Raw genomic sequence first — 144,179 nt, forward strand, 5'->3', positions numbered from 1 at the left:
AAATTCCAGGAAAAATATTGAAGAAGGTATCAGAAGATAGAAAGATCACCAATGCTCAGCCAGTCTACCAAAAGCAATCTATAAATTCAGTGCAATCCCCATCAAAATTCCCATACAATGATTCACAGATCTTCAGAGAACAATTTCCACTTAGTTATGGAAAGACAAATAGCCCAGACTATGACAAACTCTCCTGAATAATAAAAGAACTGCTGAAGCAGTCACCTTCAGCAAAATGTACTTTACCCTGAATTACATTATTAACTACAGCAGAGTATTATCATAAAAGCAGACGCATTTATCAGTTAGATTACACTTAATACCTGCACATAAATACGTGCATATATCAATTCCTTATCTTTTGATGAAGAAGATAACAATTCACACCTAGTGAGTGGACATCACCACGTGCTTGTCAGACTAGATATCTCCTTGTAGAAGAGTAAATGTAGATCCATAGTTATAACCCTACAGGAAACTCAAGTCCAAGTGGATTATAGACCTCAACATAATACCAGATACAGTGAGCGTGATATAAAGTGGGGAAAAGATGTTGTTGAAAACTGCCCCCCTCCTAGCATAACTGTAGTCACTTGTACCATTCCTGCCAGCTTTTTCATATTGTTTCTGTAACATTCCTGTCAGGAATATTTCTCTTGACCTGTTAGCCCAAGTTCCATATGGTAGCTTTTGTTTCATCTTCTATATTTTACTGTTTTTTAATGTTACCTCTTAGAAGCCTAGAAAGAGAGAGAAATGGTGTGGACCCTGTTGGAAGAGGAGGGAAAAAGAAGTGGAAAGAGTAGAGGGAGGGAAATTTCTTTTCGGAGTATATTGTATAAGAAGAGAAGCTATGGTTAATTAAAGGGAAAAAAGACTACTTTAAATGCAATTTTCCAATTAGAATATCTGCAGCTCTGGCCTCTGCATCACCGGAGCTTGTCTCCTAGGGTCTGGTGAGGTTCTATGTCACTGATGCTGCTGTTCTGGGTATCCATCCCATGGTTGCTGCTATCTCCAAATACTGGGGTTTTCTGCTGCAACTGGCCCACACTTTCACCAATAGCATCACCTGGACTAATTTCAGGGACTCCACCTCTGCTACAGAGTGCCAAGGCTCAGCTGCTCTTTATGCTCCTGTCAGATCTTCAAAACCAGCACCACCTGGGGGACTCTTGTAAAGTTGCTATTTTCACTGAACAATTCTCTTAACTCCCTGCCCACTTCAAGTTTGCCTCCAAGTTCCTTTAAACATTTATACCAACAGTTCCTCCCTTAGTTTTTTTAAAGATTGCTTAAACAGTCCCTTCTCCAAGTTTCACAATGCCATACTCTAAAGTATAACAACTGATCTAGCCTACTGTCATTCTCAGCTTCACTTCCCCTGGTCAAACTGTGTGCTAACAAATTCTTCTGCAAAACTGCCTTCTCTTCTCATGCTGCCAGCACCTCCCTTTTTCTTTACCTTTCCAATTCCTCTGCTGGCATTTATTTAATTATGTATTCATGTGTTTATGTATTAATTAATGACTCAATTAATTTTAGTAGCTATTTTCTTCCATTACATTTCAAATGCTATCCCGAAAGTCACCTATACCCTCCCCTTGCCCTGCTCTGCAACCCACCAACTCCTGCTTCCTGGCCCTGGCATTACCCTGTACTGGGGCATATGGTCTTCGCAATATCAAGAGCCTCTCTTCCCAATGATGGCATACTAGACCATCCTCTGCTACATACGCAACTAGAGACACTGGTCGGGGGCCTCCATAAGATACAACTATAAGGCATTTCCTCAATTAGTGATCAAAGGGGAAAGGCCCCATGTGAGTGGGACCATCTCTGGGCTGCTAGTCTTGGTTCTTGAGCAAGCCAGAGGAAGCAAGCCAGTAAAGAACATCCCTCCATGGCCTCTGCATCAGCTCCTGCTTCCTGCCCTGTTTGAGTTCCAGGCCTGACTTCCTTTGGTGATAAACAGCAGTATGGAAGTGTAAGCCGAATAAACCCTGTCCTACCCAACTAGTTTCTTGGTCATGATGTCTGTGACAGAATAGAAACCCTGATGAAGACAAGGTCCAAGGAGCTCTGAGAGTACTAATTAGTTCATATTGTTGTTTCTTCTATGGGGACTCAGTCCCCTTCAGCTCCTTGGGTATTTCTTTGGCTCCTTAATTGGGGAACTTGTGCTCAGTCCAGTGGATAACTGTGAGCATCCACTTCTGTATTTGCCTGGCACGGGCACAGCCTCACTGGAAACAGCTATATAGGCTCCTGTCAGCAGGCTCTTGGTGGCATCTGCCTAGTGTCTGGGTTTGGTAGTGGTTTATGGCGTGTATCCCCCAGTAGGGCAGTCTCTGGATGGTCATTCCTTCAAGATCTGCTCTGAACTTTGTCACTGTGAATCAATCCATGGGTATTTTGTTTAAAATTATAAGAAGGAGCTAAGTATCCACACTTTGGTCTTCCTTCTTCTTGAGTTTCATATGTTTTGCAAGTTGTATCTTGGGTATTCTCAATTCCTGGGCTAGTATCCCCTTATCAATGAGTGTATAACATATGTGTTCTTTTGTGATTGCATTGTCTCACTCAGGATGATATCCTCCAGATCCATCCATTTGCCTAAGAAATTCTTCAATTCATGGTCTTTAGTATCTGAGTAGTACTCCATTCTGTAAATGTACCACATTTTCTGTATACATTCCCCTGTTGAGGGGCATCTGGGTTCTTTCCAGCTTCTGGCTATTATAAATAAGGCTGCTATGAACATAGTGGAGCATGTGTCCTTCTTACTGGTTGGAACATCCTCTGGATATATGCCCAGGAGAGGTATTGCAGGAACCTCCAGTAGTACTATGTCCAATTTTCTGAGGAACTGCCAGACTGATTTCCAGAGTGTTTGAACAAGCATGCAATCCCACCAACAAGGGAGGAGTGTTCCTCTTTCCCCACATCCTTGCCAGCATCTGCTGTCCCCTGAATTTTTTATCTTAGCCATATATGCAGAGAAAGCATTTGACAAAATCCAACACCCATTCAGGATAAAAGTCTTGGAAAGATCAGGAATTCAAGGCCAATATCTAAACATGATAAAAAGCAATCTACAGCAAACCAGTAGCCAACATCAAAGTAAATGGTGAGAAGCTGGAAGCAATCACACTAAAATCAGGGACTAGACAAGGCTGCCCACTTTCTCCCTACCTATTCAACACTGTACTTGAAGTCCTAGCCAGAGCAATTCAACAACAAAAGGATATCAAGGGGATAAAAATTGGAAAGGAAGAAGTCAAAATATCACTTTTTTCCAGATGATATGATAGTATATGTAAGTGACCCTAAAAATTCCACCAGAGAACTCCTAAACTTGATAAACAGCTTCAGTGAAGTAGCTGGATATAAAATTAACTCAAACAAGTCAATGGCCTTTCTATACACAAAGGATAAACAGGGTGAGAAAGAAATTAGGGAAAAAACACCCTTCTCAATAGTCACAAATAATATAAAATACCTTGGCCTGACTCTAACTAAGGAAGTGAAAGATCTGTATGATAAGAACATCAAGTCTCTGAAGAAAGAAATTAAAGAAGATCTCGGAAGATGGAAAGAACTCCCATGCTCATGGATTGGCAGGATCAATATAGTAAAAATGGCTATCTTGCCAAAAGCAATCTAAGGACTCAATGCAATCCCCATCAAAATTCCAACTCAATTCTTCAATGAATTAGAAAGGGCAATCTGCAAATTCATCTGGAATAACAAAAAAACCTAGGATAGCAACAATTCTGCTCAAGGATTAAAAAAACCTCCCCTGTGGATTCACCATGGTGACCTAAAGTTGTACTACAGAGCAATTGTGATTAAAATTGCATGGTGCTGGTATAGTGACAGACAAGTAGGCCAATGGAATAGGATTGAAGACCCAGAAATGAAACCACACACCTATGGTCACTTGATCTTTGACAAGGGAGCAAAAAACATCCAGTGGGGGGCTGGGGGGACACAGCATTTTCAACAATGGTGCTGGCACAACTTGTGGTTATCATGTAGAAGAATGTGAATTGATCCATTCCTATCTCCTTGTACTAAAGTCAAATCTAAGTGGATTAAGGAACTCCACATAAAACCCGACATACTGAAACATATGGAGGAGAAAGTAGGGAAAAGCCTCAAAGATATGGGTACAGGGGGAAAAAAATCCTGAATAGATCAGCAATGGCTTGTGCTGTTGAGATCGAGAATCGACAAATGAGAACTCATAAAATTGCAAAGCTCCTGCAAGGCAAAAGACACAGTCAATAAGACAAAAAAGGCCACCAGCAGATTGGGAAAGGATCTTTACCTATCCTAAATCAGAGAGGAAACTGATATCCAATATATATAAAGAAATCAAGAAGGTGGACTACAGAAAATCAAATAACCCCATTAAAAATGGGGCTCAGAGCTAAACAAAGAATTCTCACCTGAAGAATACCCAATGGCTGAGAAGCTCCTGAAAAAATGTTCAACATCCTTAATCATCAGGAAATCCAAATCAAAAGAACCCTGAGATTCCACCTCACACCAGTCAGAATGGCTAAGAGCATGCTCTTGAAGTATGATGGGTATACATGTGAATAAGAGCGTGGGGAGGAGAAAGATTATGATTACATAAATATTCATCTCTCTAGATGCATATTTATAATTTTGAGGTTGTTTTATTCTGTGTAGCTCTATTTGTCCTGTAAAGTGTTATGTAGAGAAAGGCGGTTTAGAAGTCACACAGATGACCTGCCGCTGACTCCTGAGTACTTTGAATTAAGGTATACTGCCAGCAAGGCTGATGCAATGTATTGTAGGAAGTTTTTCCCTAAATAGCCAGGAATTTGTTTTTTTGGGAGAACTAGACACCTTATAGACTGTGAAGACAACTTCCTGCAGTGACAGACCCTGACTTACAAATAAACAAAACAAACAAATATGTAATTCAATGAAAAAGACAAGGACTCTCTAGGGTGGGGCCAAAATCCCAGTGGCACTGAAGGGAGTGTTTATCTACTGAGTTTGAAGGTCCACAGAGTGGGAGGAGCCAAAGAGTGGGTGGAGCTTTGAGGTTCCTGCCCAGACAAGGTATATAAGGCTGTTCCCTGAGGAAGTGTTCAAACAGAAGGAAATCTGAACAAGATAAAGAGAACTAGTGTTTGTCAGGTGAGTGTTTGTCCTGAATATATTTTTTATACATTGGCTATGCTGAGGGTGGCTAATCTCATGGAGGAGAGAGGGATCTAGCAGATGAAGAGCTTTTTGTGATCATTCTGCAGCTGGTGTACATGTTTGGATATTGGCGTCCAACACATCCCCAGAGTTGAGTGGGCAGTGTGGAGAAAAGGCAGGAGCAGTGCAGATGTTTCCACATAGATGTTAACACTGGAAAACATAAGCATGCAGGGCTCATAGATGACAGAACAAGACGGCTGGTAAGACCCCATGTTGCTGGCCCAGCTACTGTGCTTTTGTGTACCAGCCAAGAAGAGACCTGAGCTATTTGATGTTCAGTAAGTCTAGAACAGCCTGGACTAGTAGAGACACTCTGACTCAAAAGAAAACAAAACAAGTAGATTTATACCCATAAGAGTAGGGCTCTAAGCAGTTACTCTGAAACCAGCGTGGCACCAAATGTGAATGCAGATAATGGATTTGAAAGTTCGTAGGGTGCAAAGATTCCAAAGAGTGAGTTTGGAGAGATATGTAAGTGAAGGTCCTCTGAATAGAAGTCAAATAGCGGATTGGACAAGATACAGCAGCCCACTGGATACCTGTTGAGGTAGTGGGAATCATGATGTGTTTCAGGTTGTTGTGTGAAGGGGATATCATGGAGGGTAATACTTGGAGAAAGTGGAACATGAACTTGGATCACACTGTTTGGCTTGTATGGTTGCTTGATAGGCAGAAAATATGTAAATGAGGAGCTGAGTATCAGTCAGGTGCAGGGATTCAAGCAGTCTGTGAATGAGCTTAAGGAGGCTCCTAGATTCTCTGTTCTGAATTCTAGGCACTGGTCTGAGGGCTGTGTTGTATAGAAAGCCTGAGTCATTAGATGGAGAGGCTTGACAAGAGGAGATTTAAACTGTGGGGTTTCTCTGATTTATTTCCCTTTAAATGGGCATACAGGAGTAGGATGAACACACAATAAGACCTCCAGTGGACTTGGGACGAAAGTGAGCTCTGGGGTGGCCAAAATAGACCATGGTGGTGGTATATTGACTGGAAAGTGTGACAACTTGTCAGCTTTATGACTAAACAGGTCCTCATTCAACAAGAAGAGGTAACCATATTGGGTTCGTGGAGCACACATTTTACCCCTGTTCTCCAGACCCATTGGCAGAGGGACTCTGTAATATTGAGGGCTGGCTTATTATTATAGTGGGATCCAGAAAGTGAGGGACATGTAGAATTGCCAGTCTCAATTTTGAAAAAGAAAAAAGGAAAAAAATGGAGAGAGAGAGAGAGAGAAAAAGAGAGAGAGAGAGAGAGAGAGAGAGAGAGAGAGAGAGAGAGAGAGAGAGAGAGAGAAAAGTAAGGAATTGAAAAGAAAGGAAAGGAAAGGGAAGGGAAGGAAAAGAAAAGGAAAGGAAAGGAAAGGAGAGGAGAGGAAAGGAAAGAAAATAAAGAGAAGAAAAGAAAAGAGAGGGTAATTACAAGGTGAAAACAGGGGACAGGATTGAGCAGGTCCCCTTGGGCTCTAGCATGAGAAGAGAAGTTTTTTGAGGTGATCCCAGAAGATTGTAGAACAAATTTCTTCTGGATGAAACCAAAGAGGGCAGGACTCCCCAAAGAATGAGTCCAATATGGTGTTACATGCCTTTATTCGAAGCACTGGACAGGTTGGTCACAGACAGGTGTATCTCTGAGAGCTCAATTTCATCCTTGTCTTCAAATCGAGTTGTAGGACAGCCAAAGTCAGACAGACAAAACTTGTCCCAAAAGAGGTGTCTTCCACCTGTCCAAGTTTCCATAAGTTATATCTGCCAACTGAGCCTGGCCACAGGGTGGGAATATCTGCTGGATGTGAGGGGATGAAAGAGGAACCTAGGTGGATGTACTGGGTGGAGAATCAATTAAGACCAAGTCCATGGAGTAGAGTTTCAGTACTAGGGTAGGTCTAGGTTAGGTGTAAGAGCCCTATGATATACTGGGTAATTAGATCATCAAAGCTCTTGTGTAGGAGATAGGGGTGGGGTGGGATCACATGGATGCTGCCTGTTCCATGGCCCTGACTCCCTGTTGGGAGAGAGATAGAACACCAGTGGAAATGAAGAGGGTATGTTAGCTTTAAACCCAAGGGGATGACAGCCAATTGCCCTCTTTTGTGGTCTGATATTAACACAGGACCTAATTGCATGTCTATTGCAATACTGAGAATGCTGATTTTGGGAATCAGAGGCAGTTGGCCAGGAAGACTGAGGCCACCTGAGGAATCCTGATAACTGCTATCTAAGAGTCCAAAGCAAATGCTGTGTAGGCATGATGTATAAATGGGTGCTCTCTGGAGCTCTTTTGATGTGTTTCCTATTTCCAGGTTCTCCAGTGCAGGAACATTCTCCAATCAGTTCAGAACACATAGATGTCCAAAGATTCCTCCTTGCATCCTAAATTCCAAATGGCTTCAAATATACCCAGAGAAACCAGTTTCCTAGTGCCTAAAGAGCCTACAAGGTACTTACCTTTTCAAATGTGTCAGAGTCCTCTAGTGACCCCAACACGTCCACTGCAATCAAGTCATTCAGTCCATGAAAGGGACCTACATCAGAAAGACTCCCAAGAACCATCCAGAAACTCAGGTATGTGAATGCAAACAAGTGTTGTCATGGGCCCAGGTTTACCAACTCTGAGAAGACTCTCAGGGCAGCCAAGTCATCAGATACTTTCAAGAACCTCAGTGAGTTCTGGTTTCCCTGTTCCCATAGGTTCTATGCCACTGTCAGATAAATATTATAACAAACAATCTGGCCCTGTGGCTCCAAGAAAGTGTCGAAAGGAACGCACCGTGTACTCCAAAGAACAAAAGTGTCTGCTGCAAGAACATTTTCACCAGTGCCAGAACCCAGACCTGGAACAACGGAAGGCACTGGCATTACTGATTGGTGTGACAGAATACAAGATCCAGGTATGCCTCTCTCTTTTCCCTCTGTTCAACACCAAAAGGGTCTCTTCCTCAATCAATTACCTGAACTCTGTGCTTCTTAAGTGCTAAGGGCACCTTGGAGTTTTGTGAATGGTGGTTATTCAGCCCTCTAGGGGTACAGCTCTTCCCTGTAAATCCCATTCTGATTCAACCTGGTACCATTTTGAGTCAAGATTATTTTCCTGCAGGGTCTTAGAGACCCATACACCACGGCTTCTACTAAGACACAGGACACACTACCTGAATCTTCCCCAGATTTTGGTGCCAAGTCATATACATCCTACCTTACTGCGATCTCTTTGGGATTTAGAGCCTCAGACTTCTCTGTTTCTGCCTCATGCAGTTTCTATGGCTATAAAAACACCTCCCATCTAAAGGCTTCAACCTGTGGTCCCGTTACGGGTATTCCTCTAATGTCTCCTTTGTTTTCCAGACCTGGTTCAAGAACAGACGAGCTAAAGAATGTCGGAAGAGTTCACAACTCCCTCGGAGAATTGGAAGTGGACCTCACTATAGGCCTACTTCCAGCTATGGCGGTGAAGTTCCTGATTTCGCTGCCAGTCCAGATTCTGTGTGCCAGAGACATGTGAATGTCAGCTATCCTCCTGAGTTTAGACCATCAAGGAACTCCCCTCACCAGGAATTCAACTCTCCCCTCATTGATCAACCCTTGGAAGACATGTGTTTCAGCAAGAGCCACATTATCTCGGAGCATCCAAGGCAGAAGTGTAGAGAACTTTCCAGGGAACCGGGGCACCTATCTAGTGATAGGTCTGGCTGTTCCAACGTTCTTTCCTCACCTTCTCCAGCAGCCGGTGCTGAATCTTCGTGTGACATACCCTCGGGATTAAGCCTTTCTCCTCAACTCGGACCTCCAAGTATGACCCAAAACTCAGAATCCACCTTCTCCATGTGCCAGACACCATCAGTTTTGAGCCCTCTTCCTGAACTCAGCCCCTTGAGTAATTCCCTAGACCAGATGGCCATCTTTTCCAAAATTGATCAGGTCTGTGAAATCTATCAAAAGAATACAAGGTCTAAGAAGCAAAGGAAGGAGACAGAGAAGAACACGGTGCAAAATTTGATGCATGGCCAGGATTCCTGTGAAATAACTGAAAGCCCTAAAGGCACTGTCTCTCTGCCAAGCTCTGCCTATCAGGATACCTTGGCTGAGAGACAGTCTGTGTTCAGTTCTCCTCCATGCAGCCCATCAAGTACATCTCCAGACTCAGAATCCATATTTTCTGCATGGGAGGAAATATGTCATGTCAGCTTTCCTCCTCCTTTCAGCCCAAGTATGTTCTCAGACCCGGAGTCAACCTTGTCCATTATTCAGATTAATGAGAATTTATTAAGTGATGCCATGATGTCTCTATAGGCTGAGTGAAACCCAGCAACAGGGGAGAGTACGGTCTGTCAATCATCAGTCTGTGCACTATCTGCGCAACCTGCTGCAGATCAAGATCCAGCAATAGCCCAAACTCCTCATTCCAGCACAGCTTTGACATCTGGGAATCCAAGGGAGACCCATTGCTCAATACATACTCATAGGTGTTTAAGACCAGACTGCTATACAAGACCAGCTCTTCCCTGTACTTCTCAGTGACTTGGATTCTGTCCCAGACCACGTGTCACTGTCTGACTTCCCTGAGCACTTCTGACTTGTGGATGCCATCTAAGAACTGTTGATCCAGAAGTTTGGGGCACTCCTCTCTCCATCTACCAAAGTGAAAGCTTTAAACTTGGAGACTGATTGTCTGAACACATGAGGTAGAAAGCTTTCAAGGAAGACTTTGTGAAAATGTCTCAATTAAACTAGTGTTATTTATTTTCAGTATATCACAAAGGTACAGCTATTCATTGAACATAGCAATTAAATGGATTCTCTCCTATTTTTATATTGGTTAGCACTTGATTACACACAGATCCCTGTCCTGCTATGTCTACCCACCTTTGTGCCCTCCCCTTCCCCAAAGCGTGAAAAAATAAAAAATTATAAAACTGACATAGTTCTGTCATCTGTATTCTCACTAGAGTATGGGGACATAATCTTCATGGACTTTCCAATAACAGAATATACACCTTCTCCTTCTACCTCTTCCATTAGTCACCCATTGTGGAAAGGTACATTTCTGTATCCCAACCCACTTAAGTGTTCTCTTCAGTGCCTCTATTACTAGTATGCTACTTTCTTGGGAGGCTGGGTAAGTTGGCATATGAATAGCTGTTATGGCAGAAGCCTCCCATATCCCTTCCTCTTGACTGTGAATCTTCATCCATCAATATCAAAGCAATAGTATCTTTCTTGCTCTTTACATCAGGGAAAGCACGGATTATGGGTTGTCACAGTGTTTCATGCCATCTTCTTGCTTCTCCTGAGTGTTGAAATTCGAGGTGAGTTAATACACCTGTCTTCAGGAAGATGTGGGGGTCGGGGAGGACAGATGCATAGTACCTGAGCACAGGTAATCAACCACATGGAAGAAGGTAAGGTAATACAATTGAGTCGTCTAAGTTATGATCTAGTCAAAGAGGAGCTAAAATGTATAGGCATGGTATTTTTTTAATATTTATTTTATGTACATGAGTACACTATAGCTGTCTTCAGACACACCAGCAGAGAACCTTACGTCCCTTCACAGATGGTTTGAGCCACCATGTGTTTGCTGGGAATTGATTCAGGACCTCTGGAAGAACAGTCAGTGCTCTTAAACATAGAGCCATTTTCCAGGCCTAGGCATGTTATTTTAAAATATTTTTTTAATCTGAGACTTATTTCTGGGAGGAAGAGTCTGGGAGGAAGAACCAGGCATAACATTTACAGAATTCCACTAAAATCGGGAACAAGTCAAGGCTGCCACTCTCTCCATATCTGTTCAATGCATTACTTGAAGTTCTTAGCTTAAGCAAGAAGACACTTGTAGGAGGTAAAGGAAATACATATGGGGAAGGAGTACTTCAAAGTACCTTTATTTAAATGATATGACAATGTTCTGAAGTGACTTGAGAAATTGCACTAGTGAATGTCTATGATTGAGAAACACTTTCAGCAGAGTACCTGTAGTGTTAAATTAACCAGAAAAATCAGTACCCCTCTCTATACAAACAACAATTTGACTAAGAAAAAAATTAGGCACAAACACTTTAACATTGCCCCAAGTAATGTGAAATATCTTGAGGCAATTCTAACCAAGCAAGTAAAAATATTCTATGATAAAAATTCCAGGAAAAATATTGAAGAAGGTATCAGAAGATAGAAAGATCACCAATGCTCAGCCAGTCTACCAAAAGCAATCTATAAATTCAGTGCAATCCCCATCAAAATTCCCATACAATGATTCACAGATCTTCAGAGAACAATTTCCACTTAGTTATGGAAAGACAAATAGCCCAGACTATGAAAAACTCTCCTGAATAATAAAAGAACTGCTGAAGCAGTCACCTTCAGCAAAATGTACTACACCCTGAATTACATTATTAACAACAGCAGAGTATTATCATAAAAGCAGACGCATTTATCAGTTAGATTAAACTTAATACCTGCACATAAATACGTGCATATATCAATTCCTTATCTTTTGATGAAGAAGATAACAATTCACACCTAGTGAGTGGACATCACCACGTGCTTGTCAGACTAGATATCTCCTTGTAGAAGAGTAAATGTAGATCCATAGTTATAACCCTACAGGAAACTCAAGTCCAAGTGGATTATAGACCTCAACATAATACCAGATACAGTGAGCGTGATATAAAGTGGGGAAAAGATGTTGTTGAAAACTGCCCCCCTCCTAGCATAACTGTAGTCACTTTGTACCATTCCTGCCAGCTTTTTCATATTGTTTCTGTAACATTCCTGTCAGGAATATTTCTCTTGACCTGTTAGGCCCAAGTTCCATATGGTAGCTTTTGTTTCATCTTCTATATTTTACTGTTTTTTTAATGTTACCTCTTAGAAGCCTAGAAAGAGAGAGAAATGGTGTGGACCCTGTTGGAAGAGGAGGGAAAAAGAAGTGGAAAGAGTAGAGGGAGGGAATTTCTTTTCGGAGTATATTGTATGAAAAGAGAAGCTATGGTTAATTAAAGGGAAAAAAGACTACTTTAAATGCAATTTTCCAATTAGAATGTCTGCAGCTCTGGCCTCTGCATCACCGGAGCTTGTCTCCTAGGGTCTGGTGAGGTTCTATCTCACTGATGCTGCTGTTCTGGGTAACCATCCCATGGTTGCTGCTATCTCCAAAATGCTGGGGTTTTCTGCTGCAACTGGCCCACACTTTCACCAATAGCATCACCTGGACTAATTTCAGGGACTCCACCTCTGCTACAGAGTGCCAAGGCTCAGCTGCTCTTTATGCTCCTGTCAGATCTTCAAAACCAGCACCACCTGGGGGACTCTTGTAAAGTTGCTATTTTCACTGAACAATTCTCTTAACTCCCTGCCCACTCCAAGTTTGCCTCCAAGTTCTTTTAAACATTTATACCAACATTTCCTCCCTTAGTTTTTTTAAAGATTGCTTAAACAGTCCCTTCTCCAAGTTTCACAATGCCATACTCTAAAGTATAACAACTGATCTAGCCTACTGTCATTCTCAGCTTCACTTCCCCTGGTCAAACTGTGTGCTAACAATTTCTTCTGCAAAACTGCCTTCTCTTCTCATGCTGCCAGCACCTCCCTTTTTCTTTACCTTTCCAATTCCTCTGCTGGCATTTATTTAATTATGTATTCATGTGTTTATGTATTAATTAATGACTCAATTAATTTTAGTAGCTATTTTCTTCTGTTACATTTCAAATGCTATCCCGAAAGTCACCTATACCCACCCCTTGCCCTGCTCTGCAACCCACGAACTCCTGCTTCCTGGCCCTGGCATTACCCTGTACTGGGGCATATGGTCTTCCCAATATCAAGAGCCTCTCTTCCCAATGATGGCATACTAGACCATCCTCTGCTACATACGCAACTAGAGACACTGGTCGGGTGCCTCCATAAGATACAACTATAAGGCATTTCCTCAATTAGTGATCAAAGGGGAAAGGCCCCATGTGACTGGGACCATCTCTGGGCTGCTAGTCTTGGTTCTTGATCAAGCCAGAGGAAGCAAGCCAGTAAAGAACATCCCTCCATGGCCTCTGCATCAGCTCCTGCTTCCTGCCCTGTTTGAGTTCCAGGCCTGAATTCCTTTGGTGATAAACAGCAGTATGGAAGTGTAAGCCGAATAAACCCTGTCCTACCCAACTAGTTTCTTGGTCATGATGTCTGTGACAGAATAGACACCAATGATGAAGACAAGGTCCAAGGAGCTCTGAGAGTACTAATTAGTTCATATTGTCGTTTCTTCTATGGGGACTCAGTCCCCTTCAGCTCCTTGGGTATTTCTTTGGCTCCTTAATTGGGGAACTTGTGCTCAGTCCAGTGGATAACTGTGAGCATCCACTTCTGTATTTGCCTGGCACTGGCACAGCCTCACTGGAAACAGCTATATAGGCTCCTGTCAGCAGGCTCTTGGTGGCATCTGCCTAGTGTCTGGGTTTGGTAGTGGTTTATGGCGTGTATCCCCCAGTAGGGCAGTCTCTGGATGGTCATTCCTTCAAGATCTGCTCTGAACTTTGTCACTGTGAATCAATCCATGGGTATTTTGTTTAAAATTATAAGAAGGAGCTAAGTATCCACACTTTGGTCTTCCTTCTTCTTGAGTTTCATATGTTTTGCAAGTTGTATCTTGGGTATTCTCAATTCCTGGGCTAGTATCCCCTTATCAATGAGTGTATACCATATGTGTTCTTTTGTGATTGCATTGTCTCACTCAGGATGATATCCTCCAGATCCATCCATTTGCCTAAGAAATTCTTCAATTCATGGTCTTTAGTATCTCAGTAGTACTCCATTCTGTAAATGTACCACATTTTCTGTATACATTCCCCTGTTGAGGGGCATCTGGGTTCTTTCCAGCTTCTGGCTATTATAAATAAGGCTGCTATGAACATAGTGGAGTATGTGTCCTTCTTACTGGTTGGAACATCCTCTGGATATATGCCCAGGAGAGGTATTGCCGGATCCTCCAGTAGTACTATCTCCAATTTTCTGAGGAACTGCCAGATTGATATCCAGAGTGTTTGAACAAGCATGCAATCCCACCAACAAGGGAGGAGTGTTCCTCTTTCCCCACATCCTTGCCAGCATCTGCTGTCCCCTGAATTTTTTATCTTAGCCATATATGCAGAGAAAGCATTTGACAAAATCCAACACCCATTCAGGATAAAAGTCTTGGAAAGATCAGGAATTCAAGGCCAATATCTAAACATGATAAAAAGCAATCTACAGCAAACCAGTAGCCAACATCAAAGTAAATGGTGAGAAGCTGGAAGCAATCACACTAAAATCAGGGACTAGACAAGGCTGCCCACTTTCTCCCTACCTATTCAACACTGTACTTGAAGTCCTAGCCAGAGCAATTCAACAACAAAAGGATATCAAGGGGATACAAATTGGAAAGGAAGAAGTCAAAATATCACTTTTTTCCAGATGATATGATAGTATATGTAAGTGACCCTAAAAATTCCACCAGAGAACTCCTAAACTTGATAAACAGCTTCAGTGATGTAGCTGGATATAAAATTAACTCAAACAAGTCAATGGCCTTTCTCTACACAAAGGATAAACAGGCTGAGAAAGAAATTAGGGAAAAACACCCTTCTCAATAGTCACAAATAATATAAAATACCTTGGCCTGACTCTAACTAAGGAAGTGAAAGATCTGTATGATAAGAACATCAAGTCTCTGAAGAAAGAAATTAAAGAAGATATCGGAAGATGGAAAGAACTCCCATGCTCATGGATTGGCAAGATCAATATAGTAAAAATGGCTATCTTGCCAAAAGCAATCTAAGGACTCAATGCAATCCCCATCAAAATTCCAACTCAATTCTTCAATGAATTAGAAAGGGCAATCTGCAAATTCGTCTGGAATAACAAAAAACCTAGAATAGCAAAAATTCGGCTCAAGGATTAAAAAAACCTCCCCTGTGGATTCACCATGGTGACCTAAAGTTGTACTACAGAGCAGTTGTGATTAAAATTGCATGGTGCTGGTATAGTGACAGACAAGTAGGCCAATGGAATAGGATTGAAGACCCAGAAATGAAACCACACACCTATGGTCACTTGATCTTTGACAAGGGAGCAAAAAACATCCAGTGGAAAAAGGACAGCATTTTCAACAAATGGTGCTGGCACAACTTGCGGTTATCATGTAGAAGAATGTGAATTGATCCATTCCTATCTCCTTGTACTAAAGTCAAATCTAAGTGGATTAAGGAACTCCACATAAAACCCGACATACTGAAACATATGGAGGAGAAAGTAGGGAAAAGCCTCAAAGATATGGGTACAGGGGGAAAAAAATCCTGAATAGATCAGCAATGGCTTGTGCTGTTGAGATCGAGAATCGACAAATGAGAACTCATAAAATTGCAAAGCTCCTGCAAGACAAAAGACACAGTCAATAAGACAAAAAAGGCCACCAGCAGATTGGGAAAGGATCTTTACCTATCCTAAATCAGAGAGGAAACTGATATCCAATATATATAAAGAAATCAAGAAGGTGGACTACAGAAAATCAAATAACCCCATTAAAAATGGGGCTCAGAGCTAAACAAAGAATTCTCACCTGAAGAATACCCAATGGCTGAGAAGCTCCTGAAAAAATGTTCAACATCCTTAATCATCAGGAAATGCAAATCAAAAGAACCCTGAGATTCCACCTCACACCAGTCAGAATGGCTAAGAGCATGCTCTTGAAGTATGATGGGTATACATGTGAATAAGAGCATGGGGAGGAGAAAGATTATGATTACATAAATATTCATCTCTCTAGATGCATATTTATAATTTTGAGGTTGTTTTATTCTGTGTAGCTCTATTTGTCCTGTAAAGTGTTATGTAGCGAAAGGCAGTTTAGAAGTCACACAGATGACCTGCCGCTGACTCCTGAGTACTTTGAATTAAGGTATACTGCCAGCAAGGCTGATGCAATGTATTGTAGGAAGTTTTTCCCTAAATAGCCAGGAATTTGTTTTTTTGGGAGAACTAGACACCTTATAGACTGTGAAGACAACTTCCTGCAGTGACAGACCCTGACTTACAAATAAACAAAACAAACAAATATGTAATTCAATGAAAAAGACAAGGACTCTCTAGGGTGGGGCCAAAATCCCAGTGGCACTGAAGGGAGTGTTTATCTACTGAATTTGAAGGTCCACAGAGTGGGAGGAGCCAAAGAGTGGGTGGAGCTTTGAGGTTCCTGCCCAGACAAGGTATATAAGGCTGTTCCCTGAGGAAGTGTTCAAACAGAAGGAAATCTGAACAAGATAAAGAGAACTAGTGTTTGTCAGGTGAGTGTTTGTCCTGAATATATTTTTTATACATTGGCTATGCTGAGGGTGGCTAATCTCATGGAGGAGAGAGGGATCTAGCAGATGAAGAGCTTTTTGTGATCATTCTGCAGCTGGTGTACATGTTTGGATATTGGCGTCCAACACATCCCCAGAGTTGAGTGGGCAGTGTGGAGAAAAGGCAGGAGCAGTGCAGATGTTTCCACATAGATGTTAACACTGGAAAACATAAGCATGCAGGGCTCATAGATGACAGAACAAGACGGCTGGTAAGACCCCATGTTGCTGGCCCAGCTACTGTGCTTTTGTGTACCAGCCAAGAAGAGACCTGAGCTATTTGATGATCAATCAGTAAGTCTAGAACAGCCTGGACTAGTAGAGACACTCTGACTCAAAAGAAAACAAAACAAGTAGATTTATACCCATAAGAGTAGGGCTCTAAGCAGTTACTCTGAAACCAGCATGGCACCAAATGTGAATGCAGATAATGGATTTGAAAGTTCGTAGGGTGCAAAGATTCCAAAGAGTGAGTTTGGAGAGATATGTAAGTGCAGGTCCTCTGAATAGAAGTCAAATAGCGGATTGGACAAGATACAGCAGCTCACTGGATACCTGTTGAGGTAGTGGGCATCATGATGTGTTTCAGGTTGTTGTGTGAAGGGGATATCATGGAGGGTAATACTTGGAGAAAGTGGAACATGAACTTGGATCACACTGTTTGACTTGTATGGTTGCTTGATAGGCAGAAAATATGTAAATGAGGAGCTGAGTATCAGTCAGGTGCAGGGATTCAAGCAGTCTGTGAATGAGCTTAAGGAGGCTCCTAGATTCTCTGTTCTGAATTCTAGGCACTGGTCTGAGGGCTGTGTTGTATAGAAAGCCTGAGTCATTAGATGGAGAGGCTTGACAAGAGGAGATTTAAACTGTGGGGTTTCTCTGATTTATTTACCTTTAAATGGGCATGCAGGAGTAGGATGAACACACAATAAGACCTCCAGTGGACTTGGGACGAAAGTGAGCTCTGGGGTGGCCAAAATAGACCATGGTGGTGGTATATTGACTGGAAAGTGTGACAACATGTCAGCTTTATGACTAAACAGGTCCTCATTCAACAAGAAGAGGTAACCATATTGGGTTTGTGGAGCACACATTTTACCCCCGTTCTCCAGACCCATTGGCAGAGGGACTCTGTAATATTGAGGGCTGGCTTATTATTATAGTGGGATCCAGAAAGTGAGGGACATGTAGAATTGCCAGTCTCAATTTTAAAAAAAGAAAAAAGGAAAAAAATGGAGAGAGAGAGAGAGAAAAAGAGAGAGAGAGAGAGAGAGAGAGAGAGAGAGAGAGAGAGAGAGAGAGAGAGAGAGAAAAGAAAGGAATTGAAAAGAAAGGAAAGGGAAGGGAAGGGAAGGAAAAGAAAAGGAAAGGAAAGGAGAGGAGAGGAAAGAGGAAAGAAAATAAAGAGAAGAAAAGAAAAGAGAGGGTAATTACAAGGTGAAAACAGGGGACAGGATTGAGCAGGTCCCCTTGGGCTCTAGCATGAGAAGAGATGTTTTTTGAGGTGATCCCAGAAGATTGTAGAACAAATTTCTTCTTGATGAAACCAAAGAGGGCAGGACTCCCCAAAGAATGAGTCCAATATGGTGTTACATGCCTTTATTCGAAGCACTGGACAGGTTGGTCACAGACAGGTGTATCTCTGAGAGCTCAATTTCATCCTTGTCTTCAAATCGAGTTGTAGGACAGCCAAAGTCAGACAGACAAAACTTGTCCCAAAAGAGGTGTCTTCCACCTGTCCAAGTTTCCATAAGTTATATCTGCCAACTGAGCCTGGCCACAGGGTGGGAATATCTGCTGGATGTGAGGGGATGAAAGAGGAACCTATGTGGATGTACTGGGTGGAGATTCAATTAAGACCAAGTCCATGGAGTAGAGTTTCAGTACTAGGGTAGGTCTAGGTTAGGTGTAAGAGCCCTATGATATACTGGGTAATTAGATCATCAAAGCTCTTGTGTAGGAGATAGGGGTGGGGTGGGATCACATGGATGCTGCCTGTTCCATGGCCCTGACTCCTTGTTGGGAGAGAGATAGAACACCAGTGGAAATGAAGAGGATATGTTAGCTTTAAACCCAAGGGGATGACAGCCAATTGCCCTCTTTTGTGGTCTGATATTAACACAGGAGCTAATTGCATGTCTATTGCAATACTGAGAATGCTGATTTTGGGAATCAGAGGCAGTTGGTCAGGAAGACTGAGGCCACCTGAGGAATCCTGATTCCTGCTATCTAAGAGTCCAAAGCAAATGCTGTGTAGGCATGATGTATAAATGGGTGCTCTCTGGAGCTCTTTTGATGTGTTTCCTATTTCCAGGTTCTCCAGTGCAGGAACATTCTCCAATCAGTTCAGAACACATAGATGTCCAAAGATTCCTCCTTGCATCCTAAATTCCAAATGGCTTCAAATATACCCAGAGAAACCAGTTTCCTAGTGCCTAAAGAGCCTACAAGGTACTTACCTTTTCAAATGTGTCAGAGTCCTCTAGTGACCCCAACACGTCCACTGCAATCAAGTCATTCAGTCCATGAAAGGGACCTACATCAGAAAGACTCCCAAGAACCATCCAGAAACTCAGGTATGCGAATGCAAACAAGTGTTGTCATGGGCCCAGGTTTACCAACTCTGAGAAGACTCTCAGGGCAGCCAAGTCATCAGATACTTTCAAGACCCTCAGTGAGTTCTGGTTTCCCTGTTCCCATAGGTTCTATGCCACTGTCAGATAAATATTATAACAAACAATCTGGCCCTGTGGCTCCAAGAAAGTGTCGAAAGGAACGCACCGTGTACTCCAAAGAACAAAAGTGTCTGCTGCAAGAACATTTTCACCAGTGCCAGAACCCAGACCTGGAACAACGGAAGGCACTGGCATTACTGATTGGTGTGACAGAATACAAGATCCAGGTATGCCTCTCTCTTTTCCCTCTGTTCAACACCAAAAGGGTCTCTTCCTCAATCAATTACCTGAACTCTGTGCTTCTTAAGTGCTAAGGGCACCTTGGAGTTTTGTGAATGGTGGTTATTCAGCCCTCTAGGGGTACAGCTCTTCCCTGTACATCCCATTCTGATTCAACCTGGTACCATTTTGGGTCAAGATTATTTTCCTGCAGGGTCTTAGAGACCCATACACCACGGCTTCTACTAAGACACAGGACACACTACCTGAATCTTCCCCAGATTTTGGTGCCAAGTCATATACATCCTACCTTACTGCGATCTCTTTGGGATTTAGAGCCTCAGACTTCTCTGTTTCTGCCTCATGCAGTTTCTATGACTATAAAAACACCTCCCATCTAAAGGCTTCAACCTGTGGTCCCGTTACGGGTATTCCTCTGATGTCTCCTTTGTTTTCCAGACCTGGTTCAAGAACAGACGAGCTAAAGAATGTCGGAAGAGTTCACAACTCCCTCGGAGAATTGGAAGTGGACCTCACTATAGGCCTACTTCCAGCAGTGGCGGTGAAGTTCCTGATTTCGCTGCCAGTCCAGATTCTGTGTGCCAGAGATATGTGAATGTCAGCTATCCTCCAGAGTTTAGACCATCAAGGAACTCCCCTCACCAGGAATTCAACTCTCCCCTCATTGATCAACCCTTGGAAGACATGTGTTTCAGCAAGAGCCACATTATCTCGGAGCATCCAAGGCAGAAGTGTAGAGAACTTTCCAGGGAACCGGGGCACCTATCTAGTGATAGGTCTGGCTGTTCCAACGTTCTTTCCTCACCTTCTCCAGCAGCCGGTGCTGAATCTTCGTGTGACATACCCTCGGGATTAAGCCTTTCTCCTCAACTCGGACCTCCAAGTATGACCCAAAACTCAGAATCCACCTTCTCCATGTGCCAGACACCATCAGTTTTGAGCCCTCTTCCTGAACTCAGCCCCTTGAGTAATTCCCTAGACCAGATGGCCATCTTTTCCAAAATTGATCAGGTCTGTGAAATCTATCAAAAGAATACAAGGTCTAAGAAGCAAAGGAAGGAGACAGAGAAGAACACGGTGCAAAATTTGATGCATGGCCAGGATTCCTGTGAAATAACTGAAAGCCCTAAAGGCACTGTCTCTCTGCCAAGCTCTGCCTATCAGGATACCTTGGCTGAGAGACAGTCTGTGTTCAGTTCTCCTCCATGCAGCCCATCAAGTACATCTCCAGACTCAGAATCCATATTTTCTGCATGGGAGGAAATATGTCATGTCAGCTTTCCTCCTCCTTTCAGCCCAAGTATGTTCTCAGACCCGGAGTCAACCTTGTCCATTATTCAGATTAATGAGAATTTATTAAGTGATGCCATGATGTCTCTATAGGCTGAGTGAAACCCAGCAACAGGGGAGAGTACGGTCTGTCAATCATCAGTCTGTGCACTATCTGCACAACCTGCTGCAGATCAAGATCCAGCAATAGCCCAAACTCCACATTCCAGCACAGCTTTGACATCTGGGAATCCAAGGGAGACCCATTGCTCAATACACACTCATAGGTGTTTAAGACCAGACTGCTATACAAGACCAGCTCTTCCCTGTACATCTCAGTGACTTGGATTCTGTCCCAGACCAAGTGTCACTGTCTGACTTCCCTGAGCACTTCTGACTTGTGGATGCCATCTAAGAACTGTTGATCCAGAAGTTTGGGGCACTCCTCTCTCCATCTACCAAAGTGAAAGCTTTAAACTTGGAGACTGATTGTCTGAACACATGAGGTAGAAAGCTTTCAAGGAAGACTTTGTGAAAATGTCTCAATTAAACTAGTGTTATTTATTTTCAATGTATCACAAAGGTACAGCTATTCATTGAACATAGCAATTAAATGGATTCTCTCCTATTTTTATATTGGTTAGCACTTGATTACACACAGATCCCTGTCCTGCTATGTCTACCCACCTTTGTGCCCTCCCCTTCCCCAAAGCGTGAAAAAATAAAAAATTATAAAACTGACATAGTTCTGTCATCTGTATTCTCACTAGAGTATGGGGACATAATCTTCATGGACTTTCCAATAACAGAATATACACCTTCTCCTTCTACCTCTTCCATTAGTCACCCATTGTGGAAAGGTACATTTCTGTATCCCAACCCACTTAAGTGTTCTCTTCAGTGCCTCTATTACTAGTATGCTACTTTCTTGGGAGGCTGGGTAAGTTGGCATATGAATAGCTGTTATGGCAGAAGCCTCCCATATCCCTTCCTCTTGACTGTGAATCTTCATCCATCAATATCAAAGCAATAGTATCTTTCTTGCTCTTCACATCAGGGAAAGCAGGGATTATGGGTTGTCACAGTGTTTCATGCCATCTTCTTGCTTCTCCTGAGTGTTGAAATTCGAGGTGAGTTAATACACCTTTCTTCAGGAAGATGTGGGGGTCGGGGAGGACAGATGCATAGTACCTGAGCACAGGTAATCAACCACATGGAAGAAGGGAAGGTAATACAATTGAGTCGTCTAAGTTATGATCTAGTCAAAGAGGAGCTAAAATGTATAGGCATGGTATTTTTTTAATATTTATTTTATGTACATGAGTACACTATAGCTGTCTTCAGACACACCAGCAGAGAACCTTACGTCCCTTCACAGATGGTTTGAGCCACCATGTGTTTGCTGGGAATTGATTCAGGACCTCTGGAAGAACAGTCAGTGCTCTTAAACATAGAGCCATTTTCCAGGCCTAGGCATGGTATTTTAAAATATTTTTTTAATCTGAGACTTATTTCTGGGAGGAAGAGTCTGGGAGGAAGAACCAGGCATAACATTTACAGAATTCCATTAAAATCGGGAACAAGTCAAGGCTGCCACTCTCTCCATATCTGTTCAATGCATTACTTGAAGTTCTTAGCTTAAGCAAGAAGACACTTGTAGGAGGTAAAGGAAATACATATGGGGAAGGAGTACTTCAAAGTACCTTTATTTAAATGATATGACAATGTTCTGAAGTGACTTGAGAAATTGCACTAGTGAATGTCTATGATTGAGAAACACTTTCAGCAGAGTACCTGTAGTGTTAAATTAACCAGAAAAATCAGTACCCCTCTCTATACAAACAACAATTTGACTAAGAAAAAAATTAGGCACAAACACTTTAACATTGCCCCAAGTAATGTGAAATATCTTGAGGCAATTCTAACCAAGCAAGTAAAAATATTCTATGATAAAAATTCCAGGAAAAATATTGAAGAAGGTATCAGAAGATAGAAAGATCACCAATGCTCAGCCAGTCTACCAAAAGCAATCTATAAATTCAGTGCAATCCCCATCAAAATTCCCATACAATGATTCACAGATCTTCAGAGAACAATTTCCACTTAGTTATGGAAAGACAAATAGCCCAGACTATGAAAAACTCTCCTGAATAATAAAAGAACTGCTGAAGCAGTCACCTTCAGCAAAATGTACTACACCCTGAATTACATTATTAACAACAGCAGAGTATTATCATAAAAGCAGACGCATTTATCAGTTAGATTAAACTTAATACCTGCACATAAATACGTGCATATATCAATTCCTTATCTTTTGATGAAGAAGATAACAATTCACACCTAGTGAGTGGACATCACCACGTGCTTGTCAGACTAGATATCTCCTTGTAGAAGAGTAAATGTAGATCCATAGTTATAACCCTACAGGAAACTCAAGTCCAAGTGGATTATAGACCTCAACATAATACCAGATACAGTGAGCGTGATATAAAGTGGGGAAAAGATGTTGTTGAAAACTGCCCCCCTCCTAGCATAACTGTAGTCACTTTGTACCATTCCTGCCAGCTTTTTCATATTGTTTCTGTAACATTCCTGTCAGGAATATTTCTCTTGACCTGTTAGGCCCAAGTTCCATATGGTAGCTTTTGTTTCATCTTCTATATTTTACTGTTTTTTAATGTTACCTCTTAGAAGCCTAGAAAGAGAGAGAAATGGTGTGGACCCTGTTGGAAGAGGAGGGAAAAAGAAGTGGAAAGAGTAGAGGGAGGGAAATTTCTTTTCGGAGTATATTGTATGAAAAGAGAAGCTATGGTTAATTAAAGGGAAAAAAGACTACTTTAAATGCAATTTTCCAATTAGAATGTCTGCAGCTCTGGCCTCTGCATCACCGGAGCTTGTCTCCTAGGGTCTGGTGAGGTTCTATCTCACTGATGCTGCTGTTCTGGGTAACCATCCCATGGTTGCTGCTATCTCCAAAATGCTGTGGTTTTCTGCTGCAACTGGCCCACACTTTCACCAATAGCATCACCTGGACTAATTTCAGGGACTCCACCTCTGCTACAGAGTGCCAAGGCTCAGCTGCTCTTTATGCTCCTGTCAGATCTTCAAAACCAGCACCACCTGGGGGACTCTTGTAAAGTTGCTATTTTCACTGAACAATTCTCTTAACTCCCTGCCCACTCCAAGTTTGCCTCCAAGTTCTTTTAAACATTTATACCAACATTTCCTCCCTTAGTTTTTTTAAAGATTGCTTAAACAGTCCCTTCTCCAAGTTTCACAATGCCATACTCTAAAGTATAACAACTGATCTAGCCTACTGTCATTCTCAGCTTCACTTCCCCTGGTCAAACTGTGTGCTAACAATTTCTTCTGCAAAACTGCCTTCTCTTCTCATGCTGCCAGCACCTCCCTTTTTCTTTACCTTTCCAATTCCTCTGCTGGCATTTATTTAATTATGTATTCATGTGTTTATGTATTAATTAATGACTCAATTAATTTTAGTAGCTATTTTCTTCCGTTACATTTCAAATGCTATCCCGAAAGTCACCTATACCCTCCCCTTGCCCTGCTCTGCAACCCACCAACTCCTGCTTCCTGGCCCTGGCATTACCCTGTACTGGGGCATATGGTCTTCGCAATATCAAGAGCCTCTCTTCCCAATGATGGCATACTAGACCATCCTCTGCTACATACGCAACTAGAGACACTGGTCGGGGGCCTCCATAAGATACAACTATAAGGCATTTCCTCAATTAGTGATCAAAGGGGAAAGGCCCCATGTGAGTGGGACCATCTCTGGGCTGCTAGTCTTGGTTCTTGAGCAAGCCAGAGGAAGCAAGCCAGTAAAGAACATCCCTCCATGGCCTCTGCATCAGCTCCTGCTTCCTGCCCTGTTTGAGTTCCAGGCCTGACTTCCTTTGGTGATAAACAGCAGTATGGAAGTGTAAGCCGAATAAACCCTGTCCTACCCAACTAGTTTCTTGGTCATGATGTCTGTGACAGAATAGAAACCCTGATGAAGACAAGGTCCAAGGAGCTCTGAGAGTACTAATTAGTTCATATTGTTGTTTCTTCTATGGGGACTCAGTCCCCTTCAGCTCCTTGGGTATTTCTTTGGCTCCTTAATTGGGGAACTTGTGCTCAGTCCAGTGGATAACTGTGAGCATCCACTTCTGTATTTGCCAGGCACTGGCACAGCCTCACTGGAAACAGCTATATAGGCTCCTGTCAGCAGGTTCTTGGTGGCATCTGCCTAGTGTCTGGGTTTGGTAGTGGTTTATGGCGTGTATCCCCCAGTAGGGCAGTCTCTGGATGGTCATTCCTTCAAGATCTGCTCTGAACTTTGTCACTGTGAATCAATCCATGGGTATTTTGTTTAAAATTATAAGAAGGAGCTAAGTATCCACACTTTGGTCTTCCTTCTTCTTGAGTTTCATATGTTTTGCAAGTTGTATCGTGGGTATTCTCAATTCCTGGGCTAGTATCCCCTTATCAATGAGTGTATACCATATGTGTTCTTTTGTGATTGCATTGTCTCACTCAGGATGATATCCTCCAGATCCATCCATTTGCCTAAGAATTTCTTCAATTCATGGTCTTTAGTATCTGAGTAGTACTCCATTCTGTAAATGTACCACATTTTCTGTATACATTCCCCTGTTGAGGGACATCTGGGTTCTTTCCAGCTTCTGGCTATTAAAAATAAGGCTGCTATGAACATAGTGGAGCATGTGTGTTTCTTACTGGCTGGAACATCTTCTGGATATATGCCCAGGAGAGGTATTGCAGGATCCTCCAGTAGTACTGTGTCCAATTTTCTGAGGAACCGCCAGACTGATTTCTAGAGTGTTTGTACAAGCATATAAGCCCACCAACAATGGAGGAGAGTTCCTCTTTCTCCACATCCTCCCCAGCATCTGCTGTCCCCTGAATTTTTTATCTTAGCCATAAATGCAGAGAAAGCATTTGAAAAATCCAACACCCATTCAGGATAAAAGTCTTGGAAAGATCAGGAATTCAAGGCCAATAACTAAACAAAATAAAAAGCAACCTACAGCAAACCAGTAGGCAACATCAAAGTAAATGGTGAGAAGCTGGAAGCAATCCCACTAATATCAGGGACTAGAAAAGGCTGCCCACTTTCTCCCTACCTATTCAACACTGTACTTGAAGTCCTAGCCAGAGCAATTAGACACCAAAAGGATATCAAGGGGATACAAATTGGAAAGGAAGAAGTCAAAATATCACTTTTTCCAGATGATATGATAGTATATGTAAGTGACCCTAAAAATTCCACCAGAGAACTCCTAAACTTGATAAACAGCTTCAGTGAAGTAGCTGGATATAAAATTAACTCAAACAAGTCAATGGCCTTTCTCTACACAAAGAATAAACAGGCTGAGAAAGAAATTAGGGAAACAACACCCTTCTCAATAATCACAAATAATATAAAATACCTTGGCCTGACTCTAACTAAGGAAGTGAAAGATCTGTATGATAAGAACATCAAGTCTCTGCAGAAAGAAATTAAAGAAGATCCCAGAAGGTGGAAAGAACTCCCATGCTCATGGATTGGCAGGATCAATAGAGTAAAAAATGGCTATCTTGCCAAAAGCAATCTAAGGACTCAATGCAATCCCCATCAAAATTCCAACTCAATTCTTCAACGAATTAGAAAGGGCAATCTGCAAATTCGTCTGGAATAACAAAAAACCTAGGATAGCAACAATTCTGCTCAAGGATTAAAAAAAACCTCCCCTGTGGATTCACCATGGTGACCTAAAGTTGTACTACAGAGCAATTGTGATAAAAACTGCATGGTACTGGTATAGGGACAGACAAGTAGACCAATGGAATAGAACTGAAGACCCAGAAATAAAACCACACACCTATGGTCACTTGATCTTTGACAAGGGAGCAAAGAACATCCAGTGGAAAAAAAGACAGCATTTTCAACAAATGGTGCTGGCACAAATGGCTGTTATCATGTAGAAGAATGCGAATTGATCCATTCCTATCTCCTTGTACTAAGGTCAAATTTAAGTGGATTAAGGAACTCCACATAAAACCAGACATACTGATACATATGGAGGAGAAAGTAGGGAAAAGCCTCGAAGATATGGGTACAGTGGGCAAAAATCCTGAATAGATCAGCAATGGCTTGTGCTGTTAAGATCGAGAATCGACAAATGAGACCTCATAAAATTGCAAAGCTTCTGCCAGGCAAAAGACAAAGTCAATAAGACAAAAAAGACCACCAACATATTGGGAAAGGATCTTTACCTATCCTAAATCAGAGAGGGGACTGATATCCAATATATATAAAGAAATCAAGAAGGTGGACTACAGAAAATCAAATAAACCCGTTTAAAAATGGGGCTCAGAGCTAAACGAAGAATTCTCACCTGAAAATACCCAATGGCTGAGAAGCTCCTGAAAAAATGTTCAACATACTTAATCATCAGGAAACGCAAATCAAAACAACCCTGAGATTCCATCTCACACCAGTCAGAATGGCTAAGAGCATGCTCTTGAAGTATGATGGGTATACATGTGAATAAGAGCGTGGGGAGGAGAAAGATTATGATTACATAAATATTTATCTCTCTAGATGCATATTTGTAATTTTGAGGTTGTTTTATCCTGTGTAGCTCTATTTGTCCTGTAAAGTGTTATGTAGAGAAAGGATGTTTAGAAGTCACAGATATGACCTGCCTCTGACTCCTGAGTACTTTGAATTAAGGTATACTGCCAGCAAGGCTGATGCAATGTATTGTAGGAAGTTTTCCCCTAAATAGCCAGGAATTTGTTTTCTTGGGAGAACTAGACACCTTATAGACTGTGAAGACAACTTCCTTCAGTGACAGACCCTGACTTACAAATAAACAAAACAAAAAAAAAATGTAATTCAATCAAAAAGACAAGGAATCTCTAGGGTGGGGCCAAAATCCCAGTGGCACTGAAGGGTGTGTTTATCTACTGAATTTGAAGGTCCACAGAGTGGGAGGAGCCAAAGAGTGGGTGGAGCTTTGAGGTTCCTGCCCAGACAAGGTATATAAGGCTGTTCCCTGAGGAAGTGTTCAAACAGAAGGAAATCTGAACAAGATAAAGAGAACTAGTGTTTGTCAGGTGAGTGTTTGTCCTGAATATATTTTTTATACATTGGCTATGTTGAGGGTGGCTAATCTCATGGAGGAGAGAGGGAGCTAGCAGATGAAGAGCTTTTTGTGATCATTCTGCAGCTGGTGTACATGTTTGGATGTTGAGGTCCAACACATCCCCAGAGTTGAGTGGGCAATGTGGAGAAAAGGCAGGAGCAGTGCAGTTGTTTCCACATAGATGTTAACACTGGAAAACATAAGCATGCAGGGTTCATAGATGACAGAATAAGAAGGCTGGTAAGACCCCATGTTGCTGGCCAGGCTACTGTGCTTTTGTGTACCAGCCAAGAAGAGACCTGAGCCCTTTGATGTTCAGTAAGTCTAGAACAGCCTGGACTAGTAGAGACACTCTGACTCAAAAGACAAAAAAACAAGTAGAATTATACCCATAAGAGTTGGGCTCTAAACAGTTACTCTGAAACCAGTGTGGCACCAAATGTGAATGCAGATAATGGATTTGAAAGTTCGTAGGGTGCAAAGATTCCAAAGAGTGAGTTTGGAGAGATATGTAAGTGCAGGTCCTCTGAATAGAAGTAAATAGCGGATTGGCCAAGATACAGCAGCCCACTGGATAGCTGTTGAGGTAGTGGGCATCATGATGTGTTTCAGGTTGTTGTGTGAAGGGGATATCACGGAGGGTAATACTGGGAGAAAGTGGAACAGGAACTTGGATCACATTGTTTGGCTTGTATGGTTGCTTGATAGGCAGAAAATATGTAAATGAGGAGCTGAGTATCAGTCAGGTGCAGGGATTCAAGCAGTCTGTGAATGAGCTTAAGGAGGCTCCTAGATTCTCTGTTCTGAATTCTAGGCACTGGTCTGAGGGCTGTGTTGTATAGAAAGCCTGAGTCATTAGATGGAGAGGCTTGACAAGAGGAGATTTAAACTGTGGGGTTTCTCTGATTTATTTCCCTTTAAATGGGCATGCAGGAGTAGGATGAACACACAATAAGATCTCCAGTGGACTTGGGACGAAAGTGAGCTCTGGGGGGGGGGCCAAAATAGACCATGGTGGTGGTATATTGACTGGAAAGTGTGACAACTTGTCAGCTTTATGACTAAACAGGTCCTCATTCAACAAGAAGAGGTAACTATATTGGGTTTGTGGAGCACACATTTTACCCCCGTTCTCCAGACCCATTGGCAGTGGGACTCTGTAATATTGAGGGCTGGCTTATTATTATAGTGGGATCCAGAAAGTGAGGGACATGTAGAATTGCCAGTCTCAATTTTGAAAAAGAAAAAAGGAAAAAAGGGAGAGAGAGAGAGAGAGAGAGAGAGAGAGAGAGAGAGAGAGAGAAAGGAATTGAAAAGAAAGGAAAGGAAAGGAAAGGGAAGGAAAAGAAAAGGAAAGGAAAGGAGAGGAGAGGAGAGGAAAGGAAAGAAAATAAAAAGAAGAAAAGAAAAGAGAGGGTAATTACAAGGTGAAAACAGGGGACAGGAATGAGCAGGTCCCCTTGGGCTCTAGCATGAGAAGAGATGTTTTTTGAGGTGATCCCAGAAGATTGTAGAACAAATTTCTTCTGGATGAAACCAAAGAGGGCAGGACTCCCCAAAGAATGAGTCCAATATGGTGTTACATGCCTTTATTCGAAGCACTGGACAGGTTGGTCACAGACAGGTGTATCTCTGAGAGCTCAATTTCATCCTTGTCTTCAAATCGAGTTGTAGGACAGCCAAAGTCAGACAGACAAAATTGTCCCAAAAGAGGTGTCTTCCACCTGTCCAAGTTTCCATAAGTTATATCTGCCAACTGAGCCTGGCCACAGGGTGGGAATATCTGCTGGATGTGAGGGGATGAAAGAGGAACCTATGTGGATGTACTGGGTGGAGATTCAATTAAGACCAAGTCCATGGAGTAGAGTTTCAGTACTAGGGTAGGTCTAGGTTAGGTGTAAGAGCCCTATGATATACTGGGTAATTAGATCATCAAAGCTCTTGTGTAGGAGATAGGGGTGGGGTGGGATCACATGGATGCTGCCTGTTCCATGGCCCTGACTCCTTGTTGGGAGAGAGATAGAACACCAGTGGAAATGAAGAGGATATGTTAGCTTTAAACCCAAGGGGATGACAGCCAATTGCCCTCTTTTGTGGTCTGATATTAACACAGGAGCTAATTGCATGTCTATTGCAATACTGAGAATGCTGATTTTGGGAATCAGAGGCAGTTGGTCAGGAAGACTGAGGCCACCTGAGGAATCCTGATTCCTGCTATCTAAGAGTCCAAAGCAAATGCTGTGTAGGCATGATGTATAAATGGGTGCTCTCTGGAGCTCTTTTGATGTGTTTCCTATTTCCAGGTTCTCCAGTGCAGGAACATTCTCCAATCAGTTCAGAACACATAGATGTCCAAAGATTCCTCCTTGCATCCTAAATTCCAAATGGCTTCAAATATACCCAGAGAAACCAGTTTCCTAGTGCCTAAAGAGCCTACAAGGTACTTACCTTTTCAAATGTGTCAGAGTCCTCTAGTGACCCCAACACGTGCACTGCAATCAAGTCATTCAGTCCAAGAAAGGGACCTACATCAGAAAGACTCCCAAGAACCATCCAGAAACTCAGGTATGCGAATGCAAACAAGTGTTGTCATGGGCCCAGGTTTACCAACTCTGAGAAGACTCTCAGGGCAGCCAAGTCATCAGATACTTTCAAGAACCTCAGTGAGTTCTGGTTTCCCTGTTCCCATAGGTTCTATGCCACTGTCAGATAAATATTATAACAAACAATCTGGCCCTGTGGCTCCAAGAAAGTGTCGAAAGGAACGCACCGTGTACTCCAAAGAACAAAAGTGTCTGCTGCAAGAACATTTTCACCAGTGCCAGAACCCAGACCTGGAACAACGGAAGGCACTGGCATTACTGATTGGTGTGACAGAATACAAGATCCAGGTATGCCTCTCTCTTTTCCCTCTGTTCAACACCAAAAGGGTCTCTTCCTCAATCAATTACCTGAACTCTGTGCTTCTTAAGTGCTAAGGGCACCTTGGAGTTTTGTGAATGGTGGTTATTCAGCCCTCTAGGGGTACAGCTCTTCCCTGTACATCCCATTCTGATTCAACCTGGTACCATTTTGGGTCAAGATTATTTTCCTGCAGGGTCTTAGAGACCCATACACCACGGCTTCTACTAAGACACAGGACACACTACCTGAATCTTCCCCAGATTTTGGTGCCAAGTCATATACATCCTACCTTACTGCGATCTCTTTGGGATTTAGAGCCTCAGACTTCTCTGTTTCTGCCTCATGCAGTTTCTATGGCTATAAAAACACCTCCCATCTAAAGGCTTCAACCTGTGGTCCCGTTACGGGTATTCCTCTGATGTCTCCTTTGTTTTCCAGACCTGGTTCAAGAACAGACGAGCTAAAGAATGTCGGAAGAGTTCACAACTCCCTCGGAGAATTGGAAGTGGACCTCACTATAGGCCTACTTCCAGCAGTGGCGGTGAAGTTCCTGATTTCGCTGCCAGTCCAGATTCTGTGTGCCAGAGACATGTGAATGTCAGCTATCCTCCTGAGTTTAGACCATCAAGGAACTCCCCTCACCAGGAATTCAACTCTTCCCTCATTGATCAACCCTTGGAAGACATGTGTTTCAGCAAGAGCCACATTATCTCGGAGCATCCAAGGCAGAAGTGTAGAGAACTTTCCAGGGAACCGGGGCACCTATCTAGTGATAGGTCTGGCTGTTCCAACGTTCTTTCCTCACCTTCTCCAGCAGCCGGTGCTGAATCTTCGTGTGACATACCCTCGGGATTAAGCCTTTCTCCTCAACTCGGACCTCCAAGTATGACCCAAAACTCAGAATCCACCTTCTCCATGTGCCAGACACCATCAGTTTTGAGCCCTCTTCCTGAACTCAGCCCCTTGAGTAATTCCCTAGACCAGATGGCCATCTTTTCCAAAATTGATCAGGTCTGTGAAATCTATCAAAAGAATACAAGGTCTAAGAAGCAAAGGAAGGAGACAGAGAAGAACACGGTGCAAAATTTGATGCATGGCCAGGATTCCTGTGAAATAACTGAAAGCCCTAAAGGCACTGTCTCTCTGCCAAGCTCTGCCTATCAGGATACCTTGGCTGAGAGACAGTCTGTGTTCAGTTCTCCTCCATGCAGCCCATCAAGTACATCTCCAAACTCAGAATCCATATTTTCTGCATGGGAGGAAATATGTCATGTCAGCTTTCCTCCTCCTTTCAGCCCAAGTATGTTCTCAGACCCGGAGTCAACCTTGTCCATTATTCAGATTAATGAGAATTTATTAAGTGATACCATGATGTCTCTATAGGCTGAGTGAAACCCAGCAACAGGGGAGAGTACGGTCTGTCAATCATCAGTCTGTGCACTATCTGCACAACCTGCTGCAGATCAAGATCCAGCAATAGCCCAAACTCCACATTCCAGCACAGCTTTGACATCTGGGAATCCAAGGGAGACCCATTGCTCAATACACACTCATAGGTGTTTAAGACCAGACTGCTATACAAGACCAGCTCTTCCCTGTACATCTCAGTGACTTGGATTCTGTCCCAGACCAAGTGTCACTGTCTGACTTCCCTGAGCACTTCTGACTTGTGGATGCCATCTAAGAACTGTTGATCCAGAAGTTTGGGGCACTCCTCTCTCCATCTACCAAAGTGAAAGCTTTAAACTTGGAGACTGATTGTCTGAACACATGAGGTAGAAAGCTTTCAAGGAAGACTTTGTGAAAATGTCTCAATTAAACTAGTGTTATTTATTTTCAATGTGTCACAAAGGTACAGCTATTCATTGAACATAGCAATTAAATGGATTCTCTCCTATTTTTATATTGGTTAGCACTTGATTACACACAGATCCCTGTCCTGCTATGTCTACCCACCTTTGTGCCCTCCCCTTCCCCAAAGCGTGAAAAAATAAAAAATTATAAAACTGACATAGTTCTGTCATCTGTATTCTCACTAGAGTATGGGGACATAATCTTCATGGACTTTCCAATAACAGAATATACACCTTCTCCTTCTACCTCTTCCATTAGTCACCCATTGTGGAAAGGTACATTTCTGTATCCCAACCCACTTAAGTGTTCTCTTCAGTGCCTCTATTACTAGTATGCTACTTTCTTGGGAGGCTGGGTAAGTTGGCATATGAATAGCTGTTATGGCAGAAGCCTCCCATATCCCTTCCTCTTGACTGTGAATCTTCATCCATCAATATCAAAGCAATAGTATCTTTCTTGCTCTTCACATCAGGGAAAGCAGGGATTATGGGTTGTCACAGTGTTTCATGCCATCTTCTTGCTTCTCCTGAGTGTTGAAATTCGAGGTGAGTTAATACACCTTTCTTCAGGAAGATGTGGGGGTCGGGGAGGACAGATGCATAGTACCTGAGCACAGGTAATCAACCACATGGAAGAAGGGAAGGTAATACAATTGAGTCGTCTAAGTTATGATCTAGTCAAAGAGGAGCTAAAATGTATAGGCATGGTATTTTTTAATATTTATTTTATGTACATGAGTACACTATAGCTGTCTTCAGACACACCAGCAGAGAACCTTACGTCCCTTCACAGATGGTTTGAGCCACCATGTGTTTGCTGGGAATTGATTCAGGACCTCTGGAAGAACAGTCAGTGCTCTTAAACATAGAGCCATTTTCCAGGCCTAGGCATGGTATTTTAAAATATTTTTTTAATCTGAGACTTATTTCTGGGAGGAAGAGTCTGGGAGGAAGAACCAGGCATAACATTTACAGAATTCCACTAAAATCGGGAACAAGTCAAGGCTGCCACTCTCTCCATATCTGTTCAATGCATTACTTGAAGTTCTTAGCTTAAGCAAGAAGACATTTGTAGGAGGTAAAGGAAATACATATGGGGAAGGAGTACTTCAAAGTACCTTTATTTAAATGATATGACAATGTTCTGAAGTGACTTGAGAAATTGCACTAGTGAATGTCTATGATTGAGAAACACTTTCAGCAGAGTACCTGTAGTGTTAAATTAACCAGAAAAATCAGTACCCCTCTCTATACAAACAACAATTTGACTAAGAAAAAAATTAGGCACAAACACTTTAACATTGCCCCAAGTAATGTGAAATATCTTGAGGCAATTCTAACCAAGCAAGTAAAAATATTCTATGATAAAAATTCCAGGAAAAATATTGAAGAAGGTATCAGAAGATAGAAAGATCACCAATGCTCAGCCAGTCTACCAAAAGCAATCTATAAATTCAGTGCAATCCCCATCAAAATTCCCATACAATGATTCACAGATCTTCAGAGAACAATTTCCACTTAGTTATGGAAAGACAAATAGCCCAGACTATGAAAAACTCTCCTGAATAATAAAAGAACTGCTGAAGCAGTCACCTTCAGCAAAATGTACTACACCCTGAATTACATTATTAACAACAGCAGAGTATTATCATAAAAGCAGACGCATTTATCAGTTAGATTAAACTTAATACCTGCACATAAATACGTGCATATATCAATTCCTTATCTTTTGATGAAGAAGATAACAATTCACACCTAGTGAGTGGACATCACCACGTGCTTGTCAGACTAGATATCTCCTTGTAGAAGAGTAAATGTAGATCCATAGTTATAACCCTACAGGAAACTCAAGTCCAAGTGGATTATAGACCTCAACATAATACCAGATACAGTGAGCGTGATATAAAGTGGGGAAAAGATGTTGTTGAAAACTGCCCCCCTCCTAGCATAACTGTAGTCACTTTGTACCATTCCTGCCAGCTTTTTCATATTGTTTCTGTAACATTCCTGTCAGGAATATTTCTCTTGACCTGTTAGGCCCAAGTTCCATATGGTAGCTTTTGTTTCATCTTCTATATTTTACTGTTTTTTTAATGTTACCTCTTAGAAGCCTAGAAAGAGAGAGAAATGGTGTGGACCCTGTTGGAAGAGGAGGGAAAAAGAAGTGGAAAGAGTAGAGGGAGGGAAATTTCTTTTCAGAGTATATTGTATGAAAAGAGAAGCTATGGTTAATTAAAGGGAAAAAAGACTACTTTAAATGCAATTTTCCAATTAGAATGTCTGCAGCTCTGGCCTCTGCATCACCGGAGCTTGTCTCCTAGGGTCTGGTGAGGTTCTATCTCACTGATGCTGCTGTTCTGGGTAACCATCCCATGGTTGCTGCTATCTCCAAAATGCTGTGGTTTTCTGCTGCAACTGGCCCACACTTTCACCAATAGCATCACCTGGACTAATTTCAGGGACTCCACCTCTGCTACAGAGTGCCAAGGCTCAGCTGCTCTTTATGCTCCTGTCAGATCTTCAAAACCAGCACCACCTGGGGGACTCTTGTAAAGTTGCTATTTTCACTGAACAATTCTCTTAACTCCCTGCCCACTCCAAGTTTGCCTCCAAGTTCTTTTAAACATTTATACCAACATTTCCTCCCTTAGTTTTTTTAAAGATTGCTTAAACAGTCCCTTCTCCAAGTTTCACAATGCCATACTCTAAAGTATAACAACTGATCTAGCCTACTGTCATTCTCAGCTTCACTTCCCCTGGTCAAACTGTGTGCTAACAATTTCTTCTGCAAAACTGCCTTCTCTTCTCATGCTGCCTGCACCTCCCTTTTTCTTTACCTTTCCAATTCCTCTGCTGGCATTTATTTAATTATGTATTCATGTGTTTATGTATTAATTAATGACTCAATTAATTTTAGTAGCTATTTTCTTCCGTTACATTTCAAATGCTATCCCGAAAGTCACCTATACCCTCCCCTTGCCCTGCTCTGCAACCCACCAACTCCTGCTTCCTGGCCCTGGCATTACCCTGTACTGGGGCATATGGTCTTCGCAATATCAAGAGCCTGGGACTTCCTTTGGTGATAAACAGCAGTATGGAAGTGTAAGCCGAATAAACCCTGTCCTACCCAACTAGTTTCTTGGTCATGATGTCTGTGACAGAATAGAAACCCTGATGAAGACAAGGTCCAAGGAGCTCTGAGAGTACTAATTAGTTCATATTGTTGTTTCTTCTATGGGGACTCAGTCCCCTTCAGCTCCTTGGGTATTTCTTTGGCTCCTTAATTGGGGAACTTGTGCTCAGTCCAGTGGATAACTGTGAGCATCCACTTCTGTATTTGCCAGGCACTGGCACAGCCTCACTGGAAACAGCTATATAGGCTCCTGTCAGCAGGTTCTTGGTGGCATCTGCCTAGTGTCTGGGTTTAGTAGTGGTTTATGGCGTGTATCCCCCAGTAGGGCAGTCTCTGGATGGTCATTCCTTCAAGATCTGCTCTGAACTTTGTCACTGTGAATCAATCCATGGGTATTTTGTTTAAAATTATAAGAAGGAGCTAAGTATCCACACTTTGGTCTTCCTTCTTCTTGAGTTTCATATGTTTTGCAAGTTGTATCGTGGGTATTCTCAATTCCTGGGCTAGTATCCCCTTATCAATGAGTGTATACCATATGTGTTCTTTTGTGATTGCATTGTCTCACTCAGGATGATATCCTCCAGATCCATCCATTTGCCTAAGAATTTCTTCAATTCATGGTCTTTAGTATCTGAGTAGTACTCCATTCTGTAAATGTACCACATTTTCTGTATACATTCCCCTGTTGAGGGACATCTGGGTTCTTTCCAGCTTCTGGCTATTAAAAATAAGGCTGCTATGAACATAGTGGAGCATGTGTGTTTCTTACTGGCTGGAACATCTTCTGGATATATGCCCAGGAGAGGTATTGCAGGATCCTCCAGTAGTACTGTGTCCAATTTTCTGAGGAACCGCCAGACTGATTTCTAGAGTGTTTGTACAAGCATGTAAGCCCACCAACAATGGAGGAGAGTTCCTCTTTCTCCACATCCTCCCCAGCATCTGCTGTCCCCTGAATTTTTTATCTTAGCCATAAATGCAGAGAAAGCATTTGAAAAATCCAACACCCATTCAGGATAAAAGTCTTGGAAAGATCAGGAATTCAAGGCCAATAACTAAACAAAATAAAAAGCAACCTACAGCAAACCAGTAGGCAACATCAAAGTAAATGGTGAGAAGCTGGAAGCAATCCCACTAATATCAGGGACTAGAAAAGGCTGCCCACTTTCTCCCTACCTATTCAACACTGTACTTGAAGTCCTAGCCAGAGCAATTAGACACCAAAAGGATATCAAGGGGATACAAATTGGAAAGGAAGAAGTCAAAATATCACTTTTTCCAGATGATATGATAGTATATGTAAGTGACCCTAAAAATTCCACCAGAGAACTCCTAAACTTGATAAACAGCTTCAGTGAAGTAGCTGGATATAAAATTAACTCAAACAAGTCAATGGCCTTTCTCTACACAAAGAATAAACAGGCTGAGAAAGAAATTAGGGAAACAACACCCTTCTCAATAATCACAAATAATATAAAATACCTTGGCCTGACTCTAACTAAGGAAGTGAAAGATCTGTATGATAAGAACATCAAGTCTCTGAAGAAAGAAATTAAAGAAGATCCCAGAAGATGGAAAGAACTCCCATGCTCATGGATTGGCAGGATCAATAGAGTAAAAAATGGCTATCTTGCCAAAAGCAATCTAAGGACTCAATGCAATCCCCATCAAAATTCCAACTCAATTCTTCAACGAATTAGAAAGGGCAATCTGCAAATTCGTCTGGAATAACAAAAAACCTAGGATAGCAACAATTCTGCTCAAGGATTAAAAAAAAACCTCCCCTGTGGATTCACCATGGTGACCTAAAGTTGTACTACAGAGCAATTGTGATAAAAACTGCATGGTACTGGTATAGGGACAGACAAGTAGACCAATGGAATAGAACTGAAGACCCAGAAATAAAACCACACACCTATGGTCACTTGATCTTTGACAAGGGAGCAAAGAACATCCAGTGGAAAAAAGACAGCATTTTCAACAAATGGTGCTGGCACAAATGGCTGTTATCATGTAGAAGAATGCGAATTGATCCATTCCTATCTCCTTGTACTAAGGTCAAATTTAAGTGGATTAAGGAACTCCACATAAAACCAGACATACTGATACATATGGAGGAGAAAGTAGGGAAAAGCCTCGAAGATATGGGTACAGTGGGCAAAAATCCTGAATAGATCAGCAATGGCTTGTGCTGTTAAGATCGAGAATCGACAAATGAGACCTCATAAAATTGCAAAGCTTCTGCCAGGCAAAAGACAAAGTCAATAAGACAAAAAAGACCACCAACATATTGGGAAAGGATCTTTACCTATCCTAAATCAGAGAGGGGACTGATATCCAATATATATAAAGAAATCAAGAAGGTGGACTACAGAAAATCAAATAAACCCGTTTAAAAATGGGGCTCAGAGCTAAACGAAGAATTCTCACCTGAAAATACCCAATGGCTGAGAAGCTCCTGAAAAAATGTTCAACATACTTAATCATCAGGAAACGCAAATCAAAACAACCCTGAGATTCCATCTCACACCAGTCAGAATGGCTAAGAGCATGCTCTTGAAGTATGATGGGTATACATGTGAATAAGAGCGTGGGGAGGAGAAAGATTATGATTACATAAATATTTATCTCTCTAGATGCATATTTGTAATTTTGAGGTTGTTTTATCCTGTGTAGCTCTATTTGTCCTGTAAAGTGTTATGTAGAGAAAGGATGTTTAGAAGTCACAGATATGACCTGCCTCTGACTCCTGAGTACTTTGAATTAAGGTATACTGCCAGCAAGGCTGATGCAATGTATTGTAGGAAGTTTTCCCCTAAATAGCCAGGAATTTGTTTTCTTGGGAGAACTAGACACCTTATAGACTGTGAAGACAACTTCCTTCAGTGACAGACCCTGACTTACAAATAAACAAAACAAAAAAAAATGTAATTCAATCAAAAAGACAAGGAATCTCTAGGGTGGGGCCAAAATCCCAGTGGCACTGAAGGGTGTGTTTATCTACTGAATTTGAAGGTCCACAGAGTGGGAGGAGCCAAAGAGTGGGTGGAGCTTTGAGGTTCCTGCCCAGACAAGGTATATAAGGCTGTTCCCTGAGGAAGTGTTCAAACAGAAGGAAATCTGAACAAGATAAAGAGAACTAGTGTTTGTCAGGTGAGTGTTTGTCCTGAATATATTTTTTATACATTGGCTATGTTGAGGGTGGCTAATCTCATGGAGGAGAGAGGGAGCTAGCAGATGAAGAGCTTTTTGTGATCATTCTGCAGCTGGTGTACATGTTTGGATGTTGAGGTCCAACACATCCCCAGAGTTGAGTGGGCAATGTGGAGAAAAGGCAGGAGCAGTGCAGTTGTTTCCACATAGATGTTAACACTGGAAAACATAAGCATGCAGGGTTCATAGATGACAGAATAAGAAGGCTGGTAAGACCCCATGTTGCTGGCCAGGCTACTGTGCTTTTGTGTACCAGCCAAGAAGAGACCTGAGCCCTTTGATGTTCAGTAAGTCTAGAACAGCCTGGACTAGTAGAGACACTCTGACTCAAAAGACAAAAAAACAAGTAGAATTATACCCATAAGAGTTGGGCTCTAAACAGTTACTCTGAAACCAGTGTGGCACCAAATGTGAATGCAGATAATGGATTTGAAAGTTCGTAGGGTGCAAAGATTCCAAAGAGTGAGTTTGGAGAGATATGTAAGTGCAGGTCCTCTGAATAGAAGTCAAATAGCGGATTGGCCAAGATACAGCAGCCCACTGGATAGCTGTTGAGGTAGTGGGCATCATGATGTGTTTCAGGTTGTTGTGTGAAGGGGATATCACGGAGGGTAATACTGGGAGAAAGTGGAACAGGAACTTGGATCACATTGTTTGGCTTGTATGGTTGCTTGATAGGCAGAAAATATGTAAATGAGGAGCTGAGTATCAGTCAGGTGCAGGGATTCAAGCAGTCTGTGAATGAGCTTAAGGAGGCTCCTAGATTCTCTGTTCTGAATTCTAGGCACTGGTCTGAGGGCTGTGTTGTATAGAAAGCCTGAGTCATTAGATGGAGAGGCTTGACAAGAGGAGATTTAAACTGTGGGGTTTCTCTGATTTATTTCCCTTTAAATGGGCATGCAGTAGTAGGATGAACACACAATAAGATCTCCAGTGGACTTGGGACGAAAGTGAGCTCTGGGGGGGGGGCCAAAATAGACCATGGTGGTGGTATATTGACTGGAAAGTGTGACAACTTGTCAGCTTTATGACTAAACAGGTCCTCATTCAACAAGAAGAGGTAACCATATTGGGTTTGTGGAGCACACATTTTACCCCCGTTCTCCAGACCCATTGGCAGTGGGACTCTGTAATATTGAGGGCTGGCTTATTATTATAGTGGGATCCAGAAAGTGAGGGACATGTAGAATTGCCAGTCTCAATTTTGAAAAAGAAAAAAGGAAAAAAGGGAGAGAGAGAGAGAGAGAGAGAGAGAGAGAGAGAGAGAGAGAGAGAGAGAGAAAGGAATTGAAAAGAAAGGAAAGGAAAGGAAAGGGAAGGAAAAGAAAAGGAAAGGAAAGGAGAGGAGAGGAGAGGAAAGGAAAGAAAATAAAAAGAAGAAAAGAAAAGAGAGGGTAATTACAAGGTGAAAACAGGGGACAGGAATGAGCAGGTCCCCTTGGGCTCTAGCATGAGAAGAGATGTTTTTTGAGGTGATCCCAGAAGATTGTAGAACAAATTTCTTCTGGATGAAACCAAAGAGGGCAGGACTCCCCAAAGAATGAGTCCAATATGGTGTTACATGCCTTTATTCGAAGCACTGGACAGGTTGGTCACAGACAGGTGTATCTCTGAGAGCTCAATTTCATCCTTGTCTTCAAATCGAGTTGTAGGACAGCCAAAGTCAGACAGACAAAATTGTCCCAAAAGAGGTGTCTTCCACCTGTCCAAGTTTCCATAAGTTATATCTGCCAACTGAGCCTGGCCACAGGGTGGGAATATCTGCTGGATGTGAGGGGATGAAAGAGGAACCTATGTGGATGTACTGGGTGGAGATTCAATTAAGACCAAGTCCATGGAGTAGAGTTTCAGTACTAGGGTAGGTCTAGGTTAGGTGTAAGAGCCCTATGATATACTGGGTAATTAGATCATCAAAGCTCTTGTGTAGGAGATAGGGGTGGGGTGGGATCACATGGATGCTGCCTGTTCCATGGCCCTGACTCCTTGTTGGGAGAGAGATAGAACACCAGTGGAAATGAAGAGGATATGTTAGCTTTAAACCCAAGGGGATGACAGCCAATTGCCCTCTTTTGTGGTCTGATATTAACACAGGAGCTAATTGCATGTCTATTGCAATACTGAGAATGCTGATTTTGGGAATCAGAGGCAGTTGGTCAGGAAGACTGAGGCCACCTGAGGAATCCTGATTCCTGCTATCTAAGAGTCCAAAGCAAATGCTGTGTAGGCATGATGTATAAATGGGTGCTCTCTGGAGCTCTTTTGATGTGTTTCCTATTTCCAGGTTCTCCAGTGCAGGAACATTCTCCAATCAGTTCAGAACACATAGATGTCCAAAGATTCCTCCTTGCATCCTAAATTCCAAATGGCTTCAAATATACCCAGAGAAACCAGTTTCCTAGTGCCTAAAGAGCCTACAAGGTACTTACCTTTTCAAATGTGTCAGAGAACTCTCGTGACCCCAACACGTGCACTGCAATCAAGTCATTCAGTCCAAGAAAGGGACCTACATCAGAAAGACTCCCAAGAACCATCCAGAAACTCAGGTATGCGAATGCAAACAAGTGTTGTCATGGGCCCAGGTTTACCAACTCTGAGAAGACTCTCAGGGCAGCCAAGTCATCAGACACTTTCAAGAACCTCAGTGAGTTCTGGTTTCCCTGTTCCCATAGGTTCTATGCCACTGTCAGATAAATATTATAACAAACAATCTGGCCCTGTGGCTCCAAGAAAGTGTCGAAAGGAACGCACCGTGTACTCCAAAGAACAAAAGTGTCTGCTGCAAGAACATTTTCACCAGTGCCAGAACCCAGACCTGGAACAACGGAAGGCACTGGCATTACTGATTGGTGTGACAGAATACAAGATCCAGGTATGCCTCTCTCTTTTCCCTCTGTTCAACACCAAAAGGGTCTCTTCCTCAATCAATTACCTGAACTCTGTGCTTCTTAAGTGCTAAGGGCACCTTGGAGTTTTGTGAATGGTGGTTATTCAGCCCTCTAGGGGTACAGCTCTTCCCTGTACATCCCATTCTGATTCAACCTGGTACCATTTTGGGTCAAGATTATTTTCCTGCAGGGTCTTAGAGACCCATACACCACGGCTTCTACTAAGACACAGGACACACTACCTGAATCTTCCCCAGATTTTGGTGCCAAGTCATATACATCCTACCTTACTGCGATCTCTTTGGGATTTAGAGCCTCAGACTTCTCTGTTTCTGCCTCATGCAGTTTCTATGGCTATAAAAACACCTCCCATCTAAAGGCTTCAACCTGTGGTCCCGTTACGGGTATTCCTCTGATGTCTCCTTTGTTTTCCAGACCTGGTTCAAGAACAGACGAGCTAAAGAATGTCGGAAGAGTTCACAACTCCCTCGGAGAATTGGAAGTGGACCTCACTATAGGCCTACTTCCAGCAGTGGCGGTGAAGTTCCTGATTTCGCTGCCAGTCCAGATTCTGTGTGCCAGAGACATGTGAATGTCAGCTATCCTCCTGAGTTTAGACCATCAAGGAACTCCCCTCACCAGGAATTCAACTCTTCCCTCATTGATCAACCCTTGGAAGACATGTGTTTCAGCAAGAGCCACATTATCTCGGAGCATCCAAGGCAGAAGTGTAGAGAACTTTCCAGGGAACCGGGGCACCTATCTAGTGATAGGTCTGGCTGTTCCAACGTTCTTTCCTCACCTTCTCCAGCAGCCGGTGCTGAATCTTCGTGTGACATACCCTCGGGATTAAGCCTTTCTCCTCAACTCGGACCTCCAAGTATGACCCAAAACTCAGAATCCACCTTCTCCATGTGCCAGACACCATCAGTTTTGAGCCCTCTTCCTGAACTCAGCCCCTTGAGTAATTCCCTAGACCAGATGGCCATCTTTTCCAAAATTGATCAGGTCTGTGAAATCTATCAAAAGAATACAAGGTCTAAGAAGCAAAGGAAGGAGACAGAGAAGAACACGGTGCAAAATTTGATGCATGGCCAGGATTCCTGTGAAATAACTGAAAGCCCTAAAGGCACTGTCTCTCTGCCAAGCTCTGCCTATCAGGATACCTTGGCTGAGAGACAGTCTGTGTTCAGTTCTCCTCCATGCAGCCCATCAAGTACATCTCCAAACTCAGAATCCATATTTTCTGCATGGGAGGAAATATGTCATGTCAGCTTTCCTCCTCCTTTCAGCCCAAGTATGTTCTCAGACCCGGAGTCAACCTTGTCCATTATTCAGATTAATGAGAATTTATTAAGTGATGCCATGATGTCTCTATAGGCTGAGTGAAACCCAGCAACAGGGGAGAGTACGGTCTGTCAATCATCAGTCTGTGCACTATCTGCACAACCTGCTGCAGATCAAGATCCAGCAATAGCCCAAACTCCACATTCCAGCACAGCTTTGACATCTGGGAATCCAAGGGAGACCCATTGCTCAATACACACTCATAGGTGTTTAAGACCAGACTGCTATACAAGACCAGCTCTTCCCTGTACATCTCAGTGACTTGGATTCTGTCCCAGACCAAGTGTCACTGTCTGACTTCCCTGAGCACTTCTGACTTGTGGATGCCATCTAAGAACTGTTGATCCAGAAGTTTGGGGCACTCCTCTCTCCATCTACCAAAGTGAAAGCTTTAAACTTGGAGACTGATTGTCTGAACACATGAGGTAGAAAGCTTTCAAGGAAGACTTTGTGAAAATGTCTCAATTAAACTAGTGTTATTTATTTTCAATGTATCACAAAGGTACAGCTATTCATTGAACATAGCAATTAAATGGATTCTCTCCTATTTTTATATTGGTTAGCACTTGATTACACACAGATCCCTGTCCTGCTATGTCTACCCACCTTTGTGCCCTCCCCTTCCCCAAAGCGTGAAAAAATAAAAAATTATAAAACTGACATAGTTCTGTCATCTGTATTCTCACTAGAGTATGGGGACATAATCTTCATGGACTTTCCAATAACAGAATATACACCTTCTCCTTCTACCTCTTCCATTAGTCACCCATTGTGGAAAGGTACATTTCTGTATCCCAACCCACTTAAGTGTTCTCTTCAGTGCCTCTATTACTAGTATGCTACTTTCTTGGGAGGCTGGGTAAGTTGGCATATGAATAGCTGTTATGGCAGAAGCCTCCCATATCCCTTCCTCTTGACTGTGAATCTTCATCCATCAATATCAAAGCAATAGTATCTTTCTTGCTCTTCACATCAGGGAAAGCAGGGATTATGGGTTGTCACAGTGTTTCATGCCATCTTCTTGCTTCTCCTGAGTGTTGAAATTCGAGGTGAGTTAATACACCTTTCTTCAGGAAGATGTGGGGGTCGGGGAGGACAGATGCATAGTACCTGAGCACAGGTAATCAACCACATGGAAGAAGGGAAGGTAATACAATTGAGTCGTCTAAGTTATGATCTAGTCAAAGAGGAGCTAAAATGTATAGGCATGGTATTTTTTTAATATTTATTTTATGTACATGAGTACACTATAGCTGTCTTCAGACACACCAGCAGAGAACCTTACGTCCCTTCACAGATGGTTTGAGCCACCATGTGTTTGCTGGGAATTGATTCAGGACCTCTGGAAGAACAGTCAGTGCTCTTAAACATAGAGCCATTTTCCAGGCCTAGGCATGGTATTTTAAAATATTTTTTTAATCTGAGACTTATTTCTGGGAGGAAGAGTCTGGGAGGAAGAACCAGGCATAACATTTACAGAATTCCATTAAAATCGGGAACAAGTCAAGGCTGCCACTCTCTCCATATCTGTTCAATGCATTACTTGAAGTTCTTAGCTTAAGCAAGAAGACACTTGTAGGAGGTAAAGGAAATACATATGGGGAAGGAGTACTTCAAAGTACCTTTATTTAAATGATATGACAATGTTCTGAAGTGACTTGAGAAATTGCACTAGTGAATGTCTATGATTGAGAAACACTTTCAGCAGAGTACCTGTAGTGTTAAATTAACCAGAAAAATCAGTACCCCTCTCTATACAAACAACAATTTGACTAAGAAAAAAATTAGGCACAAACACTTTAACATTGCCCCAAGTAATGTGAAATATCTTGAGGCAATTCTAACCAAGCAAGTAAAAATATTCTATGATAAAAATTCCAGGAAAAATATTGAAGAAGGTATCAGAAGATAGAAAGATCACCAATGCTCAGCCAGTCTACCAAAAGCAATCTATAAATTCAGTGCAATCCCCATCAAAATTCCCATACAATGATTCACAGATCTTCAGAGAACAATTTCCACTTAGTTATGGAAAGACAAATAGCCCAGACTATGAAAAACTCTCCTGAATAATAAAAGAACTGCTGAAGCAGTCACCTTCAGCAAAATGTACTACACCCTGAATTACATTATTAACAACAGCAGAGTATTATCATAAAAGCAGACGCATTTATCAGTTAGATTAAACTTAATACCTGCACATAAATACGTGCATATATCAATTCCTTATCTTTTGATGAAGAAGATAACAATTCACACCTAGTGAGTGGACATCACCACGTGCTTGTCAGACTAGATATCTCCTTGTAGAAGAGTAAATGTAGATCCATAGTTATAACCCTACAGGAAACTCAAGTCCAAGTGGATTATAGACCTCAACATAATACCAGATACAGTGAGCGTGATATAAAGTGGGGAAAAGATGTTGTTGAAAACTGCCCCCCTCCTAGCATAACTGTAGTCACTTTGTACCATTCCTGCCAGCTTTTTCATATTGTTTCTGTAACATTCCTGTCAGGAATATTTCTCTTGACCTGTTAGGCCCAAGTTCCATATGGTAGCTTTTGTTTCATCTTCTATATTTTACTGTTTTTTAATGTTACCTCTTAGAAGCCTAGAAAGAGAGAGAAATGGTGTGGACCCTGTTGGAAGAGGAGGGAAAAAGAAGTGGAAAGAGTAGAGGGAGGGAAATTTCTTTTCGGAGTATATTGTATGAAAAGAGAAGCTATGGTTAATTAAAGGGAAAAAAGACTACTTTAAATGCAATTTTCCAATTAGAATGTCTGCAGCTCTGGCCTCTGCATCACCGGAGCTTGTCTCCTAGGGTCTGGTGAGGTTCTATCTCACTGATGCTGCTGTTCTGGGTAACCATCCCATGGTTGCTGCTATCTCCAAAATGCTGTGGTTTTCTGCTGCAACTGGCCCACACTTTCACCAATAGCATCACCTGGACTAATTTCAGGGACTCCACCTCTGCTACAGAGTGCCAAGGCTCAGCTGCTCTTTATGCTCCTGTCAGATCTTCAAAACCAGCACCACCTGGGGGACTCTTGTAAAGTTGCTATTTTCACTGAACAATTCTCTTAACTCCCTGCCCACTCCAAGTTTGCCTCCAAGTTCTTTTAAACATTTATACCAACATTTCCTCCCTTAGTTTTTTTAAAGATTGCTTAAACAGTCCCTTCTCCAAGTTTCACAATGCCATACTCTAAAGTATAACAACTGATCTAGCCTACTGTCATTCTCAGCTTCACTTCCCCTGGTCAAACTGTGTGCTAACAATTTCTTCTGCAAAACTGCCTTCTCTTCTCATGCTGCCAGCACCTCCCTTTTTCTTTACCTTTCCAATTCCTCTGCTGGCATTTATTTAATTATGTATTCATGTGTTTATGTATTAATTAATGACTCAATTAATTTTAGTAGCTATTTTCTTCCGTTACATTTCAAATGCTATCCCGAAAGTCACCTATACCCTCCCCTTGCCCTGCTCTGCAACCCACCAACTCCTGCTTCCTGGCCCTGGCATTACCCTGTACTGGGGCATATGGTCTTCGCAATATCAAGAGCCTCTCTTCCCAATGATGGCATACTAGACCATCCTCTGCTACATACGCAACTAGAGACACTGGTCGGGGGCCTCCATAAGATACAACTATAAGGCATTTCCTCAATTAGTGATCAAAGGGGAAAGGCCCCATGTGAGTGGGACCATCTCTGGGCTGCTAGTCTTGGTTCTTGAGCAAGCCAGAGGAAGCAAGCCAGTAAAGAACATCCCTCCATGGCCTCTGCATCAGCTCCTGCTTCCTGCCCTGTTTGAGTTCCAGGCCTGACTTCCTTTGGTGATAAACAGCAGTATGGAAGTGTAAGCCGAATAAACCCTGTCCTACCCAACTAGTTTCTTGGTCATGATGTCTGTGACAGAATAGAAACCCTGATGAAGACAAGGTCCAAGGAGCTCTGAGAGTACTAATTAGTTCATATTGTTGTTTCTTCTATGGGGACTCAGTCCCCTTCAGCTCCTTGGGTATTTCTTTGGCTCCTTAATTGGGGAACTTGTGCTCAGTCCAGTGGATAACTGTGAGCATCCACTTCTGTATTTGCCAGGCACTGGCACAGCCTCACTGGAAACAGCTATATAGGCTCCTGTCAGCAGGTTCTTGGTGGCATCTGCCTAGTGTCTGGGTTTGGTAGTGGTTTATGGCGTGTATCCCCCAGTAGGGCAGTCTCTGGATGGTCATTCCTTCAAGATCTGCTCTGAACTTTGTCACTGTGAATCAATCCATGGGTATTTTGTTTAAAATTATAAGAAGGAGCTAAGTATCCACACTTTGGTCTTCCTTCTTCTTGAGTTTCATATGTTTTGCAAGTTGTATCGTGGGTATTCTCAATTCCTGGGCTAGTATCCCCTTATCAATGAGTGTATACCATATGTGTTCTTTTGTGATTGCATTGTCTCACTCAGGATGATATCCTCCAGATCCATCCATTTGCCTAAGAATTTCTTCAATTCATGGTCTTTAGTATCTGAGTAGTACTCCATTCTGTAAATGTACCACATTTTCTGTATACATTCCCCTGTTGAGGGACATCTGGGTTCTTTCCAGCTTCTGGCTATTAAAAATAAGGCTGCTATGAACATAGTGGAGCATGTGTGTTTCTTACTGGCTGGAACATCTTCTGGATATATGCCCAGGAGAGGTATTGCAGGATCCTCCAGTAGTACTGTGTCCAATTTTCTGAGGAACCGCCAGACTGATTTCTAGAGTGTTTGTACAAGCATGTAAGCCCACCAACAATGGAGGAGAGTTCCTCTTTCTCCACATCCTCCCCAGCATCTGCTGTCCCCTGAATTTTTTATCTTAGCCATAAATGCAGAGAAAGCATTTGAAAAATCCAACACCCATTCAGGATAAAAGTCTTGGAAAGATCAGGAATTCAAGGCCAATAACTAAACAAAATAAAAAGCAACCTACAGCAAACCAGTAGGCAACATCAAAGTAAATGGTGAGAAGCTGGAAGCAATCCCACTAATATCAGGGACTAGAAAAGGCTGCCCACTTTCTCCCTACCTATTCAACACTGTACTTGAAGTCCTAGCCAGAGCAATTAGACACCAAAAGGATATCAAGGGGATACAAATTGGAAAGGAAGAAGTCAAAATATCACTTTTTCCAGATGATATGATAGTATATGTAAGTGACCCTAAAAATTCCACCAGAGAACTCCTAAACTTGATAAACAGCTTCAGTGAAGTAGCTGGATATAAAATTAACTCAAACAAGTCAATGGCCTTTCTCTACACAAAGAATAAACAGGCTGAGAAAGAAATTAGGGAAACAACACCCTTCTCAATAATCACAAATAATATAAAATACCTTGGCCTGACTCTAACTAAGGAAGTGAAAGATCTGTATGATAAGAACATCAAGTCTCTGAAGAAAGAAATTAAAGAAGATCCCAGAAGATGGAAAGAACTCCCATGCTCATGGATTGGCAGGATCAATAGAGTAAAAAATGGCTATCTTGCCAAAAGCAATCTAAGGACTCAATGCAATCCCCATCAAAATTCCAACTCAATTCTTCAACGAATTAGAAAGGGCAATCTGCAAATTCGTCTGGAATAACAAAAAACCTAGGATAGCAACAATTCTGCTCAAGGATTAAAAAAACCTCCCCTGTGGATTCACCATGGTGACCTAAAGTTGTACTACAGAGCAATTGTGATAAAAACTGCATGGTACTGGTATAGGGACAGACAAGTAGACCAATGGAATAGAACTGAAGACCCAGAAATAAAACCACACACCTATGGTCACTTGATCTTTGACAAGGGAGCAAAGAACATCCAGTGGAAAAAAGACAGCATTTTCAACAAATGGTGCTGGCACAAATGGCTGTTATCATGTAGAAGAATGCGAATTGATCCATTCCTATCTCCTTGTACTAAGGTCAAATTTAAGTGGATTAAGGAACTCCACATAAAACCAGACATACTGATACATATGGAGGAGAAAGTAGGGAAAAGCCTCGAAGATATGGGTACAGTGGGCAAAAATCCTGAATAGATCAGCAATGGCTTGTGCTGTTAAGATCGAGAATCGACAAATGAGACCTCATAAAATTGCAAAGCTTCTGCCAGGCAAAAGACAAAGTCAATAAGACAAAAAAGACCACCAACATATTGGGAAAGGATCTTTACCTATCCTAAATCAGAGAGGGGACTGATATCCAATATATATAAAGAAATCAAGAAGGTGGACTACAGAAAATCAAATAAACCCGTTTAAAAATGGGGCTCAGAGCTAAACGAAGAATTCTCACCTGAAAATACCCAATGGCTGAGAAGCTCCTGAAAAAATGTTCAACATACTTAATCATCAGGAAACGCAAATCAAAACAACCCTGAGATTCCATCTCACACCAGTCAGAATGGCTAAGAGCATGCTCTTGAAGTATGATGGGTATACATGTGAATAAGAGCTTGGGGAGGAGAAAGATTATGATTACATAAATATTTATCTCTCTAGATGCATATTTGTAATTTTGAGGTTGTTTTATTCTGTGTAGCTCTATTTGTCCTGTAAAGTGTTATGTAGAGAAAGGATGTTTAGAAGTCACAGATATGACCTGCCTCTGACTCCTGAGTACTTTGAATTAAGGTATACTGCCAGCAAGGCTGATGCAATGTATTGTAGGAAGTTTTCCCCTAAATAGCCAGGAATTTGTTTTCTTGGGAGAACTAGACACCTTATAGACTGTGAAGACAACTTCCTTCAGTGACAGACCCTGACTTACAAATAAACAAAACAAAAAAAAATGTAATTCAATCAAAAAGACAAGGAATCTCTAGGGTGGGGCCAAAATCCCAGTGGCACTGAAGGGTGTGTTTATCTACTGAATTTGAAGGTCCACAGAGTGGGAGGAGCCAAAGAGTGGGTGGAGCTTTGAGGTTCCTGCCCAGACAAGGTATATAAGGCTGTTCCCTGAGGAAGTGTTCAAACAGAAGGAAATCTGAACAAGATAAAGAGAACTAGTGTTTGTCAGGTGAGTGTTTGTCCTGAATATATTTTTTATACATTGGCTATGTTGAGGGTGGCTAATCTCATGGAGGAGAGAGGGAGCTAGCAGATGAAGAGCTTTTTGTGATCATTCTGCAGCTGGTGTACATGTTTGGATGTTGAGGTCCAACACATCCCCAGAGTTGAGTGGGCAATGTGGAGAAAAGGCAGGAGCAGTGCAGTTGTTTCCACATAGATGTTAACACTGGAAAACATAAGCATGCAGGGTTCATAGATGACAGAATAAGAAGGCTGGTAAGACCCCATGTTGCTGGCCCAGCTACTGTGCTTTTGTGTACCAGCCAAGAAGAGACCTGAGCCCTTTGATGTTCAGTAAGTCTAGAACAGCCTGGACTAGTAGAGACACTCTGACTCAAAAGACAAAAAAACAAGTAGAATTATACCCATAAGAGTTGGGCTCTAAACAGTTACTCTGAAACCAGTGTGGCACCAAATGTGAATGCGGACAATGGATTTGAAAGTTCGTAGGGTGCAAAGATTCCAAAGAGTGAGTTTGGAGAGATATGTAAGTGCAGGTCCTCTGAATAGAAGTCAAATAGCGGATTGGCCAAGATACAGCAGCCCACTGGATAGCTGTTGAGGTAGTGGGCATCATGATGTGTTTCAGGTTGTTGTGTGAAGGGGATATCATGGAGGGTAATACTGGGAGAAAGTGGAACAGGAACTTGGATCACATTGTTTGGCTTGTATGGTTGCTTGATAGGCAGAAAATATGTAAATGAGGAGCTGAGTATCAGTCAGGTGCAGGGATTCAAGCAGTCTGTGAATGAGCTTAAGGAGGCTCCTAGATTCTCTGTTCTGAATTCTAGGCACTGGTCTGAGGGCTGTGTTGTATAGAAAGCCTGAGTCATTAGATGGAGAGGCTTGACAAGAGGAGATTTAAACTGTGGGGTTTCTCTGATTTATTTCCCTTTAAATGGGCATGCAGGAGTAGGATGAACACACAATAAGATCTCCAGTGGACTTGGGACGAAAGTGAGCTCTGGTGGGGGGGGGGGGGGGGAAATAGACCATGGTGGTGGTATATTGACTGGAAAGTGTGACAACTTGTCAGCTTTATGACTAAACAGGTCCTCATTCAACAAGAAGAGGTAACCATATTGGGTTTGTGGAGCACACATTTTACCCCCGTTCTCCAGACCCATTGGCAGTGGGACTCTGTAATATTGAGGGCTGGCTTATTATTATAGTGGGATCCAGAAAGTGAGGGACATGTAGAATTGCCAGTCTCAATTTTGAAAAAGAAAAAAGGAAAAAAAGGGAGAGAGAGAGAGAGAGAGAGAGAGAGAGAGAGAGAGAGAGAGAGAAGAAAGAAATTGAAAAGAAAGCAAAGGAAAGGGAAGGGAAGGGAAGGAAAAGAAAAGGAAAGGAAAGGAGAGGAGAGGAAAGGAAAGAAAATAAAAAGAAGATAAGAAAAGAGAGGGTAATTACAAGGTGAAAACAGGGGACAGGAATGAGCAGGTCCCCTTGGGCTCTAGCATGAGAAGAGATGTTTTTTGAGGTGATCCCAGAAGATTGTAGAACAAATTTCTTCTGGATGAAACCAAAGAGGGCAGGACTCCCCAAAGAATGAGTCCAATATGGTGTTACATGCCTTTATTCGAAGCACTGGACAGGTTGGTCACAGACAGGTGTATCTCTGAGAGCTCAATTTCATCCTTGTCTTCAAATCGAGTTGTAGGACAGCCAAAGTCAGACAGACAAAACTTGTCCCAAAAGAGGTGTCTTCCACCTGTCCAAGTTTCCATAAGTTATATCTGCCAACTGAGCCTGGCCACAGGGTGGGAATATCTGCTGGATGTGAGGGGATGAAAGAGGAACCTATGTGGATGTACTGGGTGGAGATTCAATTAAGACCAAGTCCATGGAGTAGAGTTTCAGTACTAGGGTAGGTCTAGGTTAGGTGTAAGAGCCCTATGATATACTGGGTAATTAGATCATCAAAGCTCTTGTGTAGGAGATAGGGGTGGGGTGGGATCACATGGATGCTGCCTGTTCCATGGCCCTGACTCCTTGTTGGGAGAGAGATAGAACACCAGTGGAAATGAAGAGGATATGTTAGCTTTAAACCCAAGGGGATGACAGCCAATTGCCCTCTTTTGTGGTCTGATATTAACACAGGAGCTAATTGCATGTCTATTGCAATACTGAGAATGCTGATTTTGGGAATCAGAGGCAGTTGGTCAGGAAGACTGAGGCCACCTGAGGAATCCTGATTCCTGCTATCTAAGAGTCCAAAGCAAATGCTGTGTAGGCATGATGTATAAATGGGTGCTCTCTGGAGCTCTTTTGATGTGTTTCCTATTTCCAGGTTCTCCAGTGCAGGAACATTCTCCAATCAGTTCAGAACACATAGATGTCCAAAGATTCCTCCTTGCATCCTAAATTCCAAATGGCTTCAAATATACCCAGAGAAACCAGTTTCCTAGTGCCTAAAGAGCCTACAAGGTACTTACCTTTTCAAATGTGTCAGAGTCCTCTAGTGACCCCAACACGTGCACTGCAATCAAGTCATTCAGTCCATGAAAGGGACCTACATCAGAAAGACTCCCAAGAACCATCCAGAAACTCAGGTATGCGAATGCAAACAAGTGTTGTCATGGGCCCAGGTTTACCAACTCTGAGAAGACTCTCAGGGCAGCCAAGTCATCAGATACTTTCAAGAACCTCAGTGAGTTCTGGTTTCCCTGTTCCCATAGGTTCTATGCCACTGTCAGATAAATATTATAACAAACAATCTGGCCCTGTGGCTCCAAGAAAGTGTCGAAAGGAACGCACCGTGTACTCCAAAGAACAAAAGTGTCTGCTGCAAGAACATTTTCACCAGTGGCAGAACCCAGACCTGGAACAACGGAAGGCACTGGCATTACTGATTGGTGTGACAGAATACAAGATCCAGGTATGCCTCTCTCTTTTCCCTCTGTTCAACACCAAAAGGGTCTCTTCCTCAATCAATTACCTGAACTCTGTGCTTCTTAAGTGCTAAGGGCACCTTGGAGTTTTGTGAATGGTGGTTATTCAGCCCTCTAGGGGTACAGCTCTTCCCTGTACATCCCATTCTGATTCAACCTGGTACCATTTTGGGTCAAGATTATTTTCCTGCAGGGTCTTAGAGACCCATACACCATGGCTTCTACTAAGACACAGGACACACTACCTGAATCTTCCCCAGATTTTGGTGCCAAGTCATATACATCCTACCTTACTGTGATCTCTTTGGGATTTAGAGCCTCAGACTTCTCTGTTTCTGCCTCATGCAGTTTCTATGGCTATAAAAACACCTCCCATCTAAAGGCTTCAACCTGTGGTCCCGTTACGGGTATTCCTCTGATGTCTCCTTTGTTTTCCAGACCTGGTTCAAGAACAGACGAGCTAAAGAATGTCGGAAGAGTTCACAACTCCCTCGGAGAATTGGAAGTGGACCTCACTATAGGCCTACTTCCAGCAGTGGCGGTGAAGTTCCTGATTTCGCTGCCAGTCCAGATTCTGTGTGCCAGAGACATGTGAATGTCAGCTATCCTCCTGAGTTTAGACCATCAAGGAACTCCCCTCACCAGGAATTCAACTCTTCCCTCATTGATCAACCCTTGGAAGACATGTGTTTCAGCAAGAACCACATTATCTCGGAGCATCCAAGGCAGAAGTGTAGAGAACTTTCCAGGGAACCGGGGCACCTATCTAGTGATAGGTCTGGCTGTTCCAACGTTCTTTCCTCACCTTCTCCAGCAGCCGGTGCTGAATCTTCGTGTGACATACCCTCGGGATTAAGCCTTTCTCCTCAACTCGGACCTCCAAGTATGACCCAAAACTCAGAATCCACCTTCTCCATGTGCCAGACACCATCAGTTTTGAGCCCTCTTCCTGAACTCAGCCCCTTGAGTAATTCCCTAGACCAGATGGCCATCTTTTCCAAAATTGATCAGGTCTGTGAAATCTATCAAAAGAATACAAGGTCTAAGAAGCAAAGGAAGGAGACAGAGAAGAACACGGTGCAAAATTTGATGCATGGCCAGGATTCCCGTGAAATAACTGAAAGCCCTAAAGGCACTGTCTCTCTGCCAAGCTCTGCCTATCAGGATACCTTGGCTGAGAGACAGTCTGTGTTCAGTTCTCCTCCATGCAGCCCATCAAGTACATCTCCAGACTCAGAATCCATATTTTCTGCATGGGAGGAAATATGTCATGTCAGCTTTCCTCCTCCTTTCAGCCCAAGTATGTTCTCAGACCCGGAGTCAACCTTGTCCATTATTCAGATTAATGAGAATTTATTAAGTGATGCCATGATGTCTCTATAGGCTGAGTGAAACCCAGCAACAGGGGAGAGTACGGTCTGTCAATCATCAGTCTGTGCACTATCTGCACAACCTGCTGCAGATCAAGATCCAGCAATAGTCCAAACTCCACATTCCAGCACAGCTTTGACATCTGGGAATCCAAGGGAGACCCATTGCTCAATACACACTCATAGGTGTTTAAGACCAGACTGCTATACAAGACCAGCTCTTCCCTGTACATCTCAGTGACTTGGATTCTGTCCCAGACCAAGTGTCACTGTCTGACTTCCCTGAGCACTTCTGACTTGTGGATGCCATCTAAGAACTGTTGATCCGGATGTTTGGGGCACTCCTCTCTCCATCTACCAAAGTGAAAGCTTTAAACTTGGAGACTGATTGTCTGAACACATGAGGTAGAAAGCTTTCAAGGAAGACTTTGTGAAAATGTCTCAATTAAACTAGTGTTATTTATTTTCAATGTACCACAAAGGTACAGCTATTCATTGAACATAGCAATTAAATGGATTCTCTCCTATTTTTATATTGGTTAGCACTTGATTACACACAGATCCCTGTCCTGCTATGTCTACCCACCTTTGTGCCCTCCCCTTCCCCAAAGCGTGAAAAAATAAAAAATTATAAAACTGACATAGTTCTGTCATCTGTATTCTCACTAGAGTATGGGGACATAATCTTCATGGACTTTCCAATAACAGAATATACACCTTCTCCTTCTACCTCTTCCATTAGTCACCCATTGTGGAAAGGTACATTTCTGTATCCCAACCCACTTAAGTGTTCTCTTCAGTGCCTCTATTACTAGTATGCTACTTTCTTGGGAGGCTGGGTAAGTTGGCATATGAATAGCTGTTATGGCAGAAGCCTCCCATATCCCTTCCTCTTGACTGTGAATCTTCATCCATCAATATCAAAGCAATAGTATCTTTCTTGCTCTTCACATCAGGGAAAGCAGGGATTATGGGTCGTCACAGTGTTTCATGCCATCTTCTTGCTTCTCCTGAGTGTTGAAATTCCAGGTGAGTTAATACACCTGTCTTTAGGAAGATGTGGGGGTCGGGGAGGACAGATGCATAGTACCTGAGCACAGGTAATCAACCACATGGAAGAAGGGAAGGTAATACAATTGAGTCGTCTAAGTTATGATCTAGTCAAAGAGGAGCTAAAATGTATAGGCATGGTATTTTTTTAATATTTATTTTATGTACATGAGTACACTATAGCTGTCTTCAGACACACCAGCAGAGAACCTTACGTCCCTTCACAGATGGTTTGAGCCACCATGTGTTTGCTGGGAATTGATTCAGGACCTCTGGAAGAACAGTCAGTGCTCTTAAACATAGAGCCATTTTCCAGGCCTAGGCATGGTATTTTAAAATATTTTTTTAATCTGAGACTTATTTCTGGGAGGAAGAGTCTGGGAGGAAGAACCAGGCATAACATTTACAGAATTCCACTAAAATCGGGAACAAGTCAAGGCTGCCACTCTCTCCATATCTGTTCAATGCATTACTTGAAGTTCTTAGCTTAAGCAAGAAGACACTTGTAGGAGGTAAAGGAAATACATATGGGGAAGGAGTACTTCAAAGTACCTTTATTTAAATGATATGACAATGTTCTGAAGTGACTTGAGAAATTGCACTAGTGAATGTCTATGATTGAGAAACACTTTCAGCAGAGTACCTGTAGTGTTAAATTAACCAGAAAAATCAGTACCCCTCTCTATACAAACAACAATTTGACTAAGAAAAAAATTAGGCACAAACACTTTAACATTGCCCCAAGTAATGTGAAATATCTTGAGGCAATTCTAACCAAGCAAGTAAAAATATTCTATGATAAAAATTCCAGGAAAAATATTGAAGAAGGTATCAGAAGATAGAAAGATCACCAATGCTCAGCCAGTCTACCAAAAGCAATCTATAAATTCAGTGCAATCCCCATCAAAATTCCCATACAATGATTCACAGATCTTCAGAGAACAATTTCCACTTAGTTATGGAAAGACAAATAGCCCAGACTATGACAAACTCTCCTGAATAATAAAAGAACTGCTGAAGCAGTCACCTTCAGCAAAATGTACTACACCCTGAATTACATTATTAACAACAGCAGAGTATTATCATAAAAGCAGACGCATTTATCAGTTAGATTAAACTTAATACCTGCACATAAATACGTGCATATATCAATTCCTTATCTTTTGATGAAGAAGATAACAATTCACACCTAGTGAGTGGACATCACCACGTGCTTGTCAGACTAGATATCTCCTTGTAGAAGAGTAAATGTAGATCCATAGTTATAACCCTACAGGAAACTCAAGTCCAAGTGGATTATAGACCTCAACATAATACCAGATACAGTGAGCGTGATATAAAGTGGGGAAAAGATGTTGTTGAAAACTGCCCCCCTCCTAGCATAACTGTAGTCACTTTGTACCATTCCTGCCAGCTTTTTCATATTGTTTCTGTAACATTCCTGTCAGGAATATTTCTCTTGACCTGTTAGGCCCAAGTTCCATATGGTAGCTTTTGTTTCATCTTCTATATTTTACTGTTTTTTAATGTTACCTCTTAGAAGCCTAGAAAGAGAGAGAAATGGTGTGGACCCTGTTGGAAGAGGAGGGAAAAAGAAGTGGAAAGAGTAGAGGGAGGGAAATTTCTTTTCGGAGTATATTGTATGAAAAGAGAAGCTATGGTTAATTAAAGGGAAAAAAAGACTACTTTAAATGCAATTTTCCAATTAGAATGTCTGCAGCTCTGGCCTCTGCATCACCGGAGCTTGTCTCCTAGGGTCTGGTGAGGTTCTATCTCACTGATGCTGCTGTTCTGGGTAACCATCCCATGGTTGCTGCTATCTCCAAAATGCTGTGGTTTTCTGCTGCAACTGGCCCACACTTTCACCAATAGCATCACCTGGACTAATTTCAGGGACTCCACCTCTGCTACAGAGTGCCAAGGCTCAGCTGCTCTTTATGCTCCTGTCAGATCTTCAAAACCAGCACCACCTGGGGGACTCTTGTAAAGTTGCTATTTTCACTGAACAATTCTCTTAACTCCCTGCCCACTCCAAGTTTGCCTCCAAGTTCTTTTAAACATTTATACCAACATTTCCTCCCTTAGTTTTTTTAAAGATTGCTTAAACAGTCCCTTCTCCAAGTTTCACAATGCCATACTCTAAAGTATAACAACTGATCTAGCCTACTGTCATTCTCAGCTTCACTTCCCCTGGTCAAACTGTGTGCTAACAATTTCTTCTGCAAAACTGCCTTCTCTTCTCATGCTGCCAGCACCTCCCTTTTTCTTTACCTTTCCAATTCCTCTGCTGGCATTTATTTAATTATGTATTCATGTGTTTATGTATTAATTAATGACTCAATTAATTTTAGTAGCTATTTTCTTCCGTTACATTTCAAATGCTATCCCGAAAGTCACCTATACCCTCCCCTTGCCCTGCTCTGCAACCCACCAACTCCTGCTTCCTGGCCCTGGCATTACCCTGTACTGGGGCATATGGTCTTCGCAATATCAAGAGCCTCTATTCCCAATGATGGCATACTAGACCATCCTCTGCTACATACGCAACTAGAGACACTGGTCGGGGGCCTCCATAAGATACAACTATAAGGCATTTCCTCAATTAGTGATCAAAGGGGAAAGGCCCCATGTGAGTGGGACCATCTCTGGGCTGCTAGTCTTGGTTCTTGAGCAAGCCAGAGGAAGCAAGCCAGTAAAGAACATCCCTCCATGGCCTCTGCATCAGCTCCTGCTTCCTGCCCTGTTTGAGTTCCAGGCCTGACTTCCTTTGGTGATAAACAGCAGTATGGAAGTGTAAGCCGAATAAACCCTGTCCTACCCAACTAGTTTCTTGGTCATGATGTCTGTGACAGAATAGAAACCCTGATGAAGACAAGGTCCAAGGAGCTCTGAGAGTACTAATTAGTTCATATTGTTGTTTCTTCTATGGGGACTCAGTCCCCTTCAGCTCCTTGGGTATTTCTTTGGCTCCTTAATTGGGGAACTTGTGCTCAGTCCAGTGGATAACTGTGAGCATCCACTTCTGTATTTGCCAGGCACTGGCACAGCCTCACTGGAAACAGCTATATAGGCTCCTGTCAGCAGGTTCTTGGTGGCATCTGCCTAGTGTCTGGGTTTGGTAGTGGTTTATGGCGTGTATCCCCCAGTAGGGCAGTCTCTGGATGGTCATTCCTTCAAGATCTGCTCTGAACTTTGTCACTGTGAATCAATCCATGGGTATTTTGTTTAAAATTATAAGAAGGAGCTAAGTATCCACACTTTGGTCTTCCTTCTTCTTGAGTTTCATATGTTTTGCAAGTTGTATCGTGGGTATTCTCAATTCCTGGGCTAGTATCCCCTTATCAATGAGTGTATACCATATGTGTTCTTTTGTGATTGCATTGTCTCACTCAGGATGATATCCTCCAGATCCATCCATTTGCCTAAGAATTTCTTCAATTCATGGTCTTTAGTATCTGAGTAGTACTCCATTCTGTAAATGTACCACATTTTCTGTATACATTCCCCTGTTGAGGGACATCTGGGTTCTTTCCAGCTTCTGGCTATTAAAAATAAGGCTGCTATGAACATAGTGGAGCATGTGTGTTTCTTACTGGCTGGAACATCTTCTGGATATATGCCCAGGAGAGGTATTGCAGGATCCTCCAGTAGTACTGTGTCCAATTTTCTGAGGAACCGCCAGACTGATTTCTAGAGTGTTTGTACAAGCATGTAAGCCCACCAACAATGGAGGAGAGTTCCTCTTTCTCCACATCCTCCCCAGCATCTGCTGTCCCCTGAATTTTTTATCTTAGCCATAAATGCAGAGAAAGCATTTGAAAAATCCAACACCCATTCAGGATAAAAGTCTTGGAAAGATCAGGAATTCAAGGCCAATAACTAAACAAAATAAAAAGCAACCTACAGCAAACCAGTAGGCAACATCAAAGTAAATGGTGAGAAGCTGGAAGCAATCCCACTAATATCAGGGACTAGAAAAGGCTGCCCACTTTCTCCCTACCTATTCAACACTGTACTTGAAGTCCTAGCCAGAGCAATTAGACACCAAAAGGATATCAAGGGGATACAAATTGGAAAGGAAGAAGTCAAAATATCACTTTTTCCAGATGATATGATAGTATATGTAAGTGACCCTAAAAATTCCACCAGAGAACTCCTAAACTTGATAAACAGCTTCAGTGAAGTAGCTGGATATAAAATTAACTCAAACAAGTCAATGGCCTTTCTCTACACAAAGAATAAACAGGCTGAGAAAGAAATTAGGGAAACAACACCCTTCTCAATAATCACAAATAATATAAAATACCTTGGCCTGACTCTAACTAAGGAAGTGAAAGATCTGTATGATAAGAACATCAAGTCTCTGAAGAAAGAAATTAAAGAAGATCCCAGAAGATGGAAAGAACTCCCATGCTCATGGATTGGCAGGATCAATAGAGTAAAAAATGGCTATCTTGCCAAAAGCAATCTAAGGACTCAATGCAATCCCCATCAAAATTCCAACTCAATTCTTCAACGAATTAGAAAGGGCAATCTGCAAATTCGTCTGGAATAACAAAAAACCTAGGATAGCAACAATTCTGCTCAAGGATTAAAAAAACCTCCCCTGTGGATTCACCATGGTGACCTAAAGTTGTACTACAGAGCAATTGTGATAAAAACTGCATGGTACTGGTATAGGGACAGACAAGTAGACCAATGGAATAGAACTGAAGACCCAGAAATAAAACCACACACCTATGGTCACTTGATCTTTGACAAGGGAGCAAAGAACATCCAGTGGAAAAAAGACAGCATTTTCAACAAATGGTGCTGGCACAAATGGCTGTTATCATGTAGAAGAATGCGAATTGATCCATTCCTATCTCCTTGTACTAAGGTCAAATTTAAGTGGATTAAGGAACTCCACATAAAACCAGACATACTGATACATATGGAGGAGAAAGTAGGGAAAAGCCTCGAAGATATGGGTACAGTGGGCAAAAATCCTGAATAGATCAGCAATGGCTTGTGCTGTTAAGATCGAGAATCGACAAATGAGACCTCATAAAATTGCAAAGCTTCTGCCAGGCAAAAGACAAAGTCAATAAGACAAAAAAGACCACCAACATATTGGGAAAGGATCTTTACCTATCCTAAATCAGAGAGGGGACTGATATCCAATATATATAAAGAAATCAAGAAGGTGGACTACAGAAAATCAAATAAACCTGTTTAAAAATGGGGCTCAGAGCTAAACGAAGAATTCTCACCTGAAAATACCCAATGGCTGAGAAGCTCCTGAAAAAATGTTCAACATACTTAATCATCAGGAAACGCAAATCAAAACAACCCTGAGATTCCATCTCACACCAGTCAGAATGGCTAAGAGCATGCTCTTGAAGTATGATGGGTATACATGTGAATAAGAGCGTGGGGAGGAGAAAGATTATGATTACATAAATATTTATCTCTCTAGATGCATATTTGTAATTTTGAGGTTGTTTTATTCTGTGTAGCTCTATTTGTCCTGTAAAGTGTTATTTAGAGAAAGGATGTTTAGAAGTCACAGATATGACCTGCCTCTGACTCCTGAGTACTTTGAATTAAGGTATACTGCCAGCAAGGCTGATGCAATGTATTGTAGGAAGTTTTCCCCTAAATAGCCAGGAATTTGTTTTCTTGGGAGAACTAGACACCTTATAGACTGTGAAGACAACTTCCTTCAGTGACAGACCCTGACTTACAAATAAACAAAACAAAAAAAAATGTAATTCAATCAAAAAGACAAGGAATCTCTAGGGTGGGGCCAAAATCCCAGTGGCACTGAAGGGTGTGTTTATCTACTGAATTTGAAGGTCCACAGAGTGGGAGGAGCCAAAGAGTGGGTGGAGCTTTGAGGTTCCTGCCCAGACAAGGTATATAAGGCTGTTCCCTGAGGAAGTGTTCAAACAGAAGGAAATCTGAACAAGATAAAGAGAACTAGTGTTTGTCAGGTGAGTGTTTGTCCTGAATATATTTTTTATACATTGGCTATGTTGAGGGTGGCTAATCTCATGGAGGAGAGAGGGAGCTAGCAGATGAAGAGCTTTTTGTGATCATTCTGCAGCTGGTGTACATGTTTGGATGTTGAGGTCCAACACATCCCCAGAGTTGAGTGGGCAATGTGGAGAAAAGGCAGGAGCAGTGCAGTTGTTTCCACATAGATGTTAACACTGGAAAACATAAGCATGCAGGGTTCATAGATGACAGAATAAGAAGGCTGGTAAGACCCCATGTTGCTGGCCAGGCTACTGTGCTTTTGTGTACCAGCCAAGAAGAGACCTGAGCCCTTTGATGTTCAGTAAGTCTAGAACAGCCTGGACTAGTAGAGACACTCTGACTCAAAAGACAAAAATCAAGTAGAATTATACCCATAAGAGTTGGGCTCTAAACAGTTACTCTGAAACCAGTGTGGCACCAAATGTGAATGCGGACAATGGATTTGAAAGTTCGTAGGGTGCAAAGATTCCAAAGAGTGAGTTTGGAGAGATATGTAAGTGCAGGTCCTCTGAATAGAAGTCAAATAGCGGATTGGCCAAGATACAGCAGCCCACTGGATAGCTGTTGAGGTAGTGGGCATCATGATGTGTTTCAGGTTGTTGTGTGAAGGGGATATCACGGAGGGTAATACTGGGAGAAAGTGGAACAGGAACTTGGATCACATTGTTTGGCTTGTATGGTTGCTTGATAGGCAGAAAATATGTAAATGAGGAGCTGAGTATCAGTCAGGTGCAGGGATTCAAGCAGTCTGTGAATGAGCTTAAGGAGGCTCCTAGATTCTCTGTTCTGAATTCTAGGCACTGGTCTGAGGGCTGTGTTGTATAGAAAGCCTGAGTCATTAGATGGAGAGGCTTGACAAGAGGAGATTTAAACTGTGGGGTTTCTCTGATTTATTTCCCTTTAAATGGGCATGCAGGAGTAGGATGAACGCACAATAAGATCTCCAGTGGACTTGGGACGAAAGTGAGCTCTGGGGGGGGGGGGGCCAAAATAGACCATGGTGGTGGTATATTGACTGGAAAGTGTGACAACTTGTCAGCTTTATGACTAAACAGGTCCTCATTCAACAAGAAGAGGTAACCATATTGGGTTTGTGGAGCACACATTTTACCCCCGTTCTCCAGACCCATTGGCAGTGGGACTCTGTAATATTGAGGGCTGGCTTATTATTATAGTGGGATCCAGAAAGTGAGGGACATGTAGAATTGCCAGTCTCAATTTTGAAAAAGAAAAAAGGAAAAAAGGGAGAGAGAGAGAGAGAGAGAGAGAGAGAGAGAGGAATTGAAAAGAAAGGAAAGGAAAGGGAAGGGAAGGAAAAGAAAAGGAAAGGAAAGGAGAGGAGAGGAAAGGAAAGAAAATAAAGAGAAGAAAAGAAAAGAGAGGGTAATTACAAGGTGAAAACAGGGGACAGGAATGAGCAGGTCCCCTTGGGCTCTAGCATGAGGAGAGATGTTTTTTGAGGTGATCCCAGAAGATTGTAGAACAAATTTCTTCTGGATGAAACCAAAGAGGGCAGGACTCCCCAAAGAATGAGTCCAATATGGTGTTACATGCCTTTATTCGAAGCACTGGACAGGTTGGTCACAGACAGGTGTATCTCTGAGAGCTCAATTTCATCCTTGTCTTCAAATCGAGTTGTAGGACAGCCAAAGTCAGACAGACAAAACTTGTCCCAAAAGAGGTGTCTTCCACCTGTCCAAGTTTCCATAAGTTATATCTGCCAACTGGGCCTGGCCACAGGGTGGGAATATCTGCTGGATGTGAGGGGATGAAAGAGGAACCTATGTGGATGTACTGGGTGGAGATTCAATTAAGACCAAGTCCATGGAGTAGAGTTTCAGTACTAGGGTAGGTCTAGGTTAGGTGTAAGAGCCCTATGATATACTGGGTAATTAGATCATCACAGCTCTTGTGTAGGAGATAGGGGTGGGGTGGGATCACATGGATGCTGCCTGTTCCATGGCCCTGACTCCTTTTTGGGAGAGAGATAGATCACCAGTGGAAATGAAGAGGATATGTTAGCTTTAAACCCAAGGGGATGACAGCCAATTGCCCTCTTTTGTGGTCTGATATTAACACAGGAGCTAATTGCATGTCTATTGCAATACTGAGAATGCTGATTTTGGGAATCAGAGGCAGTTGGTCAGGAAGACTGAGGCCACCTGAGGAATCCTGATTCCTGCTATCTAAGAGTCCAAAGCAAATGCTGTGTAGGCATGATGTATAAATGGGTGCTCTCTGGAGCTCTTTTGATGTGTTTCCTATTTCCAGGTTCTCCAGTGCAGGAACATTCTCCAATCAGTTCAGAACACATAGATGTCCAAAGATTCCTCCTTGCATCCTAAATTCCAAATGGCTTCAAATATACCCAGAGAAACCAGTTTCCTAGTGCCTAAAGAGCCTACAAGGTACTTACCTTTTCAAATGTGTCAGAGTCCTCTAGTGACCCCAACACGTGCACTGCAATCAAGTCATTCAGTCCATGAAAGGGACCTACATCAGAAAGACTCCCAAGAACCATCCAGAAACTCAGGTATGCGAATGCAAACAAGTGTTGTCATGGGCCCAGGTTTACCAACTCTGAGAAGACTCTCAGGGCAGCCAAGTCATCAGATACTTTCAAGAACCTCAGTGAGTTCTGGTTTCCCTGTTCCCATAGGTTCTATGCCACTGTCAGATAAATATTATAACAAACAATCTGGCCCTGTGGCTCCAAGAAAGTGTCGAAAGGAACGCACCGTGTACTCCAAAGAACAAAAGTGTCTGCTGCAAGAACATTTTCACCAGTGCCAGAACCCAGACCTGGAACAACGGAAGGCACTGGCATTACTGATTGGTGTGACAGAATACAAGATCCAGGTATGCCTCTCTCTTTTCCCTCTGTTCAACACCAAAAGGGTCTCTTCCTCAATCAATTACCTGAACTCTGTGCTTCTTAAGTGCTAAGGGCACCTTGGAGTTTTGTGAATGGTGGTTATTCAGCCCTCTAGGGGTACAGCTCTTCCCTGTACATCCCATTCTGATTCAACCTGGTACCATTTTGGGTCAAGATTATTTTCCTGCAGGGTCTTAGAGACCCATACACCATGGCTTCTACTAAGACACAGGACACACTACCTGAATCTTCCCCAGATTTTGGTGCCAAGTCATATACATCCTACCTTACTGCGATCTCTTTGGGATTTAGAGCCTCAGACTTCTCTGTTTCTGCCTCATGCAGTTTCTATGGCTATAAAAACACCTCCCATCTAAAGGCTTCAACCTGTGGTCCCGTTACGGGTATTCCTCTGATGTCTCCTTTGTTTTCCAGACCTGGTTCAAGAACAGACGAGCTAAAGAATGTCGGAAGAGTTCACAACTCCCTCGGAGAATTGGAAGTGGACCTCACTATAGGCCTACTTCCAGCAGTGGCGGTGAAGTTCCTGATTTCGCTGCCAGTCCAGATTCTGTGTGCCAGAGACATGTGAATGTCAGCTATCCTCCTGAGTTTAGACCATCAAGGAACTCCCCTCACCAGGAATTCAACTCTTCCCTCATTGATCAACCCTTGGAAGACATGTGTTTCAGCAAGAGCCACATTATCTCGGAGCATCCAAGGCAGAAGTGTAGAGAACTTTCCAGGGAACCGGGGCACCTATCTAGTGATAGGTCTGGCTGTTCCAACGTTCTTTCCTCACCTTCTCCAGCAGCCGGTGCTGAATCTTCGTGTGACATACCCTCGGGATTAAGCCTTTCTCCTCAACTCGGACCTCCAAGTATGACCCAAAACTCAGAATCCACCTTCTCCATGTGCCAGACACCATCAGTTTTGAGCCCTCTTCCTGAACTCAGCCCCTTGAGTAATTCCCTAGACCAGATGGCCATCTTTTCCAAAATTGATCAGGTCTGTGAAATCTATCAAAAGAATACAAGGTCTAAGAAGCAAAGGAAGGAGACAGAGAAGAACACGGTGCAAAATTTGATGCATGGCCAGGATTCCTGTGAAATAACTGAAAGCCCTAAAGGCACTGTCTCTCTGCCAAGCTCTGCCTATCAGGATACCTTGGCTGACAGACAGTCTGTGTTCAGTTCTCCTCCATGCAGCCCATCAAGTACATCTCCAGACTCAGAATCCATATTTTCTGCATGGGAGGAAATATGTCAGCTTTCCTCCTCCTTTCAGCCCAAGTATGTTCTCAGACCCGGAGTCAACCTTGTCCATTATTCAGATTAATGAGAATTTATTAAGTGATGCCATGATGTCTCTATAGGCTGAGTGAAACCCAGCAACAGGGGAGAGTACGGTCTGTCAATCATCAGTCTGTGCACTATCTGCACAACCTGCTGCAGATCAAGATCCAGCAATAGCCCAAACTCCACATTCCAGCACAGCTTTGACATCTGGGAATCCAAGGGAGACCCATTGCTCAATACACACTCATAGGTGTTTAAGACCAGACTGCTATACAAGACCAGCTCTTCCCTGTACATCTCAGTGACTTGGATTCTGTCCCAGACCAAGTGTCACTGTCTGACTTCCCTGAGCACTTCTGACTTGTGGATGCCATCTAAGAACTGTTGATCCAGAAGTTTGGGGCACTCCTCTCTCCATCTACCAAAGTGAAAGCTTTAAACTTGGAGACTGATTGTCTGAACACATGAGGTAGAAAGCTTTCAAGGAAGACTTTGTGAAAATGTCTCAATTAAACTAGTGTTATTTATTTTCAATGTATCACAAAGGTACAGCTATTCATTGAACATAGCAATTAAATGGATTCTCTCCTATTTTTATATTGGTTAGCACTTGATTACACACAGATCCCTGTCCTGCTATGTCTACCCACCTTTGTGCCCTCCCCTTCCCCAAAGCGTGAAAAAATAAAAAATTATAAAACTGACATAGTTCTGTCATCTGTATTCTCACTAGAGTATGGGGACATAATCTTCATGGACTTTCCAATAACAGAATATACACCTTCTCCTTCTACCTCTTCCATTAGTCACCCATTGTGGAAAGGTACATTTCTGTATCCCAACCCACTTAAGTGTTCTCTTCAGTGCCTCTATTACTAGTATGCTACTTTCTTGGGAGGCTGGGTAAGTTGGCATATGAATAGCTGTTATGGCAGAAGCCTCCCATATCCCTTCCTCTTGACTGTGAATCTTCATCCATCAATATCAAAGCAATAGTATCTTTCTTGCTCTTCACATCAGGGAAAGCAGGGATTATGGGTTGTCACAGTGTTTCATGCCATCTTCTTGCTTCTCCTGAGTGTTGAAATTCCAGGTGAGTTAATACACCTTTCTTCAGGAAGATGTGGGGGTCGGGGAGGACAGATGCATAGTACCTGAGCACAGGTAATCAACCACATGGAAGAAGGGAAGGTAATACAATTGAGTCGTCTAAGTTATGATCTAGTCAAAGTAGCTAAAATGTATAGGCATGGTATTTTTTAATATTTATTTTATGTACATGAGTACACTATAGCTGTCTTCAGACACACCAGCAGAGAACCTTACGTCCCTTCACAGATGGTTTGAGCCACCATGTGTTTGCTGGGAATTGATTCAGGACCTCTGGAAGAACAGTCAGTGCTCTTAAACATAGAGCCATTTTCCAGGCCTAGGCATGGTATTTTAAAATATTTTTTTAATCTGAGACTTATTTCTGGGAGGAAGAGTCTGGGAGGAAGAACCAGGCATAACATTTACAGAATTCCATTAAAATCGGGAACAAGTCAAGGCTGCCACTCTCTCCATATCTGTTCAATGCATTACTTGAAGTTCTTAGCTTAAGCAAGAAGACACTTGTAGGAGGTAAAGGAAATACATATGGGGAAGGAGTACTTCAAAGTACCTTTATTTAAATGATATGACAATGTTCTGAAGTGACTTGAGAAATTGCACTAGTGAATGTCTATGATTGAGAAACACTTTCAGCAGAGTACCTGTAGTGTTAAATTAACCAGAAAAATCAGTACCCCTCTCTATACAAACAACAATTTGACTAAGAAAAAAATTAGGCACAAACACTTTAACATTGCCCCAAGTAATGTGAAATATCTTGAGGCAATTCTAACCAAGCAAGTAAAAATATTCTATGATAAAAATTCCAGGAAAAATATTGAAGAAGGTATCAGAAGATAGAAAGATCACCAATGCTCAGCCAGTCTACCAAAAGCAATCTATAAATTCAGTGCAATCCCCATCAAAATTCCCATACAATGATTCACAGATCTTCAGAGAACAATTTCCACTTAGTTATGGAAAGACAAATAGCCCAGACTATGAAAAACTCTCCTGAATAATAAAAGAACTGCTGAAGCAGTCACCTTCAGCAAAATGTACTACACCCTGAATTACATTATTAACAACAGCAGAGTATTATCATAAAAGCAGACGCATTTATCAGTTAGATTAAACTTAATACCTGCACATAAATACGTGCATATATCAATTCCTTATCTTTTGATGAAGAAGATAACAATTCACACCTAGTGAGTGGACATCACCACGTGCTTGTCAGACTAGATATCTCCTTGTAGAAGAGTAAATGTAGATCCATAGTTATAACCCTACAGGAAACTCAAGTCCAAGTGGATTATAGACCTCAACATAATACCAGATACAGTGAGCGTGATATAAAGTGGGGAAAAGATGTTGTTGAAAACTGCCCCCCTCCTAGCATAACTGTAGTCACTTTGTACCATTCCTGCCAGCTTTTTCATATTGTTTCTGTAACATTCCTGTCAGGAATATTTCTCTTGACCTGTTAGGCCCAAGTTCCATATGGTAGCTTTTGTTTCATCTTCTATATTTTACTGTTTTTTTAATGTTACCTCTTAGAAGCCTAGAAAGAGAGAGAAATGGTGTGGACCCTGTTGGAAGAGGAGGGAAAAAGAAGTGGAAAGAGTAGAGGGAGGGAATTTCTTTTCGGAGTATATTGTATGAAAAGAGAAGCTATGGTTAATTAAAGGGAAAAAAGACTACTTTAAATGCAATTTTCCAATTAGAATGTCTGCAGCTCTGGCCTCTGCATCACCGGAGCTTGTCTCCTAGGGTCTGGTGAGGTTCTATCTCACTGATGCTGCTGTTCTGGGTAACCATCCCATGGTTGCTGCTATCTCCAAAATGCTGTGGTTTTCTGCTGCAACTGGCCCACACTTTCACCAATAGCATCACCTGGACTAATTTCAGGGACTCCACCTCTGCTACAGAGTGCCAAGGCTCAGCTGCTCTTTATGCTCCTGTCAGATCTTCAAAACCAGCACCACCTGGGGGACTCTTGTAAAGTTGCTATTTTCACTGAACAATTCTCTTAACTCCCTGCCCACTCCAAGTTTGCCTCCAAGTTCTTTTAAACATTTATACCAACATTTCCTCCCTTAGTTTTTTTAAAGATTGCTTAAACAGTCCCTTCTCCAAGTTTCACAATGCCATACTCTAAAGTATAACAACTGATCTAGCCTACTGTCATTCTCAGCTTCACTTCCCCTGGTCAAACTGTGTGCTAACAATTTCTTCTGCAAAACTGCCTTCTCTTCTCATGCTGCCAGCACCTCCCTTTTTCTTTACCTTTCCAATTCCTCTGCTGGCATTTATTTAATTATGTATTCATGTGTTTATGTATTAATTAATGACTCAATTAATTTTAGTAGCTATTTTCTTCCGTTACATTTCAAATGCTATCCCGAAAGTCACCTATACCCTCCCCTTGCCCTGCTCTGCAACCCACCAACTCCTGCTTCCTGGCCCTGGCATTACCCTGTACTGGGGCATATGGTCTTCGCAATATCAAGAGCCTCTCTTCCCAATGATGGCATACTAGACCATCCTCTGCTACATACGCAACTAGAGACACTGGTCGGGGGCCTCCATAAGATACAACTATAAGGCATTTCCTCAATTAGTGATCAAAGGGGAAAGGCCCCATGTGAGTGGGACCATCTCTGGGCTGCTAGTCTTGGTTCTTGAGCAAGCCAGAGGAAGCAAGCCAGTAAAGAACATCCCTCCATGGCCTCTGCATCAGCTCCTGCTTCCTGCCCTGTTTGAGTTCCAGGCCTGACTTCCTTTGGTGATAAACAGCAGTATGGAAGTGTAAGCCGAATAAACCCTGTCCTACCCAACTAGTTTCTTGGTCATGATGTCTGTGACAGAATAGAAACCCTGATGAAGACAAGGTCCAAGGAGCTCTGAGAGTACTAATTAGTTCATATTGTTGTTTCTTCTATGGGGACTCAGTCCCCTTCAGCTCCTTGGGTATTTCTTTGGCTCCTTAATTGGGGAACTTGTGCTCAGTCCAGTGGATAACTGTGAGCATCCACTTCTGTATTTGCCAGGCACTGGCACAGCCTCACTGGAAACAGCTATATAGGCTCCTGTCAGCAGGTTCTTGGTGGCATCTGCCTAGTGTCTGGGTTTGGTAGTGGTTTATGGCGTGTATCCCCCAGTAGGGCAGTCTCTGGATGGTCATTCCTTCAAGATCTGCTCTGAACTTTGTCACTGTGAATCAATCCATGGGTATTTTGTTTAAAATTATAAGAAGGAGCTAAGTATCCACACTTTGGTCTTCCTTCTTCTTGAGTTTCATATGTTTTGCAAGTTGTATCGTGGGTATTCTCAATTCCTGGGCTAGTATCCCCTTATCAATGAGTGTATACCATATGTGTTCTTTTGTGATTGCATTGTCTCACTCAGGATGATATCCTCCAGATCCATCCATTTGCCTAAGAATTTCTTCAATTCATGGTCTTTAGTATCTGAGTAGTACTCCATTCTGTAAATGTACCACATTTTCTGTATACATTCCCCTGTTGAGGGACATCTGGGTTCTTTCCAGCTTCTGGCTATTAAAAATAAGGCTGCTATGAACATAGTGGAGCATGTGTGTTTCTTACTGGCTGGAACATCTTCTGGATATATGCCCAGGAGAGGTATTGCAGGATCCTCCAGTAGTACTGTGTCCAATTTTCTGAGGAACCGCCAGACTGATTTCTAGAGTGTTTGTACAAGCATGTAAGCCCACCAACAATGGAGGAGAGTTCCTCTTTCTCCACATCCTCCCCAGCATCTGCTGTCCCCTGAATTTTTTATCTTAGCCATAAATGCAGAGAAAGCATTTGAAAAATCCAACACCCATTCAGGATAAAAGTCTTGGAAAGATCAGGAATTCAAGGCCAATAACTAAACAAAATAAAAAGCAACCTACAGCAAACCAGTAGGCAACATCAAAGTAAATGGTGAGAAGCTGGAAGCAATCCCACTAATATCAGGGACTAGAAAAGGCTGCCCACTTTCTCCCTACCTATTCAACACTGTACTTGAAGTCCTAGCCAGAGCAATTAGACACCAAAAGGATATCAAGGGGATACAAATTGGAAAGGAAGAAGTCAAAATATCACTTTTTCCAGATGATATGATAGTATATGTAAGTGACCCTAAAAATTCCACCAGAGAACTCCTAAACTTGATAAACAGCTTCAGTGAAGTAGCTGGATATAAAATTAACTCAAACAAGTCAATGGCCTTTCTCTACACAAAGAATAAACAGGCTGAGAAAGAAATTAGGGAAACAACACCCTTCTCAATAATCACAAATAATATAAAATACCTTGGCCTGACTCTAACTAAGGAAGTGAAAGATCTGTATGATAAGAACATCAAGTCTCTGAAGAAAGAAATTAAAGAAGATCCCAGAAGATGGAAAGAACTCCCATGCTCATGGATTGGCAGGATCAATAGAGTAAAAAATGGCTATCTTGCCAAAAGCAATCTAAGGACTCAATGCAATCCCCATCAAAATTCCAACTCAATTCTTCAACGAATTAGAAAGGGCAATCTGCAAATTCGTCTGGAATAACAAAAAACCTAGGATAGCAACAATTCTGCTCAAGGATTAAAAAAACCTCCCCTGTGGATTCACCATGGTGACCTAAAGTTGTACTACAGAGCAATTGTGATAAAAACTGCATGGTACTGGTATAGGGACAGACAAGTAGACCAATGGAATAGAACTGAAGACCCAGAAATAAAACCACACACCTATGGTCACTTGATCTTTGACAAGGGAGCAAAGAACATCCAGTGGAAAAAAGACAGCATTTTCAACAAATGGTGCTGGCACAAATGGCTGTTATCATGTAGAAGAATGCGAATTGATCCATTCCTATCTCCTTGTACTAAGGTCAAATTTAAGTGGATTAAGGAACTCCACATAAAACCAGACATACTGATACATATGGAGGAGAAAGTAGGGAAAAGCCTCGAAGATATGGGTACAGTGGGCAAAAATCCTGAATAGATCAGCAATGGCTTGTGCTGTTAAGATCGAGAATCGACAAATGAGACCTCATAAAATTGCAAAGCTTCTGCCAGGCAAAAGACAAAGTCAATAAGACAAAAAAGACCACCAACATATTGGGAAAGGATCTTTACCTATCCTAAATCAGAGAGGGGACTGATATCCAATATATATAAAGAAATCAAGAAGGTGGACTACAGAAAATCAAATAAACCCGTTTAAAAATGGGGCTCAGAGCTAAACGAAGAATTCTCACCTGAAAATACCCAATGGCTGAGAAGCTCCTGAAAAAATGTTCAACATACTTAATCATCAGGAAACGCAAATCAAAACAACCCTGAGATTCCATCTCACACCAGTCAGAATGGCTAAGAGCATGCTCTTGAAGTATGATGGGTATACATGTGAATAAGAGCGTGGGGAGGAGAAAGATTATGATTACATAAATATTTATCTCTCTAGATGCATATTTGTAATTTTGAGGTTGTTTTATTCTGTGTAGCTCTATTTGTCCTGTAAAGTGTTATTTAGAGAAAGGATGTTTAGAAGTCACAGATATGACCTGCCTCTGACTCCTGAGTACTTTGAATTAAGGTATACTGCCAGCAAGGCTGATGCAATGTATTGTAGGAAGTTTTCCCCTAAATAGCCAGGAATTTGTTTTCTTGGGAGAACTAGACACCTTATAGACTGTGAAGACAACTTCCTTCAGTGACAGACCCTGACTTACAAATAAACAAAACAAAAAAAAATGTAATTCAATCAAAAAGACAAGGAATCTCTAGGGTGGGGCCAAAATCCCAGTGGCACTGAAGGGTGTGTTTATCTACTGAATTTGAAGGTCCACAGAGTGGGAGGAGCCAAAGAGTGGGTGGAGCTTTGAGGTTCCTGCCCAGACAAGGTATATAAGGCTGTTCCCTGAGGAAGTGTTCAAACAGAAGGAAATCTGAACAAGATAAAGAGAACTAGTGTTTGTCAGGTGAGTGTTTGTCCTGAATATATTTTTTATACATTGGCTATGTTGAGGGTGGCTAATCTCATGGAGGAGAGAGGGAGCTAGCAGATGAAGAGCTTTTTGTGATCATTCTGCAGCTGGTGTACATGTTTGGATGTTGAGGTCCAACACATCCCCAGAGTTGAGTGGGCAATGTGGAGAAAAGGCAGGAGCAGTGCAGTTGTTTCCACATAGATGTTAACACTGGAAAACATAAGCATGCAGGGTTCATAGATGACAGAATAAGAAGGCTGGTAAGACCCCATGTTGCTGGCCAGGCTACTGTGCTTTTGTGTACCAGCCAAGAAGAGACCTGAGCCCTTTGATGTTCAGTAAGTCTAGAACAGCCTGGACTAGTAGAGACACTCTGACTCAAAAGACAAAAATCAAGTAGAATTATACCCATAAGAGTTGGGCTCTAAACAGTTACTCTGAAACCAGTGTGGCACCAAATGTGAATGCGGACAATGGATTTGAAAGTTCGTAGGGTGCAAAGATTCCAAAGAGTGAGTTTAGAGAGATATGTAAGTGCAGGTCCTCTGAATAGAAGTCAAATAGCGGATTGGCCAAGATACAGCAGCCCACTGGATAGCTGTTGAGGTAGTGGGCATCATGATGTGTTTCAGGTTGTTGTGTGAAGGGGATATCACGGAGGGTAATACTGGGAGAAAGTGGAACAGGAACTTGGATCACATTGTTTGGCTTGTATGGTTGCTTGATAGGCAGAAAATATGTAAATGAGGAGCTGAGTATCAGTCAGGTGCAGGGATTCAAGCAGTCTGTGAATGAGCTTAAGGAGGCTCCTAGATTCTCTGTTCTGAATTCTAGGCACTGGTCTGAGGGCTGTGTTGTATAGAAAGCCTGAGTCATTAGATGGAGAGGCTTGACAAGAGGAGATTTAAACTGTGGGGTTTCTCTGATTTATTTACCTTTAAATGGGCATGCAGGAGTAGGATGAACACACAATAAGATCTCCAGTGGACTTGGGACGAAAGTGAGCTCTGGGGGGGGGGGGGGCAAAATAGACCATGGTGGTGGCATATTGACTGGAAAGTGTGACAACTTGTCAGCTTTATGACTAAACAGGTCCTCATTCAACAAGAAGAGGTAACCATATTGGGTTTGTGGAGCACACATTTTACCCCCGTTCTCCAGACCCATTGGCAGTGGGACTCTGTAATATTGAGGGCTGGCTTATTATTATAGTGGGATCCAGAAAGTGAGGGACATGTAGAATTGCCAGTCTCAATTTTGAAAAAGAAAAAAGGAAAAAAGGGAGAGAGAGAGAGAGAGAGAGAGAGAGAGAGAGAGAGAGAGAGAGAGAGAGAGAAGAAAGGAATTGAAAAGAAAGGAAAGGAAAGGGAAGGGAAGGAAAAGAAAAGGAAAGGAAAGGAGAGGAGAGGAAAGGAAAGAAAATAAAGAGAAGAAAAGAAAAGAGAGGGTAATTACAAGGTGAAAACAGGGGACAGGAATGAGCAGGTCCCCTTGGGCTCTAGCATGAGAAGAGATGTTTTTTGAGGTGATCCCAGAAGATTGTAGAACAAATTTCTTCTGGATGAAACCAAAGAGGGCAGGACTCCCCAAAGAATGAGTCCAATATGGTGTTACATGCCTTTATTCGAAGCACTGGACAGGTTGGTCACAGACAGGTGTATCTCTGAGAGCTCAATTTCATCCTTGTCTTCAAATCGAGTTGTAGGACAGCCAAAGTCAGACAGACAAAACTTGTCCCAAAAGAGGTGTCTTCCACCTGTCCAAGTTTCCATAAGTTATATCTGCCAACTGAGCCTGGCCACAGGGTGGGAATATCTGCTGGATGTGAGGGGATGAAAGAGGAACCTATGTGGATGTACTGGGTGGAGATTCAATTAAGACCAAGTCCATGGAGTAGAGTTTCAGTACTAGGGTAGGTCTAGGTTAGGTGTAAGAGCCCTATGATATACTGAGTAATTAGATCATCAAAGCTCTTGTGTAGGAGATAGGGGTGGGGTGGGATCACATGGATGCTGCCTGTTCCATGGCCCTGACTCCTTGTTGGGAGAGAGATAGAACACCAGTGGAAATGAAGAGGATATGTTAGCTTTAAACCCAAGGGGATGACAGCCAATTGCCCTCTTTTGTGGTCTGATATTAACACAGGAGCTAATTGCATGTCTATTGCAATACTGAGAATGCTGATTTTGGGAATCAGAGGCAGTTGGTCAGGAAGACTGAGGCCACCTGAGGAATCCTGATTCCTGCTATCTAAGAGTCCAAAGCAAATGCTGTGTAGCCATGATGTATAAATGGGTGCTCTCTGGAGCTCTTTTGATGTGTTTCCTATTTCCAGGTTCTCCAGTGCAGGAACATTCTCCAATCAGTTCAGAACACATAGATGTCCAAAGATTCCTCCTTGCATCCTAAATTCCAAATGGCTTCAAATATACCCAGAGAAACCAGTTTCCTAGTGCCTAAAGAGCCTACAAGGTACTTACCTTTTCAAATGTGTCAGAGTCCTCTAGTGACCCCAACACGTCCACTGCAATCAAGTCATTCAGTCCATGAAAGGGACCTACATCAGAAAGACTCCCAAGAACCATCCAGAAACTCAGGTATGCGAATGCAAACAAGTGTTGTCATGGGCCCAGGTTTACCAACTCTGAGAAGACTCTCAGGGCAGCCAAGTCATCAGATACTTTCAAGAACCTCAGTGAGTTCTGGTTTCCCTGTTCCCATAGGTTCTATGCCACTGTCAGATAAATATTATAACAAACAATCTGGCCCTGTGGCTCCAAGAAAGTGTCGAAAGGAACGCACCGTGTACTCCAAAGAACAAAAGTGTCTGCTGCAAGAACATTTTCACCAGTGCCAGAACCCAGACCTGGAACAACGGAAGGCACTGGCATTACTGATTGGTGTGACAGAATACAAGATCCAGGTATGCCTCTCTCTTTTCCCTCTGTTCAACACCAAAAGGGTCTCTTCCTCAATCAATTACCTGAACTCTGTGCTTCTTAAGTGCTAAGGGCACCTTGGAGTTTTGTGAATGGTGGTTATTCAGCCCTCTAGGGGTACAGCTCTTCCCTGTACATCCCATTCTGATTCAACCTGGTACCATTTTGGGTCAAGATTATTTTCCTGCAGGGTCTTAGAGACCCATACACCACGGCTTCTACTAAGACACAGGACACACTACCTGAATCTTCCCCAGATTTTGGTGCCAAGTCATATACATCCTACCTTACTGCGATCTCTTTGGGATTTAGAGCCTCAGACTTCTCTGTTTCTGCCTCATGCAGTTTCTATGGCTATAAAAACACCTCCCATCTAAAGGCTTCAACCTGTGGTCCCGTTACGGGTATTCCTCTGATGTCTCCTTTGTTTTCCAGACCTGGTTCAAGAACAGACGAGCTAAAGAATGTCGGAAGAGTTCACAACTCCCTCGGAGAATTGGAAGTGGACCTCACTATAGGCCTACTTCCAGCAGTGGCGGTGAAGTTCCTGATTTCGCTGCCAGTCCAGATTCTGTGTGCCAGAGACATGTGAATGTCAGCTATCCTCCTGAGTTTAGACCATCAAGGAACTCCCCTCACCAGGAATTCAACTCTTCCCTCATTGATCAACCCTTGGAAGACATGTGTTTCAGCAAGAGCCACATTATCTCGGAGCATCCAAGGCAGAAGTGTAGAGAACTTTCCAGGGAACCGGGGCACCTATCTAGTGATAGGTCTGGCTGTTCCAACGTTCTTTCCTCACCTTCTCCAGCAGCCGGTGCTGAATCTTCGTGTGACATACCCTCGGGATTAAGCCTTTCTCCTCAACTCGGACCTCCAAGTATGACCCAAAACTCAGAATCCACCTTCTCCATGTGCCAGACACCATCAGTTTTGAGCCCTCTTCCTGAACTCAGCCCCTTGAGTAATTCCCTAGACCAGATGGCCATCTTTTCCAAAATTGATCAGGTCTGTGAAATCTATCAAAAGAATACAAGGTCTAAGAAGCAAAGGAAGGAGACAGAGAAGAACACGGTGCAAAATTTGATGCATGGCCAGGATTCCTGTGAAATAACTGAAAGCCCTAAAGGCACTGTCTCTCTGCCAAGCTCTGCCTATCAGGATACCTTGGCTGAGAGACAGTCTGAGTTCAGTTCTCCTCCATGCAGCCCATCAAGTACATCTCCAGACTCAGAATCCATATTTTCTGCATGGGAGGAAATATGTCATGTCAGCTTTCCTCCTCCTTTCAGCCCAAGTATGTTCTCAGACCCGGAGTCAACCTTGTCCATTATTCAGATTAATGAGAATTTATTAAGTGATGCCATGATGTCTCTATAGGCTGAGTGAAACCCAGCAACAGGGGAGAGTACGGTCTGTCAATCATCAGTCTGTGCACTATCTGCACAACCTGCTGCAGATCAAGATCCAGCAATAGCCCAAACTCCACATTCCAGCACAGCTTTGACATCTGGGAATCCAAGGGAGACCCATTGCTCAATACACACTCATAGGTGTTTAAGACCAGACTGCTATACAAGACCAGCTCTTCCCTGTACATCTCAGTGACTTGGATTCTGTCCCAGACCAAGTGTCACTGTCTGACTTCCCTGAGCACTTCTGACTTGTGGATGCCATCTAAGAACTGTTGATCCAGAAGTTTGGGGCACTCCTCTCTCCATCTACCAAAGTGAAAGCTTTAAACTTGGAGACTGATTGTCTGAACACATGAGGTAGAAAGCTTTCAAGGAAGACTTTGTGAAAATGTCTCAATTAAACTAGTGTTATTTATTTTCAATGTGTCACAAAGGTACAGCTATTCATTGAACATAGCAATTAAATGGATTCTCTCCTATTTTTATATTGGTTAGCACTTGATTACACACAGATCCCTGTCCTGCTATGTCTACCCACCTTTGTGCCCTCCCCTTCCCCAAAGCGTGAAAAAATAAAAAATTATAAAACTGACATAGTTCTGTCATCTGTATTCTCACTAGAGTATGGGGACATAATCTTCATGGACTTTCCAATAACAGAATATACACCTTCTCCTTCTACCTCTTCCATTAGTCACCCATTGTGGAAAGGTACATTTCTGTATCCCAACCCACTTAAGTGTTCTCTTCAGTGCCTCTATTACTAGTATGCTACTTTCTTGGGAGGCTGGGTAAGTTGGCATATGAATAGCTGTTATGGCAGAAGCCTCCCATATCCCTTCCTCTTGACTGTGAATCTTCATCCATCAATATCAAAGCAATAGTATCTTTCTTGCTCTTCACATCAGGGAAAGCAGGGATTATGGGTCGTCACAGTGTTTCATGCCATCTTCTTGCTTCTCCTGAGTGTTGAAATTCCAGGTGAGTTAATACACCTGTCTTCAGGAAGATGTGGGGGTCGGGGAGGACAGATGCATAGTACCTGAGCACAGGTAATCAACCACATGGAAGAAGGGAAGGTAATACAATTGAGTCGTCTAAGTTATGATCTAGTCAAAGAGGAGCTAAAATGTATAGGCATGGTATTTTTTTAATATTTATTTTATGTACATGAGTACACTATAGCTGTCTTCAGACACACCAGCAGAGAACCTTACGTCCCTTCACAGATGGTTTGAGCCACCATGTGTTTGCTGGGAATTGATTCAGGACCTCTGGAAGAACAGTCAGTGCTCTTAAACATAGAGCCATTTTCCAGGCCTAGGCATGGTATTTTAAAATATTTTTTTAATCTGAGACTTATTTCTGGGAGGAAGAGTCTGGGAGGAAGAACCAGGCATAACATTTACAGAATTCCACTAAAATCGGGAACAAGTCAAGGCTGCCACTCTCTCCATATCTGTTCAATGCATTACTTGAAGTTCTTAGCTTAAGCAAGAAGACACTTGTAGGAGGTAAAGGAAATACATATGGGGAAGGAGTACTTCAAAGTACCTTTATTTAAATGATATGACAATGTTCTGAAGTGACTTGAGAAATTGCACTAGTGAATGTCTATGATTGAGAAACACTTTCAGCAGAGTACCTGTAGTGTTAAATTAACCAGAAAAATCAGTACCCCTCTCTATACAAACAACAATTTGACTAAGAAAAAAATTAGGCACAAACACTTTAACATTGCCCCAAGTAATGTGAAATATCTTGAGGCAATTCTAACCAAGCAAGTAAAAATATTCTATGATAAAAATTCCAGGAAAAATATTGAAGAAGGTATCAGAAGATAGAAAGATCACCAATGCTCAGCCAGTCTACCAAAAGCAATCTATAAATTCAGTGCAATCCCCATCAAAATTCCCATACAATGATTCACAGATCTTCAGAGAACAATTTCCACTTAGTTATGGAAAGACAAATAGCCCAGACTATGAAAAACTCTCCTGAATAATAAAAGAACTGCTGAAGCAGTCACCTTCAGCAAAATGTACTACACCCTGAATTACTTTATTAACAACAGCAGAGTATTATCATAAAAGCAGACGCATTTATCAGTTAGATTAAACTTAATACCTGCACATAAATACGTGCATATATCAATTCCTTATCTTTTGATGAAGAAGATAACAATTCACACCTAGTGAGTGGACATCACCACGTGCTTGTCAGACTAGATATCTCCTTGTAGAAGAGTAAATGTAGATCCATAGTTATAACCCTACAGGAAACTCAAGTCCAAGTGGATTATAGACCTCAACATAATACCAGATACAGTGAGCGTGATATAAAGTGGGGAAAAGATGTTGTTGAAAACTGCCCCCCTCCTAGCATAACTGTAGTCACTTTGTACCATTCCTGCCAGCTTTTTCATATTGTTTCTGTAACATTCCTGTCAGGAATATTTCTCTTGACCTGTTAGGCCCAAGTTCCATATGGTAGCTTTTGTTTCATCTTCTATATTTTACTGTTTTTTAATGTTACCTCTTAGAAGCCTAGAAAGAGAGAGAAATGGTGTGGACCCTGTTGGAAGAGGAGGGAAAAAGAAGTGGAAAGAGTAGAGGGAGGGAAATTTCTTTTCGGAGTATATTGTATGAAAAGAGAAGCTATGGTTAATTAAAGGGAAAAAAAGACTACTTTAAATGCAATTTTCCAATTAGAATGTCTGCAGCTCTGGCCTCTGCATCACCGGAGCTTGTCTCCTAGGGTCTGGTAAGGTTCTATCTCACTGATGCTGCTGTTCTGTGTAACCATCCCATGGTTGCTGCTATCTCCAAAATGCTGGGGTTTTCTGCTGCAACTGGCCCACACTTTCACCAATAGCATCACCTGGACTAATTTCAGGGACTCCACCTCTGCTACAGAGTGCCAAGGCTCAGCTGCTCTTTATGCTCCTGTCAGATCTTCAAAACCAGCACCACCTGGGGGACTCTTGTAAAGTTGCTATTTTCACTGAACAATTCTCTTAGCTCCCTGCCCACTCCAAGTTTGCCTCCAAGTTCTTTTAAACATTTATACCAACATTTCCTCCCTTAGTTTTTTTAAAGATTGCTTAAACAGTCCCTTCTCCAAGTTTCACAATGCCATACTCTAAAGTATAACAACTGATCTAGCCTACTGTCATTCTCAGCTTCACTTCCCCTGGTCAAACTGTGTGCTAACAATTTCTTCTGCAAAACTGCCTTCTCTTCTCATGCTGCCAGCACCTCCCTTTTTCTTTACCTTTCCAATTCCTCTGCTGGCATTTATTTAATTATGTATTCATGTGTTTATGTATTAATTAATGACTCAATTAATTTTAGTAGCTATTTTCTTCCGTTACATTTCAAATGCTATCCCGAAAGTCACCTATACCCTCCCCTTGCCCTGCTCTGCAACCCACCAACTCCTGCTTCCTGGCCCTGGCATTACCCTGTACTGGGGCATATGGTCTTCGCAATATCAAGAGCCTCTATTCCCAATGATGGCATACTAGACCATCCTCTGCTACATACGCAACTAGAGACACTGGTCGGGGGCCTCCATAAGATACAACTATAAGGCATTTCCTCAATTAGTGATCAAAGGGGAAAGGCCCCATGTGAGTGGGACCATCTCTGGGCTGCTAGTCTTGGTTCTTGAGCAAGCCAGAGGAAGCAAGCCAGTAAAGAACATCCCTCCATGGCCTCTGCATCAGCTCCTGCTTCCTGCCCTGTTTGAGTTCCAGGCCTGACTTCCTTTGGTGATAAACAGCAGTATGGAAGTGTAAGCCGAATAAACCCTGTCCTACCCAACTAGTTTCTTGGTCATGATGTCTGTGACAGAATAGAAACCCTGATGAAGACAAGGTCCAAGGAGCTCTGAGAGTACTAATTAGTTCATATTGTTGTTTCTTCTATGGGGACTCAGTCCCCTTCAGCTCCTTGGGTATTTCTTTGGCTCCTTAATTGGGGAACTTGTGCTCAGTCCAGTGGATAACTGTGAGCATCCACTTCTGTATTTGCCAGGCACTGGCACAGCCTCACTGGAAACAGCTATATAGGCTCCTGTCAGCAGGTTCTTGGTGGCATCTGCCTAGTGTCTGGGTTTGGTAGTGGTTTATGGCGTGTATCCCCCAGTAGGGCAGTCTCTGGATGGTCATTCCTTCAAGATCTGCTCTGAACTTTGTCACTGTGAATCAATCCATGGGTATTTTGTTTAAAATTATAAGAAGGAGCTAAGTATCCACACTTTGGTCTTCCTTCTTCTTGAGTTTCATATGTTTTGCAAGTTGTATCGTGGGTATTCTCAATTCCTGGGCTAGTATCCCCTTATCAATGAGTGTATACCATATGTGTTCTTTTGTGATTGCATTGTCTCACTCAGGATGATATCCTCCAGATCCATCCATTTGCCTAAGAATTTCTTCAATTCATGGTCTTTAGTATCTGAGTAGTACTCCATTCTGTAAATGTACCACATTTTCTGTATACATTCCCCTGTTGAGGGACATCTGGGTTCTTTCCAGCTTCTGGCTATTAAAAATAAGGCTGCTATGAACATAGTGGAGCATGTGTGTTTCTTACTGGCTGGAACATCTTCTGGATATATGCCCAGGAGAGGTATTGCAGGATCCTCCAGTAGTACTGTGTCCAATTTTCTGAGGAACCGCCAGACTGATTTCTAGAGTGTTTGTACAAGCATGTAAGCCCACCAACAATGGAGGAGAGTTCCTCTTTCTCCACATCCTCCCCAGCATCTGCTGTCCCCTGAATTTTTTATCTTAGCCATAAATGCAGAGAAAGCATTTGAAAAATCCAACACCCATTCAGGATAAAAGTCTTGGAAAGATCAGGAATTCAAGGCCAATAACTAAACAAAATAAAAAGCAACCTACAGCAAACCAGTAGGCAACATCAAAGTAAATGGTGAGAAGCTGGAAGCAATCCCACTAATATCAGGGACTAGAAAAGGCTGCCCACTTTCTCCCTACCTATTCAACACTGTACTTGAAGTCCTAGCCAGAGCAATTAGACACCAAAAGGATATCAAGGGGATACAAATTGGAAAGGAAGAAGTCAAAATATCACTTTTTCCAGATGATATGATAGTATATGTAAGTGACCCTAAAAATTCCACCAGAGAACTCCTAAACTTGATAAACAGCTTCAGTGAAGTAGCTGGATATAAAATTAACTCAAACAAGTCAATGGCCTTTCTCTACACAAAGAATAAACAGGCTGAGAAAGAAATTAGGGAAACAACACCCTTCTCAATAATCACAAATAATATAAAATACCTTGGCCTGACTCTAACTAAGGAAGTGAAAGATCTGTATGATAAGAACATCAAGTCTCTGAAGAAAGAAATTAAAGAAGATCCCAGAAGATGGAAAGAACTCCCATGCTCATGGATTGGCAGGATCAATAGAGTAAAAAATGGCTATCTTGCCAAAAGCAATCTAAGGACTCAATGCAATCCCCATCAAAATTCCAACTCAATTCTTCAACGAATTAGAAAGGGCAATCTGCAAATTCGTCTGGAATAACAAAAAACCTAGGATAGCAACAATTCTGCTCAAGGATTAAAAAAACCTCCCCTGTGGATTCACCATGGTGACCTAAAGTTGTACTACAGAGCAATTGTGATAAAAACTGCATGGTACTGGTATAGGGACAGACAAGTAGACCAATGGAATAGAACTGAAGACCCAGAAATAAAACCACACACCTATGGTCACTTGATCTTTGACAAGGGAGCAAAGAACATCCAGTGGAAAAAAGACAGCATTTTCAACAAATGGTGCTGGCACAAATGGCTGTTATCATGTAGAAGAATGCGAATTGATCCATTCCTATCTCCTTGTACTAAGGTCAAATTTAAGTGGATTAAGGAACTCCACATAAAACCAGACATACTGATACATATGGAGGAGAAAGTAGGGAAAAGCCTCGAAGATATGGGTACAGTGGGCAAAAATCCTGAATAGATCAGCAATGGCTTGTGCTGTTAAGATCGAGAATCGACAAATGAGACCTCATAAAATTGCAAAGCTTCTGCCAGGCAAAAGACAAAGTCAATAAGACAAAAAAGACCACCAACATATTGGGAAAGGATCTTTACCTATCCTAAATCAGAGAGGGGACTGATATCCAATATATATAAAGAAATCAAGAAGGTGGACTACAGAAAATCAAATAAACCCGTTTAAAAATGGGGCTCAGAGCTAAACGAAGAATTCTCACCTGAAAATACCCAATGGCTGAGAAGCTCCTGAAAAAATGTTCAACATACTTAATCATCAGGAAACGCAAATCAAAACAACCCTGAGATTCCATCTCACACCAGTCAGAATGGCTAAGAGCATGCTCTTGAAGTATGATGGGTATACATGTGAATAAGAGCGTGGGGAGGAGAAAGATTATGATTACATAAATATTTATCTCTCTAGATGCATATTTGTAATTTTGAGGTTGTTTTATTCTGTGTAGCTCTATTTGTCCTGTAAAGTGTTATGTAGAGAAAGGATGTTTAGAAGTCACAGATATGACCTGCCTCTGACTCCTGAGTACTTTGAATTAAGGTATACTGCCAGCAAGGCTGATGCAATGTATTGTAGGAAGTTTTCCCCTAAATAGCCAGGAATTTGTTTTCTTGGGAGAACTAGACACCTTATAGACTGTGAAGACAACTTCCTTCAGTGACAGACCCTGACTTACAAATAAACAAAACAAAAAAAAAATGTAATTCAATCAAAAAGACAAGGAATCTCTAGGGTGGGGCCAAAATCCCAGTGGCACTGAAGGGTGTGTTTATCTACTGAATTTGAAGGTCCACAGAGTGGGAGGAGCCAAAGAGTGGGTGGAGCTTTGAGGTTCCTGCCCAGACAAGGTATATAAGGCTGTTCCCTGAGGAAGTGTTCAAACAGAAGGAAATCTGAACAAGATAAAGAGAACTAGTGTTTGTCAGGTGAGTGTTTGTCCTGAATATATTTTTTATACATTGGCTATGTTGAGGGTGGCTAATCTCATGGAGGAGAGAGGGAGCTAGCAGATGAAGAGCTTTTTGTGATCATTCTGCAGCTGGTGTACATGTTTGGATGTTGAGGTCCAACACATCCCCAGAGTTGAGTGGGCAATGTGGAGAAAAGGCAGGAGCAGTGCAGTTGTTTCCACATAGATGTTAACACTGGAAAACATAAGCATGCAGGGTTCATAGATGACAGAATAAGAAGGCTGGTAAGACCCCATGTTGCTGGCCAGGCTACTGTGCTTTTGTGTACCAGCCAAGAAGAGACCTGAGCCCTTTGATGTTCAGTAAGTCTAGAACAGCCTGGACTAGTAGAGACACTCTGACTCAAAAGACAAAAATCAAGTAGAATTATACCCATAAGAGTTGGGCTCTAAACAGTTACTCTGAAACCAGTGTGGCACCAAATGTGAATGCGGACAATGGATTTGAAAGTTCGTAGGGTGCAAAGATTCCAAAGAGTGAGTTTGGAGAGATATGTAAGTGCAGGTCCTCTGAATAGAAGTCAAATAGCGGATTGGCCAAGATACAGCAGCCCACTGGATAGCTGTTGAGGTAGTGGGCATCATGATGTGTTTCAGGTTGTTGTGTGAAGGGGATATCACGGAGGGTAATACTGGGAGAAAGTGGAACAGGAACTTGGATCACATTGTTTGGCTTGTATGGTTGCTTGATAGGCAGAAAATATGTAAATGAGGAGCTGAGTATCAGTCAGGTGCAGGGATTCAAGCAGTCTGTGAATGAGCTTAAGGAGGCTCCTAGATTCTCTGTTCTGAATTCTAGGCACTGGTCTGAGGGCTGTGTTGTATAGAAAGCCTGAGTCATTAGATGGAGAGGCTTGACAAGAGGAGATTTAAACTGTGGGGTTTCTCTGATTTATTTACCTTTAAATGGGCATGCAGGAGTAGGATGAACACACAATAAGATCTCCAGTGGACTTGGGACGAAAGTGAGCTCTGGGGGGGGGGGGGCAAAATAGACCATGGTGGTGGCATATTGACTGGAAAGTGTGACAACTTGTCAGCTTTATGACTAAACAGGTCCTCATTCAACAAGAAGAGGTAACCATATTGGGTTTGTGGAGCACACATTTTACCCCCGTTCTCCAGACCCATTGGCAGTGGGACTCTGTAATATTGAGGGCTGGCTTATTATTATAGTGGGATCCAGAAAGTGAGGGACATGTAGAATTGCCAGTCTCAATTTTGAAAAAGAAAAAAGGAAAAAAGGGAGAGAGAGAGAGAGAGAGAGAGAGAGAGAGAGAGAGAGAGAGAAGAAAGGAATTGAAAAGAAAGGAAAGGAAAGGGAAGGGAAGGAAAAGAAAAGGAAAGGAAAGGAGAGGAGAGGAAAGGAAAGAAAATAAAGAGAAGAAAAGAAAAGAGAGGGTAATTACAAGGTGAAAACAGGGGACAGGAATGAGCAGGTCCCCTTGGGCTCTAGCATGAGAAGAGATGTTTTTTGAGGTGATCCCAGAAGATTGTAGAACAAATTTCTTCTGGATGAAACCAAAGAGGGCAGGACTCCCCAAAGAATGAGTCCAATATGGTGTTACATGCCTTTATTCGAAGCACTGGACAGGTTGGTCACAGACAGGTGTATCTCTGAGAGCTCAATTTCATCCTTGTCTTCAAATCGAGTTGTAGGACAGCCAAAGTCAGACAGACAAAACTTGTCCCAAAAGAGGTGTCTTCCACCTGTCCAAGTTTCCATAAGTTATATCTGCCAACTGAGCCTGGCCACAGGGTGGGAATATCTGCTGGATGTGAGGGGATGAAAGAGGAACCTATGTGGATGTACTGGGTGGAGATTCAATTAAGACCAAGTCCATGGAGTAGAGTTTCAGTACTAGGGTAGGTCTAGGTTAGGTGTAAGAGCCCTATGATATACTGGGTAATTAGATCATCAAAGCTCTTGTGTAGGAGATAGGGGTGGGGTGGGATCACATGGATGCTGCCTGTTCCATGGCCCTGACTCCTTGTTGGGAGAGAGATAGAACACCAGTGGAAATGAAGAGGATATGTTAGCTTTAAACCCAAGGGGATGACAGCCAATTGCCCTCTTTTGTGGTCTGATATTAACACAGGAGCTAATTGCATGTCTATTGCAATACTGAGAATGCTGATTTTGGGAATCAGAGGCAGTTGGTCAGGAAGACTGAGGCCACCTGAGGAATCCTGATTCCTGCTATCTAAGAGTCCAAAGCAAATGCTGTGTAGGCATGATGTATAAATGGGTGCTCTCTGGAGCTCTTTTGATGTGTTTCCTATTTCCAGGTTCTCCAGTGCAGGAACATTCTCCAATCAGTTCAGAACACATAGATGTCCAAAGATTCCTCCTTGCATCCTAAATTCCAAATGGCTTCAAATATACCCAGAGAAACCAGTTTCCTAGTGCCTAAAGAGCCTACAAGGTACTTACCTTTTCAAATGTGTCAGAGTCCTCTAGTGACCCCAACACGTCCACTGCAATCAAGTCATTCAGTCCATGAAAGGGACCTACATCAGAAAGACTCCCAAGAACCATCCAGAAACTCAGGTATGCGAATGCAAACAAGTGTTGTCATGGGCCCAGGTTTACCAACTCTGAGAAGACTCTCAGGGCAGCCAAGTCATCAGATACTTTCAAGAACCTCAGTGAGTTCTGGTTTCCCTGTTCCCATAGGTTCTATGCCACTGTCAGATAAATATTATAACAAACAATCTGGCCCTGTGGCTCCAAGAAAGTGTCGAAAGGAACGCACCGTGTACTCCAAAGAACAAAAGTGTCTGCTGCAAGAACATTTTCACCAGTGCCAGAACCCAGACCTGGAACAACGGAAGGCACTGGCATTACTGATTGGTGTGACAGAATACAAGATCCAGGTATGCCTCTCTCTTTTCCCTCTGTTCAACACCAAAAGGGTCTCTTCCTCAATCAATTACCTGAACTCTGTGCTTCTTAAGTGCTAAGGGCACCTTGGAGTTTTGTGAATGGTGGTTATTCAGCCCTCTAGGGGTACAGCTCTTCCCTGTACATCCCATTCTGATTCAACCTGGTACCATTTTGGGTCAAGATTATTTTCCTGCAGGGTCTTAGAGACCCATACACCACGGCTTCTACTAAGACACAGGACACACTACCTGAATCTTCCCCAGATTTTGGTGCCAAGTCATATACATCCTACCTTACTGCGATCTCTTTGGGATTTAGAGCCTCAGACTTCTCTGTTTCTGCCTCATGCAGTTTCTATGGCTATAAAAACACCTCCCATCTAAAGGCTTCAACCTGTGGTCCCGTTACGGGTATTCCTCTGATGTCTCCTTTGTTTTCCAGACCTGGTTCAAGAACAGACGAGCTAAAGAATGTCGGAAGAGTTCACAACTCCCTCGGAGAATTGGAAGTGGACCTCACTATAGGCCTACTTCCAGCAGTGGCGGTGAAGTTCCTGATTTCGCTGCCAGTCCAGATTCTGTGTGCCAGAGACATGTGAATGTCAGCTATCCTCCTGAGTTTAGACCATCAAGGAACTCCCCTCACCAGGAATTCAACTCTTCCCTCATTGATCAACCCTTGGAAGACATGTGTTTCAGCAAGAGCCACATTATCTCGGAGCATCCAAGGCAGAAGTGTAGAGAACTTTCCAGGGAACCGGGGCACCTATCTAGTGATAGGTCTGGCTGTTCCAACGTTCTTTCCTCACCTTCTCCAGCAGCCGGTGCTGAATCTTCGTGTGACATACCCTCGGGATTAAGCCTTTCTCCTCAACTCGGACCTCCAAGTATGACCCAAAACTCAGAATCCACCTTCTCCATGTGCCAGACACCATCAGTTTTGAGCCCTCTTCCTGAACTCAGCCCCTTGAGTAATTCCCTAGACCAGATGGCCATCTTTTCCAAAATTGATCAGGTCTGTGAAATCTATCAAAAGAATACAAGGTCTAAGAAGCAAAGGAAGGAGACAGAGAAGAACACGGTGCAAAATTTGATGCATGGCCAGGATTCCTGTGAAATAACTGAAAGCCCTAAAGGCACTGTCTCTCTGCCAAGCTCTGCCTATCAGGATACCTTGGCTGAGAGACAGTCTGTGTTCAGTTCTCCTCCATGCAGCCCATCAAGTACATCTCCAGACTCAGAATCCATATTTTCTGCACGGGAGGAAATATGTCATGTCAGCTTTCCTCCTCCTTTCAGCCCAAGTATGTTCTCAGACCCGGAGTCAACCTTGTCCATTATTCAGATTAATGAGAATTTATTAAGTGATGCCATGATGTCTCTATAGGCTGAGTGAAACCCAGCAACAGGGGAGAGTACGGTCTGTCAATCATCAGTCTGTGCACTATCTGCACAACCTGCTGCAGATCAAGATCCAGCAATAGCCCAAACTCCACATTCCAGCACAGCTTTGACATCTGGGAATCCAAGGGAGACCCATTGCTCAATACACACTCATAGGTGTTTAAGACCAGACTGCTATACAAGACCAGCTCTTCCCTGTACATCTCAGTGACTTGGATTCTGTCCCAGACCAAGTGTCACTGTCTGACTTCCCTGAGCACTTCTGACTTGTGGATGCCATCTAAGAACTGTTGATCCGGAAGTTTGGGGCACTCCTCTCTCCATCTACCAAAGTGAAAGCTTTAAACTTGGAGACTGATTGTCTGAACACATGAGGTAGAAAGCTTTCAAGGAAGACTTTGTGAAAATGTCTCAATTAAACTAGTGTTATTTATTTTCAATGTACCACAAAGGTACAGCTATTCATTGAACATAGCAATTAAATGGATTCTCTCCTATTTTTATATTGGTTAGCACTTGATTACACACAGATCCCTGTCCTGCTATGTCTACCCACCTTTGTGCCCTCCCCTTCCCCAAAGCGTGAAAAAATAAAAAATTATAAAACTGACATAGTTCTGTCATCTGTATTCTCACTAGAGTATGGGGACATAATCTTCATGGACTTTCCAATAACAGAATATACACCTTCTCCTTCTACCTCTTCCATTAGTCACCCATTGTGGAAAGGTACATTTCTGTATCCCAACCCACTTAAGTGTTCTCTTCAGTGCCTCTATTACTAGTATGCTACTTTCTTGGGAGGCTGGGTAAGTTGGCATATGAATAGCTGTTATGGCAGAAGCCTCCCATATCCCTTCCTCTTGACTGTGAATCTTCATCCATCAATATCAAAGCAATAGTATCTTTCTTGCTCTTCACATCAGGGAAAGCAGGGATTATGGGTCGGCACAGTGTTTCATGCCATCTTCTTGCTTCTCCTGAGTGTTGAAATTCCAGGTGAGTTAATACACCTGTCTTCAGGAAGATGTGGGGGTCGGGGAGGACAGATGCATAGTACCTGAGCACAGGTAATCAACCACATGGAAGAAGGGAAGGTAATACAATTGAGTCGTCTAAGTTATGATCTAGTCAAAGAGGAGCTAAAATGTATAGGCATGGTATTTTTTTAATATTTATTTTATGTACATGAGTACACTATAGCTGTCTTCAGACACACCAGCAGAGAACCTTACGTCCCTTCACAGATGGTTTGAGCCACCATGTGTTTGCTGGGAATTGATTCAGGACCTCTGGAAGAACAGTCAGTGCTCTTAAACATAGAGCCATTTTCCAGGCCTAGGCATGGTATTTTAAAATATTTTTTTAATCTGAGACTTATTTCTGGGAGGAAGAGTCTGGGAGGAAGAACCAGGCATAACATTTACAGAATTCCACTAAAATCGGGAACAAGTCAAGGCTGCCACTCTCTCCATATCTGTTCAATGCATTACTTGAAGTTCTTAGCTTAAGCAAGAAGACACTTGTAGGAGGTAAAGGAAATACATATGGGGAAGGAGTACTTCAAAGTACCTTTATTTAAATGATATGACAATGTTCTGAAGTGACTTGAGAAATTGCACTAGTGAATGTCTATGATTGAGAAACACTTTCAGCAGAGTACCTGTAGTGTTAAATTAACCAGAAAAATCAGTACCCCTCTCTATACAAACAACAATTTGACTAAGAAAAAAATTAGGCACAAACACTTTAACATTGCCCCAAGTAATGTGAAATATCTTGAGGCAATTCTAACCAAGCAAGTAAAAATATTCTATGATAAAAATTCCAGGAAAAATATTGAAGAAGGTATCAGAAGATAGAAAGATCACCAATGCTCAGCCAGTCTACCAAAAGCAATCTATAAATTCAGTGCAATCCCCATCAAAATTCCCATACAATGATTCACAGATCTTCAGAGAACAATTTCCACTTAGTTATGGAAAGACAAATAGCCCAGACTATGAAAAACTCTCCTGAATAATAAAAGAACTGCTGAAGCAGTCACCTTCAGCAAAATGTACTACACCCTGAATTACATTATTAACAACAGCAGAGTATTATCATAAAAGCAGACGCATTTATCAGTTAGATTAAACTTAATACCTGCACATAAATACGTGCATATATCAATTCCTTATCTTTTGATGAAGAAGATAACAATTCACACCTAGTGAGTGGACATCACCACGTGCTTGTCAGACTAGATATCTCCTTGTAGAAGAGTAAATGTAGATCCATAGTTATAACCCTACAGGAAACTCAAGTCCAAGTGGATTATAGACCTCAACATAATACCAGATACAGTGAGCGTGATATAAAGTGGGGAAAAGATGTTGTTGAAAACTGCCCCCCTCCTAGCATAACTGTAGTCACTTTGTACCATTCCTGCCAGCTTTTTCATATTGTTTCTGTAACATTCCTGTCAGGAATATTTCTCTTGACCTGTTAGGCCCAAGTTCCATATGGTAGCTTTTGTTTCATCTTCTATATTTTACTGTTTTTTAATGTTACCTCTTAGAAGCCTAGAAAGAGAGAGAAATGGTGTGGACCCTGTTGGAAGAGGAGGGAAAAAGAAGTGGAAAGAGTAGAGGGAGGGAAATTTCTTTTCGGAGTATATTGTATGAAAAGAGAAGCTATGGTTAATTAAAGGGAAAAAAAGACTACTTTAAATGCAATTTTCCAATTAGAATGTCTGCAGCTCTGGCCTCTGCATCACCGGAGCTTGTCTCCTAGGGTCTGGTGAGGTTCTATCTCACTGATGCTGCTGTTCTGGGTAACCATCCCATGGTTGCTGCTATCTCCAAAATGCTGTGGTTTTCTGCTGCAACTGGCCCACACTTTCACCAATAGCATCACCTGGACTAATTTCAGGGACTCCACCTCTGCTACAGAGTGCCAAGGCTCAGCTGCTCTTTATGCTCCTGTCAGATCTTCAAAACCAGCACCACCTGGGGGACTCTTGTAAAGTTGCTATTTTCACTGAACAATTCTCTTAACTCCCTGCCCACTCCAAGTTTGCCTCCAAGTTCTTTTAAACATTTATACCAACATTTCCTCCCTTAGTTTTTTTAAAGATTGCTTAAACAGTCCCTTCTCCAAGTTTCACAATGCCATACTCTAAAGTATAACAACTGATCTAGCCTACTGTCATTCTCAGCTTCACTTCCCCTGGTCAAACTGTGTGCTAACAATTTCTTCTGCAAAACTGCCTTCTCTTCTCATGCTGCCAGCACCTCCCTTTTTCTTTACCTTTCCAATTCCTCTGCTGGCATTTATTTAATTATGTATTCATGTGTTTATGTATTAATTAATGACTCAATTAATTTTAGTAGCTATTTTCTTCCGTTACATTTCAAATGCTATCCCGAAAGTCACCTATACCCTCCCCTTGCCCTGCTCTGCAACCCACCAACTCCTGCTTCCTGGCCCTGGCATTACCCTGTACTGGGGCATATGGTCTTCGCAATATCAAGAGCCTCTATTCCCAATGATGGCATACTAGACCATCCTCTGCTACATACGCAACTAGAGACACTGGTCGGGGGCCTCCATAAGATACAACTATAAGGCATTTCCTCAATTAGTGATCAAAGGGGAAAGGCCCCATGTGAGTGGGACCATCTCTGGGCTGCTAGTCTTGGTTCTTGAGCAAGCCAGAGGAAGCAAGCCAGTAAAGAACATCCCTCCATGGCCTCTGCATCAGCTCCTGCTTCCTGCCCTGTTTGAGTTCCAGGCCTGACTTCCTTTGGTGATAAACAGCAGTATGGAAGTGTAAGCCGAATAAACCCTGTCCTACCCAACTAGTTTCTTGGTCATGATGTCTGTGACAGAATAGAAACCCTGATGAAGACAAGGTCCAAGGAGCTCTGAGAGTACTAATTAGTTCATATTGTTGTTTCTTCTATGGGGACTCAGTCCCCTTCAGCTCCTTGGGTATTTCTTTGGCTCCTTAATTGGGGAACTTGTGCTCAGTCCAGTGGATAACTGTGAGCATCCACTTCTGTATTTGCCAGGCACTGGCACAGCCTCACTGGAAACAGCTATATAGGCTCCTGTCAGCAGGTTCTTGGTGGCATCTGCCTAGTGTCTGGGTTTGGTAGTGGTTTATGGCGTGTATCCCCCAGTAGGGCAGTCTCTGGATGGTCATTCCTTCAAGATCTGCTCTGAACTTTGTCACTGTGAATCAATCCATGGGTATTTTGTTTAAAATTATAAGAAGGAGCTAAGTATCCACACTTTGGTCTTCCTTCTTCTTGAGTTTCATATGTTTTGCAAGTTGTATCGTGGGTATTCTCAATTCCTGGGCTAGTATCCCCTTATCAATGAGTGTATACCATATGTGTTCTTTTGTGATTGCATTGTCTCACTCAGGATGATATCCTCCAGATCCATCCATTTGCCTAAGAATTTCTTCAATTCATGGTCTTTAGTATCTGAGTAGTTCTCCATTCTGTAAATGTACCACATTTTCTGTATACATTCCCCTGTTGAGGGACATCTGGGTTCTTTCCAGCTTCTGGCTATTAAAAATAAGGCTGCTATGAACATAGTGGAGCATGTGTGTTTCTTACTGGCTGGAACATCTTCTGGATATATGCCCAGGAGAGGTATTGCAGGATCCTCCAGTAGTACTGTGTCCAATTTTCTGAGGAACCGCCAGACTGATTTCTAGAGTGTTTGTACAAGCATGTAAGCCCACCAACAATGGAGGAGAGTTCCTCTTTCTCCACATCCTCCCCAGCATCTGCTGTCCCCTGAATTTTTTATCTTAGCCATAAATGCAGAGAAAGCATTTGAAAAATCCAACACCCATTCAGGATAAAAGTCTTGGAAAGATCAGGAATTCAAGGCCAATAACTAAACAAAATAAAAAGCAACCTACAGCAAACCAGTAGGCAACATCAAAGTAAATGGTGAGAAGCTGGAAGCAATCCCACTAATATCAGGGACTAGAAAAGGCTGCCCACTTTCTCCCTACCTATTCAACACTGTACTTGAAGTCCTAGCCAGAGCAATTAGACACCAAAAGGATATCAAGGGGATACAAATTGGAAAGGAAGAAGTCAAAATATCACTTTTTCCAGATGATATGATAGTATATGTAAGTGACCCTAAAAATTCCACCAGAGAACTCCTAAACTTGATAAACAGCTTCAGTGAAGTAGCTGGATATAAAATTAACTCAAACAAGTCAATGGCCTTTCTCTACACAAAGAATAAACAGGCTGAGAAAGAAATTAGGGAAACAACACCCTTCTCAATAATCACAAATAATATAAAATACCTTGGCCTGACTCTAACTAAGGAAGTGAAAGATCTGTATGATAAGAACATCAAGTCTCTGAAGAAAGAAATTAAAGAAGATCCCAGAAGATGGAAAGAACTCCCATGCTCATGGATTGGCAGGATCAATAGAGTAAAAAATGGCTATCTTGCCAAAAGCAATCTAAGGACTCAATGCAATCCCCATCAAAATTCCAACTCAATTCTTCAACGAATTAGAAAGGGCAATCTGCAAATTCGTCTGGAATAACAAAAAACCTAGGATAGCAACAATTCTGCTCAAGGATTAAAAAAACCTCCCCTGTGGATTCACCATGGTGACCTAAAGTTGTACTACAGAGCAATTGTGATAAAAACTGCATGGTACTGGTATAGGGACAGACAAGTAGACCAATGGAATAGAACTGAAGACCCAGAAATAAAACCACACACCTATGGTCACTTGATCTTTGACAAGGGAGCAAAGAACATCCAGTGGAAAAAAGACAGCATTTTCAACAAATGGTGCTGGCACAAATGGCTGTTATCATGTAGAAGAATGCGAATTGATCCATTCCTATCTCCTTGTACTAAGGTCAAATTTAAGTGGATTAAGGAACTCCACATAAAACCAGACATACTGATACATATGGAGGAGAAAGTAGGGAAAAGCCTCGAAGATATGGGTACAGTGGGCAAAAATCCTGAATAGATCAGCAATGGCTTGTGCTGTTAAGATCGAGAATCGACAAATGAGACCTCATAAAATTGCAAAGCTTCTGCCAGGCAAAAGACAAAGTCAATAAGACAAAAAAGACCACCAACATATTGGGAAAGGATCTTTACCTATCCTAAATCAGAGAGGGGACTGATATCCAATATATATAAAGAAATCAAGAAGGTGGACTACAGAAAATCAAATAAACCCGTTTAAAAATGGGGCTCAGAGCTAAACGAAGAATTCTCACCTGAAAATACCCAATGGCTGAGAAGCTCCTGAAAAAATGTTCAACATACTTAATCATCAGGAAACGCAAATCAAAACAACCCTGAGATTCCATCTCACACCAGTCAGAATGGCTAAGAGCATGCTCTTGAAGTATGATGGGTATACATGTGAATAAGAGCGTGGGGAGGAGAAAGATTATGATTACATAAATATTTATCTCTCTAGATGCATATTTGTAATTTTGAGGTTGTTTTATTCTGTGTAGCTCTATTTGTCCTGTAAAGTGTTATTTAGAGAAAGGATGTTTAGAAGTCACAGATATGACCTGCCTCTGACTCCTGAGTACTTTGAATTAAGGTATACTGCCAGCAAGGCTGATGCAATGTATTGTAGGAAGTTTTCCCCTAAATAGCCAGGAATTTGTTTTCTTGGGAGAACTAGACACCTTATAGACTGTGAAGACAACTTCCTTCAGTGACAGACCCTGACTTACAAATAAACAAAACAAAAAAAAATGTAATTCAATCAAAAAGACAAGGAATCTCTAGGGTGGGGCCAAAATCCCAGTGGCACTGAAGGGTGTGTTTATCTACTGAATTTGAAGGTCCACAGAGTGGGAGGAGCCAAAGAGTGGGTGGAGCTTTGAGGTTCCTGCCCAGACAAGGTATATAAGGCTGTTCCCTGAGGAAGTGTTCAAACAGAAGGAAATCTGAACAAGATAAAGAGAACTAGTGTTTGTCAGGTGAGTGTTTGTCCTGAATATATTTTTTATACATTGGCTATGTTGAGGGTGGCTAATCTCATGGAGGAGAGAGGGAGCTAGCAGATGAAGAGCTTTTTGTGATCATTCTGCAGCTGGTGTACATGTTTGGATGTTGAGGTCCAACACATCCCCAGAGTTGAGTGGGCAATGTGGAGAAAAGGCAGGAGCAGTGCAGTTGTTTCCACATAGATGTTAACACTGGAAAACATAAGCATGCAGGGTTCATAGATGACAGAATAAGAAGGCTGGTAAGACCCCATGTTGCTGGCCAGGCTACTGTGCTTTTGTGTACCAGCCAAGAAGAGACCTGAGCCCTTTGATGTTCAGTAAGTCTAGAACAGCCTGGACTAGTAGAGACACTCTGACTCAAAAGACAAAAATCAAGTAGAATTATACCCATAAGAGTTGGGCTCTAAACAGTTACTCTGAAACCAGTGTGGCACCAAATGTGAATGCGGACAATGGATTTGAAAGTTCGTAGGGTGCAAAGATTCCAAAGAGTGAGTTTGGAGAGATATGTAAGTGCAGGTCCTCTGAATAGAAGTCAAATAGCGGATTGGCCAAGATACAGCAGCCCACTGGATAGCTGTTGAGGTAGTGGGCATCATGATGTGTTTCAGGTTGTTGTGTGAAGGGGATATCACGGAGGGTAATACTGGGAGAAAGTGGAACAGGAACTTGGATCACATTGTTTGGCTTGTATGGTTGCTTGATAGGCAGAAAATATGTAAATGAGGAGCTGAGTATCAGTCAGGTGCAGGGATTCAAGCAGTCTGTGAATGAGCTTAAGGAGGCTCCTATATTCTCTGTTCTGAATTCTAGGCACTGGTCTGAGGGCTGTGTTGTATAGAAAGCCTGAGTCATTAGATGGAGAGGCTTGACAAGAGGAGATTTAAACTGTGGGGTTTCTCTGATTTATTTCCCTTTAAATGGGCATGCAGGAGTAGGATGAACGCACAATAAGATCTCCAGTGGACTTGGGACGAAAGTGAGCTCTGGGGGGGGGGGGCCAAAATAGACCATGGTGGTGGTATATTGACTGGAAAGTGTGACAACTTGTCAGCTTTATGACTAAACAGGTCCTCATTCAACAAGAAGAGGTAACCATATTGGGTTTGTGGAGCACACATTTTACCCCCGTTCTCCAGACCCATTGGCAGTGGGACTCTGTAATATTGAGGGCTGGCTTATTATTATAGTGGGATCCAGAAAGTGAGGGACATGTAGAATTGCCAGTCTCAATTTTGAAAAAGAAAAAAGGAAAAAAGGGAGAGAGAGAGAGAGAGAGAGAAAGGAATTGAAAAGAAAGGAAAGGAAAGGGAAGGGAAGGAAAAGAAAAGGAAAGGAAAGGAGAGGAGAGGAAAGGAAAGAAAATAAAGAGAAGAAAAGAAAAGAGAGGGTAATTACAAGGTGAAAACAGGGGACAGGAATGAGCAGGTCCCCTTGGGCTCTAGCATGAGAAGAGATGTTTTTTGAGGTGATCCCAGAAGATTGTAGAACAAATTTCTTCTGGATGAAACCAAAGAGGGCAGGACTCCCCAAAGAATGAGTCCAATATGGTGTTACATGCCTTTATTCGAAGCACTGGACAGGTTGGTCACAGACAGGTGTATCTCTGAGAGCTCAATTTCATCCTTGTCTTCAAATCGAGTTGTAGGACAGCCAAAGTCAGACAGACAAAACTTGTCCCAAAAGAGGTGTCTTCCACCTGTCCAAGTTTCCATAAGTTATATCTGCCAACTGGGCCTGGCCACAGGGTGGGAATATCTGCTGGATGTGAGGGGATGAAAGAGGAACCTATGTGGATGTACTGGGTGGAGATTCAATTAAGACCAAGTCCATGGAGTAGAGTTTCAGTACTAGGGTAGGTCTAGGTTAGGTGTAAGAGCCCTATGATATACTGGGTAATTAGATCATCACAGCTCTTGTGTAGGAGATAGGGGTGGGGTGGGATCACATGGATGCTGCCTGTTCCATGGCCCTGACTCCTTGTTGGGAGAGAGATAGAACACCAGTGGAAATGAAGAGGATATGTTAGCTTTAAACCCAAGGGGATGACAGCCAATTGCCCTCTTTTGTGGTCTGATATTAACACAGGAGCTAATTGCATGTCTATTGCAATACTGAGAATGCTGATTTTGGGAATCAGAGGCAGTTGGTCAGGAAGACTGAGGCCACCTGAGGAATCCTGATTCCTGCTATCTAAGAGTCCAAAGCAAATGCTGTGTAGGCATGATGTATAAATGGGTGCTCTCTGGAGCTCTTTTGATGTGTTTCCTATTTCCAGGTTCTCCAGTGCAGGAACATTCTCCAATCAGTTCAGAACACATAGATGTCCAAAGATTCCTCCTTGCATCCTAAATTCCAAATGGCTTCAAATATACCCAGAGAAACCAGTTTCCTAGTGCCTAAAGAGCCTACAAGGTACTTACCTTTTCAAATGTGTCAGAGTCCTCTAGTGACCCCAACACGTCCACTGCAATCAAGTCATTCAGTCCATGAAAGGGACCTACATCAGAAAGACTCCCAAGAACCATCCAGAAACTCAGGTATGCGAATGCAAACAAGTGTTGTCATGGGCCCAGGTTTACCAACTCTGAGAAGACTCTCAGGGCAGCCAAGTCATCAGATACTTTCAAGAACCTCAGTGAGTTCTGGTTTCCCTGTTCCCATAGGTTCTATGCCACTGTCAGATAAATATTATAACAAACAATCTGGCCCTGTGGCTCCAAGAAAGTGTCGAAAGGAACGCACCGTGTACTCCAAAGAACAAAAGTGTCTGCTGCAAGAACATTTTCACCAGTGCCAGAACCCAGACCTGGAACAACGGAAGGCACTGGCATTACTGATTGGTGTGACAGAATACAAGATCCAGGTATGCCTCTCTCTTTTCCCTCTGTTCAACACCAAAAGGGTCTCTTCCTCAATCAATTACCTGAACTCTGTGCTTCTTAAGTGCTAAGGGCACCTTGGAGTTTTGTGAATGGTGGTTATTCAGCCCTCTAGGGGTACAGCTCTTCCCTGTACATCCCATTCTGATTCAACCTGGTACCATTTTGGGTCAAGATTATTTTCCTGCAGGGTCTTAGAGACCCATACACCACGGCTTCTACTAAGACACAGGACACACTACCTGAATCTTCCCCAGATTTTGGTGCCAAGTCATATACATCCTACCTTACTGCGATCTCTTTGGGATTTAGAGCCTCAGACTTCTCTGTTTCTGCCTCATGCAGTTTCTATGGCTATAAAAACACCTCCCATCTAAAGGCTTCAACCTGTGGTCCCGTTACGGGTATTCCTCTGATGTCTCCTTTGTTTTCCAGACCTGGTTCAAGAACAGACGAGCTAAAGAATGTCGGAAGAGTTCACAACTCCCTCGGAGAATTGGAAGTGGACCTCACTATAGGCCTACTTCCAGCAGTGGCGGTGAAGTTCCTGATTTCGCTGCCAGTCCAGATTCTGTGTGCCAGAGACATGTGAATGTCAGCTATCCTCCTGAGTTTAGACCATCAAGGAACTCCCCTCACCAGGAATTCAACTCTTCCCTCATTGATCAACCCTTGGAAGACATGTGTTTCAGCAAGAGCCACATTATCTCGGAGCATCCAAGGCAGAAGTGTAGAGAACTTTCCAGGGAACCGGGGCACCTATCTAGTGATAGGTCTGGCTGTTCCAACGTTCTTTCCTCACCTTCTCCAGCAGCCGGTGCTGAATCTTCGTGTGACATACCCTCGGGATTAAGCCTTTCTCCTCAACTCGGACCTCCAAGTATGACCCAAAACTCAGAATCCACCTTCTCCATGTGCCAGACACCATCAGTTTTGAGCCCTCTTCCTGAACTCAGCCCCTTGAGTAATTCCCTAGACCAGATGGCCATCTTTTCCAAAATTGATCAGGTCTGTGAAATCTATCAAAAGAATACAAGGTCTAAGAAGCAAAGGAAGGAGACAGAGAAGAACACGGTGCAAAATTTGATGCATGGCCAGGATTCCTGTGAAATAACTGAAAGCCCTAAAGGCACTGTCTCTCTGCCAAGCTCTGCCTATCAGGATACCTTGGCTGAGAGACAGTCTGTGTTCAGTTCTCCTCCATGCAGCCCATCAAGTACATCTCCAGACTCAGAATCCATATTTTCTGCACGGGAGGAAATATGTCATGTCAGCTTTCCTCCTCCTTTCAGCCCAAGTATGTTCTCAGACCCGGAGTCAACCTTGTCCATTATTCAGATTAATGAGAATTTATTAAGTGATGCCATGATGTCTCTATAGGCTGAGTGAAACCCAGCAACAGGGGAGAGTACGGTCTGTCAATCATCAGTCTGTGCACTATCTGCACAACCTGCTGCAGATCAAGATCCAGCAATAGCCCAAACTCCACATTCCAGCACAGCTTTGACATCTGGGAATCCAAGGGAGACCCATTGCTCAATACACACTCATAGGTGTTTAAGACCAGACTGCTATACAAGACCAGCTCTTCCCTGTACATCTCAGTGACTTGGATTCTGTCCCAGACCAAGTGTCACTGTCTGACTTCCCTGAGCACTTCTGACTTGTGGATGCCATCTAAGAACTGTTGATCCGGAAGTTTGGGGCACTCCTCTCTCCATCTACCAAAGTGAAAGCTTTAAACTTGGAGACTGATTGTCTGAACACATGAGGTAGAAAGCTTTCAAGGAAGACTTTGTGAAAATGTCTCAATTAAACTAGTGTTATTTATTTTCAATGTACCACAAAGGTACAGCTATTCATTGAACATAGCAATTAAATGGATTCTCTCCTATTTTTATATTGGTTAGCACTTGATTACACACAGATCCCTGTCCTGCTATGTCTACCCACCTTTGTGCCCTCCCCTTCCCCAAAGCGTGAAAAAATAAAAAATTATAAAACTGACATAGTTCTGTCATCTGTATTCTCACTAGAGTATGGGGACATAATCTTCATGGACTTTCCAATAACAGAATATACACCTTCTCCTTCTACCTCTTCCATTAGTCACCCATTGTGGAAAGGTACATTTCTGTATCCCAACCCACTTAAGTGTTCTCTTCAGTGCCTCTATTACTAGTATGCTACTTTCTTGGGAGGCTGGGTAAGTTGGCATATGAATAGCTGTTATGGCAGAAGCCTCCCATATCCCTTCCTCTTGACTGTGAATCTTCATCCATCAATATCAAAGCAATAGTATCTTTCTTGCTCTTCACATCAGGGAAAGCAGGGATTATGGGTCGGCACAGTGTTTCATGCCATCTTCTTGCTTCTCCTGAGTGTTGAAATTCCAGGTGAGTTAATACACCTGTCTTCAGGAAGATGTGGGGGTCGGGGAGGACAGATGCATAGTACCTGAGCACAGGTAATCAACCACATGGAAGAAGGGAAGGTAATACAATTGAGTCGTCTAAGTTATGATCTAGTCAAAGAGGAGCTAAAATGTATAGGCATGGTATTTTTTTAATATTTATTTTATGTACATGAGTACACTATAGCTGTCTTCAGACACACCAGCAGAGAACCTTACGTCCCTTCACAGATGGTTTGAGCCACCATGTGTTTGCTGGGAATTGATTCAGGACCTCTGGAAGAACAGTCAGTGCTCTTAAACATAGAGCCATTTTCCAGGCCTAGGCATGGTATTTTAAAATATTTTTTTAATCTGAGACTTATTTCTGGGAGGAAGAGTCTGGGAGGAAGAACCAGGCATAACATTTACAGAATTCCACTAAAATCGGGAACAAGTCAAGGCTGCCACTCTCTCCATATCTGTTCAATGCATTACTTGAAGTTCTTAGCTTAAGCAAGAAGACACTTGTAGGAGGTAAAGGAAATACATATGGGGAAGGAGTACTTCAAAGTACCTTTATTTAAATGATATGACAATGTTCTGAAGTGACTTGAGAAATTGCACTAGTGAATGTCTATGATTGAGAAACACTTTCAGCAGAGTACCTGTAGTGTTAAATTAACCAGAAAAATCAGTACCCCTCTCTATACAAACAACAATTTGACTAAGAAAAAAATTAGGCACAAACACTTTAACATTGCCCCAAGTAATGTGAAATATCTTGAGGCAATTCTAACCAAGCAAGTAAAAATATTCTATGATAAAAATTCCAGGAAAAATATTGAAGAAGGTATCAGAAGATAGAAAGATCACCAATGCTCAGCCAGTCTACCAAAAGCAATCTATAAATTCAGTGCAATCCCCATCAAAATTCCCATACAATGATTCACAGATCTTCAGAGAACAATTTCCACTTAGTTATGGAAAGACAAATAGCCCAGACTATGAAAAACTCTCCTGAATAATAAAAGAACTGCTGAAGCAGTCACCTTCAGCAAAATGTACTACACCCTGAATTACATTATTAACAACAGCAGAGTATTATCATAAAAGCAGACGCATTTATCAGTTAGATTAAACTTAATACCTGCACATAAATACGTGCATATATCAATTCCTTATCTTTTGATGAAGAAGATAACAATTCACACCTAGTGAGTGGACATCACCACGTGCTTGTCAGACTAGATATCTCCTTGTAGAAGAGTAAATGTAGATCCATAGTTATAACCCTACAGGAAACTCAAGTCCAAGTGGATTATAGACCTCAACATAATACCAGATACAGTGAGCGTGATATAAAGTGGGGAAAAGATGTTGTTGAAAACTGCCCCCCTCCTAGCATAACTGTAGTCACTTTGTACCATTCCTGCCAGCTTTTTCATATTGTTTCTGTAACATTCCTGTCAGGAATATTTCTCTTGACCTGTTAGGCCCAAGTTCCATATGGTAGCTTTTGTTTCATCTTCTATATTTTACTGTTTTTTTAATGTTACCTCTTAGAAGCCTAGAAAGAGAGAGAAATGGTGTGGACCCTGTTGGAAGAGGAGGGAAAAAGAAGTGGAAAGAGTAGAGGGAGGGAATTTCTTTTCGGAGTATATTGTATGAAAAGAGAAGCTATGGTTAATTAAAGGGAAAAAAGACTACTTTAAATGCAATTTTCCAATTAGAATGTCTGCAGCTCTGGCCTCTGCATCACCGGAGCTTGTCTCCTAGGGTCTGGTGAGGTTCTATCTCACTGATGCTGCTGTTCTGGGTAACCATCCCATGGTTGCTGCTATCTCCAAAATGCTGTGGTTTTCTGCTGCAACTGGCCCACACTTTCACCAATAGCATCACCTGGACTAATTTCAGGGACTCCACCTCTGCTACAGAGTGCCAAGGCTCAGCTGCTCTTTATGCTCCTGTCAGATCTTCAAAACCAGCACCACCTGGGGGACTCTTGTAAAGTTGCTATTTTCACTGAACAATTCTCTTAACTCCCTGCCCACTCCAAGTTTGCCTCCAAGTTCTTTTAAACATTTATACCAACATTTCCTCCCTTAGTTTTTTTAAAGATTGCTTAAACAGTCCCTTCTCCAAGTTTCACAATGCCATACTCTAAAGTATAACAACTGATCTAGCCTACTGTCATTCTCAGCTTCACTTCCCCTGGTCAAACTGTGTGCTAACAATTTCTTCTGCAAAACTGCCTTCTCTTCTCATGCTGCCAGCACCTCCCTTTTTCTTTACCTTTCCAATTCCTCTGCTGGCATTTATTTAATTATGTATTCATGTGTTTATGTATTAATTAATGACTCAATTAATTTTAGTAGCTATTTTCTTCCGTTACATTTCAAATGCTATCCCGAAAGTCACCTATACCCTCCCCTTGCCCTGCTCTGCAACCCACCAACTCCTGCTTCCTGGCCCTGGCATTACCCTGTACTGGGGCATATGGTCTTCGCAATATCAAGAGCCTCTCTTCCCAATGATGGCATACTAGACCATCCTCTGCTACATATGCAACTAGAGACACTGGTCGGGGGCCTCCATAAGATACAACTATAAGGCATTTCCTCAATTAGTGATCAAAGGGGAAAGGCCCCATGTGAGTGGGACCATCTCTGGGCTGCTAGTCTTGGTTCTTGAGCAAGCCAGAGGAAGCAAGCCAGTAAAGAACATCCCTCCATGGCCTCTGCATCAGCTCCTGCTTCCTGCCCTGTTTGAGTTCCAGGCCTGACTTCCTTTGGTGATAAACAGCAGTATGGAAGTGTAAGCCGAATAAACCCTGTCCTACCCAACTAGTTTCTTGGTCATGATGTCTGTGACAGAATAGAAACCCTGATGAAGACAAGGTCCAAGGAGCTCTGAGAGTACTAATTAGTTCATATTGTTGTTTCTTCTATGGGGACTCAGTCCCCTTCAGCTCCTTGGGTATTTCTTTGGCTCCTTAATTGGGGAACTTGTGCTCAGTCCAGTGGATAACTGTGAGCATCCACTTCTGTATTTGCCAGGCACTGGCACAGCCTCACTGGAAACAGCTATATAGGCTCCTGTCAGCAGGTTCTTGGTGGCATCTGCCTAGTGTCTGGGTTTGGTAGTGGTTTATGGCGTGTATCCCCCAGTAGGGCAGTCTCTGGATGGTCATTCCTTCAAGATCTGCTCTGAACTTTGTCACTGTGAATCAATCCATGGGTATTTTGTTTAAAATTATAAGAAGGAGCTAAGTATCCACACTTTGGTCTTCCTTCTTCTTGAGTTTCATATGTTTTGCAAGTTGTATCGTGGGTATTCTCAATTCCTGGGCTAGTATCCCCTTATCAATGAGTGTATACCATATGTGTTCTTTTGTGATTGCATTGTCTCACTCAGGATGATATCCTCCAGATCCATCCATTTGCCTAAGAATTTCTTCAATTCATGGTCTTTAGTATCTGAGTAGTACTCCATTCTGTAAATGTACCACATTTTCTGTATACATTCCCCTGTTGAGGGACATCTGGGTTCTTTCCAGCTTCTGGCTATTAAAAATAAGGCTGCTATGAACATAGTGGAGCATGTGTGTTTCTTACTGGCTGGAACATCTTCTGGATATATGCCCAGGAGAGGTATTGCAGGATCCTCCAGTAGTACTGTGTCCAATTTTCTGAGGAACCGCCAGACTGATTTCTAGAGTGTTTGTACAAGCATGTAAGCCCACCAACAATGGAGGAGAGTTCCTCTTTCTCCACATCCTCCCCAGCATCTGCTGTCCCCTGAATTTTTTATCTTAGCCATAAATGCAGAGAAAGCATTTGAAAAATCCAACACCCATTCAGGATAAAAGTCTTGGAAAGATCAGGAATTCAAGGCCAATAACTAAACAAAATAAAAAGCAACCTACAGCAAACCAGTAGGCAACATCAAAGTAAATGGTGAGAAGCTGGAAGCAATCCCACTAATATCAGGGACTAGAAAAGGCTGCCCACTTTCTCCCTACCTATTCAACACTGTACTTGAAGTCCTAGCCAGAGCAATTAGACACCAAAAGGATATCAAGGGGATACAAATTGGAAAGGAAGAAGTCAAAATATCACTTTTTCCAGATGATATGATAGTATATGTAAGTGACCCTAAAAATTCCACCAGAGAACTCCTAAACTTGATAAACAGCTTCAGTGAAGTAGCTGGATATAAAATTAACTCAAACAAGTCAATGGCCTTTCTCTACACAAAGAATAAACAGGCTGAGAAAGAAATTAGGGAAACAACACCCTTCTCAATAATCACAAATAATATAAAATACCTTGGCCTGACTCTAACTAAGGAAGTGAAAGATCTGTATGATAAGAACATCAAGTCTCTGAAGAAAGAAATTAAAGAAGATCCCAGAAGATGGAAAGAACTCCCATGCTCATGGATTGGCAGGATCAATAGAGTAAAAAATGGCTATCTTGCCAAAAGCAATCTAAGGACTCAATGCAATCCCCATCAAAATTCCAACTCAATTCTTCAACGAATTAGAAAGGGCAATCTGCAAATTCGTCTGGAATAATAAAAAACCTAGGATAGCAACAATTCTGCTCAAGGATTAAAAAAACCTCCCCTGTGGATTCACCATGGTGACCTAAAGTTGTACTACAGAGCAATTGTGATAAAAACTGCATGGTACTGGTATAGGGACAGACAAGTAGACCAATGGAATAGAACTGAAGACCCAGAAATAAAACCACACACCTATGGTCACTTGATCTTTGACAAGGGAGCAAAGAACATCCAGTGGAAAAAAGGCAGCATTTTCAACAAATGGTGCTGGCACAAATAGCTGTTATCATGTAGAAGAATGCGAATTGATCCATTCCTATCTCCTTGTACTAAGGTCAAATTTAAGTGGATTAAGGAACTCCACATAAAACCAGACATACTGATACATATGGAGGAGAAAGTAGGGAAAAGCCTCGAAGATATGGGTACAGTGGGCAAAAATCCTGAATAGATCAGCAATGGCTTGTGCTGTTAAGATCGAGAATCGACAAATGAGACCTCATAAAATTGCAAAGCTTCTGCCAGGCAAAAGACAAAGTCAATAAGACAAAAAAGACCACCAACATATTGGGAAAGGATCTTTACCTATCCTAAATCAGAGAGGGGACTGATATCCAATATATATAAAGAAATCAAGAAGGTGGACTACAGAAAATCAAATAAACCCGTTTAAAAATGGGGCTCAGAGCTAAACGAAGAATTCTCACCTGAAAATACCCAATGGCTGAGAAGCTCCTGAAAAAATGTTCAACATACTTAATCATCAGGAAACGCAAATCAAAACAACCCTGAGATTCCATCTCACACCAGTCAGAATGGCTAAGAGCATGCTCTTGAAGTATGATGGGTATACATGTGAATAAGAGCGTGGGGAGGAGAAAGATTATGATTACATAAATATTTATCTCTCTAGATGCATATTTGTAATTTTGAGGTTGTTTTATTCTGTGTAGCTCTATTTGTCCTGTAAAGTGTTATGTAGAGAAAGGATGTTTAGAAGTCACAGATATGACCTGCCTCTGACTCCTGAGTACTTTGAATTAAGGTATACTGCCAGCAAGGCTGATGCAATGTATTGTAGGAAGTTTTCCCCTAAATAGCCAGGAATTTGTTTTCTTGGGAGAACTAGACACCTTATAGACTGTGAAGACAACTTCCTTCAGTGACAGACCCTGACTTACAAATAAACAAAACAAAAAAAAAATGTAATTCAATCAAAAAGACAAGGAATCTCTAGGGTGGGGCCAAAATCCCAGTGGCACTGAAGGGTGTGTTTATCTACTGAATTTGAAGGTCCACAGAGTGGGAGGAGCCAAAGAGTGGGTGGAGCTTTGAGGTTCCTGCCCAGACAAGGTATATAAGGCTGTTCCCTGAGGAAGTGTTCAAACAGAAGGAAATCTGAACAAGATAAAGAGAACTAGTGTTTGTCAGGTGAGTGTTTGTCCTGAATATATTTTTTATACATTGGCTATGTTGAGGGTGGCTAATCTCATGGAGGAGAGAGGGAGCTAGCAGATGAAGAGCTTTTTGTGATCATTCTGCAGCTGGTGTACATGTTTGGATGTTGAGGTCCAACACATCCCCAGAGTTGAGTGGGCAATGTGGAGAAAAGGCAGGAGCAGTGCAGTTGTTTCCACATAGATGTTAACACTGGAAAACATAAGCATGCAGGGTTCATAGATGACAGAATAAGAAGGCTGGTAAGACCCCATGTTGCTGGCCAGGCTACTTTGCTTTTGTGTACCAGCCAAGAAGAGACCTGAGCCCTTTGATGTTCAGTAAGTCTAGAACAGCCTGGACTAGTAGAGACACTCTGACTCAAAAGACAAAAATCAAGTAGAATTATACCCATAAGAGTTGAGCTCTAAACAGTTACTCTGAAACCAGTGTGGCACCAAATGTGAATGCGGACAATGGATTTGAAAGTTCGTAGGGTGCAAAGATTCCAAAGAGTGAGTTTGGAGAGATATGTAAGTGCAGGTCCTCTGAATAGAAGTCAAATAGCGGATTGGCCAAGATACAGCAGCCCACTGGATAGCTGTTGAGGTAGTGGGCATCATGATGTGTTTCAGGTTGTTGTGTGAAGGGGATATCACGGAGGGTAATACTGGGAGAAAGTGGAACAGGAACTTGGATCACATTGTTTGGCTTGTATGGTTGCTTGATAGGCAGAAAATATGTAAATGAGGAGCTGAGTATCAGTCAGGTGCAGGGATTCAAGCAGTCTGTGAATGAGCTTAAGGAGGCTCCTAGATTCTCTGTTCTGAATTCTAGGCACTGGTCTGAGGGCTGTGTTGTATAGAAAGCCTGAGTCATTAGATGGAGAGGCTTGACAAGAGGAGATTTAAACTGTGGGGTTTCTCTGATTTATTTACCTTTAAATGGGCATGCAGGAGTAGGATGAACACACAATAAGATCTCCAGTGGACTTGGGACGAAAGTGAGCTCTGGGGGGGGGCAAAATAGACCATGGTGGTGGCATATTGACTGGAAAGTGTGACAACTTGTCAGCTTTATGACTAAACAGGTCCTCATTCAACAAGAAGAGGTAACCATATTGGGTTTGTGGAGCACACATTTTACCCCCGTTCTCCAGACCCATTGGCAGTGGGACTCTGTAATATTGAGGGCTGGCTTATTATTATAGTGGGATCCAGAAAGTGAGGGACATGTAGAATTGCCAGTCTCAATTTTGAAAAAGAAAAAAGGAAAAAAGGGAGAGAGAGAGAGAGAGAGAGAGAGAGAGAGAGAGAGAGAGAGAGAGAGAAAGGAATTGAAAAGAAAGGAAAGGAAAGGGAAGGGAAGGAAAAGAAAAGGAAAGGAAAGGAGAGGAGAGGAAAGGAAAGAAAATAAAGAGAAGAAAAGAAAAGAGAGGGTAATTACAAGGTGAAAACAGGGGACAGGAATGAGCAGGTCCCCTTGGGCTCTAGCATGAGAAGAGATGTTTTTTGAGGTGATCCCAGAAGATTGTAGAACAAATTTCTTCTGGATGAAACCAAAGAGGGCAGGACTCCCCAAAGAATGAGTCCAATATGGTGTTACATGCCTTTATTCGAAGCACTGGACAGGTTGGTCACAGACAGGTGTATCTCTGAGAGCTCAATTTCATCCTTGTCTTCAAATCGAGTTGTAGGACAGCCAAAGTCAGACAGACAAAACTTGTCCCAAAAGAGGTGTCTTCCACCTGTCCAAGTTTCCATAAGTTATATCTGCCAACTGAGCCTGGCCACAGGGTGGGAATATCTGCTGGATGTGAGGGGATGAAAGAGGAACCTATGTGGATGTACTGGGTGGAGATTCAATTAAGACCAAGTCCATGGAGTAGAGTTTCAGTACTAGGGTAGGTCTAGGTTAGGTGTAAGAGCCCTATGATATACTGGGTAATTAGATCATCAAAGCTCTTGTGTAGGAGATAGGGGTGGGGTGGGATCACATGGATGCTGCCTGTTCCATGGCCCTGACTCCTTGTTGGGAGAGAGATAGAACACCAGTGGAAATGAAGAGGATATGTTAGCTTTAAACCCAAGGGGATGACAGCCAATTGCCCTCTTTTGTGGTCTGATATTAACACAGGAGCTAATTGCATGTCTATTGCAATACTGAGAATGCTGATTTTGGGAATCAGAGGCAGTTGGTCAGGAAGACTGAGGCCACCTGAGGAATCCTGATTCCTGCTATCTAAGAGTCCAAAGCAAATGCTGTGTAGGCATGATGTATAAATGGGTGCTCTCTGGAGCTCTTTTGATGTGTTTCCTATTTCCAGGTTCTCCAGTGCAGGAACATTCTCCAATCAGTTCAGAACACATAGATGTCCAAAGATTCCTCCTTGCATCCTAAATTCCAAATGGCTTCAAATATACCCAGAGAAACCAGTTTCCTAGTGCCTAAAGAGCCTACAAGGTACTTACCTTTTCAAATGTGTCAGAGTCCTCTAGTGACCCCAACACGTCCACTGCAATCAAGTCATTCAGTCCATGAAAGGGACCTACATCAGAAAGACTCCCAAGAACCATCCAGAAACTCAGGTATGCGAATGCAAACAAGTGTTGTCATGGGCCCAGGTTTACCAACTCTGAGAAGACTCTCAGGGCAGCCAAGTCATCAGATACTTTCAAGAACCTCAGTGAGTTCTGGTTTCCCTGTTCCCATAGGTTCTATGCCACTGTCAGATAAATATTATAACAAACAATCTGGCCCTGTGGCTCCAAGAAAGTGTCGAAAGGAACGCACCGTGTACTCCAAAGAACAAAAGTGTCTGCTGCAAGAACATTTTCACCAGTGCCAGAACCCAGACCTGGAACAACGGAAGGCACTGGCATTACTGATTGGTGTGACAGAATACAAGATCCAGGTATGCCTCTCTCTTTTCCCTCTGTTCAACACCAAAAGGGTCTCTTCCTCAATCAATTACCTGAACTCTGTGCTTCTTAAGTGCTAAGGGCACCTTGGAGTTTTGTGAATGGTGGTTATTCAGCCCTCTAGGGGTACAGCTCTTCCCTGTACATCCCATTCTGATTCAACCTGGTACCATTTTGGGTCAAGATTATTTTCCTGCAGGGTCTTAGAGACCCATACACCACGGCTTCTACTAAGACACAGGACACACTACCTGAATCTTCCCCAGATTTTGGTGCCAAGTCATATACATCCTACCTTACTGCGATCTCTTTGGGATTTAGAGCCTCAGACTTCTCTGTTTCTGCCTCATGCAGTTTCTATGGCTATAAAAACACCTCCCATCTAAAGGCTTCAACCTGTGGTCCCGTTACGGGTATTCCTCTGATGTCTCCTTTGTTTTCCAGACCTGGTTCAAGAACAGACGAGCTAAAGAATGTCGGAAGAGTTCACAACTCCCTCGGAGAATTGGAAGTGGACCTCACTATAGGCCTACTTCCAGCAGTGGCGGTGAAGTTCCTGATTTCGCTGCCAGTCCAGATTCTGTGTGCCAGAGACATGTGAATGTCAGCTATCCTCCTGAGTTTAGACCATCAAGGAACTCCCCTCACCAGGAATTCAACTCTTCCCTCATTGATCAACCCTTGGAAGACATGTGTTTCAGCAAGAGCCACATTATCTCGGAGCATCCAAGGCAGAAGTGTAGAGAACTTTCCAGGGAACCGGGGCACCTATCTAGTGATAGGTCTGGCTGTTCCAACGTTCTTTCCTCACCTTCTCCAGCAGCCGGTGCTGAATCTTCGTGTGACATACCCTCGGGATTAAGCCTTTCTCCTCAACTCGGACCTCCAAGTATGACCCAAAACTCAGAATCCACCTTCTCCATGTGCCAGACACCATCAGTTTTGAGCCCTCTTCCTGAACTCAGCCCCTTGAGTAATTCCCTAGACCAGATGGCCATCTTTTCCAAAATTGATCAGGTCTGTGAAATCTATCAAAAGAATACAAGGTCTAAGAAGCAAAGGAAGGAGACAGAGAAGAACACGGTGCAAAATTTGATGCATGGCCAGGATTCCTGTGAAATAACTGAAAGCCCTAAAGGCACTGTCTCTCTGCCAAGCTCTGCCTATCAGGATACCTTGGCTGAGAGACAGTCTGTGTTCAGTTCTCCTCCATGCAGCCCATCAAGTACATCTCCAGACTCAGAATCCATATTTTCTGCACGGGAGGAAATATGTCATGTCAGCTTTCCTCCTCCTTTCAGCCCAAGTATGTTCTCAGACCCGGAGTCAACCTTGTCCATTATTCAGATTAATGAGAATTTATTAAGTGATGCCATGATGTCTCTATAGGCTGAGTGAAACCCAGCAACAGGGGAGAGTACGGTCTGTCAATCATCAGTCTGTGCACTATCTGCACAACCTGCTGCAGATCAAGATCCAGCAATAGCCCAAACTCCACATTCCAGCACAGCTTTGACATCTGGGAATCCAAGGGAGACCCATTGCTCAATACACACTCATAGGTGTTTAAGACCAGACTGCTATACAAGACCAGCTCTTCCCTGTACATCTCAGTGACTTGGATTCTGTCCCAGACCAAGTGTCACTGTCTGACTTCCCTGAGCACTTCTGACTTGTGGATGCCATCTAAGAACTGTTGATCCAGAAGTTTGGGGCACTCCTCTCTCCATCTACCAAAGTGAAAGCTTTAAACTTGGAGACTGATTGTCTGAACACATGAGGTAGAAAGCTTTCAAGGAAGACTTTGTGAAAATGTCTCAATTAAACTAGTGTTATTTATTTTCAATGTATCACAAAGGTACAGCTATTCATTGAACATAGCAATTAAATGGATTCTCTCCTATTTTTATATTGGTTAGCACTTGATTACACACAGATCCCTGTCCTGCTATGTCTACCCACCTTTGTGCCCTCCCCTTCCCCAAAGCGTGAAAAAATAAAAAATTATAAAACTGACATAGTTCTGTCATCTGTATTCTCACTAGAGTATGGGGACATAATCTTCATGGACTTTCCAATAACAGAATATACACCTTCTCCTTCTACCTCTTCCATTAGTCACCCATTGTGGAAAGGTACATTTCTGTATCCCAACCCACTTAAGTGTTCTCTTCAGTGCCTCTATTACTAGTATGCTACTTTCTTGGGAGGCTGGGTAAGTTGGCATATGAATAGCTGTTATGGCAGAAGCCTCCCATATCCCTTCCTCTTGACTGTGAATCTTCATCCATCAATATCAAAGCAATAGTATCTTTCTTGCTCTTCACATCAGGGAAAGCAGGGATTATGGGTTGTCACAGTGTTTCATGCCATCTTCTTGCTTCTCCTGAGTGTTGAAATTCCAGGTGAGTTAATACACCTTTCTTCAGGAAGATGTGGGGGTCGGGGAGGACAGATGCATAGTACCTGAGCACAGGTAATCAACCACATGGAAGAAGGGAAGGTAATACAATTGAGTCGTCTAAGTTATGATCTAGTCAAAGAGGAGCTAAAATGTATAGGCATGGTATTTTTTAATATTTATTTTATGTACATGAGTACACTATAGCTGTCTTCAGACACACCAGCAGAGAACCTTACGTCCCTTCACAGATGGTTTGAGCCACCATGTGTTTGCTGGGAATTGATTCAGGACCTCTGGAAGAACAGTCAGTGCTCTTAAACATAGAGCCATTTTCCAGGCCTAGGCATGGTATTTTAAAATATTTTTTTAATCTGAGACTTATTTCTGGGAGGAAGAGTCTGGGAGGAAGAACCAGGCATAACATTTACAGAATTCCATTAAAATCGGGAACAAGTCAAGGCTGCCACTCTCTCCATATCTGTTCAATGCATTACTTGAAGTTCTTAGCTTAAGCAAGAAGACACTTGTAGGAGGTAAAGGAAATACATATGGGGAAGGAGTACTTCAAAGTACCTTTATTTAAATGATATGACAATGTTCTGAAGTGACTTGAGAAATTGCACTAGTGAATGTCTATGATTGAGAAACACTTTCAGCAGAGTACCTGTAGTGTTAAATTAACCAGAAAAATCAGTACCCCTCTCTATACAAACAACAATTTGACTAAGAAAAAAATTAGGCACAAACACTTTAACATTGCCCCAAGTAATGTGAAATATCTTGAGGCAATTCTAACCAAGCAAGTAAAAATATTCTATGATAAAAATTCCAGGAAAAATATTGAAGAAGGTATCAGAAGATAGAAAGATCACCAATGCTCAGCCAGTCTACCAAAAGCAATCTATAAATTCAGTGCAATCCCCATCAAAATTCCCATACAATGATTCCCATACAATGATTCACAGATCTTCAGAGAACAATTTCCACTTAGTTATGGAAAGACAAATAGCCCAGACTATGAAAAACTCTCCTGAATAATAAAAGAACTGCTGAAGCAGTCACCTTCAGCAAAATGTACTACACCCTGAATTACATTATTAACAACAGCAGAGTATTATCATAAAAGCAGACGCATTTATCAGTTAGATTAAACTTAATACCTGCACATAAATACGTGCATATATCAATTCCTTATCTTTTGATGAAGAAGATAACAATTCACACCTAGTGAGTGGACATCACCACGTGCTTGTCAGACTAGATATCTCCTTGTAGAAGAGTAAATGTAGATCCATAGTTATAACCCTACAGGAAACTCAAGTCCAAGTGGATTATAGACCTCAACATAATACCAGATACAGTGAGCGTGATATAAAGTGGGGAAAAGATGTTGTTGAAAACTGCCCCCCTCCTAGCATAACTGTAGTCACTTTGTACCATTCCTGCCAGCTTTTTCATATTGTTTCTGTAACATTCCTGTCAGGAATATTTCTCTTGACCTGTTAGGCCCAAGTTCCATATGGTAGCTTTTGTTTCATCTTCTATATTTTACTGTTTTTTAATGTTACCTCTTAGAAGCCTAGAAAGAGAGAGAAATGGTGTGGACCCTGTTGGAAGAGGAGGGAAAAAGAAGTGGAAAGAGTAGAGGGAGGGAAATTTCTTTTCAGAGTATATTGTATGAAAAGAGAAGCTATGGTTAATTAAAGGGAAAAAAGACTACTTTAAATGCAATTTTCCAATTAGAATGTCTGCAGCTCTGGCCTCTGCATCACCGGAGCTTGTCTCCTAGGGTCTGGTGAGGTTCTATCTCACTGATGCTGCTGTTCTGGGTAACCATCCCATGGTTGCTGCTATCTCCAAAATGCTGTGGTTTTCTGCTGCAACTGGCCCACACTTTCACCAATAGCATCACCTGGACTAATTTCAGGGACTCCACCTCTGCTACAGAGTGCCAAGGCTCAGCTGCTCTTTATGCTCCTGTCAGATCTTCAAAACCAGCACCACCTGGGGGACTCTTGTAAAGTTGCTATTTTCACTGAACAATTCTCTTAACTCCCTGCCCACTCCAAGTTTGCCTCCAAGTTCTTTTAAACATTTATACCAACATTTCCTCCCTTAGTTTTTTTAAAGATTGCTTAAACAGTCCCTTCTCCAAGTTTCACAATGCCATACTCTAAAGTATAACAACTGATCTAGCCTACTGTCATTCTCAGCTTCACTTCCCCTGGTCAAACTGTGTGCTAACAATTTCTTCTGCAAAACTGCCTTCTCTTCTCATGCTGCCAGCACCTCCCTTTTTCTTTACCTTTCCAATTCCTCTGCTGGCATTTATTTAATTATGTATTCATGTGTTTATGTATTAATTAATGACTCAATTAATTTTAGTAGCTATTTTCTTCCGTTACATTTCAAATGCTATCCCGAAAGTCACCTATACCCTCCCCTTGCCCTGCTCTGCAACCCACCAACTCCTGCTTCCTGGCCCTGGCATTACCCTGTACTGGGGCATATGGTCTTCGCAATATCAAGAGCCTCTCTTCCCAATGATGGCATACTAGACCATCCTCTGCTACATACGCAACTAGAGACACTGGTCGGGGGCCTCCATAAGATACAACTATAAGGCATTTCCTCAATTAGTGATCAAAGGGGAAAGGCCCCATGTGAGTGGGACCATCTCTGGGCTGCTAGTCTTGGTTCTTGAGCAAGCCAGAGGAAGCAAGCCAGTAAAGAACATCCCTCCATGGCCTCTGCATCAGCTCCTGCTTCCTGCCCTGTTTGAGTTCCAGGCCTGACTTCCTTTGGTGATAAACAGCAGTATGGAAGTGTAAGCCGAATAAACCCTGTCCTACCCAACTAGTTTCTTGGTCATGATGTCTGTGACAGAATAGAAACCCTGATGAAGACAAGGTCCAAGGAGCTCTGAGAGTACTAATTAGTTCATATTGTTGTTTCTTCTATGGGGACTCAGTCCCCTTCAGCTCCTTGGGTATTTCTTTGGCTCCTTAATTGGGGAACTTGTGCTCAGTCCAGTGGATAACTGTGAGCATCCACTTCTGTATTTGCCAGGCACTGGCACAGCCTCACTGGAAACAGCTATATAGGCTCCTGTCAGCAGGTTCTTGGTGGCATCTGCCTAGTGTCTGGGTTTGGTAGTGGTTTATGGCGTGTATCCCCCAGTAGGGCAGTCTCTGGATGGTCATTCCTTCAAGATCTGCTCTGAACTTTGTCACTGTGAATCAATCCATGGGTATTTTGTTTAAAATTATAAGAAGGAGCTAAGTATCCACACTTTGGTCTTCCTTCTTCTTGAGTTTCATATGTTTTGCAAGTTGTATCGTGGGTATTCTCAATTCCTGGGCTAGTATCCCCTTATCAATGAGTGTATACCATATGTGTTCTTTTGTGATTGCATTGTCTCACTCAGGATGATATCCTCCAGATCCATCCATTTGCCTAAGAATTTCTTCAATTCATGGTCTTTAGTATCTGAGTAGTACTCCATTCTGTAAATGTACCACATTTTCTGTATACATTCCCCTGTTGAGGGACATCTGGGTTCTTTCCAGCTTCTGGCTATTAAAAATAAGGCTGCTATGAACATAGTGGAGCATGTGTGTTTCTTACTGGCTGGAACATCTTCTGGATATATGCCCAGGAGAGGTATTGCAGGATCCTCCAGTAGTACTGTGTCCAATTTTCTGAGGAACCGCCAGACTGATTTCTAGAGTGTTTGTACAAGCATGTAAGCCCACCAACAATGGAGGAGAGTTCCTCTTTCTCCACATCCTCCCCAGCATCTGCTGTCCCCTGAATTTTTTATCTTAGCCATAAATGCAGAGAAAGCATTTGAAAAATCCAACACCCATTCAGGATAAAAGTCTTGGAAAGATCAGGAATTCAAGGCCAATAACTAAACAAAATAAAAAGCAACCTACAGCAAACCAGTAGGCAACATCAAAGTAAATGGTGAGAAGCTGGAAGCAATCCCACTAATATCAGGGACTAGAAAAGGCTGCCCACTTTCTCCCTACCTATTCAACACTGTACTTGAAGTCCTAGCCAGAGCAATTAGACACCAAAAGGATATCAAGGGGATACAAATTGGAAAGGAAGAAGTCAAAATATCACTTTTTCCAGATGATATGATAGTATATGTAAGTGACCCTAAAAATTCCACCAGAGAACTCCTAAACTTGATAAACAGCTTCAGTGAAGTAGCTGGATATAAAATTAACTCAAACAAGTCAATGGCCTTTCTCTACACAAAGAATAAACAGGCTGAGAAAGAAATTAGGGAAACAACACCCTTCTCAATAATCACAAATAATATAAAATACCTTGGCCTGACTCTAACTAAGGAAGTGAAAGATCTGTATGATAAGAACATCAAGTCTCTGAAGAAAGAAATTAAAGAAGATCCCAGAAGATGGAAAGAACTCCCATGCTCATGGATTGGCAGGATCAATAGAGTAAAAAATGGCTATCTTGCCAAAAGCAATCTAAGGACTCAATGCAATCCCCATCAAAATTCCAACTCAATTCTTCAACGAATTAGAAAGGGCAATCTGCAAATTCGTCTGGAATAATAAAAAACCTAGGATAGCAACAATTCTGCTCAAGGATTAAAAAAACCTCCCCTGTGGATTCACCATGGTGACCTAAAGTTGTACTACAGAGCAATTGTGATAAAAACTGCATGGTACTGGTATAGGGACAGACAAGTAGACCAATGGAATAGAACTGAAGACCCAGAAATAAAACCACACACCTATGGTCACTTGATCTTTGACAAGGGAGCAAAGAACATCCAGTGGAAAAAAGGCAGCATTTTCAACAAATGGTGCTGGCACAAATAGCTGTTATCATGTAGAAGAATGCGAATTGATCCATTCCTATCTCCTTGTACTAAGGTCAAATTTAAGTGGATTAAGGAACTCCACATAAAACCAGACATACTGATACATATGGAGGAGAAAGTAGGGAAAAGCCTCGAAGATATGGGTACAGTGGGCAAAAATCCTGAATAGATCAGCAATGGCTTGTGCTGTTAAGATCGAGAATCGACAAATGAGACCTCATAAAATTGCAAAGCTTCTGCCAGGCAAAAGACAAAGTCAATAAGACAAAAAAGACCACCAACATATTGGGAAAGGATCTTTACCTATCCTAAATCAGAGAGGGGACTGATATCCAATATATATAAAGAAATCAAGAAGGTGGACTACAGAAAATCAAATAAACCCGTTTAAAAATGGGGCTCAGAGCTAAACGAAGAATTCTCACCTGAAAATACCCAATGGCTGAGAAGCTCCTGAAAAAATGTTCAACATACTTAATCATCAGGAAACGCAAATCAAAACAACCCTGAGATTCCATCTCACACCAGTCAGAATGGCTAAGAGCATGCTCTTGAAGTATGATGGGTATACATGTGAATAAGAGCGTGGGGAGGAGAAAGATTATGATTACATAAATATTTATCTCTCTAGATGCATATTTGTAATTTTGAGGTTGTTTTATTCTGTGTAGCTCTATTTGTCCTGTAAAGTGTTATGTAGAGAAAGGATGTTTAGAAGTCACAGATATGACCTGCCTCTGACTCCTGAGTACTTTGAATTAAGGTATACTGCCAGCAAGGCTGATGCAATGTATTGTAGGAAGTTTTCCCCTAAATAGCCAGGAATTTGTTTTCTTGGGAGAACTAGACACCTTATAGACTGTGAAGACAACTTCCTTCAGTGACAGACCCTGACTTACAAATAAACAAAACAAAAAAAAAATGTAATTCAATCAAAAAGACAAGGAATCTCTAGGGTGGGGCCAAAATCCCAGTGGCACTGAAGGGTGTGTTTATCTACTGAATTTGAAGGTCCACAGAGTGGGAGGAGCCAAAGAGTGGGTGGAGCTTTGAGGTTCCTGCCCAGACAAGGTATATAAGGCTGTTCCCTGAGGAAGTGTTCAAACAGAAGGAAATCTGAACAAGATAAAGAGAACTAGTGTTTGTCAGGTGAGTGTTTGTCCTGAATATATTTTTTATACATTGGCTATGTTGAGGGTGGCTAATCTCATGGAGGAGAGAGGGAGCTAGCAGATGAAGAGCTTTTTGTGATCATTCTGCAGCTGGTGTACATGTTTGGATGTTGAGGTCCAACACATCCCCAGAGTTGAGTGGGCAATGTGGAGAAAAGGCAGGAGCAGTGCAGTTGTTTCCACATAGATGTTAACACTGGAAAACATAAGCATGCAGGGTTCATAGATGACAGAATAAGAAGGCTGGTAAGACCCCATGTTGCTGGCCAGGCTACTTTGCTTTTGTGTACCAGCCAAGAAGAGACCTGAGCCCTTTGATGTTCAGTAAGTCTAGAACAGCCTGGACTAGTAGAGACACTCTGACTCAAAAGACAAAAATCAAGTAGAATTATACCCATAAGAGTTGAGCTCTAAACAGTTACTCTGAAACCAGTGTGGCACCAAATGTGAATGCGGACAATGGATTTGAAAGTTCGTAGGGTGCAAAGATTCCAAAGAGTGAGTTTGGAGAGATATGTAAGTGCAGGTCCTCTGAATAGAAGTCAAATAGCGGATTGGCCAAGATACAGCAGCCCACTGGATAGCTGTTGAGGTAGTGGGCATCATGATGTGTTTCAGGTTGTTGTGTGAAGGGGATATCACGGAGGGTAATACTGGGAGAAAGTGGAACAGGAACTTGGATCACATTGTTTGGCTTGTATGGTTGCTTGATAGGCAGAAAATATGTAAATGAGGAGCTGAGTATCAGTCAGGTGCAGGGATTCAAGCAGTCTGTGAATGAGCTTAAGGAGGCTCCTAGATTCTCTGTTCTGAATTCTAGGCACTGGTCTGAGGGCTGTGTTGTATAGAAAGCCTGAGTCATTAGATGGAGAGGCTTGACAAGAGGAGATTTAAACTGTGGGGTTTCTCTGATTTATTTACCTTTAAATGGGCATGCAGGAGTAGGATGAACACACAATAAGATCTCCAGTGGACTTGGGACGAAAGTGAGCTCTGGGGGGGGGGGCAAAATAGACCATGGTGGTGGCATATTGACTGGAAAGTGTGACAACTTGTCAGCTTTATGACTAAACAGGTCCTCATTCAACAAGAAGAGGTAACCATATTGGGTTTGTGGAGCACACATTTTACCCCCGTTCTCCAGACCCATTGGCAGTGGGACTCTGTAATATTGAGGGCTGGCTTATTATTATAGTGGGATCCAGAAAGTGAGGGACATGTAGAATTGCCAGTCTCAATTTTGAAAAAGAAAAAAGGAAAAAAGGGAGAGAGAGAGAGAGAGAGAGAGAGAGAGAGAGAGAGAGAGAGAGAAAGGAATTGAAAAGAAAGGAAAGGAAAGGGAAGGGAAGGAAAAGAAAAGGAAAGGAAAGGAGAGGAGAGGAAAGGAAAGAAAATAAAGAGAAGAAAAGAAAAGAGAGGGTAATTACAAGGTGAAAACAGGGGACAGGAATGAGCAGGTCCCCTTGGGCTCTAGCATGAGAAGAGATGTTTTTTGAGGTGATCCCAGAAGATTGTAGAACAAATTTCTTCTGGATGAAACCAAAGAGGGCAGGACTCCCCAAAGAATGAGTCCAATATGGTGTTACATGCCTTTATTCGAAGCACTGGACAGGTTGGTCACAGACAGGTGTATCTCTGAGAGCTCAATTTCATCCTTGTCTTCAAATCGAGTTGTAGGACAGCCAAAGTCAGACAGACAAAACTTGTCCCAAAAGAGGTGTCTTCCACCTGTCCAAGTTTCCATAAGTTATATCTGCCAACTGAGCCTGGCCACAGGGTGGGAATATCTGCTGGATGTGAGGGGATGAAAGAGGAACCTATGTGGATGTACTGGGTGGAGATTCAATTAAGACCAAGTCCATGGAGTAGAGTTTCAGTACTAGGGTAGGTCTAGGTTAGGTGTAAGAGCCCTATGATATACTGGGTAATTAGATCATCAAAGCTCTTGTGTAGGAGATAGGGGTGGGGTGGGATCACATGGATGCTGCCTGTTCCATGGCCCTGACTCCTTGTTGGGAGAGAGATAGAACACCAGTGGAAATGAAGAGGATATGTTAGCTTTAAACCCAAGGGGATGACAGCCAATTGCCCTCTTTTGTGGTCTGATATTAACACAGGAGCTAATTGCATGTCTATTGCAATACTGAGAATGCTGATTTTGGGAATCAGAGGCAGTTGGTCAGGAAGACTGAGGCCACCTGAGGAATCCTGATTCCTGCTATCTAAGAGTCCAAAGCAAATGCTGTGTAGGCATGATGTATAAATGGGTGCTCTCTGGAGCTCTTTTGATGTGTTTCCTATTTCCAGGTTCTCCAGTGCAGGAACATTCTCCAATCAGTTCAGAACACATAGATGTCCAAAGATTCCTCCTTGCATCCTAAATTCCAAATGGCTTCAAATATACCCAGAGAAACCAGTTTCCTAGTGCCTAAAGAGCCTACAAGGTACTTACCTTTTCAAATGTGTCAGAGTCCTCTAGTGACCCCAACACGTCCACTGCAATCAAGTCATTCAGTCCATGAAAGGGACCTACATCAGAAAGACTCCCAAGAACCATCCAGAAACTCAGGTATGCGAATGCAAACAAGTGTTGTCATGGGCCCAGGTTTACCAACTCTGAGAAGACTCTCAGGGCAGCCAAGTCATCAGATACTTTCAAGAACCTCAGTGAGTTCTGGTTTCCCTGTTCCCATAGGTTCTATGCCACTGTCAGATAAATATTATAACAAACAATCTGGCCCTGTGGCTCCAAGAAAGTGTCGAAAGGAACGCACCGTGTACTCCAAAGAACAAAAGTGTCTGCTGCAAGAACATTTTCACCAGTGCCAGAACCCAGACCTGGAACAACGGAAGGCACTGGCATTACTGATTGGTGTGACAGAATACAAGATCCAGGTATGCCTCTCTCTTTTCCCTCTGTTCAACACCAAAAGGGTCTCTTCCTCAATCAATTACCTGAACTCTGTGCTTCTTAAGTGCTAAGGGCACCTTGGAGTTTTGTGAATGGTGGTTATTCAGCCCTCTAGGGGTACAGCTCTTCCCTGTACATCCCATTCTGATTCAACCTGGTACCATTTTGGGTCAAGATTATTTTCCTGCAGGGTCTTAGAGACCCATACACCACGGCTTCTACTAAGACACAGGACACACTACCTGAATCTTCCCCAGATTTTGGTGCCAAGTCATATACATCCTACCTTACTGCGATCTCTTTGGGATTTAGAGCCTCAGACTTCTCTGTTTCTGCCTCATGCAGTTTCTATGGCTATAAAAACACCTCCCATCTAAAGGCTTCAACCTGTGGTCCCGTTACGGGTATTCCTCTGATGTCTCCTTTGTTTTCCAGACCTGGTTCAAGAACAGACGAGCTAAAGAATGTCGGAAGAGTTCACAACTCCCTCGGAGAATTGGAAGTGGACCTCACTATAGGCCTACTTCCAGCAGTGGCGGTGAAGTTCCTGATTTCGCTGCCAGTCCAGATTCTGTGTGCCAGAGACATGTGAATGTCAGCTATCCTCCTGAGTTTAGACCATCAAGGAACTCCCCTCACCAGGAATTCAACTCTTCCCTCATTGATCAACCCTTGGAAGACATGTGTTTCAGCAAGAGCCACATTATCTCGGAGCATCCAAGGCAGAAGTGTAGAGAACTTTCCAGGGAACCGGGGCACCTATCTAGTGATAGGTCTGGCTGTTCCAACGTTCTTTCCTCACCTTCTCCAGCAGCCGGTGCTGAATCTTCGTGTGACATACCCTCGGGATTAAGCCTTTCTCCTCAACTCGGACCTCCAAGTATGACCCAAAACTCAGAATCCACCTTCTCCATGTGCCAGACACCATCAGTTTTGAGCCCTCTTCCTGAACTCAGCCCCTTGAGTAATTCCCTAGACCAGATGGCCATCTTTTCCAAAATTGATCAGGTCTGTGAAATCTATCAAAAGAATACAAGGTCTAAGAAGCAAAGGAAGGAGACAGAGAAGAACACGGTGCAAAATTTGATGCATGGCCAGGATTCCTGTGAAATAACTGAAAGCCCTAAAGGCACTGTCTCTCTGCCAAGCTCTGCCTATCAGGATACCTTGGCTGAGAGACAGTCTGTGTTCAGTTCTCCTCCATGCAGCCCATCAAGTACATCTCCAGACTCAGAATCCATATTTTCTGCACGGGAGGAAATATGTCATGTCAGCTTTCCTCCTCCTTTCAGCCCAAGTATGTTCTCAGACCCGGAGTCAACCTTGTCCATTATTCAGATTAATGAGAATTTATTAAGTGATGCCATGATGTCTCTATAGGCTGAGTGAAACCCAGCAACAGGGGAGAGTACGGTCTGTCAATCATCAGTCTGTGCACTATCTGCACAACCTGCTGCAGATCAAGATCCAGCAATAGCCCAAACTCCACATTCCAGCACAGCTTTGACATCTGGGAATCCAAGGGAGACCCATTGCTCAATACACACTCATAGGTGTTTAAGACCAGACTGCTATACAAGACCAGCTCTTCCCTGTACATCTCAGTGACTTGGATTCTGTCCCAGACCAAGTGTCACTGTCTGACTTCCCTGAGCACTTCTGACTTGTGGATGCCATCTAAGAACTGTTGATCCGGAAGTTTGGGGCACTCCTCTCTCCATCTACCAAAGTGAAAGCTTTAAACTTGGAGACTGATTGTCTGAACACATGAGGTAGAAAGCTTTCAAGGAAGACTTTGTGAAAATGTCTCAATTAAACTAGTGTTATTTATTTTCAATGTACCACAAAGGTACAGCTATTCATTGAACATAGCAATTAAATGGATTCTCTCCTATTTTTATATTGGTTAGCACTTGATTACACACAGATCCCTGTCCTGCTATGTCTACCCACCTTTGTGCCCTCCCCTTCCCCAAAGCGTGAAAAAATAAAAAATTATAAAACTGACATAGTTCTGTCATCTGTATTCTCACTAGAGTATGGGGACATAATCTTCATGGACTTTCCAATAACAGAATATACACCTTCTCCTTCTACCTCTTCCATTAGTCACCCATTGTGGAAAGGTACATTTCTGTATCCCAACCCACTTAAGTGTTCTCTTCAGTGCCTCTATTACTAGTATGCTACTTTCTTGGGAGGCTGGGTAAGTTGGCATATGAATAGCTGTTATGGCAGAAGCCTCCCATATCCCTTCCTCTTGACTGTGAATCTTCATCCATCAATATCAAAGCAATAGTATCTTTCTTGCTCTTCACATCAGGGAAAGCAGGGATTATGGGTCGGCACAGTGTTTCATGCCATCTTCTTGCTTCTCCTGAGTGTTGAAATTCCAGGTGAGTTAATACACCTGTCTTCAGGAAGATGTGGGGGTCGGGGAGGACAGATGCATAGTACCTGAGCACAGGTAATCAACCACATGGAAGAAGGGAAGGTAATACAATTGAGTCGTCTAAGTTATGATCTAGTCAAAGAGGAGCTAAAATGTATAGGCATGGTATTTTTTTAATATTTATTTTATGTACATGAGTACACTATAGCTGTCTTCAGACACACCAGCAGAGAACCTTACGTCCCTTCACAGATGGTTTGAGCCACCATGTGTTTGCTGGGAATTGATTCAGGACCTCTGGAAGAACAGTCAGTGCTCTTAAACATAGAGCCATTTTCCAGGCCTAGGCATGGTATTTTAAAATATTTTTTTAATCTGAGACTTATTTCTGGGAGGAAGAGTCTGGGAGGAAGAACCAGGCATAACATTTACAGAATTCCACTAAAATCGGGAACAAGTCAAGGCTGCCACTCTCTCCATATCTGTTCAATGCATTACTTGAAGTTCTTAGCTTAAGCAAGAAGACACTTGTAGGAGGTAAAGGAAATACATATGGGGAAGGAGTACTTCAAAGTACCTTTATTTAAATGATATGACAATGTTCTGAAGTGACTTGAGAAATTGCACTAGTGAATGTCTATGATTGAGAAACACTTTCAGCAGAGTACCTGTAGTGTTAAATTAACCAGAAAAATCAGTACCCCTCTCTATACAAACAACAATTTGACTAAGAAAAAAATTAGGCACAAACACTTTAACATTGCCCCAAGTAATGTGAAATATCTTGAGGCAATTCTAACCAAGCAAGTAAAAATATTCTATGATAAAAATTCCAGGAAAAATATTGAAGAAGGTATCAGAAGATAGAAAGATCACCAATGCTCAGCCAGTCTACCAAAAGCAATCTATAAATTCAGTGCAATCCCCATCAAAATTCCCATACAATGATTCACAGATCTTCAGAGAACAATTTCCACTTAGTTATGGAAAGACAAATAGCCCAGACTATGAAAAACTCTCCTGAATAATAAAAGAACTGCTGAACCAGTCACCTTCAGCAAAATGTACTACACCCTGAATTACATTATTAACAACAGCAGAGTATTATCATAAAAGCAGACGCATTTATCAGTTAGATTAAACTTAATACCTGCACATAAATACGTGCATATATCAATTCCTTATCTTTTGATGAAGAAGATAACAATTCACACCTAGTGAGTGGACATCACCACGTGCTTGTCAGACTAGATATCTCCTTGTAGAAGAGTAAATGTAGATCCATAGTTATAACCCTACAGGAAACTCAAGTCCAAGTGGATTATAGACCTCAACATAATACCAGATACAGTGAGCGTGATATAAAGTGGGGAAAAGATGTTGTTGAAAACTGCCCCCCTCCTAGCATAACTGTAGTCACTTTGTACCATTCCTGCCAGCTTTTTCATATTGTTTCTGTAACATTCCTGTCAGGAATATTTCTCTTGACCTGTTAGGCCCAAGTTCCATATGGTAGCTTTTGTTTCATCTTCTATATTTTACTGTTTTTTAATGTTACCTCTTAGAAGCCTAGAAAGAGAGAGAAATGGTGTGGACCCTGTTGGAAGAGGAGGGAAAAAGAAGTGGAAAGAGTAGAGGGAGGGAAATTTCTTTTCGGAGTATATTGTATGAAAAGAGAAGCTATGGTTAATTAAAGGGAAAAAAAGACTACTTTAAATGCAATTTTCCAATTAGAATGTCTGCAGCTCTGGCCTCTGCATCACCGGAGCTTGTCTCCTAGGGTCTGGTGAGGTTCTATCTCACTGATGCTGCTGTTCTGGGTAACCATCCCATGGTTGCTGCTATCTCCAAAATGCTGTGGTTTTCTGCTGCAACTGGCCCACACTTTCACCAATAGCATCACCTGGACTAATTTCAGGGACTCCACCTCTGCTACAGAGTGCCAAGGCTCAGCTGCTCTTTATGCTCCTGTCAGATCTTCAAAACCAGCACCACCTGGGGGACTCTTGTAAAGTTGCTATTTTCACTGAACAATTCTCTTAACTCCCTGCCCACTCCAAGTTTGCCTCCAAGTTCTTTTAAACATTTATACCAACATTTCCTCCCTTAGTTTTTTTAAAGATTGCTTAAACAGTCCCTTCTCCAAGTTTCACAATGCCATACTCTAAAGTATAACAACTGATCTAGCCTACTGTCATTCTCAGCTTCACTTCCCCTGGTCAAACTGTGTGCTAACAATTTCTTCTGCAAAACTGCCTTCTCTTCTCATGCTGCCAGCACCTCCCTTTTTCTTTACCTTTCCAATTCCTCTGCTGGCATTTATTTAATTATGTATTCATGTGTTTATGTATTAATTAATGACTCAATTAATTTTAGTAGCTATTTTCTTCCGTTACATTTCAAATGCTATCCCGAAAGTCACCTATACCCTCCCCTTGCCCTGCTCTGCAACCCACCAACTCCTGCTTCCTGGCCCTGGCATTACCCTGTACTGGGGCATATGGTCTTCGCAATATCAAGAGCCTCTCTTCCCAATGATGGCATACTAGACCATCCTCTGCTACATACGCAACTAGAGACACTGGTCGGGGGCCTCCATAAGATACAACTATAAGGCATTTCCTCAATTAGTGATCAAAGGGGAAAGGCCCCATGTGAGTGGGACCATCTCTGGGCTGCTAGTCTTGGTTCTTGAGCAAGCCAGAGGAAGCAAGCCAGTAAAGAACATCCCTCCATGGCCTCTGCATCAGCTCCTGCTTCCTGCCCTGTTTGAGTTCCAGGCCTGACTTCCTTTGGTGATAAACAGCAGTATGGAAGTGTAAGCCGAATAAACCCTGTCCTACCCAACTAGTTTCTTGGTCATGATGTCTGTGACAGAATAGAAACCCTGATGAAGACAAGGTCCAAGGAGCTCTGAGAGTACTAATTAGTTCATATTGTTGTTTCTTCTATGGGGACTCAGTCCCCTTCAGCTCCTTGGGTATTTCTTTGGCTCCTTAATTGGGGAACTTGTGCTCAGTCCAGTGGATAACTGTGAGCATCCACTTCTGTATTTGCCAGGCACTGGCACAGCCTCACTGGAAACAGCTATATAGGCTCCTGTCAGCAGGTTCTTGGTGGCATCTGCCTAGTGTCTGGGTTTGGTAGTGGTTTATGGCGTGTATCCCCCAGTAGGGCAGTCTCTGGATGGTCATTCCTTCAAGATCTGCTCTGAACTTTGTCACTGTGAATCAATCCATGGGTATTTTGTTTAAAATTATAAGAAGGAGCTAAGTATCCACACTTTGGTCTTCCTTCTTCTTGAGTTTCATATGTTTTGCAAGTTGTATCGTGGGTATTCTCAATTCCTGGGCTAGTATCCCCTTATCAATGAGTGTATACCATATGTGTTCTTTTGTGATTGCATTGTCTCACTCAGGATGATATCCTCCAGATCCATCCATTTGCCTAAGAATTTCTTCAATTCATGGTCTTTAGTATCTGAGTAGTACTCCATTCTGTAAATGTACCACATTTTCTGTATACATTCCCCTGTTGAGGGACATCTGGGTTCTTTCCAGCTTCTGGCTATTAAAAATAAGGCTGCTATGAACATAGTGGAGCATGTGTGTTTCTTACTGGCTGGAACATCTTCTGGATATATGCCCAGGAGAGGTATTGCAGGATCCTCCAGTAGTACTGTGTCCAATTTTCTGAGGAACCGCCAGACTGATTTCTAGAGTGTTTGTACAAGCATGTAAGCCCACCAACAATGGAGGAGAGTTCCTCTTTCTCCACATCCTCCCCAGCATCTGCTGTCCCCTGAATTTTTTATCTTAGCCATAAATGCAGAGAAAGCATTTGAAAAATCCAACACCCATTCAGGATAAAAGTCTTGGAAAGATCAGGAATTCAAGGCCAATAACTAAACAAAATAAAAAGCAACCTACAGCAAACCAGTAGGCAACATCAAAGTAAATGGTGAGAAGCTGGAAGCAATCCCACTAATATCAGGGACTAGAAAAGGCTGCCCACTTTCTCCCTACCTATTCAACACTGTACTTGAAGTCCTAGCCAGAGCAATTAGACACCAAAAGGATATCAAGGGGATACAAATTGGAAAGGAAGAAGTCAAAATATCACTTTTTCCAGATGATATGATAGTATATGTAAGTGACCCTAAAAATTCCACCAGAGAACTCCTAAACTTGATAAACAGCTTCAGTGAAGTAGCTGGATATAAAATTAACTCAAACAAGTCAATGGCCTTTCTCTACACAAAGAATAAACAGGCTGAGAAAGAAATTAGGGAAACAACACCCTTCTCAATAATCACAAATAATATAAAATACCTTGGCCTGACTCTAACTAAGGAAGTGAAAGATCTGTATGATAAGAACATCAAGTCTCTGAAGAAAGAAATTAAAGAAGATCCCAGAAGATGGAAAGAACTCCCATGCTCATGGATTGGCAGGATCAATAGAGTAAAAAATGGCTATCTTGCCAAAAGCAATCTAAGGACTCAATGCAATCCCCATCAAAATTCCAACTCAATTCTTCAACGAATTAGAAAGGGCAATCTGCAAATTCGTCTGGAATAATAAAAAACCTAGGATAGCAACAATTCTGCTCAAGGATTAAAAAAACCTCCCCTGTGGATTCACCATGGTGACCTAAAGTTGTACTACAGAGCAATTGTGATAAAAACTGCATGGTACTGGTATAGGGACAGACAAGTAGACCAATGGAATAGAACTGAAGACCCAGAAATAAAACCACACACCTATGGTCACTTGATCTTTGACAAGGGAGCAAAGAACATCCAGTGGAAAAAAGGCAGCATTTTCAACAAATGGTGCTGGCACAAATAGCTGTTATCATGTAGAAGAATGCGAATTGATCCATTCCTATCTCCTTGTACTAAGGTCAAATTTAAGTGGATTAAGGAACTCCACATAAAACCAGACATACTGATACATATGGAGGAGAAAGTAGGGAAAAGCCTCGAAGATATGGGTACAGTGGGCAAAAATCCTGAATAGATCAGCAATGGCTTGTGCTGTTAAGATCGAGAATCGACAAATGAGACCTCATAAAATTGCAAAGCTTCTGCCAGGCAAAAGACAAAGTCAATAAGACAAAAAAGACCACCAACATATTGGGAAAGGATCTTTACCTATCCTAAATCAGAGAGGGGACTGATATCCAATATATATAAAGAAATCAAGAAGGTGGACTACAGAAAATCAAATAAACCCGTTTAAAAATGGGGCTCAGAGCTAAACGAAGAATTCTCACCTGAAAATACCCAATGGCTGAGAAGCTCCTGAAAAAATGTTCAACATACTTAATCATCAGGAAACGCAAATCAAAACAACCCTGAGATTCCATCTCACACCAGTCAGAATGGCTAAGAGCATGCTCTTGAAGTATGATGGGTATACATGTGAATAAGAGCGTGGGGAGGAGAAAGATTATGATTACATAAATATTTATCTCTCTAGATGCATATTTGTAATTTTGAGGTTGTTTTATTCTGTGTAGCTCTATTTGTCCTGTAAAGTGTTATGTAGAGAAAGGATGTTTAGAAGTCACAGATATGACCTGCCTCTGACTCCTGAGTACTTTGAATTAAGGTATACTGCCAGCAAGGCTGATGCAATGTATTGTAGGAAGTTTTCCCCTAAATAGCCAGGAATTTGTTTTCTTGGGAGAACTAGACACCTTATAGACTGTGAAGACAACTTCCTTCAGTGACAGACCCTGACTTACAAATAAACAAAACAAAAAAAAAATGTAATTCAATCAAAAAGACAAGGAATCTCTAGGGTGGGGCCAAAATCCCAGTGGCACTGAAGGGTGTGTTTATCTACTGAATTTGAAGGTCCACAGAGTGGGAGGAGCCAAAGAGTGGGTGGAGCTTTGAGGTTCCTGCCCAGACAAGGTATATAAGGCTGTTCCCTGAGGAAGTGTTCAAACAGAAGGAAATCTGAACAAGATAAAGAGAACTAGTGTTTGTCAGGTGAGTGTTTGTCCTGAATATATTTTTTATACATTGGCTATGTTGAGGGTGGCTAATCTCATGGAGGAGAGAGGGAGCTAGCAGATGAAGAGCTTTTTGTGATCATTCTGCAGCTGGTGTACATGTTTGGATGTTGAGGTCCAACACATCCCCAGAGTTGAGTGGGCAATGTGGAGAAAAGGCAGGAGCAGTGCAGTTGTTTCCACATAGATGTTAACACTGGAAAACATAAGCATGCAGGGTTCATAGATGACAGAATAAGAAGGCTGGTAAGACCCCATGTTGCTGGCCAGGCTACTTTGCTTTTGTGTACCAGCCAAGAAGAGACCTGAGCCCTTTGATGTTCAGTAAGTCTAGAACAGCCTGGACTAGTAGAGACACTCTGACTCAAAAGACAAAAATCAAGTAGAATTATACCCATAAGAGTTGAGCTCTAAACAGTTACTCTGAAACCAGTGTGGCACCAAATGTGAATGCGGACAATGGATTTGAAAGTTCGTAGGGTGCAAAGATTCCAAAGAGTGAGTTTGGAGAGATATGTAAGTGCAGGTCCTCTGAATAGAAGTCAAATAGCGGATTGGCCAAGATACAGCAGCCCACTGGATAGCTGTTGAGGTAGTGGGCATCATGATGTGTTTCAGGTTGTTGTGTGAAGGGGATATCACGGAGGGTAATACTGGGAGAAAGTGGAACAGGAACTTGGATCACATTGTTTGGCTTGTATGGTTGCTTGATAGGCAGAAAATATGTAAATGAGGAGCTGAGTATCAGTCAGGTGCAGGGATTCAAGCAGTCTGTGAATGAGCTTAAGGAGGCTCCTAGATTCTCTGTTCTGAATTCTAGGCACTGGTCTGAGGGCTGTGTTGTATAGAAAGCCTGAGTCATTAGATGGAGAGGCTTGACAAGAGGAGATTTAAACTGTGGGGTTTCTCTGATTTATTTACCTTTAAATGGGCATGCAGGAGTAGGATGAACACACAATAAGATCTCCAGTGGACTTGGGACGAAAGTGAGCTCTGGGGGGGGGCAAAATAGACCATGGTGGTGGCATATTGACTGGAAAGTGTGACAACTTGTCAGCTTTATGACTAAACAGGTCCTCATTCAACAAGAAGAGGTAACCATATTGGGTTTGTGGAGCACACATTTTACCCCCGTTCTCCAGACCCATTGGCAGTGGGACTCTGTAATATTGAGGGCTGGCTTATTATTATAGTGGGATCCAGAAAGTGAGGGACATGTAGAATTGCCAGTCTCAATTTTGAAAAAGAAAAAAGGAAAAAAGGGAGAGAGAGAGAGAGAGAGAGAGAGAGAGAGAGAGAGAGAGAGAGAGAGAGAAAGGAATTGAAAAGAAAGGAAAGGAAAGGGAAGGGAAGGAAAAGAAAAGGAAAGGAAAGGAGAGGAGAGGAAAGGAAAGAAAATAAAGAGAAGAAAAGAAAAGAGAGGGTAATTACAAGGTGAAAACAGGGGACAGGAATGAGCAGGTCCCCTTGGGCTCTAGCATGAGAAGAGATGTTTTTTGAGGTGATCCCAGAAGATTGTAGAACAAATTTCTTCTGGATGAAACCAAAGAGGGCAGGACTCCCCAAAGAATGAGTCCAATATGGTGTTACATGCCTTTATTCGAAGCACTGGACAGGTTGGTCACAGACAGGTGTATCTCTGAGAGCTCAATTTCATCCTTGTCTTCAAATCGAGTTGTAGGACAGCCAAAGTCAGACAGACAAAACTTGTCCCAAAAGAGGTGTCTTCCACCTGTCCAAGTTTCCATAAGTTATATCTGCCAACTGAGCCTGGCCACAGGGTGGGAATATCTGCTGGATGTGAGGGGATGAAAGAGGAACCTATGTGGATGTACTGGGTGGAGATTCAATTAAGACCAAGTCCATGGAGTAGAGTTTCAGTACTAGGGTAGGTCTAGGTTAGGTGTAAGAGCCCTATGATATACTGGGTAATTAGATCATCAAAGCTCTTGTGTAGGAGATAGGGGTGGGGTGGGATCACATGGATGCTGCCTGTTCCATGGCCCTGACTCCTTGTTGGGAGAGAGATAGAACACCAGTGGAAATGAAGAGGATATGTTAGCTTTAAACCCAAGGGGATGACAGCCAATTGCCCTCTTTTGTGGTCTGATATTAACACAGGAGCTAATTGCATGTCTATTGCAATACTGAGAATGCTGATTTTGGGAATCAGAGGCAGTTGGTCAGGAAGACTGAGGCCACCTGAGGAATCCTGATTCCTGCTATCTAAGAGTCCAAAGCAAATGCTGTGTAGGCATGATGTATAAATGGGTGCTCTCTGGAGCTCTTTTGATGTGTTTCCTATTTCCAGGTTCTCCAGTGCAGGAACATTCTCCAATCAGTTCAGAACACATAGATGTCCAAAGATTCCTCCTTGCATCCTAAATTCCAAATGGCTTCAAATATACCCAGAGAAACCAGTTTCCTAGTGCCTAAAGAGCCTACAAGGTACTTACCTTTTCAAATGTGTCAGAGTCCTCTAGTGACCCCAACACGTCCACTGCAATCAAGTCATTCAGTCCATGAAAGGGACCTACATCAGAAAGACTCCCAAGAACCATCCAGAAACTCAGGTATGCGAATGCAAACAAGTGTTGTCATGGGCCCAGGTTTACCAACTCTGAGAAGACTCTCAGGGCAGCCAAGTCATCAGATACTTTCAAGAACCTCAGTGAGTTCTGGTTTCCCTGTTCCCATAGGTTCTATGCCACTGTCAGATAAATATTATAACAAACAATCTGGCCCTGTGGCTCCAAGAAAGTGTCGAAAGGAACGCACCGTGTACTCCAAAGAACAAAAGTGTCTGCTGCAAGAACATTTTCACCAGTGCCAGAACCCAGACCTGGAACAACGGAAGGCACTGGCATTACTGATTGGTGTGACAGAATACAAGATCCAGGTATGCCTCTCTCTTTTCCCTCTGTTCAACACCAAAAGGGTCTCTTCCTCAATCAATTACCTGAACTCTGTGCTTCTTAAGTGCTAAGGGCACCTTGGAGTTTTGTGAATGGTGGTTATTCAGCCCTCTAGGGGTACAGCTCTTCCCTGTACATCCCATTCTGATTCAACCTGGTACCATTTTGGGTCAAGATTATTTTCCTGCAGGGTCTTAGAGACCCATACACCACGGCTTCTACTAAGACACAGGACACACTACCTGAATCTTCCCCAGATTTTGGTGCCAAGTCATATACATCCTACCTTACTGCGACCTCTTTGGGATTTAGAGCCTCAGACTTCTCTGTTTCTGCCTCATGCAGTTTCTATGGCTATAAAAACACCTCCCATCTAAAGGCTTCAACCTGTGGTCCCGTTACGGGTATTCCTCTGATGTCTCCTTTGTTTTCCAGACCTGGTTCAAGAACAGACGAGCTAAAGAATGTCGGAAGAGTTCACAACTCCCTCGGAGAATTGGAAGTGGACCTCACTATAGGCCTACTTCCAGCAGTGGCGGTGAAGTTCCTGATTTTGCTGCCAGTCCAGATTCTGTGTGCCAGAGACATGTGAATGTCAGCTATCCTCCTGAGTTTAGACCATCAAGGAACTCCCCTCACCAGGAATTCAACTCTTCCCTCATTGATCAACCCTTGGAAGACATGTGTTTCAGCAAGAGCCACATTATCTCGGAGCATCCAAGGCAGAAGTGTAGAGAACTTTCCAGGGAACCGGGGCACCTATCTAGTGATAGGTCTGGCTGTTCCAACGTTCTTTCCTCACCTTCTCCAGCAGCCGGTGCTGAATCTTCGTGTGACATACCCTCTGGATTAAGCCTTTCTCCTCAACTCGGACCTCCAAGTATGACCCAAAACTCAGAATCCACCTTCTCCATGTGCCAGACACCATCAGTTTTGAGCCCTCTTCCTGAACTCAGCCCCTTGAGTAATTCCCTAGACCAGATGGCCATCTTTTCCAAAATTGATCAGGTCTGTGAAATCTATCAAAAGAATACAAGGTCTAAGAAGCAAAGGAAGGAGACAGAGAAGAACACGGTGCAAAATTTGATGCATGGCCAGGATTCCTGTGAAATAACTGAAAGCCCTAAAGGCACTGTCTCTCTGCCAAGCTCTGCCTATCAGGATACCTTGGCTGAGAGACAGTCTGTGTTCAGTTCTCCTCCATGCAGCCCATCAAGTACATCTCCAGACTCAGAATCCATATTTTCTGCATGGGAGGAAATATGTCATGTCAGCTTTCCTCCTCCTTTCAGCCCAAGTATGTTCTCAGACCCGGAGTCAACCTTGTCCATTATTCAGATTAATGAGAATTTATTAAGTGATGCCATGATGTCTCTATAGGCTGAGTGAAACCCAGCAACAGGGGAGAGTACGGTCTGTCAATCATCAGTCTGTGCACTATCTGCACAACCTGCTGCAGATCAAGATCCAGCAATAGCCCAAACTCCACATTCCAGCACAGCTTTGACATCTGGGAATCCAAGGGAGACCCATTGCTCAATACACACTCATAGGTGTTTAAGACCAGACTGCTATACAAGACCAGCTCTTCCCTGTACATCTCAGTGACTTGGATTCTGTCCCAGACCAAGTGTCACTGTCTGACTTCCCTGAGCACTTCTGACTTGTGGATGCCATCTAAGAACTGTTGATCCGGAAGTTTGGGGCACTCCTCTCTCCATCTACCAAAGTGAAAGCTTTAAACTTGGAGACTGATTGTCTGAACACATGAGGTAGAAAGCTTTCAAGGAAGACTTTGTGAAAATGTCTCAATTAAACTAGTGTTATTTATTTTCAATGTACCACAAAGGTACAGCTATTCATTGAACATAGCAATTAAATGGATTCTCTCCTATTTTTATATTGGTTAGCACTTGATTACACACAGATCCCTGTCCTGCTATGTCTACCCACCTTTGTGCCCTCCCCTTCCCCAAAGCGTGAAAAAATAAAAAATTATAAAACTGACATAGTTCTGTCATCTGTATTCTCACTAGAGTATGGGGACATAATCTTCATGGACTTTCCAATAACAGAATATACACCTTCTCCTTCTACCTCTTCCATTAGTCACCCATTGTGGAAAGGTACATTTCTGTATCCCAACCCACTTAAGTGTTCTCTTCAGTGCCTCTATTACTAGTATGCTACTTTCTTGGGAGGCTGGGTAAGTTGGCATATGAATAGCTGTTATGGCAGAAGCCTCCCATATCCCTTCCTCTTGACTGTGAATCTTCATCCATCAATATCAAAGCAATAGTATCTTTCTTGCTCTTCACATCAGGGAAAGCAGGGATTATGGGTTGGCACAGTGTTTCATGCCATCTTCTTGCTTCTCCTGAGTGTTGAAATTCCAGGTGAGTTAATACACCTGTCTTCAGGAAGATGTGGGGGTCGGGGAGGACAGATGCATAGTACCTGAGCACAGGTAATCAACCACATGGAAGAAGGGAAGGTAATACAATTGAGTCGTCTAAGTTATGATCTAGTCAAAGAGGAGCTAAAATGTATAGGCATGGTATTTTTTTAATATTTATTTTATGTACATGAGTACACTATAGCTGTCTTCAGACACACCAGCAGAGAACCTTACGTCCCTTCACAGATGGTTTGAGCCACCATGTGTTTGCTGGGAATTGATTCAGGACCTCTGGAAGAACAGTCAGTGCTCTTAAACATAGAGCCATTTTCCAGGCCTAGGCATGGTATTTTAAAATATTTTTTTAATCTGAGACTTATTTCTGGGAGGAAGAGTCTGGGAGGAAGAACCAGGCATAACATTTACAGAATTCCACTAAAATCGGGAACAAGTCAAGGCTGCCACTCTCTCCATATCTGTTCAATGCATTACTTGAAGTTCTTAGCTTAAGCAAGAAGACACTTGTAGGAGGTAAAGGAAATACATATGGGGAAGGAGTACTTCAAAGTACCTTTATTTAAATGATATGACAATGTTCTGAAGTGACTTGAGAAATTGCACTAGTGAATGTCTATGATTGAGAAACACTTTCAGCAGAGTACCTGTAGTGTTAAATTAACCAGAAAAATCAGTACCCCTCTCTATACAAACAACAATTTGACTAAGAAAAAAATTAGGCACAAACACTTTAACATTGCCCCAAGTAATGTGAAATATCTTGAGGCAATTCTAACCAAGCAAGTAAAAATATTCTATGATAAAAATTCCAGGAAAAATATTGAAGAAGGTATCAGAAGATAGAAAGATCACCAATGCTCAGCCAGTCTACCAAAAGCAATCTATAAATTCAGTGCAATCCCCATCAAAATTCCCATACAATGATTCACAGATCTTCAGAGAACAATTTCCACTTAGTTATGGAAAGACAAATAGCCCAGACTATGAAAAACTCTCCTGAATAATAAAAGAACTGCTGAACCAGTCACCTTCAGCAAAATGTACTACACCCTGAATTACATTATTAACAACAGCAGAGTATTATCATAAAAGCAGACGCATTTATCAGTTAGATTAAACTTAATACCTGCACATAAATACGTGCATATATCAATTCCTTATCTTTTGATGAAGAAGATAACAATTCACACCTAGTGAGTGGACATCACCACGTGCTTGTCAGACTAGATATCTCCTTGTAGAAGAGTAAATGTAGATCCATAGTTATAACCCTACAGGAAACTCAAGTCCAAGTGGATTATAGACCTCAACATAATACCAGATACAGTGAGCGTGATATAAAGTGGGGAAAAGATGTTGTTGAAAACTGCCCCCCTCCTAGCATAACTGTAGTCACTTTGTACCATTCCTGCCAGCTTTTTCATATTGTTTCTGTAACATTCCTGTCAGGAATATTTCTCTTGACCTGTTAGGCCCAAGTTCCATATGGTAGCTTTTGTTTCATCTTCTATATTTTACTGTTTTTTAATGTTACCTCTTAGAAGCCTAGAAAGAGAGAGAAATGGTGTGGACCCTGTTGGAAGAGGAGGGAAAAAGAAGTGGAAAGAGTAGAGGGAGGGAAATTTCTTTTCAGAGTATATTGTATGAAAAGAGAAGCTATGGTTAATTAAAGGGAAAAAAGACTACTTTAAATGCAATTTTCCAATTAGAATGTCTGCAGCTCTGGCCTCTGCATCACCGGAGCTTGTCTCCTAGGGTCTGGTGAGGTTCTATCTCACTGATGCTGCTGTTCTGGGTAACCATCCCATGGTTGCTGCTATCTCCAAAATGCTGGGGTTTTCTGCTGCAACTGGCCCACACTTTCACCAATAGCATCACCTGGACTAATTTCAGGGACTCCACCTCTGCTACAGAGTGCCAAGGCTCAGCTGCTCTTTATGCTCCTGTCAGATCTTCAAAACCAGCACCACCTGGGGGACTCTTGTAAAGTTGCTATTTTCACTGAACAATTCTCTTAACTCCCTGCCCACTCCAAGTTTGCCTCCAAGTTCTTTTAAACATTTATACCAACATTTCCTCCCTTAGTTTTTTTAAAGATTGCTTAAACAGTCCCTTCTCCAAGTTTCACAATGCCATACTCTAAAGTATAACAACTGATCTAGCCTACTGTCATTCTCAGCTTCACTTCCCCTGGTCAAACTGTGTGCTAACAATTTCTTCTGCAAAACTGCCTTCTCTTCTCATGCTGCCAGCACCTCCCTTTTTCTTTACCTTTCCAATTCCTCTGCTGGCATTTATTTAATTATGTATTCATGTGCTTATGTATTAATTAATGACTCAATTAATTTTAGTAGCTATTTTCTTCCGTTACATTTCAAATGCTATCCCGAAAGTCACCTATACCCTCCCCTTGCCCTGCTCTGCAACCCACCAACTCCTGCTTCCTGGCCCTGGCATTACCCTGTACTGGGGCATATGGTCTTCGCAATATCAAGAGCCTCTCTTCCCAATGATGGCATACTAGACCATCCTCTGCTACATACGCAACTAGAGACACTGGTCGGGGGCCTCCATAAGATACAACTATAAGGCATTTCCTCAATTAGTGATCAAAGGGGAAAGGCCCCATGTGAGTGGGACCATCTCTGGGCTGCTAGTCTTGGTTCTTGAGCAAGCCAGAGGAAGCAAGCTAGTAAAGAACATCCCTCCATGGCCTCTGCATCAGCTCCTGCTTCCTGCCCTGTTTGAGTTCCAGGCCTGACTTCCTTTGGTGATAAACAGCAGTATGGAAGTGTAAGCCGAATAAACCCTGTCCTACCCAACTAGTTTCTTGGTCATGATGTCTGTGACAGAATAGAAACCCTGATGAAGACAAGGTCCAAGGAGCTCTGAGAGTACTAATTAGTTCATATTGTTGTTTCTTCTATGGGGACTCAGTCCCCTTCAGCTCCTTGGGTATTTCTTTGGCTCCTTAATTGGGGAACTTGTGCTCAGTCCAGTGGATAACTGTGAGCATCCACTTCTGTATTTGCCAGGCACTGGCACAGCCTCACTGGAAACAGCTATATAGGCTCCTGTCAGCAGGTTCTTGGTGGCATCTGCCTAGTGTCTGGGTTTGGTAGTGGTTTATGGCGTGTATCCCCCAGTAGGGCAGTCTCTGGATGGTCATTCCTTCAAGATCTGCTCTGAACTTTGTCACTGTGAATCAATCCATGGGTATTTTGTTTAAAATTATAAGAAGGAGCTAAGTATCCACACTTTGGTCTTCCTTCTTCTTGAGTTTCATATGTTTTGCAAGTTGTATCGTGGGTATTCTCAATTCCTGGGCTAGTATCCCCTTATCAATGAGTGTATACCATATGTGTTCTTTTGTGATTGCATTGTCTCACTCAGGATGATATCCTCCAGATCCATCCATTTGCCTAAGAATTTCTTCAATTCATGGTCTTTAGTATCTGAGTAGTACTCCATTCTGTAAATGTACCACATTTTCTGTATACATTCCCCTGTTGAGGGACATCTGGGTTCTTTCCAGCTTCTGGCTATTAAAAATAAGGCTGCTATGAACATAGTGGAGCATGTGTGTTTCTTACTGGCTGGAACATCTTCTGGATATATGCCCAGGAGAGGTATTGCAGGATCCTCCAGTAGTACTGTGTCCAATTTTCTGAGGAACCGCCAGACTGATTTCTAGAGTGTTTGTACAAGCATGTAAGCCCACCAACAATGGAGGAGAGTTCCTCTTTCTCCACATCCTCCCCAGCATCTGCTGTCCCCTGAATTTTTTATCTTAGCCATAAATGCAGAGAAAGCATTTGAAAAATCCAACACCCATTCAGGATAAAAGTCTTGGAAAGATCAGGAATTCAAGGCCAATAACTAAACAAAATAAAAAGCAACCTACAGCAAACCAGTAGGCAACATCAAAGTAAATGGTGAGAAGCTGGAAGCAATCCCACTAATATCAGGGACTAGAAAAGGCTGCCCACTTTCTCCCTACCTATTCAACACTGTACTTGAAGTCCTAGCCAGAGCAATTAGACACCAAAAGGATATCAAGGGGATACAAATTGGAAAGGAAGAAGTCAAAATATCACTTTTTCCAGATGATATGATAGTATATGTAAGTGACCCTAAAAATTCCACCAGAGAACTCCTAAACTTGATAAACAGCTTCAGTGAAGTAGCTGGATATAAAATTAACTCAAACAAGTCAATGGCCTTTCTCTACACAAAGAATAAACAGGCTGAGAAAGAAATTAGGGAAACAACACCCTTCTCAATAATCACAAATAATATAAAATACCTTGGCCTGACTCTAACTAAGGAAGTGAAAGATCTGTATGATAAGAACATCAAGTCTCTGAAGAAAGAAATTAAAGAAGATCCCAGAAGATGGAAAGAACTCCCATGCTCATGGATTGGCAGGATCAATAGAGTAAAAAATGGCTATCTTGCCAAAAGCAATCTAAGGACTCAATGCAATCCCCATCAAAATTCCAACTCAATTCTTCAACGAATTAGAAAGGGCAATCTGCAAATTCGTCTGGAATAACAAAAAACCTAGGATAGCAACAATTCTGCTCAAGGATTAAAAAAACCTCCCCTGTGGATTCACCATGGTGACCTAAAGTTGTACTACAGAGCAATTGTGATAAAAACTGCATGGTACTGGTATAGGGACAGACAAGTAGACCAATGGAATAGAACTGAAGACCCAGAAATAAAACCACACACCTATGGTCACTTGATCTTTGACAAGGGAGCAAAAAACATCCAGTGGAAAAAAGACAGCATTTTCAGCAAATGGTGCTGGCACAACTGGTGCCCACACACCTATGGTCACTTGATCTTTGACAAGGGAGCTAAAACCATCCAGTGGAAAAAGGACAGCATTTTCAACAAATGGTGCTGGCACAACTTGCGATTATCATGTAGAAGAATGGGAATTGATCCATTCCTATCTCCTTATACTAAGGTCAAATTTAAGTGGATTAAGGAACTCCACATAAAACCAGACATACTGATACATATGGAGGAGAAAGTAGGGAAAAGCCTCGAAGATATGGGTACAGTGGGCAAAAATCCTGAATAGATCAGCAATGGCTTGTGCTGTTAAGATCGAGAATCGACAAATGAGAACTCATAAAATTGCAAAGCTTCTGCCAGGCAAAAGACAAAGTCAATAAGACAAAAAAGACCACCAATAGATTGGGAAAGGATCTTTACCTATCCTAAATCAGAGAGGGGACAATATCCAATATATATAAAGAAATCAAGAAAGTGGACTACAGAAAATCAAATAACCCCATTAAAAATGGGGCTCAGAGCTAAACGAAGAATTCTCACCTGAAGAATACCCAATAGCTGAGAAGCTCCTGAAAAAATGTTCAACATCCTTAGTCATCAGGAATCGCAAATCAAAACAACCCTGAGATTCCATCTCACACCAGTCAGAATGGCTAAGAGCATGCTCTTGAAGTATGATGGGTATACATGTGAATAAGAGCGTGGGGAGGAGAAAGATTATGATTACATAAATATTTATCTCTCTAGATGCATATTTGTAAATTTGAGGTTGTTTTATTCTGTGTAGCTCTATTTGTCCTGTAAAGTGTTATGTAGAGAAAGGATGTTTAGAAGTCACAGATATGACCTGCCTCTGACTCCTGAGTACTTTGAATTAAGGTATACTGCCAGCAAGGCTGATGCAATGTATTGTAGTATGTTTTCCCCTAAATAGCAAGGAATTTGTTTTCTTGGGAGAACTAGACACCTTATAGACTGTGAAGACAACTTCCTGCACTGACAGATACTAACTTACAAATAAACAAAACAAAAAAAAATGTAATTCAATCAAAAGGACAAGGAATCTCTAGGGTGGGGCCAAAATCCCAGTGGCACTGAAGGGTGTGTTTATCTACTGAATTTGAAGGTCCACAGAGTGGGAGGAGCCAAAGAGTGGGTGGAGCTTTGAGGTTCCTGCCCAGACAAGGTATATAAGGCTGTTCCCTGAGGAAGTGTACAAACAGAAGGAAATCTGAACAAGATAAAGAGAACTAGTGTTTGTCAGGTGAATGTTTGTCCTGAATATATTTTTTATACATTGGCTATGTTGAGGGTGGCTAATCTCATGGAGGAGAGAGGGAGCTAGCAGATGAAGAGCTTTTTGTGATCATTCTGCAGCTGGTGTACCTGTTTGGATGTTGAGGTCCAACACATCCCCAGAGTTGAGTGGGCAGTGTGGAGAAAAGGCAGGAGCATTGCAGATGTTTCCACATAGATGTTAACACTGGAAAACATAAGCATGCAGGGTTCATAGATGACAGAACAAGAAGGCTGGTAAGACCCCATGTTGCTGGCCCAGCTACTGTGCTTTTGTGTACCAGCCAAGAAGAGACCTGAGCCCTTTGATGTTCAGTAAGTCTAGAATAGCCTGGACCAGTAGAGACACTCTGACTCAAAAGACAAAAAAACAAGTAGAATTATACCCATAAGAGTAGGGCTCTAAGCAATTACTCTGAAACCAGTGTGGTACCAAATGTGAATGCGGATAATGGATTTGAAAGTTTGTAGGGTGCAAAGATTCCAAAAAGTGAGTTTGGAGAGATATGTAAGTGCAGGTCCTCTGAATAGAAGTCAAATAGCGGATTGGCCAAGATACAGCAGCCCACTGGATACCTGTTGAGTTAGTGGGCATCATGATGTGTTTCAGGTTGTTGTGTGAAGGGGATATCATGGTGGGTAATACTGGGAGAAAGTGGAAGGGGAACTTGGTTCACACTGTTTGGCTTGTATGGTTGCTTGATAGGCAGAAAATATGTAAATTAGGAGCTGAGGATCAGTCAGGTGCAGGGATTCAAGCAGTCTGTGAATGAGTTGAAGGAGGCTCCTAGATTCTCTGTTCTGAATTCTAGGCACTGGTCTGAGGGCTGTGTTGCATAGATAGCCTGAGTCATTAGATGGAGAGGCTTGACAAGAGTAGTTTTAAACTGTGGGGTTTCTCTGAATTATTTCCCTTTAAATGGGCATGCAGGAGTAGGATGAACACACCATAAGATCTCCAGTGGACTTGGGACCAAAGTGAGCTCTGGGGTGGCCAAAATAGACCATGGTGGTGTTACATTGACTGGAAAGTTTGACAACTTGTCAGCTTTATGACTAAACAGGTCCTCATTCAACAAGAAGAGGTAACCATATTGGGTTTGTGGAGCACACATTTTACCCCAGTTCCCGGAAGCATTAGCAGTGGGACTCTGTGATATTGAGGACTGGCTTGTTATTATGGTGCGTTCCAGAAAGTGAGGGACATGTACAATGACCAGTCTCAATTTTGAAAAAAAAGGAAGAAACGGGAGAGAGAGAGAGGGAGAGAGAGAGAAGAAAGGAAAGGAAAGGAAAAGAAAGGAAAAGAAAAGAAAAGAAAAGAAAAGAAAAGAAAAGAAAAGAAAAGAAAAGAAAAGAAAAGAAAAGAAAAGAAAAGAAAGAAAAGAGAGGGTAATTACAAGGTGACAACAGTGGGCTGGAATGAGCAGTTACCTTTGGACTCTAGCATGAGAAGAGATGTTTTTGAGATGGTCCCAGAAGATTGTAGAACAAATTTCTTCTGGATGAAACCAAAGAAGGCAGGACTCCCCAAAGAATGAGTCCAATGTGGTGTTGCATGCCTTTATTCAAGGCACTGGACAGGTTGGTCACAGACAGGTGTATCTCTGAGAGCTCAATTTCATCCTTGTCTTCAAATCGAGTTGTAGGACAGCCAAAGTCAGACAGACAAAACTTGTCTCAAAAGAGGTGTCTTCCACCTGTCTAAGTTTCCATAAGTTATATCTGCCAACTGAGCCAGGCCACAGGGTGGGAATATCTGCTGGATGTGAGGGGATGAAAGAGGAACCTATGTGGGTGTACTGGGTGGATATTCAATTAAGACCAAGTCCATGGAGTAGAGTTTCAATACTAGGGTAGGTCTAGGTTAGGTGTAAGAGCCCTTGGGAAAGGATCTTTACCTATCTTAAATCAGATAGGGGACTAATATCCAATATATATAAAGAACTCAAGAGGGTGGACTCGAGAAAATCTAATAACCCCCTTAAAAGATGGGGCTCAGAGCTGAACAAAGAATTCTCACCTGAGGAATACCGAAAGGCTGAGAAACACCTGAAAAAAATGTTCAACGTCCTTAATCATCAGGGAAATGCAAATCAAAACAATCCTGAGATCCCATCTCACCAGTCAGAATGGCTAAGATCAAAAATTCAGGTGACAGCAGATGCTGGCGAGGATATGGAGAAAGAGGAATACTCCTCCATTGTTGGTGGGATTGCAAGCTTTTACAACCATTCTGGAAAGCAGTCTGGTGGTTCCTCAGAAAATTGGACATAGTACTACTGGAGGATTCCGCAATACCTCTCCTGGGCATATATCCAGAAGATGTCCCAACCGGTAAGAAGGACACATACTCAACTATGTTCATAGCAGCCTTATTTATAATAGCCAGAAGCTGGAAAGAACCTATGTGCTCCTCAAACAGAGGAATGAATACAAAAAATGTGATACATTTACACAATGGAGTACTACTCAGCTATTAAAAAGAATGAATTATCGAATATCCTAGGCAAATGGTTGGACCTGGAGGGCATCATCCTGAGTGAGGTAACCCAATCACCAAAGAACTCAAATGAAATGTACTCACTGATAAGTGGATATTAGCCCAGAAACTTAGTATAGCGAGATATAAGGTACAAGATGCAAAACACATGAAACTGAAGAAGAACGAAGACCAAAGTGTGGACACGGTGCCCCTTCTTAGAATTGGGAACAAAACACCCATGGAAGGAGTTACAGAGAAAAAGTTTGGAGCTGTGACAAAATGATGGACCATCTAGAGACTGCCATATCCAGGGATCCACCCCATAATCAGCTTCCAAACGCTGACACCATTGCATACACTAGCAAGATATTGCTGAAAGGACCCAGATATAGCTGTCTCATGTTAGACTATGCCGGGGCCTAGCAAACACAGAAGTGGATGCTCACAGTCAGCTATTGGATGGATCACAGGGCTCCCAATGGTGGAGCTAGAGAAAGTACCCAAGGAGCTAAAGGTATCTGCAACCCTACAGGTGGAACAACATTATGAACTAACCAGTACCCTGGAGCTCTTGACTCTAGCTACATATATATCAAAAATGGCATAGTCGGCCATCACTGGAAT

General features: G+C 42.3%; 12 pseudogenes; all 12 read left to right on the forward strand.

Moving 5' to 3' along the window:
* Positions 7,595-8,870, forward strand: Obox4-ps12 (oocyte specific homeobox 4, pseudogene 12; annotated as a pseudogene).
* Obox4-ps13 (oocyte specific homeobox 4, pseudogene 13) lies at positions 18,963-20,238 on the forward strand (annotated as a pseudogene).
* Obox4-ps14 (oocyte specific homeobox 4, pseudogene 14) lies at positions 30,293-31,568 on the forward strand (annotated as a pseudogene).
* Positions 41,374-42,649, forward strand: Obox4-ps15 (oocyte specific homeobox 4, pseudogene 15; annotated as a pseudogene).
* On the forward strand, positions 52,715-53,990 carry Obox4-ps16 (oocyte specific homeobox 4, pseudogene 16; annotated as a pseudogene).
* On the forward strand, positions 63,983-65,745 carry Obox4-ps17 (oocyte specific homeobox 4, pseudogene 17; annotated as a pseudogene).
* Obox4-ps18 (oocyte specific homeobox 4, pseudogene 18) lies at positions 75,314-77,076 on the forward strand (annotated as a pseudogene).
* On the forward strand, positions 86,644-88,406 carry Obox4-ps19 (oocyte specific homeobox 4, pseudogene 19; annotated as a pseudogene).
* On the forward strand, positions 97,948-99,710 carry Obox4-ps20 (oocyte specific homeobox 4, pseudogene 20; annotated as a pseudogene).
* Obox4-ps21 (oocyte specific homeobox 4, pseudogene 21) lies at positions 109,276-111,038 on the forward strand (annotated as a pseudogene).
* Obox4-ps22 (oocyte specific homeobox 4, pseudogene 22) lies at positions 120,615-122,377 on the forward strand (annotated as a pseudogene).
* Positions 131,946-133,708, forward strand: Obox4-ps23 (oocyte specific homeobox 4, pseudogene 23; annotated as a pseudogene).

Source organism: Mus musculus, chromosome 7 (genome assembly GCF_000001635.26).
Source record: "Mus musculus strain C57BL/6J chromosome 7, GRCm38.p6 C57BL/6J".
NCBI lineage: Eukaryota > Metazoa > Chordata > Mammalia > Rodentia > Muridae > Mus > Mus musculus.